Source organism: Odocoileus virginianus, chromosome 14 (genome assembly GCF_023699985.2).
Source record: "Odocoileus virginianus isolate 20LAN1187 ecotype Illinois chromosome 14, Ovbor_1.2, whole genome shotgun sequence".
Taxonomy (NCBI): Eukaryota; Metazoa; Chordata; class Mammalia; order Artiodactyla; family Cervidae; genus Odocoileus; species Odocoileus virginianus.
The window spans coordinates 45,265,205-45,370,808 of record NC_069687.1 but is presented as its reverse complement, the minus strand read 5'-3'; the positions used below and the strand labels follow the sequence as shown (position 1 = coordinate 45,370,808).

Here is a 105,604-nt window from a genome sequence, read left to right as displayed (position 1 = left end):
TCAGAGGATTGGATCCAGGTATAAGACAGAGAGACTTGGGAAGAGTGTGTGCTGATCAGTTTTAAATGCCCCTCTACTAACATCAAGCTCCCATCCATCCCCATCTTCAGACCAGATAAAGACTTTCCAAGTTGAGGATCACAGAAGTGGATAAATGAGGATAAGCAAGAGAATTCAAGGTACTGAAGGTGTAAGAAAGTGTCCTTTGCCATGCCCCTTACCTTGAGGTTGGCTCCAAGGTGGGGAAAGATGATGAAGGCTCGTGATGCTGTCAGGAATCTGTTACTGTATGAAATCCTGGGAGGCAAGAGCCTCGTAGATGTTTCTTAGTCCACAAGGTTGTGACAGTGGTGAGTTAAAGATGACCACACAGCATGCCACAGGTAAGGAAAGCCTGAGACAGCCTTTCTAAATCTCTAACAGCCCCAGAGAGGCAGAGGCAAAGAGTTAAATTGCCCCTCTGCCCCCCAAAAGGGCACAGAATTTAGCTGACAAAAGGCCCAAGAGGCTACGTAATTGAGACAACGAGTTATGAAAGTGGAAAGTGGCATGGAGTGTGTATCAAGAGTCCAGCTGGGCCAAAGACATCTCCATAGGCGCCTGATGTGGGGGTGAGGACACCTAAGCACAGGGCTATTGCTCATCTCAACAGATGCCAGGGCATGTCAAGACTGAGGACAGAAGCCCTCTCCTACTGACCCCGAAGTCAGCTTATTCTGGAAAAAAGGAGATAGTGGATAATGCCTAGAATTATTTGCATTCTTTTTCTGTGAGTTTCTCAGGGCTTAGGGCTGGGAGAAGTCAAAAAAGACTTCTGGAAGGAGGATATAAATCCCAAGATATTGAAGGAAAGTGATCAAGTTAGATAAAGAGAATGAGGAAGGCAGGGATAGGCCAAGGGAGCAGCATAAGCTATCTTTGCTTGGCATGGAAGCAGGAAATTGTATGCTGGAGGCTGGCCCGGGCACCATTAGCAAATTGGTAATGTGATGGCCAGGAGTTAGAAGTTATATTAGAGATAAGGCTAGAGAAGTGAGTAGAGGTCAGGTGAAGGGGGACTCTTACGACTTATAAAAGGGGCTAAGGTAATAGGAAGGCATTGACAGACCCTCAAGGAGTGAGATGGTCATATTTTCAGCACTGTGCGTTTGGATGTGAGGGTTTCCTCTGGATATTTACTGCTCCCTAACAAAACTTAGTGACTGAAAATAACAAACATTTTACTATATCTCACAATTTCATGGGTGAGAAATTTCAGCAAGACTCAGCAAGGCAGATTTTCTGCTCTATGTGGCCCTGATTGGCATCACAATAATATTTGCCTTGCAGCTGATACAGTTTGAAGGTTCTAAGGTGGCTTCATCCACATGCCTCATGCCAGGACATGTGCCTGGTGCCTGGTCTCTCTCCGTGTCACTTCAATCCTCTCCATATGGTCTAACAAGGCAGGGGGCCTTATAATGACAGCTTAGGTTTTCCAGAGACCAAAGTGAAAGCTCCTCTAAAAGGCTAGCCAACTGGCATACTGTCACTTTCTCTGCACTCTATTGAATAATCAGTGCAGTACTCAAGCCTATGTAACTGAGGGAGGAAGGGAATAGACCTCATCTTCCACAGATGAGTATTAAAAAATTTGTGGCCATTTTTAACCCACCACAGTCTGAGGATGTGAGAGTGGAGGTAGAGAAGAGTACAGAGTTCCTATAATCCCCAGTTCCTGAAGTATTTGTGCAGGAATACTCCCAGAATGGGCTTCCCATTCAGTCATGAAGAATCCGCCTGCAGTGCAGGTGGCTCAGGAGACAGGGGTTCAATCCCTGGGTTGGAAAGATCCCCTGGAGGAGGGCATGGCAACCCGCTCCAGTATTCTTGCCTAGAGAATCCCATGGACAGAGGAGCCTGGTGGGCTACAGTCCATGGATTCAGGTCGCAAAGAGTCAGACAAGACTGAAGCAACTTGACATGCACGTATTCCCAGAATGCTCTTACATAGAAAGCTCTCTTACTTTAATATAATTGATGATTTATTTAATCCCTCTTTCTCTCATTAAATTTTGAGGGAAGAAAAATATGTGTCTTGTATAGATCTCAATCTGAGTGTCTAATACCTAGTTGATACTCAATAAACATTTATGGAAAAAATAAACTGAATACATTGAAATGATTGAGAGCCCCTTAATTTCTGGGTCTTTAGGACACCAGAGCAGCCTCCTATTTGATATAATTTCCTTCACTAGATACAGAGCTTCTTATTGACTTAAGAACTGCTTGAACTGAATATATAAAAATAACACTCACTATGAACATTTACATGAAGAACTTTCAGCTTTTGGTGACTGTATTAGTCTTCTAATGCGGTATACTACCAGCCTCTAAATGGAGGCAGGGCTTTTGTCAGAGGCTCTGGAGGGCAAGGAGGGCAGGAGAGTGGCCTCCTTCACATTTACCTGGGAGTCTCCACATGCCTTCTCTAGGAACCTCGGGGGTACTTGGCATTTAACAGCTCCTCCCCTAAACCTTCAGGCCCCAAGTTGCCCACAGCTGCTGCAGCATTGATTGCAGGATATCAGCAGCATTCTTGGAGCATTGCATCCTGATTGCAGGATACCAATCTGAGGATCTCCAAGTAGCTGAGTCATACTGGGTATCATGGCCAGCAGGGCAGGTCCCAGGGGACCAGACTGGTAGGTTGCATTGCCCATAGCCAAGGTGTCCACACAGCAGGGTCCTTGTCTCCAAGCCGCAGCAGCAGAAGGTTGAGCAGTCCTTCCTGGCTCAGCAGGGCCCCACATAGGGCCATGCTATGTTGGAGCAAGTGTCCCAAGAGCCCATAAGTACAGGCCCGCACAGAATTCTACTAAAAACTTAGCATCTTCAAACAACACACATTTATCTCACAGTTTCTGTGGGTCAAGATTCCAAGTACGGCTTGACTGGATTCTCTCCCTTGGGTCTCCAAAGGCCGTGATCAAGTTGTTGGCTAGGGATGCTGTCTCATTTGGGGTTTGACTGGGGCAGGATCTGCTTTTGTTGGCAGAGCTCAGTTCCTTGAGGTTGTAAGACTGAAGGCTTCAGTTTTGTACTAACAGTTGGCCAGAAGCCAGCCTCTGTTCCTTGACACACAGATCTCTCTATGTGGTAGCTTGTTCATCAAAGCTGGCAAGGGAGAAAGAAAGAGTCTCCTCACAAGATGAGCACTATAATCTCATGTAATATAGAGGCCACGACATGGAAATTTGATTTTTCAAAGCCATGATGAAGAGACTCTTGTAAGATGGCACTAAAATCTATGCAACATAGTCACACATATCCCTTTACACTCCTGGGAAGAAAATCACACTGGAAGAGCACTGGAAACAGCAGGTCAGAGAGTTCACCCCACGAGTCTGCTTACCATGCTGCTTATAGCAACATTATGATTCTCATAAGATGAAATATGACGTAGATTAGCTTTCTTTCCAGTGTAATTGGACTCTGAAACAGAATTCCACTTGTTATTTGTCGATCATGGAATATGACCAACCCCTAAAATTCTAAAGAAAAATCAGGACAGACAGTTTTCAGAACATTCCAGTTCTCTCAGAAAGTAGTGTTATTTAATTTTTGCCTTTTCATCAGGCACTGCCATCTTCCCTTGGGGAGATAGATGTGCATTTGCCTAAGCCACAATTTAATGCAATTACTATCGTATCTTTATCCAAATGCTAGCCAAGGGGCTGGGAATTCTTACCCATACAAGCCCACAAAGCACATATTTTTAAACATTCATGTTGGTACTTTCTCACCTATCTAGTTTTAGTATAAGTATCAGACTCGGAGCTAAGGAATGTATTTTGCAACTGAGGAGGATTCCTTCAAACAAGGGCCAACAAAGGAGAGCCCCTTCTTCTGCAGGAGTGGTCAGAGTAAGCAAAAAGAAAATCTGCTCCAACTCCTCAGGATAGTATTCTGAAAGTAGTCTGGGCCATCCCAAAGCTGTGGTCCCAATACCTGACTTGTTTATCCTATATGCATGTCTAGGAACAGTATGAACCTAACTGCTACTCATTCCTGCATTAGCCTTTCCTTCTCTGGAGCCAAGCTCCCTGTGAAAAAGATAATACAACATTATTGACCAGCACAGGGCCATTTGACAGGGTTTTCCAGAAATCCAGAATTACCAGAAGCTAGACTCCCTCGGCTTCAATTTGTGTTGTTTGACCTTTCGACAGAGTAGTACTTATTTCATTTCATACTCTCTTGCTTTACTATAGTTATTCATTAAAATGAAATCAAATAAGAAATAACATTAAGAGGTTTCTGCTAACATCTCAATTTTAAAATGACAGTCATAAAACTCTGGTATTACAAGTCTAAATATGGTCACCAATAATATAAGTGGCCTTCCAGTAACTAGAAGGGAGGAAGAGGGGCTTTTTGAAGTCCCGGTCATATTCTGGTTCTTGATCTAGATGCAAGTTATGTGTTCAGTTTGTGAACATTTTTCAAACTGTACTCTTATAGTATGCTCATTTTTCTGAATATATATTATTCTTAAGTAATATTTTAAGTGTTTAAGCCATTTTGAGTTGATCTTTGTGTATGGTATGAGGATGTGTTCTAAATTCATTGATTTACATGTAGCTGTTCAACTTTACTGTCTGAGCCATTACAGAAGCCCAGACTTTCCCAGCACCACTTGCCAAAGAGACAGTCTCATCTTCATTGCATTAATATATTCTGGCCTCCTTTGCCAAAGATTAATTGACTGTAGGTGTGTGGGTTGATTTCTGGGCTCTCTACTCTGTTCCAATGATCCATATGTTCGTTTTTATGCCAATACCATGCTGTTTTCATCACAGTAGCTTTGTATTCAGTAGCATTTTTGAAATGAAGAAGTAATGTTGCTAAGTTTTATTGCCATAAAATGAATTTTTCCTGTTTTCTAGTTTAGAAATTTACTTACAACTTGATTTAAGTTCATATTTCATTACAAACTTCTTTTGTTAAGTGGATTACAATGTGCCTTAAATAGCTTCATTTAGAAACATATATTTAATTAATTACTTTTAACTCTTTTCAGTGAATTAGATGCTATCAGGTTCCAAATAGGTCAGGTCATGGTGGAGAGGTCTGACAGAATGTGGTCCACTGGAGAAGGGACTAGGCAGTATTCTTGCCTTGAGAACCCCATGAACAGTATGAGAAGGCAAAATGATAGGATACTGAAAGAGGAACTCCCCAGGTCGGTAGGTGCCCAATATGCTACTGGAGATCAGTGGAGAAATAACTCCAGAAAGAATGAAGGGATGGAGCCAAAGCAAAAACAATACCCAGTTGTGGATGGGACTGGTGATAGAAGCAAGGTCCGATGCTGTAAAGAGCAATATTGCATAGGAACCTGGAATGTTAGGTCCATGAATCAAGGCAAATTGGAAGTGGTCAAACAGGAGATGGCAAGAGTCAATGTCAACATTCTAGGAATCAGTGAACTAAAATGGACTGGAATGGGTGAATTTAACTCAGATGACCATTATATCTACTACTGTGGGCAGGCATTCCTTAGAAGAAATGGAGTAGCCATCATAGTCAACAAAAGAGTCTGAAATGCAGTACTTGGATGCAATCTCAAAAACGACAAAATGATCTCTGATCGTTTCCAAGGCAAGTCATTCAATATCACGGTAATCCAAGCCTATGCTCCAACTAGTAACGCTGAAGAAGCCGAAGTTGAACGGTTCTGTGAAGACCTACAAGACCTTTTAGAACTAGCACCCAAAAAAGATGTCCTTTTCATTATAGGAGACTGGAATGCAAAAGTAGGAAGGCAAGAAACACCTGGAGTAACAGGCAAATTTGACCTTGGAGTACAGAATGAAGCAGGGAAAAGGCTAATAGAGTTTTGCCAAGAGAACGCACTGGTCATGGCAAACACCCTCTTCCAACAACACAAGAGAAGATGCTACACATGGACATCACCAGGTGGTCAACACCGAAATCAGACTGATTATATTCTTTGCAGCCAAAGATGGAGAAGCTCTATACAGTCCACAAAAACAAGACCGGGACCTGACTGTGGCTCAGATCATGAAATTCTTATTGCCAAATTCAGACTTAAACTGAAGAAAGTAGGGATAACCACTAGACCATTCAGGTATGACCTAAATCAAATCCCTTATGACTATACAGTGGAAGTGAGAAATAGATTTAAGGGACTAGATCTGACAGACAGAGAGCCTGATGAACTATGGACAGAGGTTCGTGACATTGTACAGGAGACAGGGATCAAGACCATCCCCATGGAAAAGAAATGGAAAAAGGCAAAATGGTTGTCTGAGGAGGCCTTACAAATAGCTGTGAAATGAAGAGAAGCGAAAAGCAAAGGAGAAAGGGAAAGATATTCCCATTTGAATGTAGAGTTCCAAAGAATAGCAAGGAGAGATAAGAAAGCCTTCCTCAGCGATCAATGCAAAGAAATAGAGGAAAACAACAGAATGGGAAAGACTAGATATCTCTTCAAGAAAATTAGAGATACCAAGGGAACATTTCATGCAAAAATGGGCTCAATAAAGGACAGAAATGATATGGACCTAACAGAAGCAGAAGATATTAAGAAGAGGTGGCAAGAATACACAGAAGAACTGTACAAAAAAGATCTTCATAATGGTGTGATCACTCACCTAAAGCCAGACATCCTGGAATGTGAAGTCAAGTGGGCCTTAGAAAGAAAGCATCACTACGAACAAAGCTAGTGGATGTGATGGAATTCCAGTTGAGCTATTTCAAATCCTGAAAGATGATGCTGTGAAAGTGCTGTACTCAATATGCCAGCAAATTTGGAAAACTCAGCAGTGGCCACAGGACTGGAAAAGGTCAGTTTTCATTCCAATCCCAAAGAAAGGCAATCCGAAAGAATGCTCAAACTACTGCACAATTGCACTCATCTCACATGCTAGTAAAGTAATGCTCAAAATTCTCCAAGCTAGGCTTCAGCAATACCTGAACCGAGAACTTCCAGATGTTCAAGCTGGATTTAGAAAAGGCAGAGGAACCAGAGATCAAATTGTCAACATCTGCTGGATCATTGAAAAGGCAAGAGAGTTTCAGAAAAACATCTATTTCTTCTTTATTGACTATGCCAAAGCCTTTGACTGTGTGGGTCACAATAAACTGTGGAAAATTCTGAAAGAGATGGGAATACCAGACCACCTAACCTGCCTCTTGAGAACTCTATATGTAGGTCAGGAAGCAACAGTCAGAACTGGACATGGAACAACTGGTTAAAAATAGGAAAAGGAGTATATCAAGGCTGTATATTGTCACCCTGCTTATTTAACTTACATGCAGAGTACATCATGAGAAACGCTGGGCTGGAAGAAGCACAAGCTAGAATCAAGATTGCCTGGAGAAATATCAATAACCTCAGATATGCAGATGACACCACCTTTATGGCAAAAAGTGAAGAGGAACTAAAAAGTCTCTTGATGAAAGTGAAAGAGGAGAGTGAAAAAGTTGGCTTAAAGCTTAATATTCAGAAAAATAAGATCATGGCATCTAGTCCCATCACCTCATGGGAAATAGATGAGGAGACAGTGGAAACAGTGTCAGACTTTATTTTTTGGGCTCCAAAATCACTGCAGATGGTGACTGCAGCCATGAAATGAAAAGACGCTTACTCCTTGGAAGGAAAGTTATGACCAACCTAGATGGCATATTAAAAAGCAGAGACATTACTTTGCCAACAAAGGTCCATCTAGTCAAGGCTATGGTTTTTCCAATGGTCATGTATGGATGTGAGAGTTGGACTGTGAAGAAAGTTGAGTGCCGAAAAATGATGCTTTTGAACTGTGGTGTTGGAGAAGACTCTTGAGAGTCCCTTGGACTGCAAGGAGATCCAACCAGTCCATCCTCAAGGAGATCAGTCTTAGGTGTTCATTGGAAGGACTGATGCTGAAGCTGAAACTCCAATACTTTGGCCACCTCATGTGAAGAGTTGACTCGTTGGAAAAGACCCTGATGCTGGGAAGGATTGGGGGCAGGAGGAGAAGGGGTCAACAGAGGACGAGATGGCTGGATGGCATCACCGACTCGATGGGCATGAGTCTGAGTAAACTCCGGGAGTTTGTGATGGATAGGGAGGCCTGGCATGCTGCGATTCATGGGGTTGCAAAGAGTCGAACACGACTGAGTGACTGAACTGAACTGAACTGAACTGAGGTTCCAAAGATTTTAACACACACAGCAATACTGTCTCCAGTTCTTTGAGTTGATGTTTAATTTTTTAATTTTCCAAGGTATTTTATACTAATAATGAAAACTATAAAACTATGAACCTGGTAAAAGCAGGACCAAAAACTGATAAGGATGGAAACTTTTTAAAGAATAAGATTGTTTTTCTTGGGCATTCAGAAGAGAGGAAAAGGATACTAAAGAATGATGGTCCTGGTTTTTCCAGGGAATAATGAAGCAAGGCTCTGCTATAGTGTTGGGATAGAGCTGCCAGTTCAGGGAATTAGGAAATAACGCTGACAAGATGTCATGGCTGAAGGTCAAGGGAATTAAAGATACTCGTGAGAGTGCAAAGAACATGGTTGATAAAAGGGTTCTCAGAGTTTAGAAAGATAAGAGAAGGTGGGAAGTAACAGATAAACTATGAGAAAAAAGATTGGAGGTCACACTAAGGACAAATGACAGACTCATTGGGAGTAAGTAAGAGAGGCAGAAGGTGGGTGGCTGTGGGTAGAGAGGGAAACTCACAATCCAAAATTTTGCAGGTAGTGTACTTTCATCTGATGACTGGCTTCAAGGTGTGGCTACATGTGTGGGTTCCTGATATAGAGTGAAGTTGAAGATGACTGAAAAAAAGAAAGATGAGAAATTGTGAGGTCAGGGTGCTAATGAGTCATTATCGTGAATGCTGAAATCATTGGGTCGATGAAGGACTTGGGGATAGTTCAAGCCTGACACAGAGTTTCAGAAACACAGTTGGGCACAGGCAGGGAAGTGGATGGCCAACCTGGGCAGGGCCAGATTTATGCAAATAGCAAGGCAGGCAGTTGGTCTTTGAAATTTATCACCTTTGTTTGTTTCTGTAGCAGTTTCTCTTAGTTTTGTTCATTTACTCTCAAGTAGCCTCCAAGTTCTCATGTTGTCCTCTCACTGTACAGGTTCCCCCTCTGATTCTGATATATCTAAAATCCTGAATAAGTCTCAAAGCACAAATGGAAAGTTCTCAATTGTTATATCAGTTTTCCCCATTTTTCTTTGCATTTTACGGGGTATTCTAATGACAAATCCTTATCCTGAAAGTGGTTGTTTCAGGACCAGTACCTTACAGAGGTTTTGCAAAGTCATGTAATTCCAGCCCAGGGGAGATGAGCTCTTGCTGTCCTGAAAAATCTTTCTCCAATATTGATTTATTGTTTTAGCCAAGGACTTTAACTATTTCCTGGGCTTCCACGATGGCTTGGCAGTAAAGAATTGTCCTGCAATGCAGGAGATTCAGTTTGACCCCTGGGTCAGGAAGATCTCCTGGAGGAGGAAATGGCAATCCATTCCAGTATTCTTGAATGGAAAACTTCATGGACAGAAGAGCCTAGCGGGCTATAGTCCGTGGGGTTGTAAAGAGTCAGACACGATGGAGTGAAGCACACAAATTAACCATTCCCCACAAAATGGGAGTCTTTTATGGGTTAGTGTTAGCCAATACAAAAATATCCACAAAAGAACTCACTCAGTTATTTGCTTTCCCGCCTAGTGTACAATATAGGCTACTGTGCTGTAATATATTGATTTCTTCTGTCTTCCTCTATGCCAGAGAAGTATTGTCATTTTCAGTATACACTGCAATACAAACAAAAAGGTTGAGGAAGCACTTTCATAGCAGACATTCAAGAAAGATAACAGCAGATGTTTATTGAGCATCTACTGTGTGCCAAGCATTTCATGTATTTTAGTTCATTTAACCTTGGGAGCAATTCTGTTAGGTTGGTACTGTCGACTACAAATTGGCATTTGCCATCTATCTCTACACAGACTAAATAATTTACTGCTGCAGCTGCTGATTTTCAATACCTCCTGAAAGGAGTTCAGGAGGTCAGAGCAGAAATGAGGAATTCTGTGCTCTGGGAAAAACTGGCAGGATAGGTCTTCAGATGGTTAGATATTTTCAGGAGCTGATTTCAAGAGTCCAGTTCTTGTATCTCTTCATATCTAGAAAAGCACCAAAATCCTTCATGGTGATGACTGCTCCTTGTGACTAGCAGAAACCTGTAAAAAAAAAAAAAAAGTGCTTTAGTGCATGTACTCCCTTTCACCAAAATCCCGGATATATGGACCTTCCCCCTACCTCTTTGGAGCAGTTTCTCGGAGGTATCTGAGGTGCTGTCTCCTGCACTATTGTCTTCATTTTGCCCCAATGAAACTTAACTCGCAACTCTCACATTTTACACTTAAGTTGACAGTACTGTTTTCTTCTCATTTGATTGAAGAATCTGAGAAGAGCTGCCCAAGTTCATAGACGTGGAAGATAGCAGCATCAGTATTCAAACCCATGCAATCTGAAAACAGAAAATACACTTAACTGGTATCAGTTCAGTTCAGCTCAGTCACTCAGTCGTGTCCCACTCTTTGCGACCCCATGAATCACAGCACGCCAGGCCCCCCTGTCCATCACCAACTCCCAGAGTCTACCCAAACCCATGTCCATCGAGTCAGTGATGCCATCCAGCCATCTCATCCTCTGTCATCCCCTTCTCCTTCTGCCCCCAGTCCTTCCCAGCATTAGGGTCTTTTCCAATGAGTCAACTCTTCGCATGAGGTGGCCAAAGTATTGGAGTTTCAGCTTCAATATCAGTCCTTCCAATGAACACCCAGGACTGATCTCCTTGAGGATGGACTGGTTGGATGGCCTTGCAGTCCAAGGGACTCTCAAGAGTCTTCTCCAACACCACAGTTCAAAAGCATCAATTCTTCTGTGCTCAGCTTTCTTCACAGTCCAACTCTCACATCCAAACATGACCACTGGAAAAACCATAGCCTTGACTAGATGGACCTTTGTTGGCCAAGTAATATCTCTGCTTTTAAATATGCTGTCTAGGTTTGTCTTAACTTTCCTTCCAAAGAGTAAGCGTCTTTTCATTTCATGGCTGCAATAACCATTTGCAGTGATTTTGGAGCCCCCCAAAATAAAGTCTGACACTGTTTCCACTGTTTCCCCATCTATTTCCTGTGAAGTGATGGGACTAGATGCCATGATCTTAGTTTTCTGAATGTTAAGTTTAAGCCAACTTTTTCACTCTCCTCCTTCACTTTCATCAAGAGGCTTTTTAGTTCCTCTTCACTTTCTGCCATAAGGGTGGTGTCATCTGCATATCTGAGGTTATTAGTATACATGGCCCCTAAATAAATGTCCATTAGATTTAAATGAAATTTTTGTTTTTTTTTTTTTGTTGTTGTTGTTTTTGGCTGTGTTGGGTCTTTGCTGCTGCATGGGTTTTTCTCCAGTTGTGGCAAGCAGAGGCTACTCTGTAGCTCTCCAAGTTTCAGTTTGCAGGCTTTTCATTATGGTGGCTTCTCTTGTTGCAGAGCACAGGCTCTAAAGTGTGCTGGCTTCAGTTGCTGCAGCACATGAGCTCAGTAGCTGTGGTCCCCGGCTCTAGAGCACAGGCTCAATAGTTGTGGCACATGGACTCAGTTGCTCTGCAGTACGTGGGATGATCCCAGGTTAGGGATCAAACCTGTGTCTCCTGCATTGGCTAGTGAATTCTTTACCACTGACCCACTAGAGAGGCCTCAAATTTTTTAAAAAAATTTTTAATTGAATAATACTTTATTTACAATGTTTTGTTAGATTCAAGAGTAAAGCAAAGCAATTCAGTTACATATAGTATTTTTTCAGATTATTTTCCCTTATTGTTGCTGTTCAGTCACTAACTTCATGTCCAACTCTTTGAAACCCCATGGACAGCAGCACACCAGGCTTTCCTGTCCTCCACTATCTCCCTGAGTTTGCTCAAACTCATGTCTATTGAGTCAGTGATGCCATTCAACCGTCTCATCCTCTGTCACCCGCTCTCCTCTTGCCCTCAATCTTTCCCAGCATGAAAGGCTTTTCCAATGAGTTGGCTCTTCGAATCATGTGGTCAAAGTATTGGAGCCTCAGCTTCAGCCCTTCCAATGAATATTCAAGACTGATTTCCTTTAGGATTGACTGGTTTGATCTCCTTGCTGTCCAAGGGACTCTCAAGAGTCTTCTCCAGCACCATGGTTTGACAGCATCAGTTTGGTGCTCAGCTTTCTTTATAGTCCAACTCTTACATCTGTACATGACTACTGGAAAAACCATAGCTTTGACTAGATGGACCTTTGTTGGCAAAGTGATGTCTCTGCTTTTTAATATGCTGTCTAGGTGGGTCACAAATTTTCTTCCAAGGAGCAAGTGTCTTTTAATTTCGAGGCTGCAGTCACTGTCAACAGTGGTTTTGGACCCCAAGAAAATAAAATCTATCACCGTTTCCACTTTTTCCCCATCCATTTGCCGTGGAGTGATGAAACAGGGTGCCATGGTTTTAGTTTTTTTTTTTTTTATGATCTTAGTTTTTGAATGTTGAGTTTTAAGCCAGCTTTTTCACTCTCCTCTTTCACCTTCATCAAGAGACTCTTTAGTTCCTCTTAACTTTCTGCCTTTAGGGTGGTATCATCTGCATATCTGAGGTTGTTGATATTGACTATAGTTCCCTGCGCTACACAGTAGGTCCTTGGTTATCTGATTTATATATAGTAGTGTACATATAAAACTCCTAATTTATCCCCCCTCATTTAACATTTTATAAGTTTGCTTTAAAATAAATACCTCCATAAACGGCTAAGCTAGAATACACTCCAGTCACTCTCTGGGGGTTAGATATAGGATGACAGGAAGTAGGAAGAACCAAAGACACAATGAAGCTTTGTCTCTTCTGCAGCACAAACCCCAGCTGGCTTGGGACTCCCTTAGCTAGACACAAAACAGGCCCACTTTCCTGTGATTTAAAAATGATCTGATCAACTAAGAGATCATAATTTGGTTTGTGTTTTACTGTATCTGAATCCTCAGTATAATGAAGAACCTTACAATTGTTAATTTATGGGTATAATTTGTTCAAGTCCATTTAATCATTATTGCCCTCTAATAGCCTGCCATTCTTCCACAAAAGGCGCTGGCCTTGGGTGTGTTTCTTGATAAACACACACACACACATTTATCTTTTAAGCTTCTCATCTTTGAAAAAAATATATATCAAAGTGAGCCTAAAGGTTCACTTTGCAGACCACTACCGGGAAAGAGAAAGGTTGTAATGAAACTGGTTTTTATTTGGTATTTTTGTCACAGATTGGGAGGTACAAATTGCAAGAAAAACTAGTTTCTTGGCGTGTCACCAACTGTGAGGTTCTCTGATCAATCACGCCCAAGCATATTAACTTAAAAACATATATTATGGCAAGGTTCTTTTATGTAAGACTTGGACAGAAGCCGCCACAATCTGTGGTAATCTCACGTGGAATCATTGTCACCGAGCCCTTCACGTTCCGTGAGGAACTCCCACGCTTCCCCAGTCCCCAAGGACAGCCGGCGGTCCCTTGCGGCTCCGAGGTCCCTGAGGAAGGCACTGAACGCAGGCCAAAAGAGCCGCGGCAAGAAGTGAGGACGGACGGCGCAGGTAGCACCCGGGCTTTAGTTCACGACCCCGTTCTTCCACGGGAAAATGGAACATTCCGCTCCTTCCGCCCGCAGAGGGAAGGTGGGGGAACCCTTCGATCTAGTCTAGGAGAGGCGACGCGGGCGCAGCCACCGGAATCCGGGACGCCAGGAACCGCGTTACGGGAATAGCAGCCTCTCGGAGTACCGCCTCCTCGCCTTCGGGCTACAGCTGAGCCAATGCCGGAGCGCGCCGGGTATCACAGAGGCCAATCAGCTTACAGAGTCCAAGTCCGGGGGCGGGGCGTTACGGGGCGCCGCGGGGCGGGGTCAGGGGGCGCTTTGCCCCGCAGCGGGAGGAGGGCCGCGTGCAGCGTCTGCTGGAAGGTCCCGGGAGCTAGCCGGAGCCGGGACCAGGAGCCGACAGGCCAGCGGAGCCGCGCGGGGAAGGCCCGGGCGCAGCTGAGCCAGGGGGCCGCGGCTGCCGGCGGACGGACTCGGCCGGGCCAGGCGCCGAGTGGGACGTGCTCTGTGGAGTCGCAGAGGAGCGAGTCACCGCGGCCTGAGGTGAGGAGGGGCCTTGGCCGGGTTGAAGGGCCGTGTAGCCGGAGGGTGAGGTCTGCGTCGGGACGGCCGGGTCAGGGGACTCGAGGGGGCCATCCTTCTCCGGGAGAGGGGCGCCCCGACAGTGCGCGCCCCAAGCTTCTTGTTATCCCAGCTTGGAAATCCCCACATTCCTTTCTCTCCCTGTTCCCACATCTCCGAATTTGATCTCCACAAGTTTATCACCTAGATTTCCCAACGCTAAAAAAAGCCTCACTTACACACAGACACACACGCACACACGACACACACACACACACACACGCCCCTTCTTAAGCCTCTAGTTTCTAACGCCTTTCTTGACTATACCCCTTTTGGCTACCAAGTCCCGTTTTTCCCCCCGTCACTTTCTGTCTCCCTTAAATTCCATTAGCCCCGCACTTGACCCTTCGTTTTCAACTCGGAGATTAATTTCCTTTTCATCATTGTAACCCTTCAACATTGCTGAAAGTTACACCGTGTACTAAAATTCCTCACTAACGCCTCTTTTCATCTTTTGATTGCTTACAGAGCCAGGCCCTAATGAACCCCACATACCACTGTATCGTGAAGCCGCCGGATTTTTAAAAAATTCTATCACCCCCCCCCCTCCAAGTTTAAAGATCATTCTGAGCAGCAGAGTTCTGTTTTTCAGTATTTTTTCCAACTGAAAAAGAAAAAAAATCACAGCTTAAAAATAAGACTTGCCACTTTTGTTCTTTTTTTCTTCCCATTTCGGTTTGATTTGTGTAGTATTGGGCATTTCAGCGATTATACTGCTTTAAAATAATTGTTAGAATGCCAGGATGAAATTCTGAAAGATTGGAGTGTTTGGTTTAGTCAGTACTGTAAACAAACCCTTTAGACTGTGTGACTGCCAGCTTCAAGTTGGAACAACTCTTAATTTGAAATTACTGACTCAGATCATCATATGAGCTATTCGCCATTATCATAATTTCTTAAATTCATCTTAATTCCTATTTGGAAGTATTTTTGAACTGTAAACTGGAATACTACAATTATAGAACCAACTTGCTATTAAGTTAAATTGTGCTTTACAAATATTTCTCTTTGGGGACAGTTTTGAATACTTGTTTTTAATCACAAGTGGAAGAAAAAAATTACTGGATGGAGAAAGTGTCATAAAAGATAAATTTTATGGTAGAATTTTTCCTTCATCCCAATTCTGTATTATTGACTCTACATGTTTAATTTTCTCATAGGTAATTTAGACTATACATGGCTAATTTAATGCATTTTCTTATGTACTGAAAAATGTGTTATTTATGAATTACCATATTTTCAATTTATTTAAAATTTTTCCAAGGGGATTTACATTTCAGTTAAATGTTAGGGTGGATGTCGACTGTCCGATACCTGTGAAGTTGATGTTACAGTACACACTTTATAAAGAAGGAAACTAAAGCTCAGTGTCCCTTTAAAACCTAGATCTGTGTAATTCCAAATCCTCAATCAGTCATTTTGTCATGCTAACACATTTCGCATAGAGGGTTCACTGCTACAATTTGGTTTGGGAAGAACTCCCCAAAATTCCTCTGCAGGGAGGGTTTTTTTCCTCCCAGAAGCTATTTGAGAGCAGCTTATTTTAATGGGAGTCAGTCTTCCCTGGCGCTAATACATTTGCAGTTTGGCTCTTAGAGAAGCATGGAATGTTCTCCCAGTCTTCTGCATTTCTTTGATTGCAAAGACATTTTGATCAGAGTTGAAGTTTCTACTGAGCTTTATTATTTTACATAACAAGTACTAAGCACTTAGTAGTTCCTATAGGAACTCAGAAAGATACATGAATTGTCCTTAGGACCTTCAAAGAGTTTACAGCAATTGGGTAGACATTTTGTGAAAAACAACAAGGATGCAAGGTAGTTTTAATTAAATACAGAGTGATACAGAAGATGTTATAAATATCCAGATTAGGAAGTAATCATTTATGGGTTGAAATGATCAAAGGATTTACCAGAGGTCATCAACCTTGAAACCTGGGTAGGTGGTGGTTTAGTTGCTAAGTTGTGTCTGACTTTTTCAACCCCGTGGACTGTAGCTTGCCAGGCTCTTCTGTCCATGGGATTTTCCAGGCAAGAATACTGGAGTGGGTGAAACCTGGGTAAGATTTGGATAAGGGGAAAAATGAAAGGAGCCCATTCCAAATAGAGGTCTATGTGGAAAGGGTCAAAAATAATCAAGGTAGTAAGGATAGTAGTGCAGTGTGTGTGTAATGCTTATTTTGTGTCAGTCACTGTTTTGAACACTTTGCTTATATTAATTCGTTTAATCCTCATAACCTTGTAAAGTAGATCATATTATTTTCCTTTTATAAAGAAAGAAGCCAAGGCATAGAGAGCTTAATTAACTCACCTGGTGCCACAGGGCTATTAAGTGGTGGTGGTTATTGTTCATTCGCTAAGTTGGTTCTGACTCTGCAGACTTGTGAACTGCAGCACACCAGGCTTCCCTGTCCATCACTCTCTTCCAGAGTTTGCTCAAACTCATATCCATTGAGTCGATGATGCTATCCAACCGTCTCATCCCCTGTCACCCCTTTCTCCTCTTGCCTTCGATCTTCCCGAGTAGCAGGGTCTTTTCCAGTGAGTCAGCTCTTCACATCAGGTGGCCTCAGTGTTGGAGCTTCTGCTTCAGCATCAGTCCTTCCAATGAATATTAAGGGTTAATTTCCTTTAGGATTGACTGGTTTGATCTCCTTACTGTCCAAGAGACTCACAGTTTGAAAGGATCAATTCTTCAGCCTTCTTTATGGTCCAGATCTCACATCTGTGTATGACTTCTGGAAAACCATGACTTTAACTAGATGAACCTTTGTCGACAAAGTGACGTCTATGCTTTTTAATACACTGCTGAGGTTTGTCATGGCTTTTCTTCCAAGGAGCAAGTGTCTTTTAATTTCATGGCTGCAGTCACTGTCTGCAGTGATTTTGGAGCCCAAGGAAATAAAATCTGTCACCGTTTCCACTTTTCCCCCATCTATTTGCCATGAAGTGATGGGACTGGATCCATGATCTTAGTTTTTGAATGTTGAGTTTTAAGCCAGCTTTTTCACTCTCCTCTTTCACCTTCATCAGGAGGCTCTTTAGTTCCTCTTCGCTTTCTGCCATTGAAGTGGTATCTTCTGAGGTGTATCCAGAATTTATACCTAGACATCCTGGCTTCAGAATCTGAACTCCTAAAGCTGTAAGTATACTACCTCTTCATATAGTATACTTGAGTGACAGCTGGAATAATATGGCCATTCCAGAAGGTCTTTTAAAACCGACTCTTTAATTGTCCACTCTGTGCTTCAGAGGGCTTCCCTGTTGGCTCAGTGGTGAAGAATCCACTTGCCAATGCAGGAGATGTGAGTTCAGTCCCTGGGTCTTGAAGATCTGCTGGAGAAGGAAATGGCAACCCACTCCAGTCTATTTGTCTGGGAAATCCCATGGACAGAGGAACCTGGGGGCGCTGTAGTCCATGGGGTTGCAAAAGAGTCATACATGACTTAACAACTAAACAACAGCAACAGTGTGCTTTAAAGTATGTTAGATTCTCAGGATATAAAAAATATAAACAAAAATTACATTGTAAATGCTATGAATCCTATTAGGGAACTATATACAAGTGCTTTGGGAGCAAAGATGTTTATGGGAGTGGGGAGGAATTCCACAGAAGAGATGATGTTTCATCTGAGTTATAAACCATTACTACAAAGCAGAGTTTGGGGAAAGACATTTCTAGAGTCAAGGAACAGCATTTGTGGAAGCACACTCTGAAAAACAAGTGTGTTACAGAAAGCAGTAGTTTGCTGTGACTTGAGCTTAAAGTCTGTAAGGGTAGCTAGGAGGACGTGATATAAGGAAAGAGCAAATTGTGTGGCATGGTAAAGTTAAGTAAAATGAAGAGAGCTTAATTATTTGCTTTGCATTTAGGAAACCATGAAAATAATTTCAGCATGATCAGAGTAGAAACCAGATTAATTGCAGTTTTCTCTAGAGCTTGAGGGCAAAATCTGAATAGAGGGTTTTGTTTTTTTTAAGAACAGATTTAAATATTAAAAAAGAGAAATTGGACAAGCACACAAACTAAATTTTCATGTTCTTAAATAGCTAAAATATTGGGCATCATTATTCACCCTTTAAAAAACTATGAGGAAAAGAATGACAAGTTTGAAATATGTTTAGAGATATTTCACCCATCAGTAATAATGTTCAGAATGAGTTGGAGGGAAGAAAGAGACCAGAAACAGGAAGGCAATTTGTAAGAACTGAGGTGATCAGTGCCTAAATTAGGTTGGTCATGCTAGAGAGTAGAAAAGAAAAAACAAGTGGGAAAGATTATGAAAGAAGATTGAATAAGATTTGTAACTGAGAAAAGCTAGAATGTAATGGATAGGCAAGAGACAACGATGGACCCTACTGAAGAAAATTCAAGAAGGATGTATTTTTATTTTATTTTATCTTTTTTAATTTTTTTTTTGATAAGGATGTGTTTTTAGATGAGGATTCCGTGATAGCTCAGTTGATAAAGAATCCGCCTGCAATGCAGGAGACCCTGGTTTGATTCCTGAGTCGGGAAGATACCTTGGAGAAGGGATAGGCTACCCACTCCAATATTCTTGGGCTTCCCTTGTGGCTCAGCTGGTAAAGAATCTGCCTGCAATGCTGGAGACCTGGGCTCTATCCCTGGGTTGGAAAGATCCGCTGGAGAAGGGAAAGGCTACCCACTCCAGTGTTCTGGCCTGAAGAATTCCGTGGACTGTATAGTCCATGGGCTTGCAGAGTCGAACAGGACTGAGTGACTTGCAGAAAGCGCTGTGATTTTTTTTAAGTGGGTGCATTTATATATTTATGTGTGTGTTGAGTGTGTATTTTTAGACCTATTAAACTTATTTGAGTTACAGGCAGAATATCCAAGATGATGATATATAACTGAACTTAGAAGGAAGATCTTAGAATATTTGAAATTATTTTGTGTGAAGGTAGCAGTTGAAGTCATACATTTTCAAAGAAGTTGGTATTTTAAAAGAAGAATAGATGCCAAATACTTTTGGGTACATTCATACCTAGAAGATAAGACCTAGCAGAGAATTCTGTGAATGAGACAGTAAAGTGAATAAAGGAAAGAATTCAACCTCATGATATGATTACATAGAAACTGAGAGAGAAGAAAATTCAGGAAGCAGAGATAATCAATGTGAAATGCTTCAGAATGTTTGTGATACTGTTAAAATGGCTACAGTCTCTTTTTTATTCTATTTATTATATCTTAGTGCAGTTTCATGAGAAATATTAGCCAATTGACTTGAATAAGAGAGCTCCATCCCTTGAAATGTGGATTATTTATAATTATAAATATATTAATTATATTTATAATATATAATATATAAATATATTAATTAATTAACATATAAATATATTAATTATATTATGGATTATTGTTTTAAAACTGAATGTATATATATCCATAGAAGGAACTTCATTCCTTTCAGCACAATGAATTTGTTGCCCTGTGAAAATTTGAATATTCTGCTTCTAAATTCTCATTTGCTTTTGACCCAAATGAACTAGTTTCACCGTTTGCTCTAAGATAGATTGGTTTTATCATTACTTTTGAATAATGCATTTTATATTGGTCTTCTGTGCAATCTGTTTTTGTTTGAGTGTTCTGTGGTATGTGTTCCCCTGTAGTAATAATTTGTAAAAGACTTTCTCCAACTCTAAGGTCAAAAATATACTCTGTATTTTCTTCAGTAGTCCTACAATTTTGGTTTTGCATTTAGATCCTTAATCAATCTGGGATATATGCTCTTTATTTTTTTGCTTGTGGAACCAGTTGTCTCAATGCTATTTATTGAATAGTCCTCTATTTCCCCAGTGATAGCAGTAGCTTTTTTTCCCATAAAATATTAAATTCTTATACACACAGAAACATACATACACACACACACACACACACACACACACACTTGTGTCTGTTTCTGGACTTTTTGTGTTATACCTGATTTAATTGTTCCTATGCCAATGCCATGTTTTAATTACTATAACTTTATAGTATGTCAATAGATGTAACATCAAGTATTCTGTTTATTCTTTTTGAAAATTGGCTTCAGGCTGTTCTCTAATATTTTATGTAAAATTTTAAGTTGGTTTGTAAAGTAAACCACATTGCAAGTTAAATTAAAATTGTATTGCATTAATATATTTGTGAAGAACTGATGTGTCTATATGTGTGTATATATATTTTTTCTTTCCACGGTGTTTAGGTCTTACTAATCAACAATTTTTAGTAAAGTTTTGTAGTTTTCTCCATAAACTTACGGCATTGCTCAGAATTTACTGTTTTGCCTAGATATATTTTATTATTTTAAATGTTATTGTCAATAGGATTTTTGTTTTCTATTACGTTTTCTAACTGGATATTGCCAGTGTATGGGAAAGGGATTTTTTCATGATCTTTTTGTTCAACTGTTATGTTATGCTCTCAGTGGTCCTAGTAGTTTGTTAATTGATTCCCTTTGTTTTCATATCATCTACAAGTTTTTCTTTTTCCATTTTTATATCTTATCAGTTTATTATTTTTTGTTTAAGCCTGCTAGAACAATATTGAATAACTGTTGACTCAAAGCATCTTGTTTGATACCTGACCTTAATAGGAATGCTTCTGATTTTTTTCTTTAAATATGTTTACTATAGGTTTCTGATAAAGTACTGTGGCAGAAACAGCAAGAGCAGCACTGCTAACAGCTGTTACTGTTCATTGAGTATGAGGCAAATGGATTCTAAGCAGTCTGTGTGTGCTGACTTATTTACTCCTGACATTTCAGTAGGTGGTGGCATTATCCTCATTTTTATAAATAGGGAAAATGAAATTTAGAGCTAGTAAATAACTTGCTTAAGATGTTTTACAAAAAATAGAGGATCTAGAATTTTAATACAGGCAGTCTGATTATAGAGTCCATCCTCTTATCTACTTCATTAAGATAAAGATCCGTCTCTTTCAGTTGTAGTTTTCCAATACCTTGTTGTTATCTAAAAATTTTAAGTGAACAGTTGTTGAATAGTATGAGATGCTTTTGAAGCATCTCGTGCAATGATGGTGTTGTTTTCTTTTCAATTTTTAATAAATCTAGGGGATAGCATTGGTGTATTTTCTTAGGCTGAAAGATACTTGTGTTGTTTAGGCAGAATACTTATTCAGTTCACTCAGTCATGTCTGACTCTTTGTGACCCCATGGGCTGCAGCATGCCAGGTTTCCCTTTCCACCACCAACTCCCAGAGCTTGTACAAACTTATATCCATGGAGTTGGTGATGCCATCCAACCATTTCATTGTCTGTCGTCCTCTTCTCTTCCTCCCTTCAATCTTTCCCAGCATCAGGGTCTTTTCCAGTGAGTCAGTTGTTCACATCAGGTGGCCAAAGTATTTGAGCTTCAGCCTCAGTCCTTGCAATAAATATTCAGGATTGATTTCCTTTAGGATGGACTGGTTTGATCTGCTTGCTGTCCAAGGGACTCACAAGAGTCTTCTTCAACACCACAGTTCAAAAGCATCAATCCTTTGGTGCTCAGCTTTCTTTACATCCATACATGACTACTGGAAAAACCATGACTAGATGGACCTTTGTCGGTAAGGTAATGTCTCTGCTTTTTAATATGCTGTCTAGATTTGTCATAGCTTTTCTTCTAAGAAGCAAATGTCTTTTAATTTCATGGCTGAGGTCACCATCAACAGTGATTTTGGAGCCCAAGAAAATAAAATCTGTCACTGTTTCCATTGTTTCCACATCTGTTGGCCATTAAGTGAAGGCCAACATGATCTTTTATGATCTTTTTTTCTGAATGTTGAGTTTTAAACCAGCTTTTTCACTCTCCTCTTTCACTTTCATCAGAGGCTCTTAAGTTCCTCTTCGTTTTCTGCCATAAAGGTGGTGTCATCTGCCTATCTGAGGTTACTGATATTCTCCCAGCAGTCTTGATTCCAGCTGGTGCTTCACTCAGTCCGGCATTTTGCATGATGTAATCTGCATATGAGTTAAATGACCAGGGTGACAGTATACAGCCTTGACGTGCTCCTTTGTCAATTTGGAACTAGTTTGTTTTTCCATGTCCGGTTCTAACTGTTGCTTCTTGACCTGCATACAGATTGCTCAGGAGGCAGATAAGGTAGTCTAGTATTCCCATCTCTTGAAGAATTTTTCAGAATTTGTTGTGATCCACACAGACAAAGGCTTTAGCATAGTCAATGAAGCAAAAATAGCTGTTTTTCTGAAATTCTCTTGCTTTTTATATGATCCAGTGGATGTTAGCATTTTGATCTTTGTTTCCTCTGCCTTTTCTAAATTCAGCTTGAACATCTGGAAGTTCTCAGTTCATGTACTGGTGAAGCCTGGCTTGGAGAATTTTGAGCATTACTTTGCTCGCGTGTGAAATGAGTACAATTGAATGGTAGTTTGGACATTCTTTGGCATTGTCTTTCTTTGGGATTGGAATGAAAACTGACCTTTTCCAGTCTTGTGGCCACTGCTGAGTTTTCCAAATTTGCTGGCATATTGAGTGCGGCACTTTGACAGCATCATCTTTTAGGATTTGAAATAGCTCAACTGGAATTCCATCACTTCCACTAGCTTTGTTCATAGTGATGTGTCGTAAGGCCCACTTGACTGCATTCCAGGATGTCTGGCTCTAGGTGAGTGATCACACCATCGTGGCTTCTGGGTCATTAAGATCTTTTCTGTATAGTCCTGTGTATTCTTGCCATCTCTTCTTAATATCTTCTGCTTCTGTTAGGTCCATACCGTTTCTGTCCTTTATTGTGCCCATCTTTGCATAAAATGTTCCCTTGCTATCTCTAATTCTCTTAAAGGGATCTCTAGTCTTTTCCATTTTATTGTTTTCCTCTATTTCTTTGCATTGGTCACTGAGGAAGGCTTTCTTATCTTTCCTTGCTATTCTTTGGAACTCTGCATTCAAATGGGTATACCTTTCCTTTTCTCCTTTGCCTTTCACTTCTCTTCTTTACTCATCTTTTTGTAAGGCCTCCTCAGGCAACCATTTTGCCTTTTTGCATTTATTCTTCTTGGGGATGGTTTTGATCAATGCTTCCTATACAATGTCATGAACCTTTGTCCGTAGTTCTTCAGGCACTCTGTCTATCAGACCTAATCCCTTGAATCTATTTGTCACTTCCACTATATCATAGTAAGGGATATGATTTAAGCGATACCTGAATGGTCTAGTGGTTTTCCCCAATTTAAGTCTTAATTTGGCAATAAGGGGTTCATGATCTGAGCGACAGTCAGCTCCTGGTCTTGTTTTTGCTGACTGTATGGAGCTTCTCCATCTTTGGCTACAAAGAGTATAATCAGTTTGATTTCACTATTGACCATCTGGTGATGTCCATGTGTAGAGTTATTTCTTGTGTTGTTGGAAGAGGGTGTTTGCTATGACCTGTATGTTCTCTTGGCAGAACTCTGTTAGTGTTTGCCTTGCTTCATTTTGTACTCCAAGGCCAAATTTGCCCAGGTTTTTCTTGACTTCCTACTTTTGCATTCCAGTTCACTATGATGAAAAGGACATCTTTTTTTGGTGTTAGTTCTAAGCAGGTCTTTTAGGTCTTCATAGAACTGTTCAACATCAGCTTCTTCGGCATTAGTGGTGGAGGCATAGACTTGGATTACTGTGATGTTGAATGGTTTGCCTTGGAAATGAACCAAGATTATTCTGTCATTTTTGAGATTGCACCCAACTACTGCTTTTCAGACTCTTTTGTTGACTCTGAGGGCTATTCCATTTCTTCTAATGGATTCTTGCCCACAGTAGTAGATATAATGGCCATCTGAATTAAATTCACCCATTCCAGTCCATTTTTGTTCACTGATTGCTAAAATGTTGATGTTCACTCTTGCCATCTCCTGTTTGACCACTTCCAGTGTACCTTGATTGATGAACCAAAGATCCTAGTTTCCTATGTAATATTGTTCTTCACAGCATTGGACTTTCCTTCCATCACCAGTCGCATCCACAGCTGGGCATTGTTTTTGCTTTGGCTCCGTCTCTTCATTATTTCTGGAGTTATTTTTCCTCTCTTCTCCAGTAGCATATTGGGCCTGGGGAGTTCATCTTTCACTGTCCTATCTTTTTGCCTTTTCATACTGTTCATGGGGTTCTCAAGGCAAGAATGCTTAAGTGGTTTGCCATTCCCTTCTCCAGTGGACCACTTTTTATCAGAACTATCCATCCTGACCCATCTGTCTTGGGTGGCCCTACACGGCATGGCTCATAGTTTCATTGAGTTAGACAAGGCTGTGGTCCAGGTGATCAGTTTGGTTAGTTTTCTGTAATTGTTAGCATACAAAGAATAGTCATAATCAAGAGACTCGATATTTAGTGGTGAAAGGCAGTGATCTTGCAAGATGGGAAAAAGTGAGCCTGTGATTGAACTAGCTTACCACCTTGAGAGAGCTTCCCTGGTGGCACAGTGGTAAATAATCTGCCTACCAATGCAGGAGATGCAAGAGATGCAGGTTTGAGATCCCCTGGAGAAGTAGATGGCATCCCACTCCAGTATTCTTTCCTGAAAAATTCCATGGACAGGGGAGCTTGTACTGTCCATGGGATTGCAAAGAGTGGGACATAACTGAGTGACTGAGCGTGCACACGTGAACACACACACACTACATTCAGTTTACAAACCATGTCAAAGGTAGGAGAAATCTAGGTCTAGGCTAAGCCAGTGGATACTTTTTGAGCTAAAGATGACGACTGGGGACCCCAAGATGGGTGGAGTTCATAGAATAGAATACTGGAAGCTCTTGAAGTAAGAGGATACTTAAATGCTTCAGCGCATCCTTTCAACTATTAAGCCAAGTACTGACCAGTGGATGCGTATAAAGAAACTGCTGGAGCTTCCCTGGCAGTCAGTAGTTAAGACTTTGCCTTCCAGTGCCAGGGGTGCATGTTCGATACCTGGTTGGAGAGCTTAAATCCCACATGCCTCCAAGCCAAAAGCCAAGACACAATATAGAAGCAATATTGTAATAAATTCATTAAAGTCTTTTTAAAAAAAATGATAAAGATATTTTAGATATACATAAATTTTAAAAGTTTATCGCCAGTTGACCCATATTCTGAAAAGAATGGTAAAGGAGTCCCTCAAACAGAAGGGAAGTATCACATGGACATGTGGCTCTGTATAAAGAAGTGAGACGCTCTGGTCACTGCATGCGCAAATACATAAAATTTTCCTGTTGTTTAAGTCTCTCTTAAAATAATTGTTCAGACAAAGTATGCATGGGGAGTTTATAACATATAAAAGTTACATGCCAAAATAGCACAAAGTCAAGAGAGGAGAAATGGATGTATACTCCATGTAAAGAGTTTACTTTACATGACGTGATAACAGTATCACCTGCAGGTAGATTGTGATATGTTAAAGATATAGGAAAGTGAAAGTGTTAATTGCTTAGTCTGTCTCTGTGATCCCGTGTAACAATGTATATTATAAACTATGAAGCAACCTCTAAAATAAAAAAGCAAAGAATTATAGATTATAAGTCAACCAAAGGTGACAAGTGAAAAACAAAAACAAATGCTCAGTTAACAAAAATACGGACAGGACTTCTTTGGCGGTCCAGTAGTTAAGACTCTGTGCTTCCACTGCAGGAAGTACAGGTTCCATCCCTGGTCAGGGAATTAAGATCCTGCATACTGCACCCTGCAGCAAAAAAAAAGAGATAGGGACAGAGAAACAACAAAAAAAAGAACAAAAATACAGGAAACAAATACATGCTGCTTAGAAAACCAAAGCAAAACAAACACCAGCAACAAAGAAGGTAGTACTCTAAATACGAAGAGACAAACAGTCTAAACATAAAAGGATGGGGAAAGATACATATATCAATAGTGCCAAAAGAGCCTATAAAGTATTTACTGTGTGGTGCCGTAGGTAATAAGCTATGTCAAGAACTATCAGCTGCCACCAGAAGTTATGAATAGGCGAAGAAGAAATCTATCTAGAGTCTCAGAAGGACTTTTGATTTCCAGAATTTTAAGAGAATAAGTTTGTTTTAAGTTTGTGGTACTTTGTTACAACAGCCCTAGGAAACTAATACTTTGTTTGTGTCCCCAAAATAGAGTGTAAGGATTTTGTATGTTTTGCCCCATTCTGTATTCCTAGTATCTAGAATCATACTCAGCATAGTAAACACTTAATATTTATTTGTTGAATGAATAAACTGAGTTCATTTTTGAAGCAGGTGGATAACATATATTGCTGTAATTAATATATCCACTTTAATTTGTGGCTTCCCTGGTGGCTCACTGGTACAAGAATCCTCCTGCTAATGCAGGAGATATGGTTTTGATCCCTGGGTCAGGAAGATCCACTAGAGAAGGGAATGGCAACCCATTCCAGTATTCTTGCCTGGGAAATCCCGTGGACAGAAGAGCTTGATGGGGTTGCAGAGTTGGACACAGCGTAGTGACTAAACATCTTCTGCTTCATTGACTACGCTAAAGCCTTTGACTGTGTGGATCACAGCAAACTGGAAAACTCTTCAAGAGATGGAAATACCGGACCACCTTACCTTCCTTCTGCGAAATCTGTATGCAGGTTAAGAAGCAACAGTTAGAACTAGAAATGGAACAACAAACCGGTTCCAAATTGTGAAGGGAGTACGTCCAGGCTGTATATTATCGCCCTGCTTATTTAACTTATATGCAGAGTACATCATGCAAAATTCTGGGCTGGATGAAGCACCAGCTGGAATCAAGTTTGCTGGGAGAAATATCAATAACCTCAGATATGCAGATGACACCACCCCTTATGGCAAAAAGCAAAGAAGAACTAAAGAGCCTCTTGATGAAAGTGAAAGAAGAGAGTGAAAAAGTTGACTTAAAGCTCAACATCAAAAAACAAAGATCATGGCATCCAGTCCCATCATTTCATGGCAAATAGATGTGGAAACAGTGACAGACTTTTCTTGAGCTCCAAAATCACTGCATATGGTGACCTCAGCCATGAAATTAAAAGATGCTTGCTCCTTGGAAGAAAAACTGTGACAAACCTAGACAGCATATTAAAAAGCAGAGACATTACTTTACCGACAAAGGTCTAGTCATGGTTTTTCCAGTAGTCATGTATGGATGTGAGAGTTGGACCATAAAGAAAGCTGAGCACCAAAGGATTGGTGGCTTTTGGACTATGGTGTTGGAGGACTCTTGAGAGTCCTTTGGACAGCAAGGAGATCCAACCAGTCAATCCTAAAGGATATCAGTCCTAAATATTCATTGAAAGTACTGATGCTGAAGCTCCAATACTTTGGTCACCTTATGTGAAGAACTGATTCACTGGAAAAGACCCTGATGCTGGGAAAGATTGAAGGGAAGAGATGAAGGGGACGACAGACAATGAGATGGTTGGATGGCATCACCAACTCAATGGACATGAGTTTGAGTAAGCTCTGAGAGTTGGTGATGGACAGGGAAACCTGGCGTGCTGCAGTTCATGGGGTCACAAAGAGTCGGACGTGACTGAGTGAAAATTAAACTGAACCATTCTGTCAATTTTAAAACAAGATAAGCCCTCAAATAAAAAAAGCAAGAGAATTGGAAAAAAACATCTATTTCTGCTTTATTGATTAAGCCAAAGCCTTTAACTCTGTGCATCACAGCGAACTGTGGAAAATTCTTCAAGAGATGGGAATACAAGAGCACCTTCCCTTCCTCCTGAGAAATCTGTATGCAGGTCAAGAAGCAACAGTTAGAACCAGACATAGAACAGTGAACTGGTTTCAAATTATGAAGGGAGTACATCAAGACAGTGTATTATCACCCTGCTAATTTAAGTTATATGTGGAATACATCATGCGAAATGCCGAACAGGGAAGCCTAGCTTGCTGCAGTCCATGGGATTGCAGAGAGGTAGACACGACTGAGCAGCGACTGAACTGAACTGAACTGAAACCCTCAAATGGGCTATATTACACATAACGTTTTTGATAGTACTCTTGTGTCTCCTTCTCTTAGGTTGGACTATGAAATCAAGTTTCTTAATAGGTGTTCCTTTATCACATTTCAGTGACAGTCCTGTAAAAATTAGGAAACATTATTTTCTAACAGTCAAAATGTGAAACCTGCCTTTGCCTATTTTCCTTTTACTGTGTTTCATGGCACTACTCCCATAAGTCTAATTGCTTTGAAGTAATAAGTACTTTCATGGGACTTCTTGTTTCACAGTTTTGTTATGAGACTATAGTGCATAAATAGAAAGATTGCCCTTTTTCAGAACTATACAGAAACCTCTCTACAGTGTGAACAAGGTACTTGCTAGGGTAGTGGGTCAGGATGACATGACCACATAGCACTTTGCATGCATACTCAGTTGCTGTGGTGTCAGACTCTTTGTGACCCTGTGTATTATAACCCAGAGGCTTCTCTGTCCATGGCAAGAGAATTATCCAGGCAAGAATACTGGAGTGGGTTGCCATTTCTTCCTCCAGAGCATCTTCCCAACCCAGGGATTGAACCCACGTCTCCCGCATTGGCAGGTGGACTCTTTACCACTGAGACACCTGGGAATCCCCTCGTAGTACTCTACCAACATGCTCATATATATGTATTTTTTGTTCTGTTGCTTTGATGAACAGTTGAATGACATGGTAGATTTTTCTGTTCTAGGACTATTCAAAGTTGGGAAGTAAAGGAGTAAAGCAGGTAGGAAAAAAGGGATCCTGCAACTTAGTTCATATTTATAGCTTCACCTGAGACAGTTTAAAGAATTCACTATGAAATTGCTTTGTTATAGATTGACTATTACCTGGTTAGGGAATATAAAAGTGAAGTTAGTATTAGTATTTCATAAAGTAATACTGTTTCATACGTAGTACTCTGAAGTCCTCATCAAGAAGTTAGTAGTTTTATCTGGGAGATAAAACACATTAAGTGTTTTTTAATTTAAATTTTATTTACTTTCTAGTACTGAAGCTACATGGTACAAAGTCAGAAAGGTACAAAGAGTGTACTGTATAGAGGCTCCCTCCCAGTCTAGTGTCTCAGACAGCCCGTGGCAGCTAGTATTTGAATTTTTATCCTTCCTGAGATATTTTATGTACATATTTAAATTAGTATGTGTTTTGTCTTTTTTGCTGTGTCTTTGCCCATGAATAATAAATACACTGTTTATACTTTAGCAGTGTATTTTAGATACACTTCTATATCTGTACATGTTTTATGACTACAGTATGCTATATTTGTATATGCCATAGTTTACCTAGTCCCTTATTCACAAACATTTAGGTTGCTGCAGGCTTTTACTATTAAATTGAATGCTATAGTGAATAACTTTAACTTTGTACATGTGTTGTTTTGCTTATATCCATAGGATACTGTAGTAGAAGTAGAATAATTAGATTCAAACATGTGTACTTTAGTTTTGATAGAGCAACACTGGCCATACACCTTGTGTAGGTAGGGATTTTGTTTTTAACTGAGGTCTAATGTACAAACAAATTCACAGTTTTAGGTGTAGAATTTGAGGGAAAGGTTATGCTAGTTTACACTGTAACTATCAGTTTATGAGAATGCTTTTATGTCATATTTCACATCACTTAATTACTTTTTAGTTTTTAATTTTTTTGCCAGCACTCAAGGTGAGAATATTGCAGTACTTTTGTTTGTTTACTATTTTTACCAAATACAACTTACATACAATGAAGTTCACAAATCATAGCATAGAGCTCATGGTTCACTATCCCAGAGTGTTTTCTCTGCCCTTGCACTACCCTCCCCACAAAAGATAACCACTGTTGTGACATATCCCCATAGATTTAAGTTAGCCTATTTTTGAACTTAATATAAAGGAAATCATATAGACCATACTTCTATTGCATTTGGATTCTTCTGTATTATATGTGAAATTTAGTTATGTTGCTGTGAGTACCTTTAATTTATCCTTTTTCACTGCTGTGATTTAGTTACTTGAATATACCACAATTTATTCTATTGCTTGTGGATTTTTGGTTTGGTTGCTTCTACTTCTCAACTTTTATGAATACAACTTCTGTGAAAATTCTTCTACATTTCTTGAAGAAATTTAGCACTCATTTCTTTTGCCTGGATGTGTTATCTGGATAAGTTTTATTTGTTTTTAATTGAGGTCACTTTATAAACAAAATTCACCAACTTTTAGTGTACAGTTATTTAGAAAGCAATTTCCCTTGGGTCTCTTGCATTTCTACATGTCTTATGAGCAATAGCTCTAACTGCCTTTTCTTCCAGACTATCTTTTCAAGGATATTGAAAGATAGAAATGGTATCTCTTCATATAGCAAAGAGCAGGTTTCTGACAGCCATGGAAAGCAGATACCGTGTTTCCCTCCAAAGTAGAGGGCAGGTGTACTTGTGTGTGTGTGTGTGTGTTAGTCGCTCAGCCACGTCTGACTCTTGGCGACCCTGTGGACTGTAGCCGGCCAGGCTTCTCCATCCCTGGGATTTTCCAGGTGAGAATACTGGGGTGGGTTGTCATTTCCTTCTCCAGCAGGTGTGCTTCTTGCCATTTTAAAAGACAGGCTTCCAGTAAGCTTAGTCTTCCTCTTCTGAAACACAACCCTCTGCATGTACAGGTGTTCCATGAATCTTTTCACAGTGTTCTGTGAATTGGGGTTTGGGCAACTGGCACAGGAAAATGCTGTTAATTCTAACTGGTGTTCCTGGTATGAGTAATAAAATCATATGTATCTGACTCAAGAGTCTCGTGTCTACTGCCAGTATCCATGAAACTAACAGGTTACCTTGTTAACTTGTAAGTAGGATCAAATCTCAGAGCCTTCACAATTCTTGACACAATGTGGTAAATTTTGACAAATGTATAGAATCTTATTACCACCGTAGTCAATTCATAGCACATTTCTGTCCCAAAAAGCTCCTTTGTGCCCCTTTGTATCTATTTCCCTTTCCCTAGTTTTGCCATTTGTTGAATTTTTCATACACAGAATTTTACATTATATCAGCTCAGTTCACTTGCTTAGTCATGTCCGACTCTTTGCGACCCCATGGACTGCAGCATGCCAGGGCTCCCTGTCCATCACCAACTCCCAGAGTTTACTCAAACTCATGTCCATTGAGTCGGTGATGCCATCTAACCATCTCATTCTATGTCATCCCCTTCTCCTCCTGCCTTCAATCTTTCTCAGCATCAGGGTCTTTTCAAATGAGTCAGTTCTTTGCATCAGGTGGCCAAAGATTAGGAGTTTCAGCTTCAGCATCAGTCCTTACAATGAATATTCAGTACTTAGTAATTTCCTTTAGGATGGACTGGTTTGATCTCCTTGCAGTCCAAGGGACTCTGAAGACTCTTCTTCAACACCACAGTTCAAAAGCATTACTTCTTTGGCACTCAGCTTTCTTTATAGTCCAACTCACACATCCATACATGACCACTGGAAAAACCATAGCCTTGACTAGATGGACCTTTGTTGGCAAAGTAACGTCTCTGCTTTTTAATATGCCATCTAGGTTTGTCATAGCTTTTCTTCCAAGGAGCAAGCGTCTTTTAACTTCATGGCTGCAATCACCATCTGTAGTTACTTTGGAGCCCCAAAAGATAAAGTCTGTCACTGTTTCCACTGTTTCCCCAGCTATTTGCCCTAAAGTGATGGGACCGGATGCCATGATCTTAGTTTTCTGAATGTTGAGCTTTAAGCCAACTTTTTCACTCTCCTCTTTCAGTTTCATCAAGAGGCTCTTTAGTTCTTCGCTTCCTACCGTAAGGGTGGTGTCATCTGCATATCTGAGGTTATTGATATTTTTCCCAGCAATCTTGATTCCAGCTTGTACTTCATCTAGCCCAGTGTTTCTCATGATGAACTCTGCATATAAGTTAAATAAGCAGGGTGACAATATACAGCCTTAACATACTCCTTTCCCTATTTGGAATATAGCCTGTTTTTTATGGCTTCTTTCATTCAACATAGTGCTTTTGAGATTTTTTCATGCTGTTGCCTGTATCACTAGTTTGTCCCCTTTTATTGCTGAGTAGTGTTCTATTGTCAGAGAAGGCAATGGCAGCCCACTCCAGTACTCTTGCCTGGAAAATCCCATGGGCAGAGGAGCCTGGTGGGCTGCAGTCCATGGGGTCGCGAAGAGTCAGACACGACTGAGCAGCTTCACTTTTACTTTTCACTCATGCGTTAAAGAAGGAAATGGCAGCCCACTCCAGTGTTCTTGCCTGGAGAATCCCAGGGATGGTGGAGCCTGGTGGGCTGCCCGTCTATGGGGTCACACAGAGTCAGACATGACTGAAGCGACTTAGCAGCAGCAGCAGCAGTATTCTATTGTATGGATATACTACTATTTGGATATTCGTTTATCCTTTCACCAGTTGATTCACATTTGGATTGTTTCTAGTTTGGGACTATTATAAACAAAACTGCTGTAGGTTTGGATATAAGTCTTCATGTGGACGTTTATTTTTATTTCTCTTGGATACATTATTAGGAGTGGAAATACTAATAAGTCTTATGATGTGCTTTTAATTCGTAAAGAACTGCCAGATTGTTTTCCAAAGTGTTTGTATCATCTTACATTCCTGTATGACTTGTTTTAATTTATATCTCATTATGAGTGAGGTTGAAAGTATCTTTTCATATGTTTGAGTCACTTGTATTTCCTTCTCTATAAATTGCTTGTTTGGCTCATCTTACATGTTTTCTTCTAAACAGGGAAGGTGAGGTGTTGGAATTTTTGTAATGATTTGTAGGCATTCTTCATATATTGGGATAATTTTGGTTAGGCTATGAATTACAAGCTTCTTTTTTCCCATCTGGCTCTTACCTTTTGAACTCGCCAATGGTGAGGTTTTGCCATGTAGACATTTGTCTCTCTGAACTCTTCAGTGTCACAGAGTATTTACTAGCAGTGCAAGACTGCATAGTATAGAAACAGGTTTGCTCTTTTAATTGACCTTAAAGTAGAAATTGGGCTTCCCTGGTGGCTCAGTCGGTAAAGAATATGCCTGTAATGCAGGAGACCTGGGTTTAATCCCTTGGTCCAGAAGATCCCCTGGAGAAGGAAATAGCAACTCACTCTAGTATTCTTGCCTGGGAAATCTCGTGGACACAGGAGTCTGGTGGGCTACAGTTCATGGGGTCCCAAAAGTTGGACATGACTTAGTTGGACATGACTTAGTGACTAAAACCACCAAAGTATAAAGTATGTTTCCCAGCAGTATTTTATGTAGCCATAACATTAGGGGGAATAAAGAAAAATATTCTAAAGAGTTAAGTTTGTTTTCTGCATTCTCACAAGAATTTTACCACCTTTTAGAAAAACAACTATACAATGGAAACAAAAGAGCTTTAGAACTTGTGTCTTTATTATGCATAGTAAGAGTAAAAATATTTAAAATAATATTGCATGTGTCTTTTACAGAAATATCTATGCAAGATGTTCACATTGCAAACTTGGATAGTGCAAGCCTTGTTTATTTTCCTCACCACTGAATCTATAGGTAAGGTTCATGAGGTATCCTACCTCCCAATCCCACAAATTAGGTTTGTGTATTGCTGAATAATTATATAATTATGCTTACATATTTATTCTTTAGAATCATTATTGAAAGAACGATGTTGTCTTAAAAATGGGCTCAAGTTAAAATGATCTTGACAAATTATAATTTGTATAATTTGAGTTGAAGCAGTCTATAATCCTAAATCTTGTTCAGCTGTACTAATAGTAAGTTTAATGTTGAGAAGGAGAAAAGGGGATTTTATTTTTTTTAAATAAACAGGATCAGGTTTGTTAACTTTTAGCACTTATAGCCAAAGATGTCACTGAGCAGCAGTGAGATTGTGATACCAGAGGAAAAATCAGCTAGAGCAATACTGCCTCAGCTGGTCCACAGCCTGAGAACTGGTTGTTATTGGTCCATAATGAGGTGGGGACAGAAATTAAAAAGAAATGTTTAGAAACTCGTTTAACAATTTGACATAGCCATGATATCCAAGCATGTGATCAGTGGATTTGCCTCATCAAACGTAATGTAAAACAAAAGTGTATGTCTATAAAGGATTGGGTGAAGAAAACCTAAACTGATCCTTCACGCCAGATAATTTGAGAAGCATTGCTCTAAGTCAAACCCTCTTCAAATTCAAGAATGCAGCCTCTTTTTAAACTGAAAATGATACAAACCTTACGCTGAAATTTTTTCTCATTTAAAAGTCTTTCCTTAGTCTTAAACCCAAATTTTCTTCCTTATAACTTTTTCTCATTAATCTTAAAAATCCTTCTATTGTAGGTCCACTTTCCTTTGCCACTGTTCAAGTCTTCAAGTATTGAAGGAATGCTTTCTAACCCCTCTCTTGCCCAAATTAAATTTACCTTGTTATCCTAATTATTCTTTGTAGGACTTGGCTTCCAATCTGTATGCACTGATTACCCTCCTGACTCTTCTCTTGATTTTCCATATCATATTTAACATATAATACCATCCCACTTAATTCTAGTTAACAGCAATGAAACTTTAGCCAGTCACTTAATCTGTGTCTCGGTTTCATGATCTGTAAGATGGGGATAGTAATGTCTCTAACTTCTAGGGTTATTGTGAGATTTAAATGAGTTAATACACAGAAGGCATTTGGGCAGTACATGGCCCATAGTATGCTTTATAAAAAGGAATGTAATAATATATTTATTATTTATTATTAAGGTTTGAATAAAATGCACTTAAGGAAAAAATATATCAGAACTTGACATATTCTGAGTATAGTGATTTTATTATTTACTTTTGAAGGACCATCTTTATTAAAGCAACATAATTTTTTGCCAGTTAAGATACACTGTAGTTTTATGTTAAGCTATCTACCAGTCAGTGAAAATTCTCAGATTGTTTTCATGTCAGTTACTTTTAAGCCATTTCCCCTTCACTCTATATTTATTTATCAAACTAAATAGAAGATGATTTTGCCAAATTTATTAGCCTATCAGTCTAGTCCTTCAGCACAATTTTGAATCCTGACATTATCCAAATTGTTGGCAATCCATTATAATCTTTTGCTGATTTGATAAGTGTATGTGTCTATTTTCCCCCTAAGTTGTTGATAAAAAGGTTGAAAATAACAGGACTACATTATCTGTTGCTCCCAGACAGATTACTCTAAAGCTTCATGCCTTAAAATGGCATTACTTATTATTTTTCATGGTTTATGTGTGACAGGCTGTCAGACACACAGATTCTCCTTTTCTCTGTGATATCTGGGTCCTCAGCTAGAATATTCAGAGATGAGGACCTGGAGTCATCTGAAGTCTCATTCACTTACTATGTCTGGTGTTGATGCTGGCTGTAGATTGAGGGCTTTTGGGCTCTTGGCTAGAACGCCACATGTGGTCTCTCTTTGCGGCCTTGGCTTCCTTACATGTGGCTGGATTCCATGGCAAATGTCGCAAGAGAAAAAGAGAGCTAGTCAGAAGTTGTATTTTTTGATCATCTAGCCTTGGAAGTCACTTAGCACACTCTGTTGGCTAGGGCAGGCATAAGCACCCTTAAAGATCTGAGAGCAAAAGGGAAACATAGACCCTCATTTCTTTGGAGGAGTATTTGTCACTTCGTAAGATGAGCATGTTGAATGGGATACATTTATAAGTATGACCTTCTTTGGAAAGTACAGTCTGCCCCAAGGTTTGTGGGGAGGCACTTCAGCATACTACTTTAGCCTCCCTCTCATTGACTTTTTTTAGTCAGTGATTTTTTTATATGTAGGCAATCAATCAAGTGAAAATCTATTAGTTTGAAGTTATGAAATACCTGTTTTTATAGATCAAGAGTAGTCAAAAATCAGCCTAGTAGCCCTGTAAACGCGGGTTTCATTTGGCACAGGATGGTTTCAGTGAGCCTGTGTTTCATTTCGAAAACTGGAACATTTGCCTGTTTCTAGTATTTCTTATTCTGTGTGATTAAAAATTGTTTAGTCTCTGGCTATATCTCATGTTCTTTAGTACTCTGAAGTATATTTCCTAGGTTAAGATTCCCTCTCATTATTAAAGAGAAAGTCAAACAGGAATGATTTTACCAAGGAACAAAGTAAGATTGGAGGAGTTTTAAGGACTTGCTCATTATCACAAGGTAACTTACTAGCATGTCACAAAATGGAAATTGAAAGGAGTTTGTGCACTAGGACTTGCCATTGACATGAATCAATAATGGCAAGGTCATGTAAATAGGCCGCATCATGAGTTTTGAAACAAACATTTTGACTCTGGGCCTTATGAGCTTAATGACAGATATGGAATAAGAAGTTAATTGTTTAGTTTTTAAAAGTAGTTTTTTCCTTTGTGCAGTCTAGCCTGGGACCAAGTTGAGAATTGGAAAAATCTGCCAGATATTTGAGGTTGACTCCATAAAAGTATCTTAGCGTTCTTTATAAAATAAAGGATTAAAGTAAATTCTCTCCACGGTTTTGTCAGTTTTTTTATTCTCTGATTCTGTACGTATTTTACCTTAACTGCTAGAACCAGTCACCTCTGAGAGACCTTTCCAGCTTCTGTCAGTGTGACTAGATTACTTGTCTCTGGGTAGTAGCAGTAATGATGATTTGTTGTTGTTTAGTCTCTAAGTCATATCCGACTCTTTTGCAATGCCAGGGACGGCAGCCCACCAGGCTCTGCTGTCTATGGGATTTCCTGGGCAAGAATACTAGAGTGGGTTGCCATTTCCTTCTCCAGGGGATCTTCCCAACCCAGGGAGCAAACCTGCATCTCCTGCATTGGCAAGTGGATTCTTTACCACTAAGACACCAGGGAAGCCAAGTAATGGTGATAGGCTACCATTTATTGGAGGCCTTTTGAAGACCAGGCATTGTAGTAGGTTCTTTACATAACTAATATCTGATCTCAAGAAATTTTCAAGATAGCCATGATTAACTTTATTTTCCAAGTGAATAAATTGAAGCTGTTAGAACTTCAAATTCCATTGGCAAATGGGATTCACTCAAGAAAGCTGCCTTAAGTTTCTAGACAGTGAGGATAGAGAAGGAGGATGGAATCATGTCAAATATTGAGCATTTTATCTTGATGGTAATAGGTAGTCATTAAATATTTTAAAATAGGGAAATGGCATAATCATTTTTGAACAGTAACTTTGGGAGCTGTATGTTTAAGATAAATGAGAAGGAGGTCAGATTGTGGTATAATATGATAGCCTCAGGGCCAGCAGCCAAAATAGGGTTGATGAGAAGAGGTTGCTTTACATACTAAGAATGTGGAAACAAAAAGAGCCAGGGAGTGTGGGAGGAGGCTAATTAGAGAGGGAGGACCACAAAGTTATCTGGCCTAGGTGACTGGATGGGAGTAGTGTTGTTCACAGCAATAGAGAAATAAGAAGAAGAAAGAATAAATTTGGAGGGGACTGTGATACATAGTCTATACCCCGACCAGGAAGGCTGAAGAAGCTGAAGTTGAACAGTTCTGTGAAGACCTACAAGACCTTCTAGAACTAACACCCAAAAAAGATGTCCTTTTCATCAGGGGAACTGGAATGCAAAAGCAGGAAGTCAAGAAATATCTGAAGTAACAGGCAGATTTGGCCTTGCAGTACAGAATGAAGGAGGGCAAAGGCTAACGGAGTTTTGCCGAGAGAATGCCCTGGTCATAGCAAATACCCTCTTCCACACACAAGAGAAGACCCTACACATGGACATCACCAGATGGTCAATAGCGAAATCAGATTGATTATATCCTTTGCAGCCAAAGATGGAGAAGTTCTATACAGTCAGCAAAAACAAGACCTGGAGCTACTATGGCTCAGATCATGAGCTCCTTATTGTCAAATTCAGACTTAAATTGAAGAAAGTATGGAACACCACTAGACCCTTCAGGTATGACCTAAATTAAATCCCTTATGATTATACAGTGGAAGTGATAAATAGATTCAGGGGATTAGATCTGATAGACAGAGTGCTTGAAGAACTATGGACAGAGGTTCATGACACTGTACAGGAGGCAGTGATCAAGACCATCCCCAAGAAAAAGAAATGCAAAAAGGCAAAATGGTTGTCTCAGGAGGCCTTACAAATAGCTATGAAAAGAAGAGAAGTGAAAGGCAAAGGAGAAAAGGATAGATATACCCATTTGAATGCAGAGTCCCAAAGAATAGCAAGCAGAGATAAGAAGGCCTTCCTCAGTGATCAATGCAAAGAAATAGAGGAAAACAATAGAATGAAAAAAACTAGTGATTTTTTTCAAGAAAATTAGAGATATTAAGGGAACTTTTCATGCAAAGATGGGCACAATAAAGGACAGAAATGGTAGGGACCTAACAGAAGCAGAAGATATTAAGAAGAGGTGGCAGGGACACACAGAAGAACTGTACAAAAAAGATCTTCACGACCCAGATAATCATGATGATGTGATCACTAACCTAAAGCCAGACATCCTGAAATGTGAAGTCAAGTGGGCCTTAGGAAGCATCACTATGAACAAAGCTAGTGGAGGTGATGGAATTCCAGTTGAGCTATTTCAAATCCTAAAAGATGATGCTGTAAAAATGTTTCTGTATGCCAGCAAATTTGGAAAACTTAGCAGTGGCCCCCGGACTAGAAAAGGTCCATTTTCATTCCAATCTCAAAGAAAGGCAATGCCAAAGAATGCTCAAACTACCGCATAGTCTGACTCATCTCACATGCTAGCAAAGTAATACTCAAAATTCTCCCAAGCCAGGCTTCACCAGTACATGACCTGAGAACTTCCAGATGTGCAAGCTGGTTTTAGAAAAAGCAGAGGAACCAGAGATCAGATTGCCAACATCCAATGGATCATTGAAAAAGCAAGAGAGTTTCAGAAAAACATCTATTTCTGCATTATTGACTATGCCAAAGCCTTTGACTATGTGAATCACAACAAACTGTGGAAAATTCTTCAAGAGATGAGTATACCAAACCACCTGACCTGCCTTCTGACCAATCTGTATGCAGGTCAAGAAGCAACAGTTAGAACTGGACATGGACACAGACTGGTTCCAAATTGGGAAAGGAGTATGTTAAGGCTGTATATTGTCACCCTGCTTATTTAATTTATATGCAGAGTACATCATGAGAAATGTTGGACTGGATGAAGCACAAGCTGGAATCAAGATTGCTGGGAGAAATATCAATAACCTCAGATATGCAGATGACACCACCCTTACTGCAGAAAGTGAAGAGGAACTAAAGAGCCTCTTGATGAAACTGAAAGAGGAGAGTGAAAAAGTTGGTTTGAAGCTCAACATTCAGAAAACTAAGATCATGACATCCGGTCCCATCACTTCAGGGCAAATAGATGGGGAAACAGTGGAAGCAGTGACTACTGACTTTATTTTTCTGGGCTCCAAAATCACTGCAGATGGTGATTGCAGCCATGAAATTAAAAGATGCTTGCTCCTTAGAAGAAAAGCTATGACCAACCTAGACAGCTTATTAATAAGCAGGGATATTACTTTGCCAACAAAGGTCCATCTAGTCAAGGCTATGGTTTTTCCAGTAGTCATGTATGGATGTGAGAGTTGAACATAAAACTGAGCACCAAAGAGTTGATACTTTTGAACTGTGGTGTTGGGAAGACCCTTCAGAGTCCCATGGACTACAAGGAGATCCAACCAGTTCATCCAAAAGGAAATCAGTCCTGAATATTCATTGGAAGGAATGATGCTGAAGCTGAAACTTCAGTACTTTGGCCACCTGATGCGAAGAACTGACCCATTTGGAAAGACCCTGATGCTGGGAAAGATTGAAGATGAGAGGAGAAGGGGACAACAGAGGATGAGATGGTTGGGTGGCATCACCGACTTGATGGATATGAGTTTGAGTAAACTCTGGGAGTTGGTGATGGACAGGAAAGCCTGGTATGGTGCAGTCCATGGGGTTACAAAGAGTCGGACATGACTGAGTGACTAAACTGAACTATGATACATATAATTTTAGACATGTTCATTTTAAAGTACTTATGAAGTATCTCAGGTAGATGAGATACTTGTAAGCCACTGAAAACAGGAAGTTAGAGTCAGAAAGAGGGGTTTAGATGTTGTCAACATGGAGTAGGTCACAGGTAAATCATGTAGTTGCATTTTATTTTTTTATATAATTTGGTTCTTTGTTTTTTAATATGAGATTGTATCCCATATACTTATTGTTAAAACCAATGTATTTGGTCATCTTATTTTACTCATCCTGTTTTTTTCTACACCCTTGCTCTTTTTGTCTGATTTTGACATATGAACAACATATACTGTCTTTGCATGCCCCCATCTGCACCCTCAAAGGCATTCAGGACTGGCAAGAGCAGAGACCACTGCCTGTGTTCTGGTGGGTCTGTTTAGACACCAGGTGTGAGTTGAGAAACACAATTGATGGTGGAGCAAATATGAATCACCCTGCAGGCAAACTGAGTTTCCTAAAGCAAAGTAGATTGTTATAAAAATGGCTGAAACTTGCATAGGTTTTTTTTTTTTTTTTTTCTCTGTAAAATCCAGCTCCATCTGCCACGTAATTGGTATAATCCTTTTCAAATTTAGACATTAAATTCTGGTGATACCAACTTTCACTGTGTTTCTTCTTTTTCTGTGTCTTTAGAGATATTTTAATGATGATAGAGGAACTGTACTGATATAGAATGTCATTTTGTACCAGGAAATTTCAGTTTATTCTTAAATTTTCTGTTATTATTCCTTTCCAGGTGAACTTATAGTTCCATGTGCTCATATCCACCCTGAATCTTCAGTTGTACAAATTGGTTCGAATTTCACAGCAGTTTGTGTGCTAAAGGAAAAATGTATGGATGATTATCATGTGACTGCTGATGACATTTTCTGGAAAATAAGCCGTGCTACTGTTTCTCGTGATCAATATACTGTCATAAACAGAACATCATCTAGTGTCACATTTTTAAATATACCTTTAATAAATGTTCTGCTCACTTGCAATATTCGTATGTTTGGACAGATTAATCGGAGTGTTTATGGAATCAGAATCATTTCAGGCTGTAAGTTTTGTTTTACCTTTTTTATTTCAGACTTTGTCATGACTGTTGAATTGCATCTTTAACGTCCATTGTCTTTTGGTCTTTTTGAAATGCAGTAACTGTCAGCTCAGTGTTTTGGATTTTTTTTTTAACGTTTAAAAAAAAATAAGCTTAGAAGTAGAACTGCACTTGCATTACAAATGTATAAAAGCCTAAAGAGTAACACAAGTTTTATCTTTTTCCTGAAAGTCAAGCATCTGTCAACTTTCTAGAAAAATATTTTAACATGAGATACCCACCAAAAATGTTGAGTTGAAATCTGTGACTGTGTTCATAATAACTTTCAATATCCCTTAGTTGTGGAGAAAATTCAGTGTAAAGCAGCTATCTGAAGAAGGTGAATCAATACTGGAGAACCCTTTTATATTGAAGTAGACAAATAAATTTATTGTGATCCAAGAATGGATCGCCAGATTTGTGGATTATCTAACACTATAATTTTAGCATTTGCTTTCTCTCCAGCAGAGTTTGGGAAGGGAGAGATATAAATGAATCATTTTTGCTTCTAATTACTTGCCTCTTACTAATGTTCAAGTATTAGTTTCTAAAATACACTTGAGAAGTCAGTTGATAAAAGAAGTTGATAAAAGAAGTCAGCTATAAATGAAAGTTGACTTTGTTTAGAAAGTTAATTTGAAACATACCTATTAATGACAGGTATGATAGAAAATGTATGTTATTATCTAAAATGTTTGAATTTACATAGAAAAGAAATGAATTTTTTAGTCACCCGTATTTTGTTATATCTTTTCTTGGTTTTGCTTTTTTCTGTCTGATTTTGGTTATCTTAAATGTCTGGAGGAGTATATAAATTGCATGCTTTTTGTGAATATGAAGCTTTTTGAAAATTGCTAATTTTTCCCTTTTAGTGCCTCCTGAAAAACCTGAAAATTTGAGTTGCATTGTGAATGAAGAAAAGAAAATGATGTGTCAGTGGGATCTTGGAAGGGAAACACACCTGGAAACAAACTACACTTTAAAATCTGAATGGCAAGTTATTTTAAATTTGTTGTACATTGAATTTATTAAGTTTGCCTTTGTGGTAGAATTTTTATCTTGTGAGGTAGTATTATTAAATGCAAAGTTTTAAATGTTTTTTATTTTAGAACACCTGAAACATGAAAGTAGAAAGAATAGTGTAAGAAATCCTCACGCTCATCACCAAGCGTCAATAATTATCAGCTCATTACCAGTTTTACTTTATATAATCCCCACACTCAGATTATTTTAAAGAAATAGACATCATATCATCTCATCCATAAATATTTTAGTACTTTTATGGAAAAGATAAGGACACTTTAAAAAAAATCCAAATATAATTGAAAATACTCTCATATTGTTACATTTTTAATTAGTGTTCAAATTTTCCCAGTTGTCTCATGAATATATGTATATATTTTGATACTTGTCAAATCAAGATTTAAGTAATCACCATGTATTGCCAATTCATGTATCTTGTCTCTCTTAACCATAGGCTGTCCCTTCTTTCTTTGCAGTTCAGTTGTTAAAATAATGGTTATACATTATTTAACACATTCCTCTGTCCCTTTATATACTAAAACTTGCCATTAGATCTAGACAGTTAATCAGTTTTTTTCCCCAAAAAAATAATTCATAGAGGAGTTATATATTTTCATTAGGAGCGACCATATAATGTTTGTTTGTTTTTCTTTTTCTTATATTAAAATTTGAGCAATGGTTTCAGGTATTACAGAATTTCTGTTTAGTTTTTTTTTTTCAAATATAAAGAAAAGTTGAAAGAATTTTACAGTGAACATTTATACATGCTTTTTACCTAGATTCTTCTGTTGACATTTTACTGTACTTGTCTCCATCTACCAACCCATCTCTTTTTAATGAATTTCAGAGTGAGTTAGAGACATCCATATACTTCCACCTTAATCACTTGAGCATTTACATCATTAATTAGATTAATGAATTCCTAGCATCTTCCAACGGAGAAGGCAATGGCAACCCACTCCAGTACTCTTGCCTGGAGAATCCCATGGACGGAGGAGCCTGGTAGGCTGCAGTCCATGGGGTTGCTAAGAGTTGGACATGACCAAGCGACTTCACTTTCACTTTTCACTTTCATGCATTGGAGAAGGAAGTGGCAACCCACTCCAGTGTTCTTGCCTGGAGAATCAGGGACAGAGGAGCCTGTTGGGCTGCCATCTATGGGGTCGCACAGAGTCAGACACTACTGACATGACTTAGCAGCAGCAGCAGCAGCATCTTCCAAAGGTAGATACAAGGGATTTTTCTCCTCATTATGAATTCATATTTAAACATTGGATGTCTTGTTATTTATTTATCTGGCTGCGCCAGGTCTTAGTTGCAGCATGCAGGATCTTTGATCTTCGTTGCATCATTCAGTTTGTTTAGTTGCAACATGCAAACTCTTAAGTTGCGGCATGTGGGATTCAGTTCCCAGATCAGGGGTGGAACCCTGACCACCTGCATTGGGAGCACAGAGTCTTAGCTACTGGACCATTGGGAATTCCTGATTTGATGTGTTTTAATCCATTACAGTTATTCTTCTTAATACGTAAATTGTCCCATCTTTGGTTAGTGGGAACTTTTCAGTTTTATCCTTTTGACACAACTTCATTAGTTCTTTGATAGCTTCCTGATTTCTGAAGTGACATGATGTTCCAGGTTCATCTTAATATGTTTTCTGTTCCAGACCTAGAATCAACCAATTCCCAAATAATCATGGTTCCACTTAGTGTGGAATACAATTTAGAGATTGTAGTCTGGGTGTTGGGGAGCTTATTGCTACTGGGTTGTTGTTTTTAGGCTTTTTTAGTGAAAAGAACTAAAAATGTTTTTAAGATAAAATACGTCATGAACTCGTACTGGTATTTCCAATTTAAAATCCAGACTATAGGTTTTTAGTTAATTCACCTATCTAACATCTATATCTCCCTTCTTCTAGCTGTTTCATTTTGCTTGTGGTTGTTAAGAATTTTCTTCATTGTATAAAGTAATAAATTAATCCACACAAATTTCTAAGAACAAAGTATGTTTATAGAAGTCTCTGTTCCCTGTCTCCTTTATCTTATTTCCCCCCTCCTCCCAAAGGTTACCTGTTTTGGTTTGGTTTTGATTTATCCTATTTTAAAAAACTGTGTGTGTGTGTGTATATATATATATATATATATATATACACACACACACACACACATGCATACATATGCATATATATTCTTAATTGATGCATGATTTAAACGTATGTGAGTAAATTTAGTCATATCACTTGAAACTTTCTATGGTAATAGAAATTAGAAAGTGGTTGGAAAGGGTTGAGGGAATTTTCTGGAAGGATAGAAATTCTATCCCTGCTCTATCACCTCCTGGCATATTATGTTTTGAAAAAGCATACTGTGATTAAAGAGACATTGCTGATACCGTAAAGATTCTGTTCAAGGAAAAGAAAGAAACGGGACTGATATCATTAATAAGTTTTGGTTGGAGAGGGTCATTGGGTTAGAGCATAAGATTCTAAATATGATATTCTTAAAGTAAAATTTTGAAAATAATCTTGTGTTTAAAGATATAGATCAAACTCAGTTTTAAAGAAAAACAGATGAATGTTTAACAAATTTTGTTTCTAGTGTTCAATAGTTTGTTTTAAACTTATTGAAATTAACTTATTTATTCTAAGCTGTGATAATCTGGGTCTCATCAAACTCGATTTTCAAGTAACCTTTTTCACTCTAATTTATTTAAATCTGTTTTTAATGACTGATTTTTACCATTTTTGTATTTAGGGCAACAGAGAAGTTTGAAGATTGTAAAGCAAAACGTGACACCCCCACCTCATGCACTGTTAATTATCCTCCTGTGTATTTTGTCAACATTGAAGTCTGGGTAGAAGCAGAGAATGCCCTTGGGAAGGTTGCCTCAGATCATATCAATTTTGATCCTATAGATAAAGGTATTTATAAACCTAAATTTGAGAATTTATTAGAATATACAGTGTCTTATAAATTTGTTTTGAGTTTAATTAATGTAAAAATAATAAGCATTTATTTTCTTAGTGACTTCTACAAATTAACTTTATCAAGAACATTAAAAATACTTTGGAAAAAGAAAAATATCCATAATCCAACCACACTGACAGCTGTTTTTACTTTTAATATTATCTCTGATATCTATTCAGATATCAAACATCTTATAGCATTATAGTCATAGTATATATGCTTCATTTTTATTTTTTTAAATTCCATATATCATCACTAACTTTTAATATCTGAACCTGAAAATATTAACAAATGTAATAACTTGACAAGGGAAAGAACTAGAATTTCTTTAGGAACCTTTTCCTTCCATTATAGTAGTATGGTATAGCATTTTTTTAGACAAATTTGTTCATTTGGTGAGAATAAATGCATATCGTGAAATAAAATATAGAGTATATTGGACTTTGTAAGAAGTTGTAAAAGTAAACCATGGTAAACATTAGGATCTTTTTTATTTTTCAGTGAAGTTCAATCCACCACATATTTTATCAGTCAACAACTCAAAGGAACTGTCTAGTATTTTAAAACTGACATGGTCTGACTCACGTTTTAGGAGTTTTATAACTCTGAAATATGACATTCAATATAGGACCAAAGATGCCTCAACTTGGAACCAGGTAAATTCAAAGTTACTGTTTATTCAAATAGTCTTTTCTTTAACCCACTAACCTAAAAGTCTCAGTCATTTTCTGAATGTCTTAAACTTCTGGATATGTGAAGTAGTTTGCTTGACACTTCTAGATCTATATTTCAAGCAAGGACCAACAGGAAGACATCCAGATAGAGAATACAATTTTGCTCAGCACAGTAGATTTTAAGTGAAATATGGAAGTGATGCAGAATGAGAAGGATTAGCATTTTTGGTGAAAGGTGAAATGACCACAGATAACAGGAAGCAGATTAGGTAGAGGAGTAAGAATGAAGAGGTTATATGGGTAAGGTAGAGCAGGCATTAACAAACTACATCTGTAGGCCAAATTCAGCCTGTCATCTGTTTTTGTAAATAAAGTGTTATTGGAACACAGCCACAAACATTTGTTGACGTATTCTTTCTGATGATTTTTGTGCTACATAGAAAGAGTTGAATAACTGCAACAGAGACCATCTGGCCCACAGCCTAAAGTATTTACAGTCCAGCCCTTTATAGAAAGATTGCCAGCCCATGAAATAGAGGTATTATAAGATTGAAAAATAAAAGGACTGTATACCCAAAATTACAATAAACTGTGGAAAATTCTTAAAGATGGGAATACCTTACCTGCCTTCTGAGAAACCTATATGCAGGTCAAGAAGCAGCAGTTAGAACCGAACATGGAACAATGGACTGATTCAAAATTGGGAAAGGACTACGTCAAGGCTATATATTGTCACCCTGCTTATTTAGCTTATATGCAGAGTACATCATGTGAGCTTCCCTGGTGGCTCAGATGGTAAAGAATCTGCTTGCAATACAGCAAACTCAGGTTCAGTCCCTGGGTCGGGAAGATCCCCTGGAGAAGGGAATAGCAACCCACTCCAGCATTCTTGCCTGGAGAATTCCATGGACAGAAGAGCCTGATAGGCTACAGTCCGTGAAGTTGCAAAGTTGGACACGACTGAGCAACTGTCACTTTACTTTTAACTTTCTTTCACATCATGTGAAATGCTGCACTGGATGAGTCACCAACTGAAATCAAGATTGCTGGAGAAAAAGCAGCAACCTCAGATATGCAGATAATACCACCCTAATGGCAGAAATTGAAGAGGAACTTAAGAGCCTGTTGATGAAGGTGAAAAAGAAGAGTGAACAAGCTGGCTTAAAACTCAGCATTCAAAAACCTAAGATTATGGCATCTGGTCACATTACTTCATGGCAGATAGATGGGGAAAAAATGCAAACAGTAGCAGATTTTATTTTCTTGGGCTCCAAAATCACTGTGGATGGTGACTGCAGCCATGAAATTAAAAGACACTTGCTCTTTAGAAGAAAAGCTATCACAAACCTAGACAGTGTATTAAAAAGCAGAGACATCATTTTGCTAACAAAGGTCCATCTAGTCAAAGCTATAGTTTTTCCACTAGTTACATACAGATGTGAGAGTTGGACCAGAAAAGAAGGCTGAGCACCAAAGTATTGATCCTTTCAAACTGTGGTGCTGGAGAAGACTCTTGAGAGTCCCTTGGACAGCAAGAAGATCAAACCAGTCAATCCTAAAGGAAATCAACCCTGAATATTCATTGGAAGGACTGATGCTAAAGCTGAAGTGTCAATATTTTGGCCACCTGATGTGAAGAGCCAACTCACTGGAAAAGACCCTGATGCTAGGAAAGATTGAGAGCAGGAGGAGAAGGCAGTAACAGAGGATGAGATGGTTGGATGGCATCATTGATTTAGTGGACGTGAGTTTGAGCAAACTTCGAGAAATAGTGAAGGACAGGGAAGCCTGGCGTGCTGCAGCCCATGGGGTTGCAAAGAGTCAGATCCGACTTAGTGACTGAATACCACCACCACCACCCAAGGATGATATTATAAGCAGAAGAAATACTAGGAGCTTTTAATTTAAAAGGCCATCATCATAGCATTGAGATCTGCATAGTACTCTTCTATTGTAACTCCGTTTACCATTAACAGTATGCCTTTGCTTTGTTTCTCTGGTTGCAATAATGAGCTCCGAAGGGAATTGAGCCCGTGACTTTCCTGCTTCTGTCCTCCATTCCACATGGACTCAGAATACAATCAGAAAAAGCAACAAACTAAAGTGGATTAATGCTTCATGTTGTACGTGAGGATTGTACAGAGAAGATACCTACCAGAAGTTCTTCAAAATTTTTTCAATATCATAGAATCTTAATTCACTTATAGAAAAAAGACGGACACATTTTGTATTCAATATTGAGATCTCAGAGGTAGAAAGAACCTGTTATTTGTCTATGTTTGAAGTGAAGTGAAGAGAAGTCGCTCAGTTGTGTCCTACTCTTTGCGACTCCGTGGACTGGGGCCTGCCAGGATCCTCCATCCATGAAATACTCCAGGCAAGAATACTGGAGTGGGTTGCCATTTCCTTCTCCAGGGGATCCTCCTGACCTGGGAATCGAACCTGGGTCTCCTGCATTGTAGGCAGACGCTTTACTGCCTGAGCCACCAGGGAAGTCACTAAATCTATGTTTAATCTACTCTTTTTTTTCTGAAAACCAAGTTTATCTACAAAGATAGTTTTTGTTTTTCGTAATTGGGCTGGATATCTTCCTTTTGCCCATCTAGATTTATATTCTACCCTTCTCCACCTACTCTTGGTCTTGGGATGCAGACCTGTATGGATTTTATCTGTTGGTTCTCTAGTTTCCTAGTAAGTTCCTAGTTAATGGGTAGAGGGGTCTTGGCAAGAGGGAGGAGAGAGAGAAGTGAGATCAGCATATTTTATTGCGATGCTTCCTCCCTAGAGCTTTCCTGTCTCAACCTAAAGTCACTAGTGCTCTCAAGTTAACCCTTTGTGACCCTGTTCTTCCAGGTTCTGGTACCACCCCTCTTGCTTTGATTCTAAAGGTGGTAACACCACTAAGCTCCAGAGTACTGCCTATACTACCTAATAAGGTTTCTTACGCTCTGCTCATATTTCCTTTAGTAAACCCTTCTTGAATTAAATTTTAATTGGAATTTCTTTTTTTCCTATTAAGACCATGAGTGTTATAGGAGCATAGAAGAAAGAAAGAAAGCATGAAAAGATTAATAATAGTCGTTCACATATTTCCCAAACCTATTAACTTTTACTAATTTTGACTGCTTTTTTCACTTGAATTTATTTCTCTGCAGAGCTTGAGTCAAATTAGTCTTTTTTCATTCGTTATTAGGCTTGTTTCATTAATTAGCTTCTAAATATCAGGCAGTTTAGAAGATCTGTAATAAATACCTCTGGATTTTTTGTTGGTCAATTTGCTTTGTTTTCAGGTTCCTCCTGAAGATACATCATCTACCCGATCTTCATTCACTGTTCAGGACCTTAAACCTTTTACAGAATATGTGTTTAGGATTCGTTGTATGAAGGAAGATGGTAAAGGATTTTGGAGTGACTGGAGTGAAGAAGCAAGTGGTATCACATATGAAGATAGTAAGTAGATAAATATATGAAGAAAAAAAATTTGAATTTTGACTATAAATTTTATCTGCTTTTAATAATATAGACTGCAATGGTCTATATTGCAATGGTCTATAATGGTCTTTTGTGGTCATTTTATTCAAACTGTTATTTTACACTTTTTAAAGGATCTCAAGATGTAAAATTTAATATACATTATTGATAGTACAAATCTATTTAATACCTAATTAAAGGAAATTGTGGAATGGTGTCTTAGATACAAAGAGAAAACCATTAATAGTTGGTAAATCCAGGACGTTTTATTAAAGGAGAGTAGTCTAGAAATATCTCTTAACTGGATGATCATATCCTGAATCTTTAAAATCATACTACCTACCAAAATATGCATTAGACTTCACTATCAAAAAGATAGCTGTACTGTAGCTTTTATTCATTTTTTTATCAGAACTTAATAAGCCCCTGAAAAAGCATTTTTGTGTTTTGATTGGTTGGTTTATTTTCATTTTCCCTTTGTTTTCCATGATAATACAGTGCATATAGCATAGAATCCAAAAGGCATAAAAGGATACATGATATAAAGTAAGATTCCTCCCCCAAAGCATCTGATGTTACTAATTTCATCTATAACCATCAAGAAATAATCCTATGGAGGGGGGAAGACAAGATGGCAGAGGAGTAGTGGACATGGAGTACATCTCCACAAATGTTTCAGGAATACATCTTCAGATACAGATCTTTCAGAATACCAGCTGAGAGCAGGCAGGAGTCCCTGACCCCTGGAAAGGAATATATAGATTCACATAAAACTTGGCAGGACGAAGGAAGGAAGTGAAAAAGAGGAGAGTAAGCAGGACTGGACCCGTACTTGGAGGGTGAGGGAACTGAAGCAGGGGTCAGATCACCACACTGGGGCATTGTTTGGGATGCAGGGAAGCATTTGAGACTGTTAGAGAATGCAGCAATTGATCTGTGACAGTCTGAATGGAGTGAGAACCCCACAGATGATCCTTGCCGCATCCATATGTATCCCAGACAGGAATGCAAGTCCTCTAGAACGCATGGTGGCTGGGAGCTGGAATGTAGGGATTGGGGAGCAATCCCAGGGTGAGGTCTGCTGTTGACTGCAGGGAGATGGCCCCTAGGGACGTGAGGGAGGAGATCGCAGAGGGGAATGACTTTGGAGGAAAGTCGGGTAGTCATGGAGGTAGGGTGATACTGCTGAGTCACATGCAGGGGATGGAGCCATCACTGTAGTCTCTCTCTCCCCATGTGCCAGCTGATCAGCAAAGAAAGAACCCAGAGAGGGTGGCCCTTCGAGTGCCTGACACTCTGAGCAACAGAGAAGCACCCAGCCGGCTTCCCTGGTGGCTCAGACAGTAAAGTGTCTGCCTGTCGTGCTGGAGGCCCGGGTTCAATTCCTGGGTTGGGAAGGTTCCCTGAAGAAGGGAGTGACAGGCCCCTCCAGTATGCTTGCCTGGAGTATTCCATGGACAGAGGAACCCCGTGGGCTACAGTCCATGGGGTTGCAGAGTCAGACATGACCGAGCGACTAACACTTTGATACTTCATCACCACCCTGGGGGGGACCTTTGAGTGCCTTCTTTACCAAGAAACAAGAAAAGGACCAGCCAGGGAGGCCCTTTGAGGCTAGAAAAAAACTCTTAATAGTGCCACTGCTCCTGCACCTGAGGCAGCTGGCATCCCTGCACACTTTGTGACTCCAGGGTGAGAGGGTAACAGGCAGGAAGGCTAGGGGTCTCCAGATGGAGGAAGTAGGCTGCAAGTGTCAGACGTTTTTTTTCTCTCTCTTAAGCGGCAGGAGGAAACAAACTACAAGTGACAGATTTTTTTTTCCCTTCTCTATACAAAATTATTTATTTCGTGTATATATATATATATATATATATATATATACATGGAGCTTCCCTCATAGCTTAGTTGGTAAAGAATCTGCCAGCAATGCAGGAGACCTGGGTTCGATTCCTGGGTTGGGAAGATCACCTGGCAAAGGAAACAGCAACCCACTCCAGTATTCTTGCCTGGAGAATCCCATGGGCAAAGGAGCCTGGCAGGCTAGTCTATGGGGTCACAAGAGTCGGAAATGGCTGAGCGACTAAGAGCCCGCACATACGCAGAACCGATAATGGCTCAACAAACCAGTGTGTTTTACTCATACAGTTGTCCTCCTACTCTGTGTTAATGAGACTATGTATTTGTTTGGAAACCTGCCTTTCTTCAAGACTCATGTCAATCATTTTATGGCCTGAGATGACTCACCTTGTAACAATGTTATCTCAAAATGAATGTTGTGGGTGAGGGGTCTGGTGCCATTCTCTGAAGTTTTGAGACATTTCCTTTCTCTAATTAGCAGCCTGCTAGTAGGTGTATATATATATATATAACTTCCTGCTAAAGACCAGCAGGGCAGCACTCTTTCTGCCCCCTTCTGATGTCTATGTCAGAAGTGTTCTCCGTCTCTTTTATACTTTAATAAAACTTTATTACACAAAAGCTCTGAGCGATCAAGCCTCGTTACTGGCCCTGGGTTGAATTCCTCTCCTCTGGAGGCCAAGAATCCTTGCGTCTTTCGTGGCTCAGCAACAACCTTTCAAGGGTCCTCACAATCGAAGCAACTGTGTTACCTCCACACTTGATCTCTACTGGGGCAGAGCTGCCAGAGGCTAGAAAAAACTGTAACATACCTCCTGTGTCCATGGCCACAGGCTCCCCTGTGCTGCCAAGGTCCCTATGATCCAAGTAGCCACACCACCTCCATGCTCTATCCTCTGGGGCAGAGTGGCCAGAGGCTAGAAAAACCCTAAGAGCACTATATCTCCTGTACCCGTGGCCACCAGCTCCCCTACATTCCTGGCACTGCCAGGGTCCCCATAATCGAAGTAGCCGCACCACCTCTACACCCGGTCCTCACTGAGGCAGACACAAGTCCTCCAAGGCAGCCTCAGGAGCAAACTCCTGTGGACAACTCACATTCAGAGGGGGATAAAACCACAATTGAACTTCAGGGGCAGTGTGGCTAAGGAAGAGGATTGAAAACCTTTCACCTTTCCACCAGCTTTACAAGCTGCAGATTAAACCCACACAGTCAAGTAGGCAGACTCTGTGTGTATGGAATATATAAAAAGAGAATGAGAATTCCCACAAAAGAAAATGCCTGACTTTGGCAGCTGTGGACATTGGAGGCAAGAACATTCAGGAATGGGGCCAGATTATAGAGTCTGAGCTGTCCCCACAGCAGGTCCAGAGACCAGCCTGGTATTGGAGGGCATCCTAGGGAGGCAGAGGTGATTCACAGCGAGGAAAAGGATGCTGACAGTTGAGATCAGAGAAAAACATTTATTATTTTTATTCTGATTTATTCTGTAGTTCTGGAATTTTTTTTTTCCCCTGTGGCTTTGCTGTGGTTGTTCATTTTATTATTATTAACTCTATTTAAGCTTTGGAGAACTTTTTTTTTACATCACACTTCGTATTTCCTTTATATACTTCTACGTCTGTGTTTTCTTTTTGCAGTTTTATGGGGTTTTTTTCTTTTGAAAATTGTTTGCTTATTTTTCTTATTCTTTTCCTGGTGTATTCTTTAATATATATAAATCTTTTTTTAAAATATACTTTATTTAGCTTTGCTTTTCTATCTTTTGCCTTCCTTTTCTTTCACCCTGTTATTTTACCCTGTTCATTAGTCTGTTGTTTTTCTTTATTCCCCAGTTGGCAGTCTGTTTTTGTCTTGTTTTCTGATTTGTGTTTTGTTTTTAATTGGTCGATACCGTTTTTGGTTTCCTTTGTTCACCAGGTCACTCTCTTATACGTTCTTTTCTTTGGACTGTTCTGCTTTTGTGTGTGTGTGTGCGCGCATGGGCGTGCCTTTGTTTTTGACATTTGTCTGATTTTGTATTTACTATTTGGGATTCATTTTTTGTTTCTTGTTTTGTTTTCTGTTTAGTGTGTTTGTTGTGAAAGTGAAAGTCACTCAGTCGTTCCAATTGTGTGTGACTTCTTGAAACTGTAGCCTGCCAGGCTCTTCTGTCCATAGGATTCTCCAGGAAAGAATACTGGAGTGGGTTGCCATGCTCTTCTCCAGGGGATCTTTCTGACCCAGGGATAGAACCTGGGTCTCCTACATTGAAGGTGAATTCTTTACCATCTGGGCTACCTGAGAAGCCGTGTGTTTCAGTCCTCTTTAATGGCATAACAAATGGCTTGTGGAATCTTGGTTCCCTGGCCAAATAATCAGGCCCTGAGCCTTTGGAGTGAGAGGGATGCATCCAGGACACTAGACTGCCAAAGAACTCCTGACCCCATGAAGTGTTAATCAGTGAGAACTCCCATGAAGACGTCCACCTGTATCCAGGACCCAGCAGCACCCAGTACAGGATTCTTCACCCAAAGAACAAGCAAGACAAAAACAAACCCAGTCATTGGCAGACCAGCTTCCCACAGACACTCAAAAATACCACCTTACACAGTCCTGCCCATCAGAGGGAAAAAACTCACCTCCTCCCCTCAGAAGGCAGGCACAAGTCCTTCCCAACCAAAGCCTACCATTGGAACAACCTCACCCACCAAGGGCAGAAACCAAAAGGAAGAAGAAATACAACACTAAAGGCTGGGAAAAGGAGACTCAAACACAGTTATCATAACAGTATGGTACTGGCACAAAAACAGAAATATAGACCGATGAAAGAAGATTAAAAGCCCAGAGATAAACACATGCACCTGTGGGCACCTTATCTTTGACAAAGGAGGCAAGGATATACAATGGAGAAAAGATAGTCTCTTCAATAAGTGGTGCTGGGAAAGCTGGACAGCTGCCTGAAAAAGAATGAACTTGGAACACTTCCTAACACCATACAGAAAAATAAACTCAGAATGGATTAAAGACCTAAATGTAAGACAGAAACTATGAAACTCTTAGAGGAAAACATAGGCAAAACACTCTTTGACATAAATCACAGCAAGATCCTCTATGACCTACCTCCTTGAATAATGGAAATAAAATCAAAAACAAGTGGGACCTAATTAAAAGTTTTTGTACAGCAAAGGAAACTAAAAACATGGTGAAAAGACAGCCTTCAGAATGGGAGAAAATAATAGCAAATGGAACAACTGGCAAAGGATTAATCTCCAAAATAAATAAGCAACGCATGCAACTCAATACCAGAAAAACAACCCAATCAAAAAGTGGGCAGAAGACCTAAGCAGACATTTCACCAAAGACAGATGGCTGATAAATACATGCAAAGATGCTTAACACCACTCATTATTAGAGAAATGCACATCAAAATTACAATGAGAAATCACCTTATACCAGTCAGAATTGCCATCATCAAAAAATCTACAAACAGTAAATGCTGGAGAAGGTGTGGAGAAAAGGGAACCCTCTTGCACTGTTGATGGGAATGCAAATTGATATAGCCCACTATAGAGGACAGTATGGGGATTCCTTTAAAAACTAGGAATAAAACTACCATATGACCCAGCAATCCCATTACTGGCGTATACCCTGAGAAGACCATTATTGAAGAAGACACATGTACCCCAGTGTTCACTGCAGCATGATTTACAGTAGCAAGGACATGGAAGCAACCTAGATGTCCATCAACAGATGAATGGATAAAGAAGCTGTGGTACATGTATACAATGGGATGTTACTCGGCCATAAAAACGAACGCATTTGAGTCAGTTCTAATGAGGTGGATGAACCTAGAGCCTATTACACAGAATGAAATAAATCAGAAAGAGAAAAGTAAATATTGTATATTAGCACATAAATGGAATCCAGAAAGATGGTACTGATGAACCTATTTGCAGGGCAGCAGTGGAGACACATACATAAGAGAACAGACTTGTGGACACGGGAGAAGGGGAGGGCTGGACGAATGGATAGAGTAGCATAGAAACATATATGCTACCATATGTAAAACAGATAGCCAGTGGGAATTTGCTGAATGACTCAGGGAGTTTAAACCAGTGCTCTGTGACAATCTAGAGGAGTGGGATGGGGTGGGAGGTGGGAGCAAGGTTCAAGAGGGAAGGGACATGTGTATACCTGTGGCTGGTTTATGTTGATAGATGGCAGAAACCAACACAGTATTATAAAGCAGTTAGCCTTCAATTAAAAATAATCCTATGGAATACACATTTTTTTTCTGAATGTTTTCTTGTCACAGTCACCATCTTGAGGTGTCAGTGGCAGCAGCTATGACTTTGAAACCTTCCCTACCTCCTAAATCCCTTCACTTCCACAGAGCTCTGCCAGAGGTTTCATGAGAGTTATGTGAATTGAGAATGTCAAAGGCAGAAAAGTAAAGTAACATTCTCCACCACAAATTTTCTCTTATTCTGAAAAATGCCAAGAAAGAAAGTAATCCTACTCTTGCTGGTTTGGGAGTCAGATTCCTTTGTCTTGGCTAGGAATTTTGAAACTGGTATTCTTGAAGAGTTTAAAAGTACATTGATCAGTTTGGGGGAGTTCCTAAACTACTTTAAGATGTAGACAAAATATTTGGGTTAATACTTGTGTGCATTTTCTGGGGAGATGGCATATAACCTTTGTCAAATCAAAAGAGATTTCTGGTGTCCCAAAAGTTAGGAACAATTGGATTATGCATTTCTTCAGATCAGTGGAAGAAGCCAGGGTTTTTTTTTAACATTAGAAACCGTTTCTAGCCTCTAAAATTTCCTTTATAGCTTTGTGTTCTTTATTCTTTCAGGGTGCTGCACTGTACTCATGTATATATCTATTCAAACCCCCTGTACCAGTAGCTTTTCCCCCAGCCTTCCTGGTGTGCCTTTCCCCTTTGTTTTGTCCACCTGTAGTTACTTCTTCATGATCAGCACAACACTGCTTAGATTTTACTCAGATTATTTTTTATCCTATTTAATGCCATATTTTGCAATTATAAAATTTTTGAATTTTTAAAACCTAATTAGCAATCAGATTTGATGTTTTGTAAAGTGCTTTTTCACATGGTTGGTGATTATTACAACAATCCTGTGAATTTATTTATATTATATTCCATTACATTGACTCCCAGTGTAAGGTAATAAGTTTAATACTATGCTTACTGCATTTATTTTATTTGTCTGATATCCTTAAATATATGCATTTAAGGATTGTATACATGTATTTAAATATATTTCAGTTTGATTTTTAGCAATAAGAAATAGTGATACATCTTTGGTTATTGCTTAGGATATATTTGTACCTTTACAATTTTAAGATTACTAAAGAGTTGCAATATAATCTAAATTGTCAAGCTATCACCCTGACTAAAGGTGAAGTCCAAGACATATCATGCTGAGGTGGGAAAATGCTGGTGTAAAGACAGAAATATAGACACCATATCATTGAAGGGCAAGAATATTAAAAACAAAGTAAAAGAATAATTTCTAGGATTTTAGCTTATCTTGTTATAATAGAAACTTTTATTTTAAACATTTTATATCATCTCTTTAGGACCATCCAAGGCACCAAGTTTCTGGTATAAGATAGAGCCATCTCATGCTCATGGCACTAGATCTGTACAACTCAAATGGAAGGTAAGAAAAAAAATTTGATTATATCCTTTTATCTCATATAAATATATTTTATGTGGTGTCATGGGTGGAGCTTAATTTTTGGTATCAAATAGTATTTGATAACTTTAATAAAAATGCAAAGCTTTATATATACTAAAAAAAAAAGGTTCATAAACTGCCAGTGATACCTCATAGATATTTCAGCATAATTCTGTGAAAGTTCTATAAGGGGCCTGTGTTTTATCAAACTTTCCTCAGTGCCTCATAAAAAATAAATAATATTTGGGGTAGTCAGAGTGTATGCTGGTAATAGGAAATAAAGTTGTTGTGCACTCCATAAATGGTCATGAATGGATCATGCTAAAATAAGGTAGAAAGAAAAATACTGAGACTTAAAATAATTTAGGCCAGCGCACCATCAGTGAAGAATTGTATGGAGACCTGATAGCTAACAGAATGGTACTACTTTCTCTCTTAGTTTACTCTTCATTCAGTGTGTAGTAGTTTCCCTTCAGTAGTGAGTTCAAAGTAAGGTTGCCAGCCCCTTGCAATTAAATATTTAGAGATTTGACATAATAGAATTTGTGAACATGAAGAAAAACATTACCTTTATTCAAGATTTATGAAATATGTTTTAAAAGTAAATTGTCTTATTACAGACATTGCCTCCTTTTGAAGCTAATGGGAAAATTTTGGATTATGAAGTGACTCTCACAAGATGGAAATCACGTTTACAAAATTACACAGTTCAGGACACAAAACTGACGGTGAACCTCACAAATGATCGCTATGTAGCAACTCTGACAGCAAGAAATACTGTTGGCAGATCAGATGCATCTGTGTTAACTATCCCTGCCTGGGATTTTCAAGGTTTGTCCCTAAGATGGAGCCTCACTTAAGAATGGTAAAGGGTAGTTAGGTATGGACAGGACTCCTGTAAAAACATAAGTATTCTAAGACTATGTCCTCAGTATCTGCAGTGGTTTAAATTTTTAGAAATCAATCAGGAACCAAATCGTTCCATCATTTTATGGTTCACTTAAACTTTGCATTAAGCTACTTAGTTTGTTTAAGCATTTTATGATTATTTGTCTTTTTTAAAAAATATATTTTTTAGGTTTGAGGAACTTATTATATACATTTAACTTAAATATATTATTTTTCTATAGCTTTATCTGTAGCTTTCAAAGAAGAAAATGCAAGTTATATACACAAAATACTTGAAGAATTTGGGGAAAGGAATTGAAGTTTGAAAATAAATTGACTGTATAAATTAGTGCTTTTATTCATGTAAATACAGTTTAATCTTATGTGCTATGAAAACGTGATAGCACGATAGTTCACATGGTAATGAAAATGAATGTAAAATGTTGGAACTTCAGAGTTTTCAATGTTCATTTATCATACCGGTATTCATACTTTGTTTTAAAGCTACTCACCCCGTAACCGATCTTAAAGCATTTCCCAAAGATAACGTGCTTTGGGTAGAATGGACTGCTCCAAGTGAACCTGTAAACAGATACATACTTGAGTGGTGTGTGTTATCTGATAAATCGCCCTGTATCCCAGACTGGCAACAAGAAGATGGTACTGTACATCGCACCTATTTAAGAGGTATACCTTGCTAGAAACACTTAAGTCGTTGTCCTTTTTCTAGTTCTTTAGACAGATTTTTCTTGTACTTATTCTTTTCTGCTTTATAGGCTTTGTGGTCCATTGAAAAGACTTCCAGTTTATCATTGTTACTAGTTAACTCTTGTTTACTAGATTTGTGACTCTCAGCAAGTCATACTTACTAACTTCACTAAACTGCAGGGTCTGTTTATGGACTAAGTGGGGTTAATACTATCTTCTTGTAATACTTTCTGTTGTTTTGATCATCAAAGGAATGCTCACAGAACTGTAATGTAAGAAAAATACAAGGTAGTACAATCTGCTCCTAACTAGTATGTTCTCTGTACCTGATTTAACTTCATCCTTTAATGAGAAAAATTTCCCTGAGCTTCTGGATGGCTTGTTAACTTTTTATAGCTGTTGAACAAGGGAAGCAGAATCAGAACTTATATTTTCTTGTCTTTTAAACTGGAAGTACTAATAAAGGACAGAAAGTAAGAGCTCCAGTATGGATTGCTCTCATTGCAAGTTACTACTTTTCAAGTAGCTTTAAAGTGATGGAACAACTTTAAAAGAAAACAAAGCACTCAGTTTGTATGTGTGTAAAGAGGATAACCATTAGAATTCAGCTACAAATAATATGATTAATCACAGAAAAGCTGTTAAAAAATATACTGTTTATATATTGCCGTAAAGAGCTTTATTCATAACATAGGCTGTTTGGCCCTCATTGACCCATTATTTAACATGTAATTTTACTAATCCCACTTAATCTAGTTTATCAGTCTTGTCCAAGTAAAAGCAAAGTAGAGCTAGAGAGAAAATAGATTGGTAATAACTGGACCATGGATGGCATACGAGCTCAGTCATGTTGGACTCTTTGCGACCTCCTGGACTGTAGCACGCCAGGCTCCTCTGTCCTTGGAATTCTCCAGGCAAGAATACCAGGGTGGGTTGCCATTTCCCTCTCCAGTGGCTCTTCCCCACCATGGGACTGAACCCGCATCTCTTGCATCTCCTGCATTGGCAGGCAGATTCTTTACCACTGGTGCCACCTGGGAAGCCCTAGCTGGACAATAGAGCAAAGGTTCTGGGGACCTTCAGGTTGTGCAAGTATTCCCACAGAACTCAGTAGGCCTGATAAAACATCACTGTATAAGCAGAATATAAAAATTATCTTCTTGATAATATTGAATCATTAAGAAAATGACTGTTTATGAAGACAAAGAAGCATATATAACTTCATGAATAAACAGTTAAGGAAATGTAAGTTTCTATTGAAGGTATAAACTTCAGTTTATAAACAAAACTAAATTTTTTTGTTGTTGTGTGCTAAAGACATAGATTACTGTGTTAATTTGGAAAGATTATAAATAAAGGAAGTATTTAAGATAATTTTTTCTTTTAAAATTCTGTTACTGTGGGAAATAACACTTAATTGTCTTTTCCCCAGTCACCTGGCCAACCACAGCCGTTTGTGCTTTCCCTAGCTCTGATTACTGACATCTTGCTCATAGGCCGTTCTCAATTAGGTAAAATGTACAAAAATTGTCAAACTGTAAGAAAGACCCATTTGAAAAAAAAGAGACCCATTTGATAAATCCTGAATATAAATTCAGTCATTTGTTACTTTTATTGACAGTATAAATATTTTTATTTATTGGCAATAAAAATAGCCTTTTATTTTCATAAAGATTTACTCTGTTAAGCTTGAATCTAGTACACAAAAGGCAATGTTTACTTAAAAGTTGTAGTGTTAAAAGAAAGTTCAGTGGTAATCATTTCATAATGTATGCAGATGTCATTATTATTTAGTATACCTGAAATTAACATTGTATATCAACTGTATTTCAATTTTAAAAACATAAATGAATAAATAAAAGAAAATTCAATGGTCATGAAATTATAATGTAAAAGTAAGCAATGGAGCTAATTAAGTTTTTTTTTCATTATAAGGAAGAAAATGCTTAATCTACTATTCTTATTTTAGGAAACCTAGTAGAGAGCAAATGTTATTTGATAACAGTTACTCCAGTATATGCTGATGGACCAGGAAGCCCCGAGCATATAAAGGCATACCTTAAACAAGCTGGTAAGTCCAGCCCTACTTTCTTTGAAAAACGTCGCATTTTGTACTGACAAAGACACTTTATCCTTTTTAAATAAGGATATGTCTCATTATGTTCAAATAATTCCATGATAATGAAATTTTACCAAGTTCTAGTGGTTTACTAAATTCTTATGCTTTTCAGTTAGTAAATACCTTATTCTGTTTCAGCACCTTCCAAAGGACCTACTGTTCGGACAAAAAAAGTGGGGAAAAATGAAGCTGTCTTAGAGTGGGACCAACTTCCTGTTGATGTTCAGAATGGATTTATCAGAAATTATACTATATTTTATAGAACCGTCATTGGAAATGAAACAGGTAATAAAGCTATATCAGTTATTAAGAATCAGGTGTTTTTTCTTAGGCTTTTAAATACTAATTTAAATCTTACCTTCTTGTGTTTTTTACATCTTAATACAGCATTTTATGCTCAGAAAAGAGATACATGAAAATATGCTTTATGGTTGCCTTCACAATCCTACTAAAAATACATTGTTTTCTAGTGAAATTTGGTTTGATTCCTTCTTTGTACTCTCTCAATATCAAATATAGGCCAAACCATGCAAGAGTAGTTGGTTAAAGTGCACTTACTGCTTTCTTCCAGCTGTGAATGTGGATTCTTCCCACACAGAATATACACTGTCCTCTTTGACTAGTGACACTTTGTATATGGTACGAATGGCAGCATACACAGACGAAGGTGGAAAGGATGGTCCAGAATTCACTTTTACTACACCAAAGTTTGGTAAGGAATAATGATGCTTGAGTTTTCCTTCTTTCTCTTTTCTTTTAAAAATTTAATCAGACTAAAAATGGGCTTAACTTACATGCTAAAACTTTGTTTAAAGTGCTTCTTTGGATTCATATAAATGATGTGTTCACAAATTATGATTTTTGTTTTGTTGTTTGGTCATTTCTTTAAACTACAGAAAATGTTTTCCATACTTTGCTGTTGTTTCTTCAACTGCTTCTAATTTCACCTGTACTTTGTAAATCCCAAAATAATTTGTTTATCTTTCTAAACGGGTTCATTTTTTTCACTGGCAAAACTTGGGTATGGTCTCACTCAGTCAGACGGTCATGGAGATGCTTCTGGAAGTAACATTGCGTTGGCTGCCCAAGGAGAACCCCAAGTTCAATTCAAACTTGTATTGGTTGGCGATGGTGGTACTGGAAAAACTACATTCGTGAAACGTCATCTGACTTGTGAATTTGAGAAGTATATAGCTACCTTGGGTGTTGAGGTTCATCCTCTTGTGTTCCATACCAGCAGAGGACCAATTAAGTTCAGTGTGAGGGATAGAGCTGGTCAGGAGAAACTTGGTGGACTGAGAGGTCAGTGTGCCATCATAATGTTCGGTGTAACGTCGAGAGTTACTGACAAGAATGTGCCTGGCTGGCACAGAGATCTGGTATGAGTGTGTGAGAACATCCCGATTGTGTTGTGTGGCAACAAATTGGATATTAAGGACAGAAAGGTTAAGGCAAAGTCAATTGTCTTCCACCGAAAGAAGAATCTTCAGCACTATGACATTTCTGCCAAAAGTAACTACAACTTTGAAAAACCCTTCCTCTGGCTTGCCAGAAAATTGATCGGAGACCGTAACTTGGAGTTTGTCGCCATGCCTGCTCTTGCCCTGCCAGAGGAGGTCATGGACACAGCCTTGGTAGCACAGTACAAGCACGATTTAGAGGTTGCTCAGACGACTGCTCTCCCAGATGAAAATGATGACCTGTGAGAAAGTGAAGCTGGGGCCCAGTGTCAGAAGTCTAGTTATATAGGCAGCTATCCTGTAATGTCAGTGGTGCAGCGTGTTTGCCACTTTATAACTAAGCAGAACAGGTGCTTAATCTTTGGATGCTGAAGGAGATGTTTGGGCTTTGGAATTAATGTGGCCGTTTAAAAATAAAGAAAAGCTTCATTTTTTTGGACCTGCATATTTAGGTGTTTTGGAACACAGTTGTTTCCTCCTTGAGTTTCAAAGACTGCTATAGTCACATGACTATACTGAGAGGTGGAATCTTGTTTGTTACTGTCATTCCCACTCCTTTTCATTTAGAATCAGGATAAAGTTGTATTTCAACTATCTTAAAAAAAAACAACAGCTTGGGTATAGTCTCTTCTCTTGTTCTTCCTTTAATGGGCAGATTGCCTGGAGAATTCCATGGACAGAGGAGCCTGGCAGGCTACAGTTCATGGGGTGGCAAAGAGTCGGACACGACTGAACAACTAACACACACAGGCTATAGAGACTAATCCACGCTTGCAGTCTCATTTCCATACCTCCAGCTCAGTTTTTGACCTGCTGAAACCAGATTTCCACCCCACCCACCACTCCACTGAAACCTGTCTGCTGTCACATGTGGAAGACGTCTTAGTTGTCCTGTCCAGTGCATGCTTTTCAGTCATCTTTTCTCCTTACACTTGCCAACATTTGATCCTTCCTATTGGCCTGTTCATTCTTGAAACAGTCTCTTCCCTTGGTTTATTTTTCTAGTAGCACTCTCCTGAGTCTCCTTCTTGTGTGGTACTTTTTTCTTGGTCTCCTTTTCTGCTCTTTTAAATGTTTTGTATTCTCCAGAGCTCTGTTCCTGGCACTGTTTTCTTTTTTTTTTTTTTTTTTTGTACTTTACCTTGATTTAATTTAATTTTTTTTTACATTTACTTTTATTAGTTGGAAGCTAATTACTTTACAGTATTGTAGTGGTTTTTGTCATACATTGACATGAATCAGCCATGGATTTACATGTATTCCCCATCCCGATCCCCCCTCCCACCTCCCTCTCCACCCCATCCCTCTGGGTCTTCCCAATGCACCAGGCCCAAGCACTTGTCTCATGCATCCAACCTGGGCTGGCGATCTGTTTCACCATAGATAATATACATGTTTCGATGTTTTTCTCTCGAAACATCCCACCCTTGCCTTCTCCCTCAGAGTCCAAAAGTCTGTTCTGTACATCTGTGTCTCTTTTTCTGTTTTGCATATAGGGTTATCGTTACCATCTTTCTAAATTCTGTATATATGTGTTAGTATACTGTATTGGTGTTTATCTTTCTGGCTTACTTCACTCTGTATAATGGGCTCAGTTTCATCCATCTCATTAGAACTGATTCAAATGAATTCTTTTTAATGGCTGAGTAATATTCCATGGTGTATATGTACCACAGCTTCCTTATCCATTCGTCTGCTGATGGGCATCTAGGTTGCTTCCATGTCCTGGCTATTATAAACAGTGCTGCGATGAACATTGGGGTGCACATGTCTCTTTCAGATCTGGTTTCCTCAGTGTGCATGCCCAGTAGTGGGATTGCTGGGTCATATGGCAGTTCTATTTCCAGTTTTTTAAGGAATCTCCACACTGGTCTCCATAATGGCTGTACTAGTTTGCATTTCCACCAACAGTGTAAGAGGGTTCCCTTTTCTCCACACCCTCTCCAGCATTTATTGCTTGTAGACTTTTGGATAGCAACCATCCTGACTGGCGTGTAATGGTACCTCATTGTGGTTTTTATTTGCATTTCTCTGATAATGAGTGATGTTGAGCATCTTTTCATGTGTTTGTTAGCCATCTGTATGTCTTCTTTGGAGAAATGTCTGTTTAGTTCTTTGGCCCATTTTTTGATTGGGTCATTTATTTTTCTGGGAATTGAGCTGCAGGAGTTGCTTGTATGTTTTTGAGATTAATCCTTAGTTGCTTCATTTGCTATTATTTTCTCCCAATCTGAGGGCTGTCTTTTCACCTTGGTTATAGTTTCCTTTGTTGTGGCACTGTTTTCTTGTCTTCCATTTCAGAGTCCCAGTCTAAGACTCCAGCTACCCTCTCTGCTCTTCCCAGACAGGTTTCTCTTTCTTCGTTCCATGTCACAACTCTTTGCCAGACCCAGAAATTTAGGGGTAGTTGTAGTAAATTTCTCATTTCTTTCTCACTTACGTAAACTAGCAAGTTCAGTTGCTCATGCCTTCTAGTTACTGCTGTGCATGCCCTTTCATAATCTCTTTCTTTGACCCTAAACTTCTTTTCATTTTCCCCACCTCTATGTCTTTTCCCAACACATTCCCCTATACCTTTTCCTGTTTTGGCTATACCTGTAGCCTTTCTACAGCAGACTTAAAATGCTTTCTTTCCTGTAACTACTACATTTTGAATCATTATTCAGTTACCTTATTTTATTATAATTGTTTTTGTCATATCCAAGAACCAACACAGTTAATGATAAATAGTAAGCTCCATATTCCTTGTTGGTTGAATGTTTGCTGCATGAGTGATGGATAAGTGATGGATAAGTGACTGCTACATAAGATAGACATTGAAAGATCCTGAGCTTTGCTGTGTGATGGCCAATAATGAATATAGTCTGTGGGATAAGATTTGTGTTGACATGTTTGTAGAATATATATGTAACAAATACAGGTTTCTACCTCTAACCAAAAGTTGAGCATTCCTCTGAAACCTTTTATAAGCCAGAATGGTTTAGAGCAAAGAGTATCCCTCACCTTGGGCAAGTTTACATTATGCCACTGCATTTTCATGAAAGACCTACATTAAATGCACTAACAAGCTTTTTTTATAAATTTATTTTCGTTAGCAAAAACAGACAATGTAATTTATGAAAAAAGTTTTTTAGTATATTAGTGTAAATCTTTTGTGAAAGTGAAGTGGTGAAATTGGAACTTTCTGAAAGTGGGGGCATACCTGTAATATTTGGAATAAAACTTTGTGCCATGATCTTTAGAAAAATAAAAGTAATTAACTTTAAAAATTTATGCTGTTAACAAAAGTAGTGTTCATTATAAGGAATTTAGACTATACAGTAAAATACAAAGAGGAAGAAAAATCACTCCTAATCCCTCATCCAAAATAATCTTTTAACATATTTATATATCCTCCTAGTCTTTTCTATGCATACATTTTTTCCCCAAAACTGAAATCATATTTAATATTGTTTCATCCACTTTTCCCTCTGACTTATTGTTTTATGGATCCATTATACCTACCTCACACGGCTTTGACTTTGCCCTCAAGGACCATATAGTTTAGTTGAAGAAATAAAGTATAAATAAACAGTACAGAGAGCCATTTGAGCCATGCTGCTAGTAAATAGAACAAGAATTTAAAGATGCTGGTAGTGGAAAGTTTCACCTTCAAAGATTTTTGTGGAGAAGACAGTACTTGAGCTTTGAGGTTAAGATGTGGACAGACAGGGAGAAGGCATCCTGGAGCAGCATGAGCAAAAGGCCCAAGGCATGGAAGCTTAGAAGGAAGTTCAGCACCAGTAAAGGACAGGTTCTGCCTGAATTTGATGTGTCATGTGTATGAGAATCTTAGCATTCAGGAATTAATATTTTCCAACCTATAGTTTATTCCTCTGATTTCTCAGTTCCTATTATGCTTCACAGGATGTAAAGTTACTTACAAAGGGATATGTGTGGTGGGAAGGTAAGACTGCGTAATGTGTAGCTGTCATACTACTTTCATACATTTTTCCTGTAAAAGACTGATTGAAGGAGGATTGGAGGAGTTTACCAGAAACAACCAAATCATTAAAAAATCTCTAATATAAATTATCCCAGTTAGTGATTCATTTGATTACTAAGCTCTCTTTCAAATTCAGAGAGGGATTCATGTGGTATTGAGGAATCTGAGGCTTGCTGCTTTTTAGGTGATACTATTCCTACTTCTGCCACTCCTTGTGCCTACTAAGGTTCTCCTAAAATTCTTAGCCCTATATCAGTAAATAACGATTAAAAATTTTATCTGAATTTTACATTTTTATTCCTTATAGGAAGTTACATTTGTAGTTCAGTTATTGAGATCATTTAGAGCTTTTCCAATTACTCCTCAAACTCAAAAGTAAGCTTTTGCTAAGATTCTTCTGAGTGCAAATGATAAATGTAATAAATAAATAGGTTTGAAAGCTGTTACCAGGTGTATTATCTATCCAGTAAACTGAACTAATCAGTTTATTCCCCCAGCCAACTTCTATTTTATGTATACTTTGTCAGGTTACCATGACCTAAGTCATAAGCAACTAGGATATGATTTACCAAGGGGGAGGGGTGGGGAGAGAGAAATACCTTTAAGTTTGAAAAGTTTGTTAAAAAAAAAAAAATTAGGATGGTATTTCATCTTTTCAACAGTAATCTGGTTGGAAAGTTGCATTATTTGTCTGTAGCATATGTGTCAACAATTTTCCTTCTTTCCCTTTTTTGTTTTTTAGCTCAAGGAGAAATTGAAGCTATTGTTGTACCTGTTTGCTTAGCATTCCTGTTGACAACCCTTTTGGGAGTTTTATTCTGCTTTAATAAGCGAGACCTGTAAGTACCCTTGTTCATATTTTTGCATTTTCCCCCACTTTTATTGACCTATAATTTACATGCAGTGAAATTCATCCATCTGAAGTGAACAGTTTGATGAATTTTTGTAGCTGTATGTAGATGTGTAACTACCACCACACTTAGTATGGAGAACATTTCCATCACCCTGGAAGTTTCTTCGTTCTGTTTTGTAGTCTGTCCTCTCCCTCAGCCCCTGGCACCAGCAGTCAATGATCTGTGGTCGTATTTTTGCCTTTTCTAGGATTTCACATATATAGAACCAAGCAGCATGTAATTTTTTGTGTATGATGTCTTTCGCTTGACTTTTTTGAGATTCATCCATGTTGTTGCATATACTAATATTTTTCTCCTTTTTATTCTTGAATAGTATTCTGTAGTATAGAAAGATCAAAATTTGTTTACCTATACATCTGTTATGAAAATTTAAGTTGTTTCTTTGATTTTTGGCTATCATGAGCATTCACATACATACCTTTGTGTAGGCATATATTATCATTTATCTTGAATCAATATTTAGCAGTGGGATTGCTGGATCATATAATCCAGGATTGCTGGATGCATATTTAACTTTATAAGAAACTGTCAAATTGTTTTTCAAAGTGGCCATATCATCTTGTATTCCCACCAGCAATATGAAAAGTTCCATTTGCTCGATATGATCCCCAGTTCTTGGTACTGTCAAGGTTTTTAATTTTAGCCATTCTTTCTCAGGGGTTTATAGTGCTATCTCAGTGTGATTGTAACTTCTGTTTCCCTGAGGACTAGTAATAGATACTTTCATGTGCTACCTTACATCTTCTTTTGTGATATATCTTGAAATCTTCTGCTCATTTTTAAATTGGGTGATTTGTTAATATTGGACTTTAAGAGTTCTTTATATATCTTGTTACAAATTTTTTGTCACATATGTTTTGCAAATTCTGGACTGTGGCTTGCCTTTTTGGTTTCTTAACTGTGACTTCAGAAAAGCAAAAGTGTTTAATTTTGATCAAATCCATTTTGTTAGGGTTTTTATTTTTTAGTGGTTGTTGATGTTATGTCCTTTTTATGAAATTTTTGCTTAATCAAGTGTCACAAATATGTTCTCCTGTATTTTCCTCTAGAAATTTAATGATTTTAACCCTGTGCTGTGATCTCTTTAGAATAAATTTCTGTGCATGGTGTGAAGTCAGGATCAAAGCTAACCATTCCAGCATTATTTATTAAAAAGACTGTCTTTTCCTGTTGAATTGCCTTCAACCTTTACCAAAATCAATTATTCGTATAAGTCCAGATCTATTTGTGGACTCTTAATCCTGTTCCTTTGTTATGTATGTCTATTGGTGCTGATACCACATGGTCTTGATTTATTGTAGCTCTACAATAAGACCGGGTGGCAGATTCTTCCAGTTTTTTCTTTTTTTTTTTCAAAATTATTTTTTCTAGATTCTTTGCCTTTTCATATAAAATTGTCACTGTGTAAATTTCCCTTAAAAATCTGTTAGAATTTTTAGTGGAATTTTATTGAATCTATACATCAGTTTAGGAGAAAGTGCAGTGTGAACTTGAATTCACTTGTTCATGAGTCACGTGTATCTTTCAGTACATGAACAGGGTACATTTCTTGTTTCCTTTCGCAGAGTTTCGTAGTCTTCAGGCTATGTTAAATTTATTCCTTCCTAAATGTTTTTTTTTATGCTATTATAAACGGAATTTAAACATTTTTATTTTCTAGTTGTTCATTTCTGGTGTATTGAAAATTGATCCTTTTAAGCATATTGATCTTATATACTGAGATCTTGATAAATTAATTTATTGTAGTCACTTTTTAGATTCCATAGGACTTTCTGCGTATACAGTCATGCTGCCTGCAAGTAAAGCTGGTTATTCCAGTCTTTATACTTTAAGTTATTTTTCTTATTCTACTGGCTAAGACCTTCAGTAAGTACACTGTTGAATAGAAGTGTTAAGAGCCAGCATCTTTCCATTCTTCCTAATCTTAGGGGAGAGAGCATTCACTCTTAACACGATTGCATATTTTTTTTTAAACACTGTTGCATATTATATTAGCTTTAAGTTGAGGAAGTTCTTATATTTCTGTTTTGCTAAGAGTTTTTGTCATGAATGGGTATTGAATTCTGTCAAATGCTTTTTCTGCATCTGTTGAGATGAGCTTATGATTTTTTTTTTTCCTTTCATAAGCAAGGTGAATTTTATCATTGATTTTCAGATGTTATATCTTGCATTCCTTGGAATTTGCTGGATTCGGTGTGTTAACAATTTTTATGTTTTTATGTTAAGAAGTGGTATTGATTTGTCCTTTTTTTGTGGTGTCATTGTTTAATTTTGGATTCAGGATAATACTGATTATCTCATAAAATGAATGCCCCCTTAAAGTTAATCAGTACATATTACCTCAATTTTCTGAGAGAGTTTGTATAGGGTTTGTATTATTTCCTCTTTAAATATCTAATGGAATTCACAAGTGAAGCTGTCTGGGGCTGCTCTTTTCTTTGTAGGGAGATTTTTAATTACAAATTGAATTTCTTGTAAGTATAGGGCTATTGAAGTTTTCTTTTCCAGTCTGTTTCAATAATTGGTGTCTTTCAAGGAATTCCTTTTTTGTTTTTTTTGGTTGGTCAATTTATTTAGGTTGTTAACTCTATTGCTTTTTCTATTATGTCCAGATTTCATAGTTGTTCCTCCTGGACAATCTGTTAGGATCTTACTACCCATCTTTATTTTTTGTTTGAACTTATTCTCAAGATGACTCATTTCCTGTGTACTCACATACCCTTGTGAACCTCTAATGTTGTGCTAGGGACTATGTTAAACATATTTAAATAGGTTTTTGATGATGGATATCTTGAATTAATTATTTTTATGTTAGCCTTTTCTTCCTTGTGAAAAATCATATTATTTTATCTTGTACCAGTGTGATAATTTATCGTCTGAATTATTTTAGTTGGAAATTGAACATTTTGGGGTTTTTGTTTTGTGGAGAAGGTGTGCCACGATGTTTTGTACCCCTGGCTAAAGTTTTTAAGTGATTTTTATTGCAGAATTTGATTTCAGAGATTTAAAAAATTGAATACTGATTACCAGCTTTAGTCTTATAAACAAACAGTTTTTCTTTAAGGATAAAGATTCAGATCCTTATGCATTTTAAAATAGCATTTTATTCTATGGTTACAAGAAAAATGATGTTTTTGTTAGCTTTGGAGTACAGTAGGTATTTTTTGTTTAATTGGTTTTATTCTTAAGATTTAGATGATCACGTTTATTACAAGTGGTTCTCCATATGCAGTATTTCTTTCCTCTCCAGAATTAAAAAACACATCTGGCCTAATGTTCCAGATCCTTCAAAGAGTCATATTGCCCAATGGTCACCTCACACACCTCCAAGGGTAAGATAAAATGTTTCTGACTACTTAGAATACACGAACATATTAGGATATATTTGTAGAGTTTATGAAAATAGTACATAAATTAGAATTTTAGTCAAAATTAAAAATAGTACTTGCATATTCTAGGAGTTTATTATCACCATAGCATATTTGTCTTTATATTCCTAATTCTATTTAGTATACATTAAAAATATTTGACTGAACTTGTAAGTTGAAAGCCTAGTGTTTTAATACAGCTATGTGATAATTCTGTTGTAAGATAAGCATTTTAGATTGTATATTAAAATCAAACTTAAAATCTATGATTTTAATATGATTAAATGACTTCTGGAAGCCTATAATAAATTTCTTAAATTTTCTTAAAGGGAAGATTATTTCTGTTTTTTACTTCTGACAGTCCTTCATAACCTATGAAACTTGAGTTTGATTTTTCTTAATGTTTTCTTCATTTTTCTATCCAGTTAATCCTAGGCTGCCTAGACTAGGCATGAAATATGAAATTTTACTTCTAGACTTTTGTTACTATTATTCAGTCCCTAAGTTGTATCCGACTCTTCGCGATCCCATGGACTGCCGCACACCAGGCTTCCCTGTCCTTCGCTGTCTCCTGGAGTTTGCTCAAATTTATGTCCATTGAGTTGGTTAGTTTATAAAAATGTAACACCCCAACAATATTGATTTGGAATTCTGAGGAAATACAGTCTAATTCTTACCTTTTAAACAAATTTCACAAAATCCATGATTCAAGTAGTTAGCAGTGACTTAGTGATACAGATTATCTGCACTATTAAGTTACCGAGAAGTTTCCGAGATGCATTTTGTGACTCTAACTAATATGTTATACATAATTATTTCAGATTTTCTAAATGAATGTGTACCATAGGTAATAATTCATTTTCTGTCTTTCTTAGCATTTTAATTCAAAAGATCAAATGTATCCAGATGGCAATTTCACTGATGTAAGTGTTGTGGAAATAGAAGCAAATGACAAAAAGCCTTTCCCAGAGGATCTAAAATCTTTGGACCTATTCAAGAAAGAAAAAGTTAATACTGAAGGACACAGTAGTGGTATTGGAGGGTCTTCGTGCATGTCGTCTTCTAGGCCAAGCATTTCTAGCAGTGATGAAAATGAATCTGCACAGAACACTTCAAGCACTGTCCAGTATTCCACGGTGGTACACAGTGGCTACAGACACCAGGTACCGTCAGTCCAAGTCTTCTCAAGATCTGAGTCCACCCAGCCATTGCTTGACTCCGAGGAACGGCCAGAAGATTTACAGCTGGTAGATAATGTAGATGGCAGTGATGGCATTCTGCCCAGGCAGCGGTATTTCAAGCAAAACTGCAGTCAGCATGAAACCAGTCCAGATATTTCGCATTTTGAAAGGTCACAGCAAGTTTCCTCAGTCAATGAAGAAGATTTTGTTAGACTTAAACAGCAGCAGATTTCAGATCATATTTCACAGCCCTATGGATCTGGGAAAATGAAAATGTTTCAGGAAGTTCCTGCAGTGGATGCTTTTGGTCCAGGCATTGAGGGACAAGTAGAGAGATTTGAAACAGTTGGGATGGAGGCTGTGGTTGATGAAGGAATGCCTAAAAGTTATTTACCACAGACTGTGAGACGAGGCGGCTACATGCCTCAGTGAAAGACCAGCCCCGGTGATAGCTTCGGAAGTACCTGTAAAGTAAAGCTAAAAATACTTTATCTGTGATTTCAGATCTTCACTTGCTGAAGATGATCATTTGCCCTTAAGGACAAGAATGTACTGTCCTGCCACGTGGGCTTTTTCCATCCCAGTATATCTGGGATTCAACTTTAAGCACTACATAAACTGACTTCATCCTCTGAATAGCTGAATGACTTTGTGCTGTTTCAGGATGTTTGCACTGAAGAAAAAAACAAAGTTTGTCTAAAATTTATAAAGTGAAACTTTTTGTTTTGCTGTCTAGAAAACAGAGGGTATTTAAATTAAAGCTAGTCATAAACAGCTATACTGATTTTAATGAGAATAGTCATTGAATATCAGATCTTAGGGAGAGAGTTAACAAAAATTAGAGGAACAAAGTCTTAGACCCTCTACTTTAGCTGACAACATAATTTAAAAAGAATCCAGATGATACAGCTTATATGAGCCCGGCTTTTGTCTGCCAGAAAAAATTGGGGTCATTTATAATCATACCAACATGTAAGATATTAGTCCTCTTCCATTGCTAGTGACACTGCCAGTTACTGGAGAAAAGGAATTCTGTTTTAACACGGCAAACTAAAAATATTAATTTTTAAATATTAGACAATCAATAATTCAGTAAATTTTCAAAAATTTGCTTTCTGTTGTTATTGACAACCTTTGAAGATACACTTCACACACTCAGCAGAGTGTCTGGATAAGAGCTAGGAATGAATATGACAAACTATCTCAAACATTTAATACATTCTTTGCCATTAATATAAAGGCTTAGATTATTAACACTTTTCTATACCTATATATAAACTTCATTGACCCTTTTTAAGACGTCAGAGAATTTGGTTGATTAAGCACTTTATACACTATATCTTCACCTTAAAATGTGTTTTGACTTAATACGCTTTGTTTTTCAGTAGGCCAAGATTGAGTTTGTTTGTTTTTCCTAGTAGGTATCTGAAGCAGACTAATAAGTTATAGGACTTGGGCAATACTCACCAAAACAAAATACCACCCCTAAAATGTGCACATTGACCCCTAGTAAGTATCACAGTTAGCAAATATCCTTATTGTAGAGGCACTTAATGAAGAGATAGTATTTAATGTCTGCCAGTTCTGAGGTAGGTGGAATTTAATTCTACATGATGATTTAGGAATATTTTAAACCTCATCCCACATGTTCTCTTCTTCAGGGGAAAAGTGAGTTGAGCCTGCAGAGTTTAGTTCTATACTCACTTTCACATTCATGTTATCCTCTACCCACCACCTTTGACAAGGAGGCAGGGCTAAAGCCAGGGGCTGAGTAAGTAAGAAGAAATAGATCGTGTATTGACTACTGCTCTCAAGTAAGTTTGTTTTTCTGTCATATTTAAGATACAGAAACCAGGCCCACTTAAAATATTTGCAGAGGTTATTGAAGAATAAAAGGTTGAGAAAATTTAGTGCACATTTACAGTTGAGATGTAAGTCTACTCATTACTCTCATCAGTATTTTTCACAGTAGACTTCTTGTTATGCTTTATCCTTTGTATTCTTGCCTAACACTTCACAGAGTTCTTTCACATATATGGTCTTTGTGAGACAGAGCAGATGTTTTATTCTGATATATCCAGTTATTTAGGCAAAACCAACATGAGATTGGTAGACTGTCAGAATTAGAAGGAAATGAGGAAAAGTAGGGACAGACCCCAAACTCACACTCGACAAGGTAATAGCATCACCACCATTTAAGTTGACCATCAAAGGCTGGTCCATATCAGGAAAGGATTGGTCTTGCTAAATGTCAACAAATTTATATCTACTACATTTTTTTTCATTTCCTCAAAATAAGTAGTCATGTTGTTTTAACCATGTTTAGCTCTGACCTTCCTCCTGACACATAGCAGTGTTGTGAAGAACATTTTAATGTAATGATTGTACATGGGGGGAGGGCAGTTATAAAATGTGAACTCATGATCTAAAGGAATGAGAACAAATAGTTATTTAAGAAAAGACATCATTATAAGTAGATTTGTATGTTGAAACTTTACATACAACATGGTGCAGTGAGCAAATGCCCTCTAACCACAAAAGCACTTTAGGTATATTAAATGGATGTTTGGATACTGTGCAAAAATTCATTCAGGAAATATTTATATAGTATACATCTTTGCCCCAAAAGAGAAAAGCAGTCATGAAACTTAAGTACAAGATTACTTTCATAAAGCATGTCATAGAATAATCTGTTTTGATACATGTGAATTATACTTTAGGTCAGCAGAGAAATTAGGTTAATTTATATCAAAGTTAGACTATATTTAAGATAGTGGGTTTAGTACTCATTAAATATCCAGTATCCAGAAATTTGATGCAGTTACCCTCTTGTAAGTTTGAAAATAATAAGCATATGTTACCTTTGTTATTACTGTAATTTGATTATTCATTACTGGTGTCTTTGGTATCTTACCGTCATCCTTCATAAAGGCACGATGCTAAATAATTCTTGGAAAACTGTCAGACTTCAAACCTACTAAAACCTTACAGTTTAATTCTTTTTTTAACATGGATCATTCATCACTGGGAAATAGACCCAACACGTGAGTAGAAACAAGGGAAGAAGCAGAGTCATTCCCATGTTTTGTGTTCACGTGTGTTCTTCATCTAGTTGTTTAACTTCAGCCTTTTTCTTTGATGAGAGATCTTTTTTTTTTAACATGTGAAGTCATCTAGTGACCCTAGTTTATTGTGAAAACATTTATTTATGAAAATTCACATTTAAAGTGAAACATCTAAAATAGCTCTATAAATAGCAATCAAACAAGTTTTAAAAAGATGTCTTTTTTCTGGTCACATAGTTAAATAGTTAAATAATCATGACATAAATTTAGAAGTAGAATAATTATATAGTAGCATTCCATAAAATATTTCTGTTAACTGGCATGTATTGACTAACTGTAAATCAAGTAGGAAAGCTCTTCCTCTATTCCATTATATTCCACAGCAATCTCCTCCTCTGGTGTCAAGAACAAATTTCTATACCTTACACTTATGTTTGTTGAAATGGGTAAAATGTCAACATAATAAGCTACGTAAAACTTAAAAGTTCAATTAATTAAAAATATTGGGATAACTTTGTTGTAGGTTGTGTTAGATTCTATTGCCCTCTAAGATTACTTTAAAAAAATTTTTGCACTTTTTTTGTAAACTAAAAGAATATGAAGCCATACAATGGCAAGATATTTAGGTTTAAGAAATTTTAAACTAACAAACTTCACAGCCTAGTTCTTTAGACTGGTCCTTGATAGCAGTTCCTTTCAGGCTATTTATAAGCAGAATTTAGGTGCAAGTCAAAACTTTCCAAATCCAAATACTGACTGATCTTTGGAGTTAATCTATTTTTTTTTCATTGTATATTCTACTTGTATGTGTACTCACATGATATTCTAATATACATTGCATTAAAAACGAAAAGGTGGCTCTGGATGAGCTCTTTTGTTACATATTTGTTTCTAAATTTTTAAAGGCTTTTTGTAGTTAAAGCAGGCTAGTTTAACTTCATTACCCAGTTCTTCTTTATACTTGATAGACCATGATGAAAGTGCATTTGAGGCCAATGGTGGTAGATGTTACAGACCTTTTATCCCTTAAACATAAGCTTTGACAATGATAACTACATATTTCAAATGCTATTACATGAATATCAAAATGTGATATGTCAGAAATAAAGGGATAATTTAAAGGTGGATATTTGAAATTTCTTTAGTCTTAGTATATGTGTATGTTGAATAGTATACTCTAAAAATAAGTGTGCAATTTGCTAGTACTGCAATACAGTTGTTAGCATTAGGTATGTCTCCTCTTTATACCCTGGCTATGTCCCATTTAATTATAAGTGCAATCCTTTCAAGTTCACTTGCTCTTTTACCTTGACCTAATCTAACTTCATATAGAAGGCTTGTCTAGAAAGAGTAGTGTGTGTATTTTTACCTTTGCAGAATGAATTGCATGTGCGAATCGTAACCACAGCTATTGTTTTTATGTTGACGTAACTAAATGTTCTGTTATGTATCAGCTCTAATCCTTTAAGTAAATGTAATAAATTCTTACTCAATTTTTTTCTGGGTGTGGTCTCTACCATTTGATGTCATTACCCATAATATTTAAGGTAACGGTGTTTATTATTATTGCTATTGAGGCTTTGTGTAAGCTTGGTGCTTTTGGAGGGTTCTGTGGTTTCTTAATTCCTCATTTAACATAATGGATCAGGCTTTAGAAGAAAATCAGTACCCTACCTCAGCCTTAATAAATATAGAATAGACTTGGAGATGGCAAATTTATGAGTTTTTTGGATTTACAACATGATTTCTAGAATCCCAGCATCTTACCTCTCATTGGATATTTTTCAACTGGTTGCCAGTGAAAAGTACAGAGGTGCTTTGCTGCCTTGTGGCCTGTCTGTATCCACACCCTCCTGGAGTTTGTCACAGTGAGGCGTGAAGCCGATTGATCCGTAGCATCCCACCACCACTCCCCTGAGCTTGTTAAGTGTAGTGTGTAAAAGTACTACTTCCACCTGGAAGGAAATCTGAACTACTAGATTTGTATAACCTCACATTGTGATTTTATCTAAATATGCAGGGAGTGAAAAATCCACACACAAGTTAACTTCATCCTTTCACATATATACTAAAGGTTATAGAAATAGCATCTCAGCCTTGGGCTATGTGTTTGTGTAAATCTTTGGTTAGGTCTCTTACAGGCTGTTACAGCATGACTTTTTTGTAATACTTCTTATCTTATTCTAATTTATATTATGGGTCCAATCCATCCTACTGCCAAAAAGGCATTCAGTTTTCCTGGCCCAGAGACAAACAATTTTAACTTCTGGTTTAAATTTTATTCTTTTTAATATAAAACCTTCCTTCAACGCTCTCAAAATGTAAACAAGAACAGTACAAACTGTGCTCTTATATACATGTTTGCATTGCATGTGTGCTCAGTCATGTCCAACTCTTTGCAACCCTGTGGACTGTAGCCTGTCAGGTTCCTCTGTCCATGGGGATTCTCCAGGCGAGAATACTAGAGTGGGTAACCATTCCCTTTTCCAGGGGATCTTCCTGACCCAGAGATCGAACCCATGACTCCTGCATGCTGGTGGGTTCTTTAACCACTGAGCCCCCTGGGAAGCCCACATACGTATTTCATTGGTGTTGAGTCACTAAGTCATTTCCAACTCTGCAACCCCATGGACTGCAGCACACCAGGCTTCCCTGTCCTTCACTATCTCCTAGAGTTTGCTCAAACTCAAGTCCATTGAGTCAGTGATGCCATCCAACCATCTCATCCTTTGTCACCCCCTTCTGCCATCAGTCTTTCTCAGCATTAGGGTCTTTTCCATGTTTAAGTCTAGTTAAACATGCTCTGGCTACTCAACAGAGTATAGAAGAGAAGGAGGCAAGGAGGCCTGAGATAGAGAAGGAAGTGGAGAAGCAAAGGGAAGCATATAGTGACTCCAGGTCAATGGGCTTTCCTGGGGGCTCAGACAATAAATAATTCACCTGCAATGCAGGAGACCTGGGTTCAGTCCCTGGGTTGGGAAAAGCCCCTGGAGGAGGGCGTGGCAACCCACTCCAGTGTTCTTGCCTGGAGAATCCCCATGGACAGAGGAGCCTGGCGGGCTGCAAGTCCATGGGGTTGCAGAGAGTCAGACAGGACTGAGAGACTCTTCTGTGCCCCTCCTCACCAGAGGGGACCCCCACGTCCTTTCTCTCTGGCTGTACGTCTCTGCTTCACCTGTCTTAATTTCTCTGTGTGCTCTCCCACTTGTTGTGCTATGTTTCTAAAAATAGACTTTGTATAATACCTGCATTTACAGTTTTGCCTCCGTGATAAATGCATTTTTCACTGGGGCAAGGATCCAGGGAAAACTAGCTTCTGGCCTCTAGCTTTTGTTGGTCTGATGGCTAGGATTCCTGGTTTTCATCCAGGCTTTGTTGCTATTCAATCTCTAAGTCGTGTCCAACTCTTTACAGTGTCATGGACCACAGCACACCAGGCTTCTCTGTCCTTTACTATCTCCCAGAGTTTGCTCAAACTTAGATCCATTGAGTCAGTGATACCATCCAACTGTTGGAATAGTGTATAATTCCCTCAGTTCTGTCTTGCCTTAATGAAGATTTGAAATGGTGGAGCAGTGTGACAGCTCAGTTACACCTCAGAGTTTTATTCAATAAACAAAGGATAGTTCACTCTTGAGGCATGAGGGCAGGCCGACCCGAAAGGAGAGGTCTCAACCTATCTTGGCTCCCCAATTTTTATAGGTTTTTTTCTCCTCCCCCTTCCCCGCCCTCGCCCACACTATGCAAATTAGGGCTAGCCAGGAAGGGGGCCTGTTTGTTTCATCTGACGTTCTCACTCCTGTCTGTGGATTTTTCCTTTGTTTGCTTTTCGAGGGCTTTTCTGCTTTCTTTGCCTGTCTTTTAGACACCACTATTTTGGACTCCTTTTTCCTGTTCTAACTACCTAACACAACCATCTCATCCTGTCACCCCCTTCTCCTCTTGCCGTCAATCTTTCCCAGCATCAGAGTCATTTCCAATGTGTTGACTCTTCACATCAGGTGGCCAAAGTATTGGACCTTCAGCTTTAGCATCAGTCCTTCCAATGAATATTCAGCATTGATTTCCTTCAGGATTGACTGGTTTGATCTCCTTGCAGTCCAAGGGACACTCAAGAGTCTTCTCCAGCACCACAGTTTGAAAGCATCAACTCGAGCGCTCAGCCTTCTTTAGAATCCAACTCTCACATCCCTACGTGACTACTGGAAAAACCATAGTTCCAATTATGTGAACTTTTGTTGGTAAAGTGATGTCTGTGCTTTTGAATATGCTGTCTAGGTTTGTCATACCTTTTCTTTCAAGGCGCAAGTGTCTGAATTTCTTGACTGCAGTCACTGTCCACAGTGGTATTCCCATCTCTTCTTTTCCTCAGTTTGTTGTGATCCACACAAAGACTTCAGTGTAGTCAATGAAGCAGAAGTAGATGTTTTTCTGGGATTCCCTTGCTTTTCCTATGATCCATCAGATATTGCCAACTTGGTCTCTTGTTCCTCTGCCTTTTCTAAGTCCAGAACTTCCATCTGGAAGTTCTTGGTTCACATACTGTTGAACTCTAGCTTGAAAGATTTTGAGCATTACCTTGCTAGCATGTGAAACTAGTGCAATTGTGTGGTAGTTTGAACATTCTTTGGCATTGCCTTTCTTTGGGATTGGAATGAAAACTGTCCTTTTCCAATCCTGTGGCCACTGCTGAGTTTTCCAAATTTCTGACATTTTGAGTGCAGCGCTTTAACAGCATCATCTTTTAGGATTTAAATAGCTCAGCTGGAATTCCATGACCTCCACTAGCTGCTTTGTTGCTCAGTCGTGTCCGACTCTTCGCGACTCCGTGGACTGTAGCCCACCAGGCTCCTCTATCCATGGGGATTCTCTAGGCAAGAATACTGGAGTGGGGATGTTCCCAACCAAGGGATCGAACCTAGGTATTCTGCATTGCAGGCGGATTCATTACGAACTGAGCCACCAGGGAATCCCTTGTTCATAGTAAAGCTTCATAATGCCCACTTGACTTCACACTCCAGGTTATCTGACTCTAGGTGACTGACCACACCATCATAGTTATCCAGGTCATGAAGACCTTTTTGGTACAGTCCTGTGAATTCTTGCCACCTCTTCTTAATATTTTCTGCTTCTGCTAGGTCCTTGCTATTCCTGTCCTTTATTGTGCACGTCTTTGCGTGAAATGTTCCTTGGTATCTCTAGTTTTCTTAAAGAGATCTCTAGTCCTTCCCATTCTACCATTTTCCTCTTTCTTTGCGTTGTTCACTTAAGAAGGCTTTCTTATCTCTCTTGACTGTTCTCTGGAACTCTGCATTCAGTTGGGTATATATTTACCTTTCTCCTTTGCCTTTCACTTCTCTTCTTTTCTCAGCTATTTACCTTCTCAGACAAAGGCCTCTTCAGACAATCGTTTTGCCTTCTTGTATTTCTTTGGGATGGTTTTGGTACTGCCTCCCGTACTATGTTATGAGCCTCTGTCTGTAGTTCTTCAGGCATTCTGTCTACCAGGTCTAATCCCTTAATCTATTTATCACCTCCACTGAATAATGATAAAGGATTTGATTTAGGTCAGACCTGAATGGCCTAGTGGTTTACACTACTTAATTCAATTTAAGCCTGAATTTTGTAATAAGGAGCTCATAATTAGAGCCGCAGTCAGCTCCAGGTCTTGTTTTTGCTGGCTGCATAGAACTTCTCCATCTTTGACTGCAAAGAATATAATCAATCTGATTTCAGCATTGACCATCTGCCGATGTCCATGTGTAGAGTCTTCTCTTGTGTTGTTGGAAAAGCATGTTTGCTATGACCGTGTGTTGTCTTGGCAAAACTCTGTTAGTCGTTACCTGCCTCACTTTGTACTCCAAGGCCAAACTTACCTATTACTCCAGGTATCTCTTGACTTCCTACTTTTGCATTCCAATCCCCTATGATAAAAAGGACATCTTTTTTTTTTGGTGTTAGTTCTAGAAGGTCTTAGAGGTCTTCATAGAACTGTTCAGTTTCTTTAGCATTAGTGGTTGGAGCATAGACTTGGATTACTGTGACGTTGAATGGTTTGCCTTGGAAATGAACCGAGATCATTCTGTCATTTTTGAGACTGCACCCAAGTACTGCATTTCAGACTCTTATTGACTACGAGGGCTATTCCATTTCTTCTAAGGGATTCTTGCCCACAGTAGTAGATATAATGGCCATCTGAATTAAATTCACACATTCCAGTCCATTTGAGCTTGCTGATTCCTACATTGTTGATGTTCACTCTTACCATCTCCTGCTTGAAGACCTCCAATTTACCTTGATTCATGGACCTGACTTTCTAGGTTCCTATGCAGTATTGTTCTGTACAGCACTGGAATTTACTTTCACCACCAGACACATCCGCAACTGGGTGTCATTTCTGCTTTCGACCAGCCTCTTCATTCTTTCTGGAACTGTCTCTCTGCTCTTCCCCAGTAGCATATTGGACAACTACCAAGCTGGGGGAGCTCATCTTCTGGTGTCAAATCTTTTTGCTTTTTCCTACTATTCATGGGGTTCTTGGGGCAAGGATGAGCTGTACTGTGCTAAGTCACTTCAGTTGTGTCTGACTCTGTGCGACCCTGTGGAAGAGCCCAGGCAAGAATATTGGAGTGGGCTGCCATTTCCTTCTCCAGTGGATCTTCCCGACCCACAGATCCTCTTAAGTCCCCAACCTGCGTTCTCTTAAGTCTCCTGAATTGGCAAGGTGGGTTCTTTAACACTAGTGCCACCTGAGAAACCTAGCACTATTCATGGGGTTCTCAAGGCAAGGATGCTGAAGTCACTTGCCATTCCCTCCTCCAGTGGACCACGTTTTGTCAGAACTCTCCACCATGACCCATCCATCTTGGGTGGCCCTGCATGGCATGGCCCACAGCTTCACTGAGCTACACAAGCCTGTGATCCATGTGATCACTTTGGTTCACTTTCTCTGGTTGTGGTTTTCATGTCCAGGCTGCCTCAGTTCAATTCCTGGTCAGGGAATTAAGATCTCACTTCACACCACTGCTCACGGCTGCCCTGTGGAGATCACCCTCAGCACATGCACTTGCTCCAGCCACATGTAGAAAGACCTAAGAGAGAAGTACCGGGGTCCCTCTTTCCCAGGCACAATGCCTGTTAACACAGCTTCCGCATCTCACTGTGTGTGCAGGGAGTGTGTGTGCATTCCAGTCTCTCAGCCATGTCCGACTCTGTTACCGCGTGGACTGTAGCCCGCCAGGCTCGTCTGTTCACAAGGAGTCTCCACGCAAGAATACTGGAGTGGGTTGCCATGCCCTCCTCTAGGAGGTCTTCTCAACCCAGGGATCAAAACCAAGTCTCCCACATTGCAGGTAGATTCTTTACCATCTGAGCCACCAGCGAAGCCCATGCAGTTTCATTATTAAAAAAAACAAAAAAAAAAACCCACACAACTCTTAACGGTGGAGCCTGACAACTGCAGCCAGTGACAAAAAGACCCAGGGGAGGGCATTTTTCCACAGTGCTCAGATCACACCCCTCCTCTCCTGGTTAGTTCTGCCATGAACTTCACGTGTCTGCCGCTAAGCGCAGGTACCCACCTCCCAGCCTGACCTCTTCAGAGGCCTTTTTTCAAAGTGGTTTTCCAGCTGTGCCTGCCCAACTCCAGCTAATCCACTAGAGGGCAGCATTGGCAGCAGGAAGGGCCCACTGAGCTCCTGCTACTCAACCAAAACGTCAACTTGCGCTTTCCAGGCTTCAACTTCTGATCCTGTTTTTCCAGCCTCAGACAGCCTCCTCTCCAGGTATACACTCACTAGTTACCAGACCATATTGTGTTTCTTCCAATCTCCCGGCCCATGCATATGGTTTCTTCTAAAATGGTCTCCTGGCCACAATCCATAGCTCAGCTGGAAAATTCTTAGTTCATCACCAACTCCCAGAGTCCACTCAAACTCATGTCCATTGAGTCACTGATGCCATCCAACCATCTCATCCTCTGTCGTCCCCTTCTCCCGCCTTCAATCTTTCCCAGCATCAGGGTCTTTTCCAATGACTCTGCTTTTCACATCAGGTAGCCAAAGTATTGAAGTTTCAGCTTCAACTTCAGTCCTTCCAATGAATATTCAGGACTGATTTCCTTTAGGATGGACTGTTGGATCTCCTTGCAGTCCAAGGGACTCTCAAGAGTCTTTTCCAACACCACAGTTCAAAAGCACCAATTCTTTGGTGCTCAGCTTTCTTTATAGTCCAAGTCTCACATCCATACATGACCACTGGAAAAACCATAGCCTTGACTAGACAGATCTTTGTTGGCAAAGTAATGTCTCTGCTTTTTAATATACTGTCTTGGTTAGTCATAATTTTCCTTCCAAGAAGCAAGTATCTTTTAATTTCATGGCTTCAGTCACCATCTGCAGTGATTTTGGAGCCCCCCAAAATAAAGTCTGGCGCTGTTTCCACTGTTTCCCCATCTATTTGCCATGAAGTAGTAGGACCAGATGCCATGATCTTAGTTTTCTGAATTTTAAGCTTTATGCCAACTTTTTCACTCTCCTCTTTCACATTTATCAAGAGGCTCTTTAGTTCTTCATTTTCTGCCATAAGGGTGGTGTCATCTGCATATCTGAGGTTATTGATATTTCTCCCAGCAATCTTGATTCCAGCTTGTGCTTCTTCCAGCCCAGCATTTCTCATGATGTACTCTGCATATAAGTTAAGTAAGCAGGGTGACAATATACAGCCTTGACATACTCCTTTTCCTATTTGGAACCAGTCTGTTGTTCCATGTCCAGTTCTGACTGTTGCTTCCTGACCTACATATAGAGTTCTCAAGAGGCAGGTCAGGTGGTCTGGTATTCCCATCTCTTGAAGAATTTTCCTCAGTTTATTGTGACCCACACAGTCAAAGGCTTTGGCATAGTCAATAAAGCAGAAATAGATGTTTTTCTGAAACTCTCTTGCCTTTTTGATGATCCAGCAGATGTTGACAATTTGGTCTCTGGTTCTTCTGCCTTTTCTAAAACCTGCTTGAACATCTGGAAGTTCACGGTTCACATATTGCTGAAGCCTGGATGGGAGAATTTTGAGCATTACTTTGCTAGTGTGTGAGATGAGTGCAATTGTGCGATAGTTTGAGCATTCTTTGGCATTGCCTTTCTTTGGGATTGGAATGAAAACTGACCTTTTCCAGTCCTGTGGCCACTGCTGAGTCTTCCAAATTTGCTGGCATATTGAGTGTAGCACTTTCACAGCATCATCTTTCAGGATTTGAAATAGCTCAACTGGAAAATTCTTACCTACTCACCAATAAAAGCCTCACACATATCCTCCTGGGTGAGACCTTTTCCATTCTCTTCCTCTCTCCTTCCCCATGGAGTTAAGGGCCTCCTGCATCCTGAGACCAGATTGATGCCAGTGTTTATCTCTCTCTCTGACTAGGGAGCTGAACCCCCTGAAGGCAGGGTCCCTGTCTTACTTGTCTCTAAGTCCCTGGCACCTAGCATAGTATTTGGTATTTATAGGTGCTTGAAAAATCATATTTATAGAAAGAACTGGATGAAAGTATAGACAGAACAGACTTTTTAATTTGTTAGTGAATTTCTTTTTAGTATGTGTCTTAGATTTTGTTTTACCCAGAGTTGCATAGCACCATGGGAAGTTAGGAACTTGTCCTCTTCTCCACCTCCAATGTGAAAGCTTCTGCTGATTTCCATCCCCAAGCCCCTTCCACAAAAATTCAAGAAAAAAATGAAAGCCAGTTGGATCTTTACAGACTATTTTATTCAGTCTTACCCTTGCAGACAAAGAAAATGAGAAGATGAACAAATGAAGTGAAACAGGAGTGCAGAACTCAGTCAGGAGGGTTCTAATAGAAAAAGAGGACAGCCCTGCTCTCAGAGGTCATTGTCTGGAATGGAAAATGAAATAGACAGGCTTAGGATTAGCCTTAAAAAAGAACACATCAGAAAAGGCAAGTAAGTCCAAGCCACACACCAGGCTCTGAGTTATCTCCAGGCTAAACAATAAGACAGCTCCAAATAGAGAATGATCCCCCGATTTCTCAATGAGATCTTGAAGAAAATGATGTGAACACTTTGAATGTTTAAACTTCAGAGGTGTTGCTTACGTAGTCAGAAAAGCATCTACGTGCAAATGCAGGAGACATGGGTTAGATCACTGGGTTGAGAAGAACCCTTGGAGAAGGGAATAGTAACCCACTCCAGGATTTTTGCCTGGGAACTCCATGGACAGAGAAGCCTGGTGGGCTATAGTCCATGAGGTCACTAAGAATCAGACATGATTGAGTGACTAACACACACACAAGGTATCTTTTTAAAAAGTCATTTATTTTTATTTATTTATTTTTGGCTGCATCAGGTATTTGTTGTCGCACGGGATCTTGGTTGGGTCATGCAGGGGCTTTCATTGCAGCGCACAGACTTCCCAATTGTGGCATGCAGACTTAGTTGCTCCGAGGCATGTGGGATCTTAGTTCTCTAACCAGGGATAGAACCCACATCCCCTGTATTATGGGAATATAGATAGCAAAGGGAGTGGGCACTGTAGGTACTTCACCAAATACAGGAGAGAAGATCAAGTGGGAAGAGAACGCACTGGAGAGATTTTAAAAATACATATGCATTTTGGCTTTAAAAGTGCATATGCAGCATGATAAAAAGAGGAGACTGAAGCTGAAGAAATACCTGGTCTAGAGGCCAGGCTTGAGAATGTAAGAATGTCACCTGTCATTTCAGTAAACAGAATGGCCATGAAGCCATCAGCAATTACAGCCACTCCCTACCTGAGGGGAATTCAGAACAGAAAAACTGGATACTGGCCCTAGATAGTTAAGATGCATACCGAAGGACTGATTACAAAAAGCCCAGACTTTCGAATTGCAGAGATAGAAAAGCCTTAGATTCATTAACTTGAGATGTCTGGTTTTTGTGATTCACAGTAATCTTTTGATGTTCAACTATGTAGGTGTTTTTTGGCTTTTGAGGCAAAAATTTCTGTATATCCTGGTTCCCTCTTTACCTCCTGGAGCAGTTCCTCAGAGCTAACTGATAGCCGGTCTCCTGGGCTACTGTCTTCAGTAAGACCAACTTTTAGGTTAAGTTTTCGTTTTCTTTTTTCAGTCAACAGGTGATGCAGGTTTGTTTTTGTTTCAATTTTTTAACTGAAAAAAGGTATCAGTAATTGTTTCCCAACATCTGATGAATCCTGAATGAGAGGTAGACGGGAGAAAGTGTTGAGGCAGGCCCCACAGGCCTGAAGCAGACAACCCAGCTGACTCTCAGGTTTACCATCCTCAAAATCTCCAGAGCACTTTCTCTCCTCTCCTTCCCTTCAGCCAAGCAGCCTCCCCTCCCCTGCCTACTTGCTCCAACACTCCCACTGGAAAAGCTCCATTTCAACATCCCACACGCCCCACCCACTTTTTCTATCAGGGTTGCCGTCCTCCCAGACACCAGACACCAGGATCACCAGGATCCTACCAGGGCCTCTCCCTCCCTGACCCTCGTCCAGAGGTCCATGCCCAGGACACACCTACTTGCCTGCCTCTCCTCCTTCTGCAAAATATTTTGGGGCGGACCAGCACGATGTCCAACCAACTGCAAATATAAAATTATTCTTTCACCACTGCAAGAACTATTTGTTACCTTTCCTTCACTCCTCAAAACTTCTATCACCATTTCCTTTCCTGTCTCACATTCAAAATACTATTTTTAAAAAATCTTTTAATGCAAGTAATAAGCATATCTTTTACTCAGTGGGCACTTAATACATGCCAAATAGTGAATTCAGCTCAGAATAATCCTCGCTTTATTTAATCTCCACTTAATTAAATACAGTGATACTATTCTCCCCACCCACTTTTTTATAAAGAAACTGAGGCCAAGGAACTCAGGCAAGGCCGCAGGTGAGCAGGCAGCAAGGCGTGGGCTCTAAACAGATCCTCTGCAATGATCCTGCTCCAAACACTCAGCTCTAGCCTCAGTATTGGGGGTGTCCCCTCACCGACCCAGGCTGCCAGGGGAACATTAAAATGACATAATCTTTGACCAACACACATAGCATAGAACCTGGGTGTGTGCTAAGTCACTTCAGTCATGTCTGACTCTTTGCAACCCCATGGATTGTAGACCTCCAGTCTCCTCTTTCCATAGGATTCTCCAGATAAGAATACTAGAGTGGGTTGCCATGCCCTCCTCCAGGGGATCTTCCTGACCCAGGGATTGAACCCACGTCTCTTACATCTACCTGCATTGGCAGGCGGGTTCTTTACCACTATCGCCACCTGGGAAGCCCTGTCCCTGGTTCTTGTTAAATAAACACGTGCTCTGTATTTTTAGTTGCTAAATGTGACCGCCCTGCAGGGATGCTGGTGTATCTCCCCATTGGCCAAGGTCCCAAGCGTTGCTTCCTGCCCTTGTCCCTGTGGCTCCTCTTAGGTGGGCATCTGGTGTCCTTGGCCTCCTCACACAGTCAGATGTGCCTGGAAAGTTGCACACCCAGTGCGGAAGCCTGTAGCAATGACCAAGGGCTTTAAAAGCATAAGGCCCAGGCCCCTTGTCTTGGCTGGGGACACACACTGGGGACCCAGCCACTTACCTCCAGCGTCCTCTGTGGGGTCAGGTGAGGGCTGCTTTCCTCAGGACCGTGTCTGAAATCCCACCCTCCTCGGCTTCTTCCTCTTTCCCATCAAACTTCCCTCACACATTTCCCAGTGTCTCCTGGGAATGCACTAATAATAGATCTGTTACACCTGAGCTGGAGTCTCAGGCTTTTCTTTGAGGAAATTAACCTAAGGCACCCTCTGCCCTGAGGCTTCCCAGGTTGCTCAGAGGTTAAAAAAAAAAAAAAAATCTGCCTGCCAAAGCAGGAGACACCAGAGACACAGGTTCGATCCCTGGATTAGGAGGATCTCCTGGAGAAGGAGATGGCAACCCACTCCAGTATTCTTGCCTGGGAAATCCAGGACAGAGGAGCCTGGTGGACTACAGTCTATGGGATTGCAAGAGTCGGTTTCAACTGAGCACGCGAGGCACTTGGGGGACAAAGAGATAATGTTTTCTCTCTTAAATTTTATATCAGCAGTATTAAAGATACCTCTGCAAAACCCAAATGTAAAAAAAATATTTTTTTAAAACATTGTAATTCACATGCACTTAGACATTTTTGGCTTGAAATACCCCGCACAGCCATCTCTCAGATCCCAGGCATTCTGCTGTGTACAGTACTTCTGTCACAGCTGAAAAGCATTGAGTAGTCCTGTATATTGTCACCCTGCTTATTTAACTTATATGCAGAGGACATCATGAGAAACGCTGGGCTGGAAGAAGCACAAGCTGGAATCAAGATTGCCGGGAGAAGTATCAATAACCTCAGATATGCAGATGACACCACCCTTATGGCAGAAAGTGAAGAGGAACTAAAAAGCCTCTTGATGAAAGTGAAAGAGGAGAGTGAAAAAGTTGGCTTAAAGCTCAACATTAAGAAAACTAAGATCATGGCATCTGGTCCCATCACTTCATGGGAAATAGATGGGGAAACAGTGAAAACAGTGTCAGACTTTATTTTGGGGGGCTCCAAAATCACTGAAGCTGGTGATTGCAGCCATGAAATTAAAAGACGCTTACTCCTTGGAAGGAAAATTATGACCAACCTAGATAGCATATTAAAAATCAGAGACATTACTTTGCCAACAAAGGTCCATCTGGTCAAGGCTATGGTTTTGCCAGTGGTCATGTATGGATGTTGGAGAGTTGGACTATGAAGAGAGCTGAGCACCAAAGAATTGATGCTTTTGAACTGTGGTGTTGGAGAAGACTCTTGAGAGTCCCTTGGACTGCAAGGAGATCCAACCAGTCCATCCTAAAGGAGATCAGTCCTGGGTATTCATTGGAAGGACTGATGCTGAAGCTGAAACTCCAATACTTTGGCCACCTCATGTGAAGAGTTGACTCATTGGAAAAGACCCTGATGCTGGGAGGGATTGGGGGCAGGAGGAGAAGGGGACGACAGAGGATGAGATGGCTGGATGGCATCACCAACCCAATGGGCATGAGTTTGAGTAAACTCCAGAGTTGGTGATGGCCAGGGAGGCCTGGCGTGCTGCGATTCATGGGGTTGCAAAGAGTTAGACACGATTGAGTGACTGAACTGAACTGAACGGAGTCCTGAAATATTAATTGTACTTCATAATAAAGATTTTATTCTCTTTAATAAAATACATTCTCTTTATCACAACACATACTCTTTATCACATCCAGCTGCTCCTGAGGATGTTTAAAGCATTGTCAGCAATACTGCAGACTCACCACGGACCACCTAACTTTTCTTTCTCTGTTAATAGAGTAATAGTTCTGTAAAAGGGAGGCAATATCAGCTTGCCTGGGGCTTCCCAGGTGGCTCAATGGTAAAGAATCTGCCTGCCAATGCAGGAGACTAGAGATGTGGTTTTGATTCCTGGGTTGTGAAGAAACCCTGGAGGAAGGCATGGCAACCCACTCCAGGATTCTTGCCTGGAGCGTCCCACAAACAGAGGAGACTGGTGGGCTACAGTCCACAGAGTCACAAAGAGTCAAATATGACTGAAGTGACTTGGCACAAGGAATACACATAACAGTATCTCTGAGCCCTTTATAGAACTACCCCCCACCCCACACCCCCAGTGAAAGATGTCAGCATTTTTCATATCAGAGAAAATCACCTAAGACTGGATTAAAGGAGTACACACACCATAATCTTGTCAGCAGCCATACCCTTGAACTATTGCTATAAAACTCACCAAATCTTCCCAGGTTGGGACACACAGTTTTTGAGGCCAGAAGCCCATTGTCTCCCTCTTTGCCTGGCAAAGCAATAAAGCTGTTCTTTTCAACTTCACCCAAAACTCTGTCTCTGAGATTGGATTCAGCACTGGTGCACAGAGGCTGAGTTTTTGGCATCAATAAACCAGAATGCGAGCTGTAATTTTGGAGTTCTCACAGGAGAAGATGAGCGCATGTCCTACTCCACCATCTTGGACTGCTAAGAACGACCATTGACAGGAGAATGTTAGATCTGACCAAAAAAAAGATACCCCATGTCCAAAGGCAAAGGAGAAGCCCCAGCAAGATGGTAGAAGGGGTGAAATTATGTTTAGAATCAAACCCCATACCCACCAGAGACGTTCGGAGGGCTCAAACAAAACCTTATCTGCACCAGGACCCAGAGACTCCACATAGACTGAGCCAGAACTGTATTTGAGTTTCTCCTATGGAGGTACAGGTCAGCAGTGGACTGCTGCAGGGGCAGGGGCTCTGGGTGCAGTAGACCTGGGTATGGCATAAGCCCTCTTGGAGGAGGTCACCATTAACCCCACTCATAGCACTGCCAGAACTGACACAGGACTGGGGAAACAGACTCTTGGAGGGCACAAACAAAAGCTCGTGTGCACTAGGACCCAGGAGAAAGGAGAAGTGACCCCACAAGAGACTGACCCAGACTTGCCTGTGAGTGTCCAGGAGTCTCTGGCAGAGGTGTGGGTCAGCAGTGGTCTGCATCAGAGTTGGGGACACTGAGTGCAGCAGAGCATTCATGGGACCTTCTGAAGGAGCTCGCCATTATCTTCATTACCTCCACCATAGTTTGGCCCCAGGTCAAACAACAGGGAGGGAACATAGCCCTGCCCATCAACAGAAAATTGGATTAAAGACTTACCAAGCATGACCCTGCCCATCAGAACAAGACCCAGTTTCCCCCTCAGTCAGTCTCTGCCATCAGGAAGTTTCCATGAGTCTCTTACCCTTCTCCATCAGAGGGCAGACAGAATGAAAACCACAATCATAGAAAACTAACCAATCTGATCACATGGACAACAGCCTTGTCTTAATGAAACTATGAGCCACGCCATGTAGGGTCACCCAAAATGGATGAGTCATGGTGGAGAGTTCTGACAAAATGTGGTCCACTAGAGAAGGGAATGGCAAACCACTTCAGTATTCTTGCCTTGAGAACCCCATGAACAGTATGAAAAAGCAAAAAGATAAGACACTGAAAGATGAACTCCCCAGGTGAGTAGGTGCCCAATATGCTACTGGAGATCAGTGGAGAAATAACTCCAGAAAGAATGAAGAGATGGAGCCAAAGCAAAGACAACACCCAGTTGTGGATGTGACTGGTGATGGAAGCAAGATCCAATGCCATAAAAAGCAATATTGCATAGGAACCTGGAATGTAATGTCCATGAATCAAGCTAAACTGGAAGTGATCAAACAGGAGATGGCAAGAGTGAACATCGGCATTTTAGGAATCAGCAAACTAAAATGGACTGGAATGGGTAAATTTAACTCAGATGACCATTATATCTATTACTGTGGGCAAGCATCCCTTAGAAGAAATGGAGTAGCCCTCGTAGTCAACAAAAGAGTCTAAAATGCAGTACTTGGATGCAATCTCAAAAAGTATAGAATGATCTCTGTTCATTTCCAAGGCAAACCCATTCAATATCACAATAATCCAAGTCTATGTCCCAACAAGAAATGCTAAAGATGCTGAAGTTTAATGGTTCTAAGAAGTCCTACAAGATCTTCTAGAACTAACACCCAAAAAAGATGTCCTTTTCATTATAGGGGACTGGAATGCAAAATAGGGAGTCAAGAGATACCTGGAGTAACAGGAAAATTTGGCCTTGGAATACAAAATGAAGCAGGTCAAAGGCTAATAGAATTTTGCCAAGAGAGCGCACTGGTCATAGCAAATGCCCTCTTCTAACAACACAAGAGAAGATTCTACACATGGACATCACTAGATGGTCAACACCGAAATCAGATTGATTATATTCTTTGCAGCCAAAGATGGAGAAGCTCTATACAGTCTGCAAAAATAAGACCGGGAGTTGACTGTGGCTCAGATCATGAACTCCTTATTGCCAAATCCATACATTCCAAAGTATGGAAAACCACTAGACCATTTAGGTATGACCTAAAGCAAATTCCTTATGATTACACAGTGGAGGTGACATACAGATTCAAGGGATTAGATCTGATAGACAGAGTGCCTGAAGAACTATATACTGAGATTCATGACATCATACAGGAGACATTGATCAAGACCATCCCCAAGAAAAAGAAATGCAAAAAGGCCAAATGGTTGTCTGAGGAGGCCTTATAAATAGCTGAGAAAGGAAAGACACAAAAGGCAAAGGAGAAAAGGAAAGAAATGCCTATTTGAATACAGAGTTCCAAAGAATAACAAAGAGAGGTAACAAAGCCTTCCTCAGTGATCAGTGCAAGAAATAGGGAAAACAATAAAATGGGGAAGACTAGAGCTCTCTTCAAGAAAATTAGGATACCAAGGGAACATTTCGTGCAAAGATGTGCACAATAAAGGACAGAAATGGTATGGACCTAACAGAAGCAGAAGATATTAAGAATACACAGAAGAATTATGCAAAAAAGATCTTCATGACCCAGATAACCATGATGGTGTGATCACTCACCTAGAGCCAGACATCCTGGAATGCAAAGTCAAGTGGGCCTTAGGAAGCATCACTATGAACAAAGCTAGTGGAGGTGATGGAATTCCAGTTGAACTATTTCAAATCCTGAAAGATGACGCTGTGAAAATGCTTCACTCAATATGCCAGCAAATTTGGAAAACTCAGCAGTGGCTACAGGGCTAGAAAAAGTCTGTATTCATTCCAATCCCAAAAGAAGGCAATGCCAAAGAATGTTCAAACTACAGCACAATTGCACTCATCTCACACGCTAGCAAAGTAACGCTCAAAATTCTCCAAGCCAGGCTTCAACAGTATGTGAACCATGAACTTCCAGATGTTCAAGCTGGTTTTAGAAAAGGCAGAGGAGCCGAGATGAAATTTCCAACATCCACTGGATCATCGAAAAAGCAAGAGAGTTCCAGAAAAACATCTATTTCTGCTTTATTGACTATGCCAAAGACTTTGACTGTGTGGATCACAAAAAACTGTGGAAAATTCTTCAAGAGATGGGAATACCAGACCACCTGACCTGCCTCCTGAGAAACCTGTATGCAGGTCAAGAAGCAACAGTTAGAACTGGACTTGGAACAACAGACTGGTCCCAAATCAGGAAAGGAGTACATCAAAGCTGTATATTGGCACCCTGCTTATTTAACTTATTTGCAGAGTACATCATGAGAAATGCTGGGCTGGAGGAAGCACAAGCTGGAATCAAGATTGCTGGGAGAAATATCAATAACCTCAGATATGCAGATGACACCACCCTTACGGCAGAAAGTGAAGAGGAACTAAAGAGCCTCTTGATGAAAGTGAAGGAGGAGAGTGAAAAAGTTGGCTTAAAGCTCAACATTCAGAAAACTAAGATCATGACATCCGGTCCCATCACTTCATGGCAAATAGATGGGGAAACAGTAGAAACAGTGTCAGACTTTATTTTGGGGCTCCAAAATCACTGCAGATGATGATTGCAGCCATGAAATTAAAAGATGCTTGCTCCTTGGAAGGAAAGTTATGACCAACCTTAGCTCAGTTGTGTCCGACTCTTTGCGACCCTATGAACCAGAGCATGCCAGCCTCCCTGTCCATCACCAACTCCCAGAGTTCACCCAAACCCATGTACATTGAGTCGGTGATGCCATCTAACCATCTCATCCTCTGTCGTCCCCTTCTCCTCCTGCCTTCAATCTTTCCCAGCATCAGGGTCTTTTCCAATGAGTCAGCTCTTCATATAAGGTGGCCAAAGAATTGGAGTTTAAGCTTAAACATCTGTCTTTCCAATGAACACCCAGGACTGATCTCCTTTAGGATGGACTGGTTGGATCTCCTTGCAGTCCAAGGGACTCTCAAGAGTCTTCCCAACACCACAGTTCAAAAGCATCAATTCTTTAGCGCTCAGTTTTCTTTATAGTCCAACTCTCACATCCATACATGACCACTGGAAAAACCATAGCCTTGACTATAGATGGAAATTTGTTGGAAAAGTAATGTCTCTGCTTTTTAATATGCCATCTAGGCTGGTCATAACTTTCCTTCCAAGGAGTAAGCGTCTTTTACTTTCATGGCTGCAATCATCATCTGCAGTGATTTTGGAGCCCCAAAAATAAAGTCAGCCACTGTTTCCACTGTTTCCCCATCTATTTGCCATGAAGTGATGGGACCGGATGTCATGATCTTAGTTTTCTGAATGTTGAGCTTTAAGCCAACTTTTTCACTCTCCTCTTTTACTTTTATCAAGAGGCTCTTTAGTTCCTCTTCACTTTCTGCCATAAGGGTGGTGTCATCTGCATATCTGAGGTTATTGATATTTCTCCCAGCAAACTTGATTCCAGCTTGTGCTTCTTCCAGCCCAGTGTTTCTCATGATGTACTCTGCATATAAGTTAAATAAGCAGGGTGACAATATACAGCCTTGACATACTCCTTTTCCTATTTGGAACCAGTCTGTTGTTCCATGTCCAGTTCTACTCTTGCTTCCTGACCTGCATACAGGTTTCTCAAGAGGCTGGTCAGGTGGTCTGATATTCCCATCTCTTTCAGAATTTTCCAGTTTATTGTGATCCACACAGTCAAAGGCTTTGGCATAGTCAATAAAGCAGAAATAGATGTTTTTCTGGAACTCTCTTGCTTTTTCAGTGATCCATTGGATGTTGGCAATCTGATCTCTGGTTCCTCTGCCTTTTCTAAAACCAGCTTGAACATCTGGTAGTTCACGGTTCATGTATTGATGAAGCCTGGATGGGAGAATTTTAAGCATTACTTTATTAGCATGTGAGATGAATGCAATCGTGCGGTAGTTTGAACATTCTTTGGCATTGCCTTTCTTTGGGATTGGAATGAAAACGAACCTTTTCCAGTCCTGTGGCCACTGCTGAGTTTTCCAAATTTGCTGGCATATTGAGTGCAGGACTTTCACAGCATCATCTTTCAGGATTTGAAATAGCTCAACTGGAATTCCATCACATCCACTAGCTTTGTTCATAGTGATGCTTCCTAAGGCCCACTTGACTTCACATTCCAGGATGTCTGGCTCTAAGTGAGTGATCACACCATCATGATTATCTGGGTCATGAAGATCTTTTTTGTACAGTTTTTCTGTGTAGTCTTGCCACCTCTGCTTAATATCTTCTGCTTCTATTAGATCCCTACCATTTCTGTCCTTTATTGTGCCCATCTTTGCATGAAATATTCCCTTGGTATCTCTAATTTTCTTGAAGAGATCTCTAGTCATTCGCATTCTGTTGTTTTCCTCTATTGCTTTGCACTGATCACTGAGGAAGGCTTTCTTATCTGTCCTTGCTTGGAACTCTGCATTCAAATGGGAATATCTTTCCTTTTCTCATTTGCTTTTCACTTCCCTTCTTTTCACAGCTATTTGTAAGGCCTCCTCAGACAGCCATTTTGCTTTTTTGCATTTCTTTTTCTTGGGGATGGTCTTGATTCCTGTCTCGTGTACAATGTCATGAACCTCCATCCATAGTTCATCAGGCACTCTGTCTATCAGATCTAGTCCCTTAAATGTATTTCTCACTTCTACTGTATATTCATAATCATTTTATTTAGGTCATACCTGAATGGTCTACTGGTAGCATATTAAAAAGCAGAAACATTACTTTGCCAACAAAGGTCTGTCTAGTCAAGGCTATGGTTTTTGCAGTAGTCATGTATAGATGTGAGAATTGGACTATAAAGAAAACTGAGCACAATATTATTGATGCTTTTGAACTGTGGTGTTGGAGAAGACTCTTGAGAATCCCTTGGACTGCAAGGAGATGCAACCAGTCCATCCTAAAGGATACCAGTCTTGAATATTCATTGGAAGGACTGATGCTGAAGCTGAAACTCCAATTTTTGGCCACCTGATGTGATGAACTGACTCACTGGAAAAGACCCTGTTGCTGGGAAAGATTGAAGGTGGGAGGAGAAGGGGACAACAGAGGATGAGATTGTTGGATGGCATCACCGACTCAATGGACATGAGTTTGAGTAAGATCCGGGAGTTGGTAATGGACAGGGAAGCATGGCATGGTGCAGTCCATGGGGTCTCAAAGTGTCAGACATGACTGAGTGACTGAGCTGAACTGAAACAGGGATGCGAACACCCAGAGACTACCATCAGTCACTTCCCCCCACTGCCCCTCACCAGTGAAGATGACCAGACACCATGGCCAGGAAGGAATGGGAGGAAGCTGGGATGACCATTCACAAGCCCTGAGGGTGGCAGCCCCCTGCCCCATCTCCCAGGTTTGGTCCCAACTCACATATAGTGGTTCTGATGCCAGATGCCACCATCTGCTATCCCCAGGCTCCACCAAGCCTCGCTGCCTGCCCGGCCCGTGAAGTCAGGAATGTGTCCATCTGTGGGCCTGCACATCCACTCTGCTGTGTGCAGCACAGCCATGGGTCCCCAGGACCACCCTGTCACCACCTGGGACTGCAGACCTTGGAGGGACCCTCCCAAGCTCATTTGCATCAGGCTCTCCCAGCCAAGAAGGGCAGGGGGTCTCAAAGGACAAGATGCACATGGTAGGAGCCCTGGGTTTCATTTTGTTGTTTTCTCTTAGGATTGTTTCCTTTTGAAGTTTTTCCTTTGGGTTTGTTTTTGTTGTTGTTTGTTTCTGGTTTCTTGTTTTTGTGTGCCTGTTTTGGGGATATTTTTTTAATTTTGTTTTTGTTTTGTTTTGGCAGGGAGAGGTGGAAAATATTGCTTTGGATCCAAGAGACACTGCCTTTGTACAGCATGTTCTCTGTCTGGTTTGAAGTATTATGTGTTCTCTGGAACCAGCCCTGAGATTTCATGGAATTGTCAGTTTAGGAGGCTGTTATCTTACCATCAGAAAATCTTCATTGACAATCCTAGAAGCTTTTTCCTGGAACTTTTTTTTTTTTTCCTAGAAGACAACAAAGGCTAGCTGATCAAATATGTCTTGGGAGGGGCTCGAGTTACGGACACATGCTGACTCCTGTAGAGAAAATGTTCAACTTGGCTTCTAAGTAGATATTTGTGATTTATTTGCAAGGGCAAAGGGGAATTTTTCCCATCCTTCAGGTTGATCTCTATGAAGGAAAATCTGGAATAAAGAGACTCTGAGATGTGCATATATCACACTGTGGTTTTGACCCCCCAGCACCAGGGGTTTTCCACTAGTTGGGATGTGCTTCCTTGGAGTGCAGAACCCTGCCGTGTCCTAAACATCAAGTTAGTACTTGGAATTCTGAACTGAGTGGAAGGTTATTTAGACCCAGCACAGACTCCCCTTGCACCTCTCCCAGGGCCTTGGCCTTGCAGTTCTGATGGGTCAAGACTCCCAAGGGCCCCAGGGGGCAGCCCACAGTCTGGTTTCTTGGTGCCTCTGTCTGGGAGCCAGCCCGTCCAGAGGACTATGCACCCTGGTCAGCTCTCCGCCCCAGAGAAAAGGGGCCTGTCCCTGCAGAGTGAGCCCTGTGGAATCCAAATAGGCTCATAATCCAGTGTGTCTAATTCTGGGGTGACCCTTAGTAAGTCCTCTGGTTCACAGATCATGCCAGGCACTCTAGGCAGCTTTGCTGGCAATAAGATTATTCAGGTCTCTGTCCAGGCATGGTCTGTGTCTAGCTTCCATTAGACTCAGGGACTGAGCCAGACAAGGCTGGACCCTGGGTCAGGAACACTAAGAGGTAGAAAAGTTAATCAGAGACAGAGTGAAGCCTTGGTTGGACCCTTAGTGGTGTGCCTCGGACCTCAGACTGAGCTCAGCCCCAGGGGAAAGAGGGAGACAGGACTCCAGAGGAACCATCAAAGCGATGCAATGGTGCTGGCTTTGTAGATGGAAGAGGCGGCCACAAGCCAAGGAATAAAGGCTGCCTCTAGAAGCTGGAAAAGGCATTGAAACAGAAGGAGCACAACCCCGATGGCACCTTTATTTTAGCCCTGTGAGATGACATTGTATTTCTAACCTACAGAACTGTAAGGTAACAAGTTCACGTCACTAAAGGCACTGAGTTTGTGGTGACCAACCTAGACAGCATATTAAAAAGCAGAGGCATTATTTTGCTGACAAACATCCATCTAGGCAAAGCTATGGTTTTTCCAGTAGTCATGTACGGATGTGAGAGCTGGACAATAAAAAAAAGCTGAGTGCTGAAGAATTGATGCCTTCAAACCATGGTGCTGGAGAAGACTCTTGAGAGTCCTGTGGACTGCAAGGAGATCCAACCAGTCAATCCTAAAGGAAATCAATCATTGGAAGGACTGATGCTGAAGCTGAAGCTCCAACACTTTGGCCACTTGATGAGAAGAGTCAACTCGTTGGAAAAGACCCTGATGCTGGGAAAGATTGAAGGCAGGAGGAGAAGGGGATGACAGAGGATGAGATGGTTGGATGGCATCACTGACTTGATGGACATGAGTTTGAGCAAGCTCCAGGAGACGGTGAAGGACAGGGAAGGCTGGTGTGCTGCAGTCCATGAGGCCACAAATAGTCGAACACCACTAAGCGACTGAACAACAAAGTTTGTGGTAATTTGTTACAGAAGCCATAAAAAACTAATATTTGTTAACTCTTTAAAAGTGTAGCACATGAGCAAATAATTTAAAAGGAACCTCACCCATTACTATGCTATGGAGTTTGGATGTTACCTGTGGACCATCCCACTGGGCATTAGGAAGCAGGCCAGAGATGGAACCAGACCTGTGTGTAGAAATCATTCTAGAGGTAATGTGGAAGGTGGATCTGGGTGTAGACAATAGGGCTGCAGCAAGGGAAAGACCCAGACCAAAGATGACCTAGCTAGGGGTTGGCATGGGATTTGGGGGAATGGAGTGGAAAGGCTTATGGGGGAGAGAAGCTTTGCAGAGAAAAGGGTAAGAATTCGGTGACCCACTGGATGCTGGTGGCGAGGAAGGAAGGAGCTTCAGTGACTTCAGGTTGTCCTAGGAGAGTGGAGAAACAAGGTTTGAAAGAGGAGGGGTGGGTTGGGGATATACATTCTTTGCCTTGGACATGTTCATTTCAAGTGGAGATGTCCAATGAGCAATTGGAAATGCAGATCCTGGGGTCAGTGCAGATGGAAATTTGGGGATGACACAGATGCAGCTGAAGCCTGGGTGTGGATGACAGAGAGCTTGTGGAGCAAACTGTCCACCGGGGACTCAACCCCAGGGATCTGCGAGGTTCAGAGGGCAAGTCAACCAAGAGGAGTCTGAGAAACAAAGAGCAGAAGAGTGATTAGGGAGGAGTGGAAAGAGCGAGTTGGTTGGGAGGGAAGGTCACATGCAGGGCCCTGTTCCGACTCTCATGGGAGGTCCCCTCTTCCAGCAGGCCTCCCTGTGTCCTGCTTGAGGGCCCAGGGTGTTCACAGAGTCTATCACTCTGTTGCGGCATCTTGTCTTGCTTCTGCAGCATCCCAAGCCCATCTGGAAGCTCAGGCTCCCTTGGGTCTTCTCTCTTCTTATCATTCCCTGTTCTGGGAACAGGGACATGGTGCCTGCCTCCACCTCCACTCACTCCTGGATCAAAAACCAATCTCGGGGTCCTGGCAGGCACCTCCACACCTTGAAGAATCCACTCCTCTTTAACTCTCTCTGACCTCAGGAGCCAACTTGTTATTGGCCAGAGAGGCAGGGCAGCTCAGGGGAATTAGCAGCCCAGTTCCAACCCACCATTCCCCAGTTGCAGAATCTTGGCCAAATCCCTGAAGCCTCTCTGAGCTCAATTTCCTTGTCTGTAAATTGGATAATGGTACTACTCTATTGGGCTTCCCCGGTGGCTCAGGCAGTAAAGAATCTGCCTGCAATGCAGGGAGTTTGATCTCTGGGTTGGGAAAACCTCCTGGAGGAAGGCATGGCAACCCACTCTAGTATTCTTGCCTGGAGAATTCCATGGACAGAGGAATCTGGCGAGATACAGTCCATGGGGTCACAAAGAGTTATGAGCAACAGACACTTTGACTTTTTTCACTACCCTTTCACCCCTTCACGAATCACAGCCTTGTGTGTCCCTTGGACTACAGGGAGATCAAACCAGTCAATCCTAAAGGAAATCAATCCTGGATATTCATTGGAAAGACTGATGCTGAAGGTGAAGCTCCAGCATTGGACACCTGATGCGAACAGAGGACTCATTGGAAAAGACTCTGATGCTGGCAAAGATTGAAGGTAAAAGGAGAAGAGGGTGGCACAGGATGAGACGGTTAGATAGTATCACTGACTCAATGGACATGAGTTTGATGGTGAAGGACAGGGAAGCCTGGTGTGCTGCAGTCCCTGGGGTTGCAAAGTGTCAGACACAACTTAGCGACTGAACAACATTACCCTATTGATGGTACCCACCTTTCTGTAAGTTGGATAACAGTACCACACAGCATTGTGAGAATTGCTGGATGGTGCACAGAAAGCTCTTAGTAAGTGCCGTTAAGCATCAGGTAGGATTGACCTCAGTGAAGAACAGAACAAAACCTGAGGTAACCCCCCCACCCCAGGGCTTCTCCAACAACAGTGGGCACACGTGTGCCTTAGATGTGAACACTTAAGAGGCCAGTCTGAAGCCTTTGTTCCCAAATTGTCTGCTCCTAAAGCACTGTCTTTCTATTCCTGTAGAAGATTTCAGCAGTTCCATCTTCTCATTATCGAAAATAAAATAAAGGAGTTGAGCTGCTTGGAGCAGCTGCTGCTGGGGTGCGGCTCTTTCTACCTGACGTTTGGCAGAGCCGTGGCGTCACAGACAGCAGAGGGGGAGACGGAGGTGCATTTCCTCTTCCCCTGGAAGCCTGTTCAGAGGCCTGAGGGGGAGGAGTTGCTGGAGAGGGAGAAGGTGGCAGCACAGGAGAGGCCGAGGAAAGGATGGATGCGAGCAGGGCCACCTCCGCCTCTGACCTTCGCGGGAGAAACGGGCCTCCATGAGTGGGGACCACATCACCTGCTGACGTGAGGGGAGCTGTGAAGGGAGACCCCGGGGCGCTTGAGGAGCTGGAAGGAGTTTGAAATGCTGCCAGGAGGAGGAATCAGGTCAGAGGGCAACCAGGGCTCTCGCCTGAGGCCTGGCTGGCTCCGCGGTGTGAGGTGTGCGTGCAGGCGTAACTGCCTACCTCTGCTTCCTAGCCACCTGGAGCTCTGGCGTTTCCCACAGTCACCCCCCATGTCTAACAAAGGTGGTCTTTTACATTTTGAAGTCTCATTTTAAACATCTGAGTGGGTAAAACTTTTAAATGGACGTATATGCATTACCTACAAATGGTGTTACAGCTTTATTATTTGAAAAATAAAAATATAAATGCACTTACAATAAAGCATCTGAAAAGCTATTCTGATTACAATAACTGTGTTTTCACACACATGAACTTTCATGCAGAAGCATTACATGTTACATCGGCATACGAACAATCCATGGAAAAGACGACAGGCAGAGCCCACAAAGAGGCTGGTACAGGGGGTCAGCTTTCCTCCCTGACATCAGCATTCCAGTTTGCACATCTTGATTTCTAAGTCCAGGTCTTGGGATACCTTCCTGGCATTTCACACCCCCCTACACATATGGTGAAACTGGGTAGGACCTGGACCCCCCCAGCCACCACCACGTGGCTCCCTTCGGGCTGGCTATCTGCCCTCCCGCAGGAGTCACCCCCCTTTCTCAGCAGCAAGGGGGCAGGTACTGTGACAGCAGCCCAGCAGTGTGGAGGGCAGGGGCGGCCTCCACGCGTCTGCAAATGTGGCCTGGGGCTGTTCAAGCTTCTGAGCAAAGTCTCCCCCTGCTGACCCCAGTGTCCGGTAAAAGCCTGCTAATGACCCTTCTCATGGTCTGCTTCACAGCGATTTAAGCAACACAAATGACTATGAAGTTTCATTGAGCATAACCAGTAAATAGACAAAATTCAGTTTACAGCTGTGTCTGATGCTGTTGCAAATCACTGTAGCTTTTTGGGGGGCACAGTCATGCAATAACCATAATACTTTGACCCAGGAATTCTACCCAAGGAGTGAGGACAAAAGTGCAAAAAGAAAATTTTGTGCAACAATGTTCATTCAAGTGTCTCCCTGTATGAGGAGGACATTTAAAACAATCCTGAGCAAATCACGATATGCAGGTACACTGAGAGGTTCGGTGTGGCCACTATGAACTGTATTCATACATGAAATTTTATACATGAAATAATAAGTGACAGTAAAGGGAGACTCCAATTGAATCAATGTATCACTTGTAATTAAATGAAAATGTATTTCACTTAAGGGACACAGATCATATCAGAAATGAATTAAGAAAGAAATAATTGGTATTGAGATGTTTGTTCTTGTTGCTGTTGTGAAGTTGAGTCCAAAACAAAATTTAATTTACGAAAAAATAAAAAAGAGAGATCCCCCTAGAGCTATGTGTGGACCCTGAGAGGCATCTGTGATCATTGCTGTGGGCGCAAGGCAGAGGTTAGCTCAGTCAGGATTTCTCACCTCAGCACCACTGGTGCCTTGAGACACATAATCCTTTGTTGCAGGGGCTGTTCTGTGCATTGTAGGGTGACCACCGTCTTTGCTGGCTCTTACCCACTCGATCCCAGCAGCGCCCTCAGGCATTGCCAAATGTCTGACGGTCGGGGATGGGAGACAAAATAACCTGGGTCAAGAACTACTGGAGTGAGTGCTAAATAGCCACAACTATCCAGCTTAGCCACAGGCAGAGGCAGACAGAGATCGTGAGGGCCGCAGTGTGCCCTCTTCAGAGGGCTGTCTCGATCCAATTAGGAGTCCAGAATGACACAGCCTGATTTTGTTTTTCCTTAGCAGATACTTCAAAGTTAAAACACTTTGTGCAGTCTGAGTCTGTGTCTGTGGGCTTCACAGGGGTGGGTCAGCAAACTTTTTCTATAAAGGACCAGATGGTGACCATTTTAGGCTCTATGGAAGAAGCTCTGTCACAACTATTCATTTCTGTCTCTGTGTGCAGAAAGCAGCTGGAGATGATAGATCAAAGATAAGTGTGACAGTGTCCCAACTAAGTTTCAGCAGTAGACACTGAATTCTGTAGCATTTTCACATATCATTAAACGTTATTCTTCATTTAATTTTGTTTTCTAGTCTTTGAAAATGTAAGAATCATTTTTGGCTCATGGGCCTTTCAGAAACAGAGCCCAGACTGGGCTCAAGGGCCGGCTGGCAGGGACCTGGGCTGAAGCATGCCTGCAGCAGCATCAATAGCTAAGAGCCACTGGAGACCCAGGGAAGGGATTGGGGGAGTGGGGGGTAACGGGGCGGGGGGAATTGGGCAGGCCAGCACAGGCTTTCCCCACACGAGGTAGGAACAGCCATGGGGGTGTTGGGACCTCCCCATCTTCTGCCTCTTTCAAACCCCCACCTCCACCAGGACCCCCACTTCAGATGGTAGTTACTCTGTGTTTACTGCAGCTGCCCGAGAAAGAATAAAGGTACCATCTCCCTTTTTTGAACCACTAACCGCTTCTCTGCCATTCTTTAAAAAATTTTTTCTGATATTACTGTAAAAGAAAGGCTAGTAACAGGGCACTAATGTAGCTGTTTGCGTGGTTCCCAGAGCCCTAGAAAACCCTAAGGAGAATTTTACCAGTTTTTAATGAGCTTGATAAAACAAGTTTTCCTGTTTGTGTCTGTTCAGTGTCTCTCTGACAGCAACAGGAGAAAAACGCAGATGGCCCCCTCCATCTGCAGTCACAGAGGCAGCGCAGGACCCTGGAGCAGGGACAGTCCGTGACCGGATTCCAGGAGAGGAAGGTCACCGCTGGCTTCGCCCAGGCCAGGCCTGTGATCTGCTCTGCAGGCCGGCGCTGCAGTGTGCTTCCGGGCCGCCTCAGAAACGTGCCCCCTTTCTGGCAGGAAACACTGACTCTTGTGAAACCGCCTTGGGCCATCTAGAACAAAATAGAGGGCCCTAAATGTCCTAGCCCTCAAAGCTAGCAAATCTGGAGATGTTATAAGGGGGCTAATGGAAAGGGGAGAAAAGGATAAAAAGAAGAGAAACAAGAAATGGGAGAGGGGAAAAAAGGAAGCGTTTAAAAAGATGCAAAGCTGCTGGGAATGGTGGGGGAAAAGGAGCAGAAGACAGGAGGCAAGAAGGAACGTGGGAAGGGGAATGAAACGGAGGAAGGGCCAAGGGTGTGGTGCATGCATGCTAAAGTCTCTTCAGTCATGCAGCCCGACAGGCTCCTCCGTCCAAGGAATGCTGTGCCCTCCTCCAGGGGATCTTCCTGACCCAGGGATTGAACCCGCATCTCTTATGTCTCCTGCATTGACACGCAGGTTCTTTACCTGTATCGCCACCTGGGAAGCCCCAGGGTGTGGTATTTGCCAGCTATTTATCAGGAGCTTCAGGTGTTAATGAATGGTTAAGGGAGGGAGAGTAAGGGTAATGGCTTCATCTCTGAAACCCACTTCGATTTGTGACCTTTTCCCTCTCCCCACCATCAAATTCTTGGACTTTAGGTTCAAAAGGGCGTGAGAACAAGACTACAGGGACTCACTGGCACTCCCTGCCCCTCAGCTGGAGGCAGCAGAGGGTTTCTCAGGAGAGAGAGAGGAATGTGGGGTACCGGGCTAGGGCCTCCTGTGAGCTCAGAGATCAGAGGTGGATAGAAAGGGTCTGTCTGGGATTCTGGAGGACACGGGGTTCACAGGAGTGCCCACATAACAACAGGGTTGGGGAGGGAGGCATCAGGGCAGAGAGCGCCCACCACAGCCTGGAGTCCCTTTCATTTGGTCCCTTTCTGCTGTGAGAACATAGGCTCCCCAGCGCCTGCCCCAGGCATCCTTTATTCCTAGATTTATCAGTGGTCACTGTTCTGTGAACCAGGACTGATGAATTTGAGGGGTGCTATAGACACTGGAGACTTAATGAGGAGACAGCTTTGGGAAAGCATCCTTGCTTGTGCCCACGATAAGGATGCAGTGATTGGAGGAAAGTGGCAGGGGACAGGGAAGAAGGCACGTCTCTGCCCAGGGTTGGGCAGCAGACCTCACACTCCCCTGAATATCTGCTGGCACTCAGAGCCAGTCCCAGGGTGGATGGGGCATTGAAATCCCAGGTGAGCTCGAGCTCCGAACCCAAGGCAACTCAGAATCACTAACTTGGGGTGGTTCCTTCTAAAGGTCAGGGGCTGGGACTGGAAATCAATCTTGGTTATAGGAAAGGAAAGCAATGTTTTTGCACACCTGAGTCGGTGGCTTGTGAAGTCTGTGATTGCTGCTTGTGGACCACAAGCACAGACTTCCCACTCTTGGAGAAAATACCATCAGCCTTTCTATCTGGCAAATGCTGGGCTCACTGGACCCCTCTGCCCCCACCATACCAGGCTCTCAGCAACTTCCCGCAATGGCCAGACAAGCCATCGCCAACAGCAGCAAGTCACTGAGCGCAGGGTGCGAGCCCAGGGCCAGCCGCAAGTTCCCAGGGGTCTGCCATCAGCCCTCGGGCTCACGGTTCCAGTCAAGGCTGTGGGCTCCCGGCTTTGCCGGGTGAAGGCAGAGGAGGCCCGGCGTGGGAGCAGCACAGTTACTGAGCAGTCCATGGGCCCAGGCCCTGCTCGGCCTCTTCTGGGGAGAGGCCTTTGCAGGATGTGTTCCATAAGCATTCCTGGGCTCCAGGCCAGCACGAGGCACCAGAGTCCCTGTCAAACAGCCGCTGCAATCTTTGGTGTCTTTCAACTTCCAGGCTTGGGTACAAGACAGAGGGGCAGCAGGATCCTCCGGAAACTGTTGGCAGGGCTGCGCTACGACCTGGCCAGCGGGGCAGACCTGCCAGCCCAGGCGAGAGTCCCTTCTCCAGCGCCCTGCTGAGGCCCTCCCTTGTTCCTCCATCCCCCGCTGCAGGCGTGGAGTGACCACGGGCAAGAGTCCTGGGTGGGGTGTTGCTGCAGACACCTGAGATTTAATGAGGATAATGAGGTGTTTCAGGCACTCCATCTGGAAGGCCACCCTGCTTTCTGCCTCTGTGTTGAAAGAGAGATTTAAAGCGACTCTAAAGCGATGCCAGGGCTGCCTCAGAGTGGAGCCTAGAG

At 40.4% G+C, this 105,604-nt stretch overlaps 1 protein-coding gene and 1 pseudogene across 3 annotated transcripts; both read left to right on the top strand.

The window, feature by feature from the left end:
• Nucleotides 1-13,998: 13,998 nt before the first annotated feature.
• IL6ST (interleukin 6 cytokine family signal transducer) lies at nucleotides 13,999-76,145 on the top strand. Of its 3 annotated transcripts, XM_070476694.1 has the most exons (17): nucleotides 13,999-14,224; nucleotides 17,335-17,443; nucleotides 33,670-33,748; nucleotides 40,939-41,244; nucleotides 42,153-42,273; nucleotides 45,057-45,223; nucleotides 45,771-45,925; nucleotides 49,234-49,393; nucleotides 56,859-56,941; nucleotides 57,580-57,790; nucleotides 58,352-58,534; nucleotides 60,525-60,626; nucleotides 60,813-60,959; nucleotides 61,246-61,386; nucleotides 66,862-66,958; nucleotides 70,284-70,365; nucleotides 71,277-76,145. In XM_070476694.1, exons 3-17 carry the CDS (start codon nucleotides 33,685-33,687, stop codon nucleotides 72,012-72,014), a joined length of 2,757 nt encoding a protein of 918 aa, XP_070332795.1. In that variant the 5' UTR covers nucleotides 13,999-14,224; nucleotides 17,335-17,443; nucleotides 33,670-33,684; the 3' UTR covers nucleotides 72,015-76,145. The 3 variants fall into 3 exon arrangements, with proteins under 3 accessions (XP_070332795.1, XP_020759825.1, XP_070332796.1); XM_020904166.2 differs by lacking the exon at nucleotides 17,335-17,443; XM_070476695.1 differs by lacking the exons at nucleotides 17,335-17,443; nucleotides 33,670-33,748.
• On the top strand, nucleotides 61,395-66,958 carry LOC110144270 (GTP-binding nuclear protein Ran-like; annotated as a pseudogene).
• Nucleotides 76,146-105,604: the final 29,459 nt, after the last annotated feature.

What these genes read in the sequence shown, in the direction of transcription:
- IL6ST (XM_020904166.2), top strand. Translation starts at nt 33,685, where the DNA reads ATGTTCACATTGCAAACTTGGATAGTGCAAGCCTTGTTTATTTTCCTC. An exon ending in AATCAGAATCATTTCAGGCT is followed by an intron (nt 41,245 to 42,152) that starts GTAAGTTTTGTT and finishes TTTCCCTTTTAG; the next exon opens with TGCCTCCTGAAAAACCTGAA. An exon ending in ACATCGCACCTATTTAAGAG is followed by an intron (nt 58,535 to 60,524) that starts GTATACCTTGCT and finishes TTCTTATTTTAG; the next exon opens with GAAACCTAGTAGAGAGCAAA.